This window comes from Ursus maritimus, unplaced genomic scaffold (genome assembly GCF_017311325.1).
Source record: "Ursus maritimus isolate PB19 unplaced genomic scaffold, ASM1731132v1 scaffold_3, whole genome shotgun sequence".
Taxonomy (NCBI): domain Eukaryota; kingdom Metazoa; phylum Chordata; class Mammalia; order Carnivora; family Ursidae; genus Ursus; species Ursus maritimus.
Window position 1 is genome coordinate 69,961,689 of NW_024425563.1, and position 144,179 is coordinate 70,105,867.

A 144,179-nucleotide genomic window follows, 5' to 3' on the forward strand; every position below is an offset into this window, starting at 1 on the left:
TTAATTTTCAAATTGAGTTACCACTGCCTTTATATCCCCTCCTATTCTGCACTAGTTCCCTTATTTCCATCCTTCCTCCACTATTTTAATAGAACTAATTATGTCTTTAAAAATAGTTAATCTTAGGAAACAAACTGAGGGTTGCTGGAGGGGAGGGAGGTGAGGGAGATGGGGCAACTGGGTGATGGACATTGGGGAGAGTATGTATTGTAATGAGCACTGGATATTATATAAGACTGATGAATCACAGACCTGTACCCCAGAAACAAATAATACATCATATGTTAATTTTAAAAAATAGTTAAATAAGTGAATGACTATGTTGCCTGGGTGGCTCATTTGGTTAAGCGACTGCCTTCAGCTCAGGTCATGAACCTGGAGTCCCAGGATTGAGGCCCCCATTGGCCTCACTGCTCAGCAGGGCCTCTGCTTCTCCCTCTGACCCTACCCCCTCTCGTGCTCTCTCTCTCTCTCTCTCTCTCTCTCATTCTCTCTCAAATAAATAAAATCTTTAAAAAAAATAAGCTAATTACTAAATTTCTCTTTGTTTTCCCTGATTCTGGGTCAAATGGCTCCTCAAGTTGTTCTGATAGATTTAGTATTGAGTTACTCTTAGCAGTGAACAAGCCTGTCATGCCTTTGTCCTTCTGTAACTACAGAGCTAATGTCCTGCCCATCTCAGCGGTTCTGATTTTAAAAGTACTTCATGTTTTTTGAAAGGGTTTTTATTATAATGGTATATGCATTTGTTAAAAATAGTTTGCTGTGTCTATTAACAAAACTTTTATTATTAGTAAATGAAGTACTTAATGAACACTAGTTAAAAATTTAAAAATCTGAATGTAATATTAGAACGTATCACATCTCAGAGTTTGATGGTCTACTTTTTTCATCTTCGTTTTTGAACAAATACTTCTGTGACTTCTTCTTTCTATTTTGCCAGGTGGTTGGATGAACGTCACGCACAATCTCACTTTATTCCAGCTTTATTCCGACCTTCTCCTCTTGAGCGGATAAAAACTAATGTCATAAACCCTGCATATGCTACTGAATCAGGTCAGACAGAAAACTCACTACATATGGGCTACAGTGCACTAGAAATAAAGAGTAAAATGTTAGCCCTAGAGAAGGCAGATGCTTGTATTTACAACCCTCTGTTTGGATCAGATCTTCAGTATACAAACCGGGTAAGAGTTGAGTGAATTTTGGCTCTGATTTCAAAAGACATTTTATCTGAAATATAATTTTTTTCTAAAGTAAATGTACCTATTACTAATTGTAAATGTTAAGATGACAGCTAGTTAGTTGTATTTAATTAGTTGTATTTAGTTGTATTTATATCTATTGAAGTCAAGTATCTAAAGCTCTTATGGGGATTTTGTTTTTTCTGTTTTCCCTTTTTAGGTAGATAAAGTGGTAATAAATCCATACTTTGGTCTAGGAGCTCCAGACTACTCAAAAATCCAAATTCCCAAACAGGAAAAATGGCAGAGAAGCATGAGCAGTGTCACAGAAGACAAGTACTGTTTTGGCTTTACTCCACATTGCTTTTCTAAAACTTACATTATAATGTTAAAATATTGTTTAAAATGATATATGTAATTAGTATGCAGTGTAACCATTGCATAAAAGATTTAGTTTGCAGCTGCTAAGTGACATATGGCTTTCATAGATATGTTTGTTTTGAAACAATCTGAATTTCAACAGTGCTTTAAAAAAAAATTTATCTGTTTTTAATGATCAGGGAACGACAGTGGGTAGATGACTTTCCTCTCCATCGAAGTGCCTGTGAAGGAGATTCAGAATTACTAAACCGCCTTCTCAATGAAAGATTTTCAGTCAACCAATTAGATAGTGACCACTGGGCACCCATTCATTATGCATGCTGGTAAATGGATTACTTTTTTTTTCTTATAAGGAATGAATCTTTAGTTATAAATGTTAGTGCTTCTTTTCAGAACTGTTGTCATTCCAGCCACTTTTTCTCTACCATATTTTGCTTTACGGGCTTCCTATTTAGATCTTTGATTACTGTTTATATGTACCACTGTTCAGAATTACAAGGTCTGCCCCATGGGAAAAGTATCATTGGTGTTTTAGGCATTACCAAGTCATCCTGTATAATAGCTGATGACTAGCAAGTGTCATTATACATCCCTAGGTCCCTTATTCACCCTTGTAATTTCTATTGTTTTGTATTGGAGTTACATTAAGTCTGTTTACCCTTACTATAAAATTTACATGAGGTAACTACTTATGATTTGACATCGATCATGTTAGAAAAGTATCCATTAAGTTCTGTGGGAAGCTGTGGCATCAAGAAACTCCCCAAAGCCTTCATTAGAATGAATGTCATTCTTTATTTATTTATTTTTTTTTTTTTAAGAGGAGAGGGATTAGCTCACAAGACTGGGGTTAGCTGTTTCCACTAGTTGCCCATCGTAGCTCTTGCTCTCCTACTCTTCCTACGTAATAGTAACTCTTCCCCTCAGCTGAGCTGAGTTCTTGCATTTGTGTTCGTAGCGGTAGTTAACTGTCAGCTATAGTTTATCCTCTAGAAGGGATGTAATGAAGTTATTTACCATTATTTCTTATGAGAAAGTTGCTTTTGACTTATTGTTTAAACTGATCGTCCTTGGCTAGCTTAAGAAGTGCCTACATTATTCACTGCTTGTTAAATGTCCACTAATTCTTAGCTGAGCAACATTTAGCAAGATACTTCACATCTCTGTATCTCAGTTTATTTACCCATATGTAAAGGCGTCAATTAGATCATTGCTAGAGTTCTTTCCAGCTCAAAATTCTTTTAATTTCACTGATTCCAAAATTTGTGATCCTGTAGCTAAATATAGTTGCTTTTACTATCCATCTTTTCTCCCTTAAAAATATGCTGTTTCCCTAAAAATATGCTCCTTTATTCAAGAAATATATGCTCTTGTATTCAAGAAATATGCTTTTAATTTTTTCCTGTTTCCTTCAAAATAGGCTCCTTTATTCTGTAAGTGTGTTCTTAATTGTTTTCCCGTTACATGGAATTTTCTACTCATATTTGGAGTTACCCTAAATCTTTTTAAACTGAACTTGTAGTTGTTTCTTCAGATTACTAGTAAATAATGGTAGCAGCAGCAGTACTGAAAGAAAGCACATACCTTACCTGGAGCTAAACAAAAAGTACATTCTGGAATTGGGAAGACAGAAGCAGAGAATTTTAGTTTAGGAATCTCAAATTTATATTTGGTTAATATTGTCCTTTTTTTGTGGCATGGGTTATTTTCTTTTCTAATAAAAGAATGGTAACATTTTTTAAGAATGGTAGTATTTTTAAGTACATAGTATGTAAAAACAGAAGTATGGTATTTAATGTTCTTTGAAATGTCCTTAGGTTTCAGTCCTAATAACTCTCATTTCCTAAAAGTATGACCTTTGGCAAGTTATTTAATGTCTCTAAGGACCTCTGTCTTCATCTATGAGATGGACTTAATAATAGTACTTTTCTTAAGATTAAAGGAGAAAAGGCAAATAAATGCTTTGAGGATACCTAGCACATAATAAGCACTCAATAAATGTTGACTGTTATTATTAAAGTATTGTAAAAATTTAAAGATTTTTATGTCTAAATCTGAAATTCATAATCCATAGTATTTTTAATTAGAAAATCTTACTACTACAGTATACCAAGGAAAAGTGTTTTACCCTTTGACAAAATCAATTCTGTCAGTTGGAAATAACTAAGTTTAATGTACCAGGAGTAATATGGATCACCTTGCAATACTTTTAATGAGATGGATCATTTGATTAATGTGAATTTGAATGAAGACCAATATAACCATTTAGTAAGAACTTAACTTACTTTATCTTGGAAATGTACCTTTATTCACTAATTGGTATAAGGATCAAGGAGGGGAATAGTAGGCCATCTCATTAAGAGACTGAGATTTGGAGACTATCTTAATAAGCTTAGACAAGATGTTTTACCTCTCTTGGTCTGTTTTCTCATCTTTAAAGTGAGGGTTTTCACACTGAGATACCACCTTGCGCCAGTTAGAATGGCAAAAATAGACAAGGCAAGAGACAACAATTGTTGGAGAGGATGTGGAGAAAGGGGATCCCTCCTACATTGTTGGTGGGAATGCAAGTTGGTACAGCCACTCTGGAAAACAGTGTGGAGGTCCCTTAAAAAGTTAAAACTTGAGCTACCCTGTTACCCAGCCATTGCACTACTGGGTGTTTACCCCAAAGATACAGACGTAGTGAAGAGAAGGGCCATATGCACCCCAATGTTCATAGCAGCAATGTCCACAATAGCTAAATCGTGGAAGGAGCCGAGATGCCCTTCAACAGATGACTGGATTAAGAAGTGTGGTCCATATATACAATGGAATATTACTCAGCTATCAGAAAGAATGAGTTCTCAACATTTGCTACAACATGGACGGCACTGGAGGAGATAATGCTAAGTGAAATAAGTCAAGCAGAGAAAGACAACTATCATATGATTTCTCTCATCTATGGAACATAAGAACTAGGATGATCGGTAGGGGAAGAAAGGGATAAAGAAAGGGGGGTAATCAGAAGGGGGAATGAAACATGAGAGACTATGGACTATGAGAAACAAACTGAGGACCTCAGAGGGGAGGGGGTGGGGGAATGGGATAGACCGGTGATGGGTAGTAAGGAGGGCACGTATTGCATGGTGCACTGGGTGTTATACACAACTAATGAATCATCGAGCCTTACATCGGAAACCAGGGATGTACTGTATGGTGACTAACATAATATAATAAAAAATCATTAAAAAAATAATAAAAAAAAAATAAAGTGAGGGTTTTATTAGATTGGTGGTTCTCCCACTTTTTGTTGTCAGGACTGCCTTTCACTCTTAAAAGTTACAGGATCCCAAAGAATTTTGTTTATTTAAATTATATCTAATGTCATTTAACATGTTAGAAATTATGCCCAAAAAACATTTTAAATATTAATTCATTAAAAAATAACAATAAACATAGTAACATAAATAACAATTCTATGAAAAATACCATATTTTCTGAAATAAAAAAAATTAACAAGAATAGTTTTGTTTTACATTCTTGCAAATCTCTGTTCTCTAGCTTTAGAAGATAGCTGGATTCTCACATCTGATTCTGCCTTTAATTTGTTGCAATATTATACGGCACATGGCTTCTAGAAAACCCCACTGTACACTTAGAATCAAAAAAGAGTTTAAAGGATAAATAACATCTTAATATTATTATGAAAATATGTTTGATCTAGAGGATACCCTGAAAAGACTTCAGGGATTCTTAGGGCTTCCCAGATCACTCTTTGAGGACCAACCACTCCTAACATTACTGCAAGCTTTTAAAATTCTCATATTGGTGGCCACATACCTGAAAACTATCCTTTACTAGAATCACCATTTTCCAAAACTATATAAGTTGGCTTTCTCCCCATATGGGCAACTTACCAGCCACTCAGTAAATATTTCACTGACATCACATATTCTGTGACCTTTCTCAAATCAGTGTCTTGTGTCTCTGATCCTATTTTTAGGCTTCACGTTATTGTTAGAGAGTGTTTTAGAACTATGATGATTTGAATCCCTTCAAATTATCCCATCTTCACTGTAACTTAGCCATCTTTCCTCTTTGTTTCATTCATCATGTCAGCCTTTTAGTCCTCCCCTGTGAGCTATTCTGAACCTTTCTACTCTTAAGCACTTAAACTCCCACTACTTCCTTTCTCTACTCTCATCAGATAGTTTTACCTCCTATTTTCAAAGAAAATTGAAGCCATCGGAAATGTCCTTCTCTGTCGTTTTGTTCTCATCTCTCTCTTGTATCATGGGGTATGCAAGTAAAAATCCTTGTTTACCATAAATTCAGTCTCTCCTTCTCTGCACTTTCTTTTCTCTTGCCTTCAAGCATACATGGTTCTCTTCCTCTTGAAAAGAACATAAATTTGACCCTGCTGTTTCTTCTGGCCACTGTCCTGTTTCTTTCCTTCCTTTCACAGCCAGACTTCAAAGGTGAGCGGGCTATACTCACTACTGTCTCTTTTTCACTCTTCATGAACCTTCTTGAACTTTCCTGAGTTTTTAATCTCTTTCCCCGCTCTACAGCATTAATACTGTTGACCACCCCTTCATTCTAAGAACAAATTGGAGTTGAAGGGGCATAATGGAGCTGTAATAAAGGTCAGTATGAATGCAAGATATTACTGTTACATTATCATTATTATTGAAATACTGGCTTCCATTCTGTGACCTAAGCATGTGTTATGGTATGGAAACTGCTATACTAAGATTGAGAAACCTGGATTCTAACATTGGCTAGTAACTAGTAACCATGGGACCTTTGGCAAGTTACTTACCTGGTTCAAGCTTCATTTTTCTTAACTGTGTCATAAAAATACTTCTGCATGCCTTATAGGTTGTTCTGAAGATTATATTAAGTAATTATATAAGAAAGTACCTTGAGGGGCGCCTGGGTGGCACAGTCGTTAAGTGTCTGCCTTTGGCTCAGGGCGTGATCCCGGCGTTCTGGGATCGAGCCCCATGTCAGGCTCCTCCGCTGGGAGCCTGCTTCTTCCTCTCCCACTCCCCCTGCTTGTGTTCCCTCTCTCGCTGGCTGTCTCTCTCTGTCAAATAAATAAATAAAATCTTTAAAAAAGTACCTTGAAAACCTCAAAGCATCACACAAAATGTACATTTATATTATTTTTATTATTTGAATTGCTGAGAAGTATCTTTACCTGTCCTGATTGTTTTTCAAGATGTATTTCATTGTTCTAAGATACTCATTTTTCATTTTTCATATTCTCCCAGCCTTTTTTTCTTTTTTTTTAAGATTTTATTTATTTATTCGTCAGAGAGAGATTGAGCAAGCCAGTGAGCAGGGGGAGTGGCAGGCAGGGGGAACGGCAGGCAGAGGGAGAAACAGGCTCCTGGCTGAGCAGGGAGCCTGATTCGGGACTCCATCCCAGGACGCTGGGATCATGACCTGAGCGAAGGCAGACGCTTAACAGATTGAGCCACCCAGGTGCCCTAAATTCTCCCAGCCTTAACAGTAATTCTTTTCAGTTAGATGAATTTGCATATTCTCAGGTAGATACTCCAAGCCTTTGCCTTCCTCCCGAGTACTAAGCCTGCATTTTCAAATGAACAGTTTAATCACTCTCTTTTTGTCTATAAGGCAGTTTAGAGAATGCAGAGACAGCGTACTACTTACCCTCAAGGAATTTCCAGGCTATTAGAGAAGATATGCATTGGAGAAGAGATACAAATAGGGGTGAAAGTAGATAAGTCCCATAAAAGAAGCAAAATAATGCTACATGTAGTGGAACTATAGAAGAGGTAGATTTTAAACTGTTTCAGAGAAATAACAGAATTTAATCTAAACAAATGAGGTAGGGAGAACAGGACATCTCAGGAATAGCAAAGAATGTGAGCAAAAAATCAAATGATGAGGAAAGGGTAGCATACAAGTGGCAGGTTCACGGTATAAGAAGGGTAGGTAGAGGGGAAGAAAGGAAAGTCGATGGCAAATCAGATCACTTCTAAAGATGTGTTATTTTCCCCTCAAATGTACCATATCTGAAAGCAAATTTCCTTTCCCCTTTCTCCCATCCCACCCATTTATTCACAAACAATGAACTGCTTTTCCACCATTGCTTCAGATTGCAGCCTTACTTAAGTCTTTGGCTCTGATGAAATGGTGGACTCAACTATGTCTGACGCATGCTTTGTACTCTTTGGGGTCCTTGCTTTGCTTACTCCTTTCCCCCCTACCTAAAATATTTTCACCTTTCTTCAACATCTCTTTGGTTCCTTCCTACTTAAAGTCTACTTCAGATTGTTCTATCAAAACATTTTAGGGAGTCTTAGACTAAAGTCCTATCTTTTCTGACATTTTTTAAAGCATTAATTATATACTGTTTTGACTTGACAAATACATAGCGCCTATTATGTTGATTGTTACCCTAAACTGTTACTTAAATTTTACAGCATAATGTAACTTATCCCATGTTTTTGTTTTACCTCTCTTATTACATTGTAAGCCTTTATTAGAGCAGAGACCATGTATCTTATACATCTTTGTGTCTCCCACACTGCCCGACACAGCAGCTACATATCCTATTCTGTCTTTGGGCCTGTTTGTAGATCATAGGCCCAAGTGAAAGCATTATGAAGTTTCTGATTCTGAACCTATTTTTGACGAAAAATTGTATCTCCCTAATTTATAATTTTTGTACTTTGCGTGGGGTAGTTCTTTGTCATCTGATCTATCTTGTATTTAAGGTTATATTTCCTCCCACTTGATCAGAAACAGAAACAGTTGAATTAAACCGGAAGAATTCATAAGAAATCCCTAGGCACTGAAAATATTTGTCAATGCCTTACCAAAAAAAAAAAAAAATCTTAGATTTCTTTGAGATATCATCTAAAATTTGAATTTTTAAAACATGTCATATGACTTTTTTGGGTAAGTTTCATCTTTTTTTACAGGTATGGAAAAGTTGAGGCCACTCGCATTTTGTTAGAAAAAGGGAAGTGCAATCCAAATCTTTTAAATGGACAGCTTAGTTCTCCTCTTCATTTTGCTGCTGGAGGAGGACATGCTGAAATAGTACAGATTCTCCTAAACCATCCAGAAGTTGACAGAGTAAGTTATTTTCCAGGGTTATTTTTTTTTAATGTTCAAGCAATGAATAACAAGTAATGACATTAAAATGTTCAGTTGTATACTTGAGAAGCCAACTAAAAAATAAATTTTACTGTCTATATAGTATAAGTAATATTTATGTATAAACTTTGCTTTTATACTTGTTTTTATTGTGATAAAATATACCTCACATAAAATTTACCATTTTAACCATTTTTAGGTGTACAGTTCAGTGGCATTAACTACATTCACATTGTTGTGTGATCATCACCATCATCCATCTCCTGCATATACATAAAATTTAACCTCTTTTTGTGTTATATTGTATTTCCTCAAAAAATATCTTTAAGAAGGAAGAAGATTTTCTACCCATTTTTCTAGAATTTGTATTAATAAGTATTTTGAAAGGGGAAATAATCACTTTAAATAAAACCTTTGTTGGATCTTATAATCAGAACTTTTAAAAAACAATAATCACATTGACTAGTGCTTTGAGTCTTTCATCTTTATGAATTCATGTTTAAGTATAGTATATGCTAAGTATGGTTAATATTTAATACTTGACAAAAGTCTATTTTTTATGAAATTTTGATTGAATGACATTTTCACTTACAATGCCATATATTTGTAATACTTATGTTCTTCATTTTTTTCCCCAAAATTTCTAGCACATAACAGACCAACAGGGAAGATCCCCTTTAAATATTTGTGAAGAAAACAAACAAAATAACTGGGAAGAAGCTGCAAAGCTATTGAAGGAAGCCATTAACAAACCAGTAAGAATTACCTTCAGAAATAGAGCTAAGCCAACTATTTAAATTGATAAGTAATTTGAGTATTTGTAGCAAGAGGAATGGATGGATGGTTTCTTTCTTGCTTTAGAAAACATCATGATTAGATCTCTTAAGTATTAAATTTGTTACCATCCCTAACATTCAGACATTTATTCTTACATACCAAAATAAAAACTGCATAAGTAAATAAATCTTTAAAACACTTAATATTAACCTAATTTCTAGCTCGATAATGTCTGAAATAATTAGCAGTAACATTAAGATTAAAAAACTCAGTTCACCTAAAAGTTATAATGACAATAAAACTGTCATCAATTTAAAAACTGTGTGAACACTTGCAAACCAGATAAAAGGATTTATACCAGACAGAAAAAGTATTAAAGCTTGATATCAACAGATATAATCTCTGAGCCTTTCCAGACATTTCCATCAATTAGGCAGTAAGTATTTATGGAGTATTTCTGTGAATTTAACACCTTGAAATGCTGAAAGTGACAAGTGATAAAGAATAAATAAATGATCTCTGCCTTTATTTTATTTTTTTATTTTTAAAGATTTTATTTATTTGACAGAGAGAGAGACAGCCAGCAAGAGAGGGAACACAAGCAGGGGGAGTGGGAGAGGAAGAAGCAGGCTCCCAGCGGAGGAGCCTGATGTGGGGCTCGATCCCAGGACTCTGGGATCACGTCCTGAGCCCAAGGCAGACGCTTAACGACTGAGCCACTCAGGCACCCCTGATCTCTGCCTTTAAGGAATATTAACATACACACTCACCACACACTCAACAGATTTTGTCAAAATACTATTCCATGAGCACAAGACAAAGTCAAGGAAATAGATAAACAGTATAGGCACCCTTATATTATACTTCATTACAATTTATTTTCTAATTGTATAGAACTCATTATTATTATTCCTGGCATAATTTTTATATTCTAAATGAACAAGATAAGAGGAATTAGTACTTTCATCCAAAATGAACTCACCTGGAAGTTGTTTGGGCAATAAAATGTATTGAGAGTACACTGAAAAACCACAATGAGATATTACCTCACACCAGACAGAATGGCTAGTTTCAAAAAGGTAAGAAATAACAAGTGCTGGAGAAAGTGGAACCCTTGTGCACTACTGGTGGGAATGTAACCACTGTGGAAAACAGTATGGAGGTGCCCCAAAAATTAAAAATAGAGATACTGTATGATCTGGTAATTCCACTACTGGGTATTTACACAAAGAAAATGAAAATACTAATTTGAAAAGATACATGCAGTTGCTTCTCAGCATTTTGGCTAAGATCAAGTGTGAAAAGATACATGCATTTCTATGTTTATTGCAACATTATTTATAGTAGCCAAGATAAGGAAGCAACCGAAGTATACGTCAATAGATGAATGGATAAAGAGATGTTTTATACACACACACACACACACTCACACACACAATGGAATATTAACTCAGCCATAAAAAAGAATGAAATCTTGTCATTTGCAATGACATGGATGGACCTAGAGGGTATTTATTATGCTAAGCAAAATAGGTCAGACAGAAAGACAAATGCCATATGATTTCACTTTTATGTGGAATCTAAAAAACCAAACACACAAAAAACAGACTCCTAAATACAGAGAACAAAGTGACGATTGCTAGAGGGGAGGTGGGTGAGGGATGGGCAAAATAGGTGACAGGGATTTTTTTAAAAATGTATTGAGAATATTATTACTCTCTGAGATGTTCTGAACAGGAGGAAAGAAACTGGCTCAAGGTCCATTGTTCCATAACTTTCACGTGCACAGTCTTCCATCACAGATTCCTCTTAGGAAAAATTATTGCTAATACAGATTTCTATAGTATAATTTGTGGCCCATTAGACTCACAAGATACCTGACTAACATTAGATTCAGTAACCAAGTCTCTATCTCTATCCATATACCTACTTAGTACAGTAAGAGCTTTAAAATATCTCCCAGAAGAATCTGAAGTTGAATATTTTTTAAGAGCCATTTGCCTTAGCTTCTCAAACTTATTTGACCTGAAACATCCAGAGGAAAACATTGGAAAATATAATGGAAATCAAAAATTTTTTAAACTGTGCCCACAGATACTCGAAGCAGTTTTCTGTTATTTTCCATGTTTGAAATCTATAATAAAACGTATGAGGTTGAAATTGAAGCATTTTGTTAGGCTGGGATATATAACTTCTAACCAGGTTGCATAAATTGTTATTGTTCTTTGTCCTAGTATGAAAAAGTTCGAATATACAGAATGGATGGATCATACCGTTCTGTTGAACTGAAGCATGGAAATAATACCACAGTGCAGCAGATAATGGAAGGAATGCGTCTCTCTCAAGAAACACAGCAATATTTCACTATTTGGATCTGTTCAGAAAACCTCAGTAAGAAAGTTGTTACTCTGTTGTGTAAACCTATTCCTTTCTTAAGGATTTTAAATTTTGAAATGATACAATGATCTTCTCTTTTATATAAATTACTAGTGTTCCAGCTGTTGAAACAGGTAAGCCTCTGGGACTCCTCATCCCCCACTTCATTCAAAGCATTTTTGAAGTATTTGAAAACTTTTCTTCTCTGGCAATGGAATTTGATTTGAATGCCATTAAATGTAGTACTCATCCAACTTGCCTTTATTGTCAGTACTCATTTCACCTGAAATAGTGCGAACATTCTTTTTCTTTATATTTCCATCAAATCTTTTTATTTAAGACCAATCTGATGGCACTATACATATATCTTTCAAGCAAAGTATTGCAAATACATAAAGGGGTTAATTGAAGTTATTGTGATTGGTTATCTAATGTTTAATTGTATTTTTTTTTAAACACCAGATTCTACTGATTGGATCATAATTAAATAGGCTATAATAGAATTAAAGTTCATATATATATATGATATGTTTTATTTGTTGTAGGAATTCTCATAATTCTTATACTCTTAAAAACAAAAGCTCTTAACCTAAAATTGGGTTGTGATATAATTGGTTATAAAGTCAGTGATTTAAATATAGACCTTTAATTTGTGTGTATTCACCACTTAAGTACAGATAGTTTAATACAAATTTTCTATGTGTTGATATATTTATTTTTACATTATTGTTTATAAAAGGAAAGATGTTTTTCAGGCCTTCAGCTCAAGCCTTATCATAAACCCTTGCAACATGTTCGTGACTGGCCAGAAATACTTGCTGAATTGACTAATTTGGATCCCCAAAGGGAAACACCACAGCTTTTCCTAAGAAGAGATGTGAGACTTCCTTTGGAAGTTGAAAAAAAGGTTTGCTTGGAAATCTTTTTCTTTTTTCTTTTTTTTAGAGTAGATGTATTTTATTTCATTTTAAAGTTTTTTAATTAATTTATTAAAAAAAATTTTTTTTATTATATTATGTGAGTCACCATACAGTACATCCCTGGTTTCTGATGTAAAGTTCGATGATTCGTTAGTTGCATATAACACCCAGTGCACCATGCAATACATGCCCTCCTTACTACCCATCACCGGTCTATCCCATTCCCCCACCCCCTCCCCTCTGAAGTCCTCAGTTTGTTTCTCAGAGTCCATAGTCTCTCATGCTTCATTCCCCCTTCTGATTACCCCCCCTTTCTTTATCCCTTTCTTCCCCTACCGATCTTCCTAGTTCTTATGTTCCATAGATGAGAGAAATCATATGCTTGGAAATCTTATTGATAGTCATTTAAATGCCCAGAATCTATTGAATTCCTGTGGCAGGCGCTAGAAACAGAAACTGTGCTTTCCTGTTTTTCTGTTTAATCCTCACATCCCTGGGGTAAGTGGTAGAGTTTGAGTTAGTCTACTTACAAGGCCCCTAGTTGGCTTTTTTATTTCCACTTCCATTGTCTTAGAAACAAAAGAAATGGAGAATCTATCCTAAAGAGAATTAGCAACCAGACAGAAGATGTTATACCAAAAAGAATTTTAGAATAGTTAGGAAGTACACTATGAAAGATAAATTTAATAAAGGGCTAATCAGTGTGTAAATTTCAAAGAAGCAAAGAGATAGGTTGGTGTGGGAGGAGAACAAAATACATTCTGAGTGGAGAAGATTATATTTGCAAAGGGGACATAAAAAGCTGTTCTCAATAGTTAGTAAGTAGTTGTTTCCAAATGAAGCAGAGAATTATATAGATAGTAAAAAATGAGAATAGAATTTACATTTGATAAAAAGATTTGTTCCAGACAAGTACATTTGGATTTGAATTACTGTAAATTTTAGAGGAACGGTGGGATAATGCTATCTGAAGGATGAATGGACAACAAAGAAACATAAGGTGGATATTACAAGTTAAACTAGTGTGATAGTTTAAAAATTTTTTTAAATTGAAAAAAAAGTTCCGAGTTCTCATAGCTTTGGTAAAGAAAAAATATACATTGCATTTCCTGATTCTTATCCAAGGAAATATTAAACAGACAAAGTTAAGGAAATTTTAGTATATGAAAAGTTCATCGACCTTGTACAAACTTGGTAAATGTTTTATACCTGATCACTCATATTGTCCCTCTTATATTATCAAACCAAAGATAGATATGATCCTTTCAGTGACATATACTGGGAGTTACATAAAAATTTTATGAAATTTACCAAAAACAAAGATCTAGATTATTCATTTTAAAAATGTGTTAAAATAGAACAGAGGAAGGGGCGCCTTGGGTAGCTCAGTCAGTTAAGCGGCTGTCAGCACAGGTCATAATCTCAGGGTCCTGGGATTGAGTCCCCCATCAGGTTCCCTGCTCAGTGGGGAGTCTGCTTCTCCCTCTGCCCTTTCCCCACAAGTGGGGATCAAGTCCCCCATCAGGTTCCCTGCTCAGTGGGGAGTCTGCTTCTCCCTCTGCCCTTCCCCCCACGTGTGCTTGTGCTCTCTCTCTCTCAAATAAATAAATAAATAAATAAAATCTTAAAAAAAGAACAGAGGAAAAAACACAATTGATCATCTCACTTGACACAGAAAAGACATTTGACAAAATCTAATACCCTTCATGATAAAACTCTTACAATTAGGAATAGATGGGAACTTCCTCAACATGGTAAGTGGCATTTATGAAAAACTCACAGCTAACATCATACTTGATGAAATGTTGAGAGCTTTCCTCCTAAGATAAGGAACAAGACAAGGAGGCCAGTTTTCAGCACTGCTGTTTAACATAGTACTAGAAGTTCTAACCAGAGCAATGAGATTTAAAAAAGAAAGAAAAAATGGGATGCCTGGGTGGCTCAGTTGGTTAAATGTCCAACTCAATCTCAGGGTCATGAGAGATCGAGCCCTGCCTCAGGCTCAGCACTGCTGAGCATGGAGCCTGATTCTCTCTCTCCCTCCCCCTCTGTCCCTCTCCCATGTGCTCACACATATGCACGCATGTGCACTCTCTCTTAAAAAAATAAAAGGGGCACCTGGGTGGCTCGGTCGGTTAAGCATCTGCCCTCAGCTCAGGTCGCGATCCCATGGGCCTGGGATTGAGCCTCACATTGGGCTCCCTGCTCAGCAGGGTCTGCTCCCTTTCTCTCTCCCTCTGCCTCTCTCCCTGCTTGTGCTTGTGCTCTCTCTCTCTTTCAAACAAATAAATAAAATCTTTTAAAAATATATTAAAATAAAGAAAAAGAAAAGAAATAAAAGGTATCCACATTGGAGAGGAGAAAGTTAAACTACTTGCAAATGACATGATCCTACATATAGGAAATCTCAAAGAATCCACAAGAAAGCTGTTAGAGCTAATAAGTAGATTCAGCAACATTGCAAGGTACAAGTGTAACACACAAAAATCAGTTGTTTGTTGTTTCTACACACATTAGTGAAAAACCCCAAAAGGAAATTAAGAAATTCATCAAAATAGCATCTTAAAGAATAAAATGCGTAGGAATGAATTTAATAAAAGAGGTGCAAGACTTGTACACTCAAAACTACAAAATATTACTGAAGAAATTAAGGAAGACCTAAGTAACTGGAAAGACATCTGTGTTAAGGATAGGAAGATTTAATATCATTAAGATGTCTGTACTAGCAAAACAATCTACTGAATTTACCACATTCCCTAAAAAAATTCCAACAGCCCTTTTTGCAGAAATGGAAAAGGCAATCCATAAATTCATATGGAATTACAAAGGGCCTCGAATAGCCAAAACAATCTTAAAAAAAAAGAATAAAGTTGGGGGAGTCACACTTCCAATTTCAAAACTTACTACAGAGCCATAGTAGTTACAACAGTGTGGTATTGCCATAAGGACAGTTATATAGACCAAGGGAATAGAAGTGAGAGTCCAGAAATAAACCTAATACATCTAAGCCAAAATCCATAGTCAGCTGATTTTCTGAAAGAGTTATTTATTTGAGAGAGACTGAGCACACACGAGCTGAGTGAGGGGCAGAGGGAGAGGGAGAGAGAATCCTCAAGCATACTCCCCACTGAGCAAGGAGTCCAACACAGGGCTCCATCCCAGGACCCTGAGATCATGACCTGAGCCGAAATCAAGAGTCAACCGCTCAACTGACTGAGCCACAGGTACCCTGGAAAAGGCTACTTCAGTTGATTTCTGACAAGGGTGCCAAGTCCATCCAATGAAGAAAGAATAGTCTTTTCAGGAGATGGTGCAAAAGTATGAAATTGGACCCTGACCTCACACTATTTATAAAAATTAACTCACTGGATCAACAACTTAAGTATAAGAGCCAAAACCTTAAAACTCTTAGAAGAAAACAAATAGGCAGATCTTCATGACATTAGATTTGGCAATGGATTTTTAAATATAATACCAAAAGCATGAACAACAAAAGAAAGATAGATAAATTGGACTTCTTCAAAATTCAAAACATTTGTGTATCAAAGGACATTATCAAGAAAGTGAAAAAACAATTTAGAGAGTGGAAGAAAATACATTTTTTTTAAAGATTTATTTATTAGAGTCAGCAAGCAGGGTGGGGGGCAGAGGGAGAGGGAGGGAGAGTCCCAGGCAGACTCGGGGGTGAGCAGGGAGCCCCACTCAGGACTTGATCCCAGGACTTGAGATCTTGACCTGAGTCAGACGCTTAATTGACTGAGCCACCCAAGTGCCCCAGAATGGGAGAAAATATTTGCAAATCATTTATCTGATAGGGGTTTACATTCCAGAATATAAAAAGAACTACAATTCAAAACCAAAAGACAACCCAATTAAAATGGGCAAAAGACTTTATTTCTCTGGTGAGGATATACATATAGCCAACAAACACATGAAAAGATGCTCAGCGTCACTGGTCATTAGGGAAATACATATCAAAACACAATGAGAAACCACTTCACACTTCTAGGATGGCTATAATAATAAAGACTTTTAAAAAGGAAAATAATGAGTGTTGGGGAAGATACAGAGAAATTATAATCCTTGTACATTGCAGGTGGGAATGTAAAATGGTATGGCTGCTGTGGAAAACAGTAGTGGTTCTTGAAAAAACTAAACATAATTACCATATGATCCAGTAGTTCCATTCTTCCATATATACCTGAAGAATTGAAAATAGGAACTCAAGCAGATATCTATATGCCAGTGTTCACAGCAACATTATTCACAATAACCAAAATGGTGGAAACAAATTTAAGGTTCCATCAGCAGATGAATGGATAAACAAAATGTGGTATATACAGAAAATGGATATTATTCAGCCATAAAAAAGAATGAAGTTCTGATACATGCCATAACGTGGATAAACCTATTTTGCTAAGGAAATAAGCCACATGCCAAAAGCCACATGCAAGAGGACAAATACCGTATGATTCTTCTTATATTAAATGTCTAGAATAGGAAAATTCATAAAAAGAAAGTAAATTAGTGGTTATCACAAGTATTGGGGAGAGAGAATGAGGAATTATTGCTTATGTGAACAGTTGCTGTTTGGATGATGAAAAATATTGGTGAGGCTTGCACAACATTGTGAATGTAATTAGTGCCACTGAGTTTATACACTTAAAATTGGTTAAATTACTAAATTTTTGTTACACGTTTTTAGCACAGTTTAAAAAAATGTATTAGATCTATAAAATCTGCAAGTAATCTAAGTATATTCGGTCTATTTTCTTTCTCCACCTCAGTAACATTTTAAAAGTTGATTGGTAGAGAAAAAAGAGCAATAATGGTAAAACTTGGAGGATAAGTTAATTGCATAATTATAAAGAATATAAAGTGAATTCAAGTGAAAAAGAAGCAAGGCTTAGTAAGTAACTCAAGGTAAATCAGAATATCATGGTCATCTGATAAAATAGTTGTGTTCTTTCATTACGTAATTAAGAAATTCCATTTGTACCATCTGAAAAATGGAAGAATTACATTTATTGGTTGCATCATTCCTGTAGGTTGAAAATGGCCTAATTCATTAGAAAAGAATAGTTGTTCATATGATTTCTCTCATCTATGGAACATAAGAACTAGGATGATCGGTAGGGGAAGAAAGGGATAAAGAAAGGGGGGTAATCAGAAGGGGGAATGAAACATGAGAGACTATGGACTATGAAAAACAAACTGAGGGCCTCAGAGGGGAGGGGGGTGGGGGAATGGGATAGACTGGTGATAGGTAGTAAGGAGGGCACGTATTGCATGGTGCACTGGGTGTTATACACAACTAATGAATCATCGAGCCTTACATCGGAAACCAGGGATGTACTGTATGGTGACTAACATAATATAATAAAAAATCATTAAAAAAAAAAAAAGAATAGTTGTTGACTAATGCTCACTGAATAATCTATTAGGAATTATAACTATTACCTATTCCAACTCTTCAAATTCACTGTTAATTTTGAGAAAAACCCATAGAAAGTTTAAAAAGTAATAAAATTCATTAAATTCACTAATTGCTATTATTTTGCTTTAATACCTTTATCTTCTCTATTTTTTCCTTATGAACCATTTAAAAGTGAGTTCCAGACATCGTGGCACTTACTCCCTACATATTTTAATGTATCTCTTAAGAAAAAGGACATACCAACATACTTTAATACCATTTCAACCTAATAAAATTAATATTTCCATATAATAATGTCTAATATGTGATCCATATTCAGATTTCCCCCAGTTGTTTAAAAGTCTTCTATATGTAGGGTCTAGGCAAGGTTCATACTTTGTATTTGATTGTTATCTCTTTAGTCTCTTTTAATCTAGAATAATCCTCTTTTTTCCCCTTGAAATTCTCTTTCAGTTTTTTTCACATTATATAGAGTATTATAAGATTATTTTAGACAAAAATAACTTTTACCGTAAGGAATTGAGATCACTTTGAATTATATTTAGAAATACTTTTTTAAGAATTTATTTATTTATTTGAGAGAGAGCGAGTAAGAGAGAGAGCACAAGCTGGGTGGAGGGGCAGGGGGAGAGAGAGAGAAGCAGAGCAGGGTGCCCAACGCAGGGCTCTATCCCAGGACCCCAGGATCATGACCTGAGCGAAGGCAGACGCTTAACTGATTGAGCCACACAGGTGCCCTGGAAATACTTTTAAGTATTCATTCAGAAACTCTATAACTGTTTACAATTGGAGCAGAAGTATATTCTGTAGGCTAGCTTTTCAATCTTTGTTAATCTTATTGGATAAAATGAAACTTTATAAAGACTTTGAAACTGGAAAAAAAATCTGCTCTCCTTTAGTGTTATTTCAAAATGTCAAGTATTTTTAGCCAAATAAAAATTTCTTAAAAATTTTTAAATAAGGTTTTTTAAAACTACATGTATCCTTCTAGTAATTGACACACTGCCTTTTGTCTTCCTTGAGGTTCACTACTATATTGTGTGAAACACATACAATAATTTTTGAATATAATTTAGGTAAAATTGTGCTAGAAATTATCCATATCTATAAACTAATGATAATCTTTTATTAGACTGTAAATCAGAGATAAACTGTAGCCTATTGCTATATTTGACCTGCTGTTTATTTTTATATACCACATAAGCTGTTAATGGTTGAAAAAAAACCCAAAAGGATATCTCATGTCATGTGAAAATTTTATGAAATTCAAATTTGAGTATCCATATTTAAAGTGTTATTAGAACACCACCAAACCCGTTTGTTGCTAGATTCTCTGTGGCTACTTTTGTGCTACAGTAGCCGAGCTAGGTAATTATAGGAAAGATTTTGTGACTCATAAAGCTTAAAAATATTATTATCTGGCCCTGAACAGGAAAAATTTGTCAACCACTGCTCTAAATCAATAACTGCTCATTTATATATGGATAAGTAGCTTTTGCTTTTCCAAATTAGAAAATGACAAGTTGTATATTTGTAACAAATTATAGCCCAATAACCAAATTATACTTTTTCTTTTAAGATTGAAGACCCACTAGCTATTCTTATTCTCTTTGATGAAGCCAGATATAATTTATTGAAGGGCTTTTATACAGCTCCCGATGCTAAACTGATAACATTGGCAAGTCTACTGTTGCAAATAGTTTATGGAAATTATGAGAGTAAGAAACACAAGCAAGGTTTCCTAAAGTAAGTATTTAATACAGCATGTGGTCTTGTGCTGTGCTCAAGATTTTGTTTAACCAACAAAGTTTAAAAATGTTATTAAGAAATTTTTACACTTTGGTTTGGAACTAAAGGATACAAGGCATGGAATAAGGAAAAAACAAAACAAAACAATGGTAAAGCATTCTTAAAGTTATACTCTCTCCAAAGTTACTTTTCTTATATTTGACTGTGGTTTGATATACCTTATTTTTTTGTAAAGATTTTATTTTTTTAAGTAATCTCTGCACCCAGTGTGGGGCTCAGACCCACACCCCCAAGATCAAGAGTTGCATGCTCTACTGAATGAACAAGCCAGGCACCCCTTGATATACCTTATATTTTTTTCTTCTTTATCTTCCTTTATTATACGCTTAAATAAGTTCATTAAAACCTGACTTGGTAAGTAGAAAATGTTATAAGGCAGATGCATTTAAGAATTCCACCACAAAAACTAGGTGCATGTTCAGTTTGAGAGAAAACACTGAGGTTTTAAACACTGAAGCTTTATTGTGGTTTTCAATTTTCAAAAATATTTTGTGGTTGTTGAAAGAACATTTCTCTTAAATGAGAATGTTAGGATTGTGGCCTTTTGCTTAAAAATTTTAGAGTTCTCTATTTATAATATTTTTCAGCTCAAAAATCATGTTACTTAGAGCAATTTGTTTCTAAATGATTTATGTACTTTAGCTACTAAAGATAATTTATTTAAAGCATGTTGGCATATTTGCTTACAGTGAAGAAAATCTAAAATCCATTGTACCTATTACCAAACTAAAAAGTAAGGCACCTCACTGGACAAACAGAATACTTCATGAATACAAGGTAAGCTGTTTAACAGAAATAAAAAGACACTTTATCCTAGTTGAAATTTTGTAGATTGTCTGAAATTGTTTAATATGTTTTAAATGTAAGGATATTAAATTTACAGTCCTAAAATTAAAAATGGATCTTCTAGTTCACGTGAAACTGAAAAAGTAGCATGATATTTTTATTTTTAATACTGTGGAATCTTTTACTGAATACCTTCTGTATGCTGGATACTGTGGTAAGGACTAGAGATTAAACAAACACACCCCTATACCCATGAAATTATACATTATCCTTTCCAAGGGGCACTTAAAACATCATAGAACAGACAAACAATATTTTTAGATTTTGATATTTCTTTCCTTTTTTAAATATCAACATCTCAAAAGAAAAATTGTTCTTGGGATAGTGTCACACAATTTTATTCTTCTTTGGGGCAGCCATGATTTTAGAAACTGCTTATTTGACCTATTTGGATTATCAAAGGTATGTTCTCTTTTCACTTCTCTTTTATTTTACTTTGTTTTTAGAATCTTAGTACAAGTGAGGGTGTCAGTAAAGAAATGCATCACCTTCAGCGCATGTTCTTACAGAATTGTTGGGAAATTCCTACATATGGAGCAGCTTTTTTCACAGGACAGATATTTACAAAGGCAAGCCCCAGCAATCATAAAGTCATCCCTGTATATGTAGGAGTGAATATAAAAGGACTTCATCTCCTCAACATGGAAACTAAGGTAGACTTTCAGCTTTTCAGCTGTTTTTGACCAGTTACTTCTTATAATGTCTAAAAAAATTGGTACCAGCCTATATGAAAAATCTAGAAATGACAAACATATAAGACTATTCATTGCAATTTCATTTGTAATAGCAAAGGATGAGGGATGAAAAGTAAATGATTGTCAGTAAGGGGTTAATTATATTATTAATTATAATTAATTAATTACATATAATTAATTATAGTACATTTCTGTGTTGAAATACTGTGCAGCCATGTAAAAGAATGAAGAATGTATAGAATGATTTCCAAGATATATTTAATGAAAAAGCACAGTGGTGAACCGTAATTGTAATAGGCTACTATTTGTGTAAAAATGGGGGGAAGTGAAGATTATATTTACATAAATACATATTGCTTGTGTATGAATGAAAAATCATAAAGCCTTTAGAGAAGGCAACCAGGTAACTGGGAACAAGAGTAGGAGTACTATGTACCATTTTACAACTTAAAAATTCTTTTAACTGTGATTATATTACCTATTCAAAAACTTCAGTTAAGTTTAAATGAAAAAAAATTCAGATTAAGAAAAGAAAAATACTGTAATCTGACACAAGGCATTCACTTTGAAAATCAGAATTAGTTGTTAAGAGCCTTTGGGGAACAGGCAAGATGAAGTGTGGACGGGACTATTTAGATCACTTCAGAGCTTTTCCATCAGAGGCTTGTTACTGTATTATACTCCTTTTTCTAATCAGAGCCATTATAATGTAAAATTTGGGATTATCAATTATTTTTAGCATATTTAACACATTTATCAGGATGAACAGCTTTCTAGTTTATAATAGGAAGCTAAGAAATCATTTATTTTGTTCATTCAGATGTGTCTATGAGTAGATCAGTTGAAGTAATGACTAAGCTTATGTTAGAAAAGGCATTTTAGATTAGAAATTTTATCTAATTTTTGTTTTCATCATTTTCATAAGCTTTTATTATGTAATCACATAACTTCTGAAAGTAGTTTAGTCATTTTGTGATAACTCCAGGTCATCCTTATGAACAACAGCTATTTTACTATGCTGTTAGATATGCCTGTGAATGGAGACAGAGAATATGTAGGGACATAGGGCTAAATAGGGACTGACTTCAGGAGTTTATCTGGAACTTGATTTGTTTGAAGGCCCTGATGTCAGCCTGCTTTGGGTCATTTGCTTATTATCATTTTCTACTTAAGCTACTTTACTCACACAAAATAGGCTGTTTCTATCTGTTTTGTAATCATTTTTCTATTTCTTTGGTACTAAGTTTGTTAAAGGAAATTGAAGGAGAAATTCCCTTTACCATTTCTAGAAATTTTCCCTCTATTTCAGAGCATTTTATACAACATTTACAAATCCTTTATTGAACTAAATGCTGATGCTTTGAGGATGACACCAAGCCTCTTCTGTAAGCTATAGTGTATGTTTGACTTTTGGTAGCATCCCAAGTTTAGGCAACAATAAAACATTTTTTTTTTAGTTCCCAAATGATGGGTCAGCATTATCTTATAACATTTCACATTATGAATAATATTCTGGTCCAGGAGTGAGTGAGATTGCAGGATCAGGCAGAGGATGATAACAATATTATTAGTTAACAGTCTGCTTTTTTAGGATAAGATGTTTGATTTCTAGAAATATAAATAAAAATACTGTCCTTGGGTATAAGAAGGTGATTAAACCAAAGGTAACAGTGTTTTCTGTCCATCTAACCATTACCTTGTGCTCTGTAAACCACTGATAAATTTACAACACCTGTGAAGGCTCTAAGTTTGATTATATTTTCTAATCATCAAAGGTGGGAGCAGTCAGCTTGTCTTTCGTTGTCTCATGGTCATCAAGATATGCCAGGGGTGAATTTGACAAGCTTACTTTAAGAGAATAAACGTCTTCATTTGCACAAATACCTTCATTTACATTTAAAGCTCTACTTGGGATACAACAGCTTCAGAGATTAAATGTCATGAAAAGCGAAAAGCCTTAGATAGAAAACAGCTATGTTTTTTATATCAATTACTTCTATCTTCTATATCTTGTTTCTTTTTGAAATAATGAGAGTTTCCCATTAGAAAGTGTAGCCCAGCCAATTTCATATGCTCATAAGAGATTTTTCTGTCCTACTTACATGAAATGTAGACACTATTGAATGTATAATACACTGTTGTAGATCAGTGTTTTACTATAGTGAATGCATTGCTGTCTCATCACTGAATTGTACTTGTTGATGTATCTTTAACCATAATAGTATTGCTGCCAACCCAGGCAATAGATTACTCTTTGATGATTATCAGTTTATGTTGGCCATAATGCCTTTCTGAAATAAAGCTGGCTATTTAAATATCCACATAATGCCATCTTCATGATCACTTGTCAACATCACTTTTTCTCCTGTCTGCTGGCTGGCTGTGTTACTTCTGACTTCTGTGGTTCACTCCCACCCCCCTTTTTTGGGGGGTGGGGGAGAAGAGAGATTTTATTTTTAAGCAATCTCTACACCCAACATGGGGCTCGAACTCACAACCTGGAGATCAAGAGTCAGCACGCTCCACTGACTGAGCCAGCCAGGCACCCCTGTGGTTTTCCCTTTTTTGCTTTCAACTGTTCCTGCCATTTCTCTTTTGCTTTTTTACATCCCTCACCCAACAGCTTGACCCTTTGTAGGTTTTACCTTCTAAAGAGAATGGCTTTTTTCTTCTGGAGTAGACTGATCTCTCAAAACTACCATATGGACTCTGACTTTCCAGCTCCATTGAGCTGTTTTCATTATTACGGGTTTCTCAAGAATTCCTTCCTTCATGCATACTGTTCTTTAACAACAAAACCTTTATTTTAAATTTAGAACCTCAGCACTTCTGTTGGTTATTTGGCCTCCATATAATTGTGGACTTGCACCACAGGTTTATTTTTTTTCCCTGTATATTGAACTGTTTAGAGGCCATAGTAATGGAACATTTTCTGCATCTTTATTAAACAAATTTCAAGCAACTGATCCAGAAGATAGACAGTTTAAGGTATTATATCTTGACTCAGTGTTTCAATGTGTACCTTGGTAAATAGCTATTTTAGCATATCCTATCTATAAAGTTATATTTTACAATATAAATGTAGATGGCTAATTTTAAAAAGTGTTATTAGTTTCCCATTATACATAATATACACTCATGTAAATTAATTGTACTATTTAAGAACCTCACTTTAAAAATGCCCTAAACCATATCTTTTTCACATAACTTCAATTGCTTATAATCAATATGTTAAGAACTGCTAGTCATAGAATGCAGATGTTTTGGAACATGTATTTTAAAGGATGCACAAACACTTTCTTTGTACAAGTGTATATAAAGAATATATTTTTGGGGCAAGAAAATTAAGGTTACTGCTAGGAGAGACTTATTTTAAAATAATCAGAAAGAGGGGTGCCAGGGTGGCTCAGTCGGTTAAGCATCTGCCTTCGGCCTAGGTCATGATCCCAAGGCTCTGGGATTGAGCCCCGCATAAGGCTCCTTGCTCCACGGGGAGCCTGCTTCTCCCTCTCACTCTGCCTGCTGCTCCTCCTGCTTGTGCTCTCTCTCTCAGTCTAATAAATAAAATCTTTAAAAAAAATAAAAAGTTACACTGAATGCCTATTTAAATATAGCTTTTCATTAGGAAAATGTAGGAATAGGTTATTCTAATATTTGTTTAAAATAGTTTGATGAATTTATGAAGGGTATATTATTAGTTTTTAAAATTATGCTTATTTTTACAATAGATATATCACTGTTCTTACTTTCAGTGAGATGGAATTGCCTAAGTCAACATGTTACCTTATTACATAAATTTCAGATCTGAAAGTACCATGTGAATATTCAAAAGGTACTGAATAAAGTAAAAGGGAATGTTTTTAATATGCAGAAAGTAAAAACCCATACATTTCATTTTCTTGAAAGTCCCTGAATGGGCATCTTTTTTTCTCAGCTTTAATGAAACATAATTGACCTATAACGTTGTGTATGTTTAAGGTATACAGTGGGTTGATTTGGTATACTCATATATTGCAAAATGACTATTACCACAGCATTAGCTAACACCTCCATCATGTTACATAGTTACCATCTCTTTTTTGTGATGAGAACATTTAAGATCTACTCTCTTAGTAACTTGAAGTATATATTACAGTATTGTTAACTGTAGTCACCATGCTGTACATTAGATTCCCCAGAACTTATTCATCTTATACCTGCCAGTTTGTACTCTATGGCCAACATCTCCTCATTTCACCTGTCCCCCAGCCCTTAGTAGCCACCATTCTGTTTCTGTTTCTGTGACTTCAGCTTCTTTAGACTCTGAATTAAGTGATATCCTGTAAGTCTTTTTTTTTTTTTTACTTATTTCAATTAGCATAATGACCTCAGGGTCTATCTATGTTGTAGAAAATGGCAGTACTTTCTTCTTTCTCATGGCTGAATAATATTCCAGTGTGTGTGTGTGTGTGTGTGTGTGTGTGTGTGTGTGTGTGTACATATACCACAGAACAGGTATCTTTAAAATATTTTGTCAGTCTGATACAATTTGTCATTGCTCAAGGCAATCTCCTGAGAGTCTACCACCTATGTGGCTCTGTAGTTTAGGCTGTGTGAGGTTAATGTGGGCATCTCAAATAGATTTTATTCTAACATTCAAAACCATTATGTTTAGACATAACTAGATCAACTAGGTCATTGTAGATAGTAAGAGAAGATAGGTGTTGTTTTTAATATATATATCAATAAAACAGTTTCTAATTATGTTGCAGGCATTACTCATCAGTCTTAAGTATGGTTGTTTTATGTGGCAATTGGGGGATGCTGATACATGTTTTCAGATACATAGTATGGAAAATAAAATGAGCTTTATAGTACACACAAAACAGGTAAGTACTTATCAATTACTTTGGACTTCTAATGAACCACTGTGTTAGTGATGTGATGAACACTGGGTGTTATACACAACTAATGAATGTTATATGTTGGCTAATTGAATTTTTAAAAAAAAAGGAAAAAAAAATTTTAAAGTGCCAATCCATTTTGCTTCGAGGAAAACCTTTGATATCATATGAAATTAAGACATTTAAGACCAAAGGAAAAAAGGCAGACCTTTCCTAAGCAAATAAGCCAGAAACTTATCTGAATAATTTATTTCAGTTTTATAATAATGAAACTCTTTTTTCTGCCATTTCCTTTAATTCTGGTCAGTATTCCCTACCTCTTTTATCAAGGTATTGGTAGTCCTTACCTCTTCTTGACCAGTATCATATCTGAGGCACTAGCTGCATCGAGTAGGTTGCTTCTTAAATCCCTTCAAAGCCTAAGTACTCCCTCTATTCTTGACATGCTGCCTCCTACTAAGAAGGTTCCTTTTCAGATAGATAGGGAACTGCCCACTGCCATGTATGTCATTTACACATTCGTCCGTGTTTCATATTTACTGTCGACATGTATTTTACTTTGTAGGCTGGCCTTGTGGTAAAACTATTAATGAAGCTAAATGGACAGTTAATGCCGACTGAAAGAAATTCATGAGAGGAAAGCAGCTGATAAACTTAAGCCACCACATTTTGTAATGCAGATTTTTTTCTATGAAAGATTTCTTAAACTATTACTTTTAACAAGGCATTTAGTTTCTTGTAATATATGTATACAATTACATTGTACAGAATCTGTACTTCTGTTTGGTGTGTAATATACCAGTTAGTTTTATATAATATCCTCATAAGCTATTCTAATTTTTGAAAGAAACATGCAAAAAAAGTGTAGATTGATCATCTGTATATTAATGGACAAAACAGTAAGCTTTATAAAAAGTTATTTTTGGTAAATGGTAAAGAATTTGGAGTGGAATGTAATGAAATTAAAATATAGCTTTGGTATAACTTTGTCATTTTAAAATATACTGGACGTCAACAAAGTTGAATAAAGAAAATATATTTTCTACTTAAATCACATAACACTGCTATTTCAGTCATTTTTCTGTAATCCAAGAAAAATTCTCAACACGTTTTTAAAAGTGTTAGTTAAAATGTGTAACTAGTGTAAGTTAGTATTTCACAAAGTTATAGTTCTTGAAACCTCTGTATCATAATTAACCTGTATGCCTCTTTAAATGAAGATTTCTGGGACTCAGTATATACAAGTTCATTCACTCTCTACAAGTAGCAGTCCTAGGAATCTTAAGTTTGAGTTGTTTTCTATTGAAATAATTCCAGACCCAGTAATGAATTTGTATTAAAGTAAATGACACAAAAGTGCCTGGCATACAAGCATACACATACATAGACACACAGATTAAGTGACAATTTTTGGATATAAGTAGTTGCATTTATTACATATATGTTATATTTTTATGGTTTAGCTTAATGAATTATATTGCCTTTACACTGTATGAAGTAGATCACCAAACACCTGTTTCATTTAGGGGAGTATTGATATCATAGATGAGGAACTAACGGACTCCTAATCTGAGTCATCTGACTTATCTTGACTAATCTATTTAATAAGCTTAGAAACTAGTCTTTCCAAGCTAACAGACTGATGTGTTCTAAGTAAGTACAAAGATGCAGTAGTTGTATTTGAAGTTGTCCTAAAGATTGCAGGTAATTTTTATACATCGTAATTTACACTTCACATTAATTTCCGCTTATTTCTAATGGTGCTCTTTCTGAGCCTTATTAAAATTACATGGTTAAGTAAATTGAATGAGAAAGCCTGCTTTATCTCTAATTCTGTGCTAAGCACTTTTGATTCTGCATGGACAATGCCCTGTTGGGTTTCATTCATTCCAGTGGCCTCAACTGAAATACCTTGTTGACTCCCAAACCTAAAATTTCATCCTCAAATTCTCTTCTGAATTCTAGATCTTAATTTCCAGTTTCCTGCTATTCTAGCTCCACCTAAATGGTGTACAAGAGGAACTTCTATTTCATCATACCTAGAAGCAGAATCTGTTTTCTCTGCTTGCTGGATTCGGTCCTTCCACTTGTAATCTCTTTGGTTAGTGGCATCATCATATTGCATCCAGTTGCGTAGCCTGGAAATTTTGGAGTGTTTTTCAACCTTTCTCTCTTATCCCAGACATTCCATTTATTGAGTCTTGTCAAATGTGAGTACTTTCCCATTCCCTTCCTCCCTGGTTGCACTGCATCTACCCTAGTTCAGGCCCTTACCACCTGTTTCTAAGTTTAACTTCCTCCCTGGCTTCCCCTGGCCAAGTCTCTACGCCCTGCCCGCGTATCTGCCACACTGGTGCCAAGTTCACCTTTCTTACAGATCTGATTATTTCATTTCCCTCTGAAAACCTTTCATGGTTCCTTACTATATGTAGAATTAAATTCCAATTCCTTAGTATTGAATACAGGGCCCTGAATTATATGGTCTCTAACTTTCCTATCCTGATGAATATGTAACCAGTTTTCCCACACTCATCCTTTTCTCCAACCCAGTGTTTCCTAACCCTGGCTCTGCGGTCTTGTGGGGAGTTCTACTACATAATGATTCAATAAATGTAGGGTGGGGCTCAAGGATTTGTTTTTTATTTTGTTTTGTTTTTAAGATTTTTTTTTAAAGATTTTATTTATTAATTTGACAGAGAGAAACAGCCAGCGAGAGAGGGAACACAAGCAGGGGGAGTGGGAGAGGAAGAAGCAGGCTCCCAGCGGAGGAGCCTGATGTGGGGCTCGATCCCAGAACGCTGGGATCACACCCTGAGCCGAAGGCAGACGCTTAATGACTGCGCCACCCAGGCACTCCTGTTTTTAGGATTTTATTTATTTATTTGAGAGAGAGCCAGAGAGCACAAGCAAGGGGAGCTGCAGAGGGAGGGGGAGAAGCAGGCTCCCCACTGAGCAGGGAGCCTGACGCAGGGCTTGATCCCAGGACCCTGGGATCATGACCTGAGCCAAAGGTGGACGCTTAACCGACTAAGCCACCGAGGCACCCCAGGATTTCTGTTTTTAAAGTATCCCATGTAATTTTGATGTACAACTAGGGTTTAGAACTGCTCTTATAACCAACTTTAGGAGTTACCTAATTGCTCTTCCTTTCACAGAGGGAGGTGATAGACTACGTCAAACAACTCCCTGCTCCATAGAATACAGTGTACCCTCCTGGTGTTACACAGTATGGCAGCCCTGTAGAGAAGGAAGACTATTAGAGTAGCTTGGTATTAAAGGCTTAAAAGTATATAGCATTAGAAAGTCAATTTTCAAATATAGTATGGAGCAAAAAAAGTAATCATTTTCTGTCAGAGCATAACCAGAAATAAACAATAATGGAGAAATACAAACAGGTTTTAATGAATGCTTAGTATTGGTCAGACATTGTATGTGCACTGGGGATAAAAGATGCCATTTTCCTTTTCATCATTCTTTCAATAAATCTGAGTGCCATTTATGTGTCAGGGATCCAGTGGTAAGAGAATCAAAGCTCCCGCCTTTAGGGAACAAAGTTTAATGAGGGAGACAATAAATACTTAAGGAAATACATATTTATAAAGTCCAATAAGTGATGAAAGAAAAGTAAGTGTATTATGTAAGGATAAAGTGGGAAACTTGATCTGGCCTTAGAGATCAGGAGAGGCATCCCGTAGCAAGTGATGCTTCAGCTGGCATCTGAGGGGTGAGAAAAAAGGATATTTGAGGGCGAAGTGAAATGGAGTGAGATGTTTTGAGCCCAAGAATGTCCTGGAGAATTGACAAAATTTTCTCATTTTTCACTAAAAAGTAAATTCAAACACTTTATCCAAATCACAACAAATGAGTGTCCGCTGTAGAAATAAAACCAGAACAATTAACACTGCCCATGATAAATGTATTAGAAAAAACTTGCTGAAGAACACATCTTACAAGATTAAAAGTTGCCAAAATTGACTGCCCCCACCAACATTAGACATGATAGCAATATTTAACAAAGTAAAACTGGCCACAGTTCTTGACCAAATTTAATAGATGAATTGGATCAATAAAATTTAGAATTTAATTTGACCCTGAGGAACTCAAAAGCAAAAACTAATTGGAACTATTAAATATATGCAAAAAAACTGATTGATGAATCAATTCCTTGCTTTATAATTTATACAGAAAAATACTCCCAATGAAAATAATTTCAGTAAAATGAAATGGAAAAAATATAAATTGTTTTTGCTGTGCTGTGTAGAAAAGTAATGAAGGAATTAAGGTGGCTTGAGTTCATCCAATAAATACTTTCTCAACAAAAATCCATCTGTAATGGTATGATTCTCATTTAAAGTTTGTATTTATAAGGTCAGAGTGCCTCTAGAGTATTTGGAGAGGCAGAGGTAGGCAGACTGAGAAGGCCCTAAGGCAGAAGAAGGGTAAACCCCAGGAGTTCTTAGAGGCAAGAGTGCTTGAGGCAAAGGAAATATTTTTCAGACATCTTACAATGTAAGTGAGAAAGGTAATCTGAATACATTGTACTAATTTCTATGATAGAAGGAAGCACTGGGGACACCTGGGTGGCTGAGTCGTTTAAGTTTCCAACTCGGTTTCAGCTCAGGTCATAATTTCAGGATTGTGAGATCGAGCTCTTTGTTGGGCTCCATGCAGCAGGGAGTCTGCTTGAGATTTCTTTTCACTCTGCCCCCCACCCAGCCCTGCTTACTCTCTAAAATAAACAAATAAATCTTTAAAAAAGAAAAAGAAGCACTGGTTGTTCAGGAATTATTGGAAGGACACCAACCACGAATGGATGGGAAATTAGAGACTGACTTACCCATTAGTTAAATAGTAACAATAGCTAATGCTTAAAATGGTGCTTACTGTGTGCTTTGGCATTGTTTTAGATATATTAATTCATTTAGCCCTTACAATAATCACAATGAAGCAGATACTAGTATTCCCATTTTACAGATGAAGAAACAGAAAGTTAAGTAGCTTGCCAAAGAGAATATACCTTAAGTGGTGGAACTGAGATTCATATCAAGGCAGTCTGGCTCCAGAGTATTAATGAATCAGGAACATGATGTGTGATTATAATAAAAACATTACAAGATCTTTGTTTTCTTATAAAAAGGTTAGAAGTCAACTTTCTAACACAGTGTTGTAAATATTTTCATTTTCATACACTGTATAACTTTGAATACAATTGTGTATGGAGAGGTTATGTTACTTGTCTAAGGTCAAAGACCAAAAAGCGGTAGAGTCAGTTTAAAATCTGGCAGCCTGTCTTCTGTATTCAGACATTTGTCAGGTAAAGGAGAAGTAGCTGGGAGGCTTAAAAAAAAAAAAAAAAAAAAAAAAAGGACCATATTTTGAAGAATGTTGTGTTCCCTGCTAATGAGGAGCCATTGGAGCCTTTGGGACTTGACTAGCTCAGATTTGTCTGTTGAAAGATCACCGTGGGCCGGTGTAAGGAAGGGCTCAAAGGGATCTGAACAAGAAAGTATAAGACAATGGGGAGAAGTGGATTAATGTTTTGACAAAACCCAGTGACCTTTTGGGTATGGAAACTAAGGAGGAGATAGGAATCATAAATCCCCTCTTTCTGTCCTGGGCAACTGGGAAAATGGTATCATATACTGCCTAAAATAAGGAATGGAGGATCATTTGAAGAAATGTGTTAAATTCTACTGAGAAATGGGCGAAGGTAGAGCAACCCCAAAGCATCTCATTAGGCAAATTGATATCAGTATGCAAAAGAAATAGCGTGGTACCATCCTGCATACTGTATATTCAATAAATTTCATATGGCCAAAAATTAAATATTAAAAAAATCTTTAATATCCCTAGAGAAAAATGGACTAGTATATTTTTGTGGCAGAGAGCACATTTGTCGATATCATGACAGATAACAGGTGTTTAAAATGCCTTTTAAATGTGCGCAATATAAAGGAAGGCAAAAGAATCAAGGAATTCAGAGCAACTAACAGGAATGCAGAATGGCTAATATTTGGCTATATATGGCTCATATATGGCAAAGAGGAATGCAAAATGGCACAACCATTTTGGAAGAGTTTCGTAGTTTTTTGGGTTTTTTTTAAGATTTTATTTATTTATTTGACAGAGAGAGAGAGACACCCAGCGAGAGAGGGAACACAAGCAGGGGATTGGGAGAGGAAGAAGCAGGCTCCCAGCAGGGAGCCTGATGTGTGGCTCCATCCCAGGGTCCTGGGATCACGCCCTGAGCCGAAGGCAGACGTTTAACGACTGAGCCACCCAGGCGTCCCCGTAGTTTCTAATTTTTTTTTCTTATTGGAGAGAGGGAGAGGGAGAGAATCTTAATTAGGCTCCATGCCCAGTGCAGAGTCCAACCCCACAACCCTGAGATCACGACCTGAACCAAAATCAAGAGTCAGGTTCTTAACCAACTGAGCCACCCAGATGCCCCTGGAAGAGTTTGGTAGTTTCTAGGTTAGATAGACACCTACTATGGAGCCCAGTTGTTCCACTCCTGGGTATTTATCAAAGAAAAAAAAACTTACATTCACACAAAAATCTATGTTCAGACTTTTATAGGATATACTTTTCATTTTTTCACAATTCATATGATATATAATTATTGATAACTGCCCCAAACTGGACAACCCATATATCCTTTGATGGGTGAGTGAAACAAACTCAGATACATCCATATGAAATACTACTCAGCAACAAAAAAGAATAAAGTATTGATGAACAATATGAATGAATTTCAAATACATTATGCTAACTAAAAGAAGCCAGACTCAATGGTTTATATACTGTAACATTCCGTTTAGATGACATTCTGGGAAAGGCAAAACTATAGGATCAGAAAGCAAACAGTGGTTATTAGAGGGTAAGGATGGGAGTGAGAAGATGTGGGAATATAAAGGGGAAGCATGAGGGAATCTGGGGAAGTAAAAGAACTGTATCTTGGGTGGCTTAGTCGGTTAAGTGTCTGCCTTCGGCTCAGGTCATGATCCCAGGGTCCTGAGATCAAGTCCTGCATTGGTCTCCTTGCTCAGCGGGGAGCCTGCTTCTCCCTCCGCCTGCCACTCCCCCTGCTTGTTCTCTCTCTCTCTCTGGCAAATAAATAAATAAATAAATAAATCTTAAAAAAAAAAAAAAGAACTGTATCTTGACTGTGATTCACAAATACTTAGTGTCTTTGTCAAATCTCGTGAAATTGTACATCAAAAAAGGAAATTTTACTATATGTAAATTTTAAAAGATCATAACTTGCTATACAAGTGTTGAAAATTTACCAAAAATATATATAAATTCAGTAGAAATTTAAGTCAGTATCCAAATTCCAACAGGGAGTGGTCAAAGGTTAACAGAGAGTCTAAGTTCAGAAACGCAGACAACTTTAAAATACAGGGAAATATACAAAGGTACAAATGTAGTGATCCAAAGGGTCACTGGTACCCCAATGTTTATAGTAGCAAGGTCCACAATACCAACTGTGGAAAGAGCACAGATGTCCATCGACAGATGAATGGATAAAGAAGATGCAGTGTGTGTGATACACACACACACACACACACACACACACACACACGCTCACACACACGAGGAATACTACTCAGCCATCAAAAAATGAAATCTTGCCATTTGCAATGACATGGGTGGAACTAGAGGGTATTATGCTAAGCGAAATAAGTCAGTCAGAGAAAGACAATTGTCATATGATTTCACTCCTATGTAGAATTTAAGAAACAACAGAGGAGCATAGGGTAAGCGAGGAAAAAATAAAATAAGACGAAATCAGAGGGAGACAAATCATAAGAGACTCTTAACCACAGGAAACAAACTGAGGGTTGCTGGAGGGCAGGGAGGTGGGCAAATGGGGTAACTGGGTGTTAGGCTTTATGGAGGACACATGATGTAATGAACAAGGGGGTGTTGCATGCAACTGATGAATCACTGAACTCTACCTCTGAAACTAATAATGCACTATATGTTAATTAATTGAATAAATAAAAGTTTAAAAAAAATATGGGGACAAGGAAACAGAAAAACTAAGAGGCAGCTCATGGAATGGGAGAATATATTTGCAAATGACACAACAGATAAAGGACTGGTATCCAAGATCTACAAAGAACTTCTCAAACTCAATACACGAGAAACAAATAAACAAATCAAAAAATGGGCAGAAGATATGAACACTTTTCCAATGAAGACATACAAATGGCTAACAGACACATGAAAAAATGTTCAAAATCATTAGCCATCAAGGAAATTCAAATCAAAACCACACTGAGATACCACCTTACGCCAGTTAGAATGGCAAAAATAGACAAGACAAGAAACAACAATTGTTGGAGAGGATGTGGAGAAAGGGGATCCCTCCTACATTGTTGGTGGGAATGCAAGTTGGTACAGCCACTCTGGAAAACAGTGTGGAGGTCCCTTAAAAAGTTAAAAATTAAGCTCCCCTATGATCCAGCCATTGCACTACTGGGTGTTTACCCCAAAGATACAGACGTAGTGAAGAGAAGGGCCATATGCACCCCAAATGTTCATAGCAGCAATGTCCACAATAGCTAAATCGTGGAAGGAGCCGAGATGCCCTTCAACAGATGACTGGATTAAGAAGTTGTGGTCCATATATACAATGGGATATTACTCAGCTATCAGAAAGAATGAGTTCTCAACATTTGCTACAACATGGATGGCACTGGAGGAGATAATGCTAAGTGAAATAAGTCAAGCAGAGAAAGACAACTATCATATGATTTCTCTCATCTATGGAACATAAGAACTAGGATGATCCATAGGGGAAGAAAGGGATAAAGAAAGGGGGGGTAATCAGAAGGGGGAATGAAACATGAGAGACTATGGACTCTGAGAAACAAACTGAGGGCCTCAGAGGGGAGGGGGGTGGGGGAATGGGATAGGCTGGTGATGGGTAGTAAGGAGGGCACGTATTGCATGGTGCACTGGGTGTTATACACAACTAATGAATCATCGAGCCTTACATCGGAAACCGGGGATGTACTGTATGGTGACTAACATAATATAATAAAAAATAAAAATAAATATGGGGAAATATAAAACTTTGCTAACAAAAACGCAAACCCTTATTAGTTTAAATTATATGAACTAAAACTCAACTAATTACATTAATAAAAATTAATGTTGGCATAGGACTGAGACAACATATAAGAATATTTTTGGTTGCAACTGAAAATTGGTTTAATCTTTTGGTAAAACAGTCTAGAAATACGTACCCCCTTTGAACTGATGATCCCACATTAAGGACACTGAAAGGATGAACCCGCTGCCCCCACTTTCTCATTTGCAGTGCTTTACTGGTATAATTTCCCCCTACTTGCCTAGGGAGTAGACTACATATACTCCAATTCAACAGGGGGAAAATGATAGTTTTCTAACATTACTGTAAAAATGGAGCAAAATTGTACAGTTAAAAAATAATACATATCCAGGGGCGCCTGGGTGGCTCAGTCAGTTAAGCATCTGCCTTCAGCTCATCATGATCCTGGAATTCTGGGATCAAGCCCCACATCAGGTTTCTGCTTGGCGGGTAGCCTGCTTCTCCCCCTGTCCCTCACCCCATTTGTGCTCTGTCTCTCTCTCTCAAATAAATAAAATCTTTAACAAAAAAAATACATAACCAAAGCAATTGTTTTTAAAAGAAGTCTCCCTACGAGCATACTAAATGCTTTAGTTGTTATAGAATCATGTAATTATGTCATCAACTCAATTATATGAACTAATAACACAAGTACAATCCCACATCAGTAATTAGCAAATGACTTGTTCACTTTTGGAATGTGCTGTGTGGTGTTTTAATAACACTCCTTCCCAGTTATATTTTACAGATGCTGATAATACTTTTGTTTGTATTTATTGAATATATACCAGTAGGGCAGTGAAAGGGAAAGAATCGAAAATAAGTCACGCGGAGATAGAAAAATGGATAAACAATTTTCACTTAAATTGAATGTGTGCTATTTTTCCTTTCCAGATTGTCTGCTTCCAAGTAATATTGGAATAGTTTTGTACACATAACCCTATGAGGAAGAAAAGCCAGTCTGTTTTTTTAATTTATTTCAACCATTTCATTCACAAGTAACTAACTGTACATAGATAAAAGTAGGGTTTTAAGGGCACCTGGATGGTTCAGTTGGTTAAAGATCTGCCTTGGGCTCAGGTCATGATCCTCAATCCTCGATCCTTGGATCGAGCTCTGCAGCAGACTCCCTGCGTAGTGGGGAAGTCTGCTTCTCCCTCCCCACTGCTCTTGCACTCTTGCTTGCACTCTCGCTCTCTCTCAAATAAATAAATAAAATCTTTATAAAATAATAATAAAGAATCCTCTTTTTAAAAAAGTTGGATTTTAATTAACTTTATCTGAACTTCGGTTTACTTGATATTTACTACTTCAAAATAGATGGATGTGCACACACTGCATATTATTTTATGTTGCAACAGTGTAAAAGTCGGGCTTTACTAAGTGCTATAAAGTTAATAAGTTTCTCATCTTTCTTGATCATAATCAGTCATTGAAATGAATGGTAAAATACATCATTCATACTTACAATTCCAAGAGAGATTAGATAAACACTATGATGAGAACATGACAAAATGTTTTTGAAACTTATTTTCTACTTATGAATAAACTTTGAGACAGTAAAGATAAAGATAATCCAACTTGCTTTTTAATATGGAGTTTAAATCACAAGTCAGAAACTTTGTAAACTCCCTATAAGAAAAGGAAAGCATAAAAAGGATAGGAAAACTACCTGCGTTCCAAAGACCAAAGGTAATATAAATTGCCATATTAAAATTAAGAAGCTTTTTTCCTTTCTACCTTATGCTGAGTAAAGAAAGTAAGTATACTAAGCAGCAGCTTTTAATGCCTCGATTAAGAGAACAACAAAAAATATAGACTTCTGGAACATCAGCAAATTATATGTGTTTCCAACAGTATAGTAGTGGTATAAAAACAGACATATAGGTCAGTGGAATAGAATAGAGACCCCAGAAATAAACCCACACATATTTGGCCAACTAATTAACAACAGAGGAGCCAATCATATACAATGGGAAAAGGATAGTCTCTTCAATAAATGATGCTGGGGAAACTAGACCACTGTCTTATGCTATGCACAAAAATTTAACACAGGGGTGCCTGGGTGGCTCAGTTGGTTAAGTGTCCGACTCTTGATCTCAGCTCAGGTCTTGATCTCAGGGTCCTGAGTTCAAGCTCTGCGTTGGGCTCTATACTGGGTGTGGAGCCTACTTAAAAAGATGAACAAAGTGGATTAGAAACTTGAACATAAGACCCGAAATGATAAAACTCTAAATAGAAAACATAGGGGTTAAGCTCCTTGCCATTGGTTTTGGGTGACTTTTTGGATTTGACACCAAAAGCAAAGGCAGCAAAAACCAAAAATAAACATGGGACTATATCAAATTAAAAACTGCACAGCAAAGGAAACTTTATATAAAGAAAATGAACAGGCAACCCATGGAATGGGAGAAGATATTTGCAAGTTTATATCTGAGGGAGATTAATATCCAAAGTATATAAAGGACTCATACAACTCAATAGAAAAAAAAATCTGATTTAAAAATGGGCAGAGGATCTGAATAAACATTTTTCCAAAAACATAGTTGGCTAACAAGCACATGAAAGGTGCTTAACATCATTAATCATCAGGAAAGTGCAAATCAAAATCAAATAGATCTCACCTCACACCTGTTAGAATGGCTAGTATCAAAAAGAAAAGAAATTAGAAGTGTTGGCAAAGGTATGAAGAAAGGGAACCCTTGTGCACTATTGGTGGAAATGTAAACTGGTACAGCCATTATGGAAAACAGTATGGAGGTTCCTCAAAACATTACAAATAGAACTACCATATGATCCAGCAATACCACTTCTGGGTATTTATCCAAAAGAAATGAAAACCTTAGCTCAAAAAAAAAAAATACATGTACCCCCATATTCACTGCAGCATTATTTACAATAGCTAAGACACAGCAACAACCTAAGTGTCCATGAATGGATGAATGGATTAAAAAAAAAAGTGCCATATTTTTATATTTTTACAACAGTATTATTCAGCCATAAAAAAGAAATCTCGCCATTTGCTACAACATGGATGGACCAATGATGGCATTATGCTAAGTGAAGTAAGTCAGACAGAAACAAAAATACCATGTGATCTCACATGTGGATCTAAAAAACAACAACAAAAACAAGCTCATAGATGGGGAGAACAGATTGGTGGTTTCAAGAGGCAGAGGGTGGTGGGTGGGTGAACATGGATGAAGGCAGTCCATAAGGTACAGACTTCCAGTTATAAATAAGTCATGGGAAAATTATGTACAGCATGGTGACTATAGTTAATAATACTATTGCATATTTGAAATTTGCTACAAGAGTGGATCTTAAAAGTTCTCTTCACAGAGAGGAGATTTATTAACTGTATGGTGATAGATGTTTAGACTTAGTGTGGTAATCATTTTGCAACATATACAAATATCAAATCATTATTTTGTATACCAGAAACTAATGTTATATGTCAATTATATCTCAGTTTAGGAAAAAGACAAAACATAGACTTCTGCAACACCAGCAAATTACATGTATTTTCAATTAGTCACAAAGCTCTTAAGTAGGCAGATGACAACTTGCAAATTCAATCCACAGAACGGGATATGAAAAGACTACAAATGTAGAATTATAGAAAAGGGCACATCACTGCTTTTCATAAATTCTGAGAAGTTAATTGCATTCATTATTCAACTTTATTTATTTATTTTGGTGCAAATGGTGATTTTATTAAAGCACAGAGACAGGGCAGAAAGAGCTGCCACCCATTATTCAACTTTAAATTTCAAACTGGAGTTTGGTGGTGATGCGAGGGTTTGGGAGGTCCATATACTAAAACAATTTGGTAACAGTTGCAGGCTATGGAAAAGGGCTGGGGAAAGCGGTGGGCCAACCACCCTGATAACCAGAAAGGCTGTGACTCCTCACCAAGGTCAAGTGCCCTACTCTGTAGACAAGGTCCTCTGCAAATGAAAGGAGAGGCTTTGACATGAGCCTATAGATAATATGCTTGGAAGTTTTCTGTTAACTTAGTACTCTAAGAATATTTTAAACATCACCTTCTAACAGGATGCAATAATGCTCATCAAAAGATGAATTAATTCAAGTGGCATTTTTAGAATATTCAATCATGGTAAAACTCATTGATTTTTTTCAATTTTGTTACATTTCAGGTATTTATATTAGTAAATCAAGCAAGATCTTTTTTAAGTTTTCCATTTCTTTTTTCTAAAAGCTCTATTATCTAAAAGCTCTGGTTTTCAGTTACATCCTCATATTCTACAAAGACTTCCTGTTTTGTTTTGTTTTCTGATAAATGCAGTGTTCTTCGTTATAGTAGGCTAGGACTAAATCGGCCTTGGAACTTCAATTTATCCTGTTCAGATGACTGGAGAAGGCAAGTTACAGTCACCTCAGGAGCTTTCTCCAAGCACAGCCACCTCTCCTGTCCCTAGACTCACTTTCGAGTACTGTTCCTGGTAACTGCAAAGGCAGACCCGCCTGCAAATCTCCAGATCCTCGGGATCTCGGGGATCCCTTTAAACAGTGGCGCATACAATGAATCATGGAACACTATGGTGACTAACATAACATAATAAATAATAAAAAAATAAACAGTGGCGCAATCTCCCTCTCTCCGAGATGAGCACGCTCGGTTATTCCTGGGCCCGGGCAGCGTGCCTTCAGCCACTGACCAGTGGGTTGGGAGTCCGGCAGGCGCTGAAAAATAGCCCCATGAGCAACCGAGACAGAAAAGGTCGGGCTCTATGAGGCAGTTTGGTCGAAGACTGACTAAATGGGTCCTCCACGCCACGTGCCATTTTCATCAGGCCGCTATAGCCTTCTGTTAGCCCCGCAGGCAGGAAAACAAACCTAGGCAGGAGCATGAGCTCTCTGCCCATTGGTGGCCGCCGGCGAGCGTCCGGCCTGGGGAGCTGAATGGAGGCCCCCGCCTCCCCGCAGGTGTCCTAGTGTGACCCGGGCCAGCTCACAAACGCGTAGGGGCGCGGCCGATCCGACGCGCTCAGCCACTGTCGCTGCGGCACAGGGTCGCGTCAGTGCGGAGCGGCAGGCCACCGCTATTGCCCGAGTTGCTGGATGCTCCCCGGCGCGCACCCCCGCTCTGCCCGCCACCCGAGTCACAGCCGCTGAGAAAGGCTCCAGGTGAAGCGAAGGGCTATTACTTACTTGGGCCACCCGACAAGCGAAACCCAGGGTTTCTTCTCCCATTTCCCCTCAACATCTACAGCTCTTTACGTCCTCCCTCTTCCTGCCCCAGGGATACCCACCTCTGGCGTGTGTGCACCCTGTCCCACGTTGCTTTAGCCTCTGTTGAGTGGCCTTTATTCCACATTCCAGGAAACAATTTGTTGATACTGTAGGACACAAAAACGTCTTGTGGTTAATACCTATGTCTTTCAGATACGTAACAAATTTCAGAGCGTTGTTGTTCAAATTAACTTATATTTATAAAAACAGGATCTGTTTTGGCCTATTAGATTGACAATATTTACTTTTAAGTGAGTCTCTCAGTGCTTGTGAGGATGAGGGGAAAAAGACTTTCTCCTATACATTTTTAAAATGTTATTTATCAGCTTTTAAAATGTTTACATTCAGTGGAATATTTTGCAGGCATGAAAGATAAGCTTTCCAAATATTTTATTTCAAATCACGGTATGTTAACTATGATGTATATATTCTGTGATGTTGTAAATGTTCAATATCTGCACTGTTCAATAAGGTAGTCACTAGACACATTTAGCTGTTAAGCATTTGAAGTATGGCTAGTATGACTGAGAGGCTAAACTGTAATTTTATTTTATCTAAATTGAAATAGCCACATATAGCTGTTGCCATATTAGACAATGATACTACATAGGCCTCAATTTTATATTAAAAAAAGTAATATGTATGATATTTATCACTGGTTATCTCTAAGAAGTAGTTATAGGGGACATCTGTTCTCCAGCATCTGTTCTTCCTTCGGGTTTGGTTTGCTCTCTCAGATGTGTATACATAAACACATACATGCATATATATATATTTCCCTTGTGATATTTGGGGTGGGCAAATGCCACCCTTGGCTGTAGGAGTGAGCCATGTAGTATTATCTAAAATAGTATTACTCTGACTCCTAGCCACAATCATTGGTTCAAGGTTGGGGACTTGACCTAATTTGGGCCAACAGAATAGAAGATCTCATCTCTGACTCTGTTTCTTCTTTATTACCAGTCCCAACTGGATGCAGCATTCACAGTCAATCTGTAGGTATCCACACACGGAGACCAGAGCAGCCCTTGTTTAGTTAGTTTTTCATCTTATGAATGTACCTAATGCTACTAACTATACACTTGAAAATAATTCAAATGATAAATTTTATATATTTTTTACCACAATAAAAAATAAAACAAAAAATACCCTTTTGCAGAAGAACCACCAAACACCTGGGGACAAAACTACCTTAAATTGTGGTAACCCATCAAGATCACAATCCCATGTATGCCATGCTTAACTAAAGAAAAGCCCAAGGGCTAAAGCCACCTGAAAAAGCCATCCCCACAAAAGCCAAAAGCACAATCTGGGCTGCTACAAAATGTCAAGGTCAAAACTGTACAGCTATAAACCATGAGCCCTTACCACCCTGGAGACTTAATTTCTCCAGTTGTATTTATTTTTCAAAGCGTTCAGCCATGGCACCAGATGTTGCCATTTGAGGAGCAAAGAATAACACCCCTTCTTCTCCTCCCAAGTTTCTTATCATTAAATATAATCAAGCAGATGGGGGTCAAAATATCACATGTATTACTGATAAGACCGCTTAGAGAAAGTGGCTTTGGTCTGTAGCTAAGTGGACTTGTAATAGTTCCCCCCGAATTCAACTAATTATTTTGTCATTACGTAGATGGACAACCTTGGCTCCCCCAACAGGTGGTCAACCCTCTTATTCTATGGAAGACAGCTCACTAGAACACAGAAAGACCTAGAGGGAACCCTGAAGGAGATGAGCTCATCAGTTACTTAAGTCTTCTCTGTAGAGGAGATACTGTGGAGATGAGGCTCAAGGCCAAGGGCATTTCATGGATAGAATTTCCTCTATAAAGAAACATGAAGCCAGGAGAAAGTAGTTACTTCACCGCATGTCTTGAAAAGAAAAAGAAAACTTGGACAAACCAGTAACCATCAAATCTAATGAGTAAGAGATCAAAACGAAAATTTTACAGAACTCTATAACATATAAAATATTTCAACAAACAGATAATTAGGGTAAGTTACCCAGCTCAATTTATGAAGTTAACCCTGACAACAAAACTGGATAAGAACATTACAGATAAGGAAATTATCAACAAAATTACTAATAACACAGGTATAAAAATTCTCAATAAATGTTACATTTAATTCAAAAGTGAATTAAAAAGCAATATATTGTCTTTCATCCATTTGGAGTTTATCTTTGTGTATGGTGTGAGAGAGTGGTCAAGTTTCATTCTTTTGCATGTAGCTGTCCAATTTTCCCAGCACCATTTATTGAAGAGACTGTCTTTTTTCCACTGGATGTTTTTTCCTGCTTTGTCAAAGATTAGTTGCCCAAAGAGCTGAGGGTCCATTTCTGGGTTCTCTATTCTGTTCCATTGGTCTATGTGTCTGTTTTTGTGCCAGTACCATGCTGTCTTGGTGATCACAGCTTTGTAGTACAGCTCGAAATCCGGCATTGTGATGCCCCCAGCTTTGTTTTTCCTTTTCCGATCCATGAGCATGGAATATCTTTCCATCTTTTTATGTCTTCCTCAATGTCTTTCAAGAGTGATTTGTAGTTTCAAGAATATAGGTCCTTTATGTCTCTGGTTAAGTTAATTCCGAGGTAATGTATGATTTTTGGTGCTATTGTAAATGGGATGGATTCCCTAATTTCTCTTTCTTCAGTCTCATTGTTCATGTATAGAAATGCAATTGATTTCTGAGCGTTGATTTTGTATCCCGCCACATTACTGAATTTTACATCAAAAACTAGGGAAGTACTGTATGGTGACTAACATAATATAATAAAAAGTTATTATAAAAAATAAATTAAAAAAAAGCAATATATCGTGATCAAGTTTGATTTACCCTTGAAATGCCAGATGTTCAATAAAGAAAATCTGTTAATGTAATATACCACATTAGCAGGTTAAAAAAAGAAGACAAAGATAGCTGATATCATTCCTTCTATTCCACATTGTACTTACTGAAGGGCTTAACAAATGCAATAAGATAATAAATGAGTCAGAGAATTGGATAAGAAGAAACAAATACTGCCAATATTTATAATATTCTCTTTACAGAAAATCTAGTAGAATGTGTAAAGTTGATAGAACTCATATGAGAGTCCAGTCATATTGCTGGAGACAAGATCAACATACAAAAATTAGTAGTGTTCCTATATATGAATATTTTATAAATTAAAAAAGACAGAGAAATCAGGTATCATTCCCAATAGCAATGGAGATATACCACATTATTAAATAGGATGAATCAATATCATAAATGTGTCACTTCTTTCCCAGATTAGTTCACAAGTTTAATTCAATTCTTATTGAAATACAAGCAAGACATTTTGTGGAACTTGATGCACAGATCCTGAAATTGATCTGGCTACGTAAAGGGTTGAGAATAACCATCATAATTTTGAAGAAAAAGGATAAGGGGAGAGGGCTTTCTCTACCAGAGACCAAGATTTATTATAAAGTTATAATCATTAAAACATGTGGTATTGATGCAAACTTAGACAAATAGATAAAAGGAATAGAACTGAAATTCCAGAAACAGCTCTACACATATATATATGACTGAGGCAGCATTAGACATCAGTGAAGAAAGAATTTACTATTGAATATATTGCAGAGACAACTGACTAGACACATGAGAAAAATTAAATTAGATCCCTAACTCATACCATGTACAAAATAATTTCCATATGGATTAAAGAACTAACTGTGACAGGCAAAGCATAAATTTTTTAAACACTTGTGCTGGATATATTCCATTTGCCACTTAAACCAGTTAGTCTTTGCTGCATAGCAAACAATTTAGTAAGCTCCCAATTCTGTGAGTAAGCCATTTGGGGATGGCTCAGCTAGGCAGTTCTGACAGTGGTGGCTGGGTTCACCCATGCATTTGTGGTCAGCTGCCAGTCAGCTAGGTCACTCTGCCTCTGTGTGTTGGCTGGCTGAAGGCTAGAATAATTAGTCAACTGTCTCTCATCACCCAGGAAGCTAACCAGACTTCATACTGCATAGACGCCTATGTAGTGGTCTCAAAAAATGTGCAGTGTCCGAGTGCGTTTCAAACCTCTGCTTGTGTCATGTTTGCTAATGCCCCATTGGCCAAAGTTTGAGTCACATGGCCAAAGTGAGATTTGAGCGGTAAGGAAATAGACTCTACTTCTTGGGACACATGCAAATACTGGAAAAACTTGTGGCCATTTTTGTAATCTCCACCCTCTGATTCTGCTTTGTGCCCCAAAGGGCTAACCTGTATGGACTGCATCAAGTGCCCCTCATGCTCTCTGAGTCTCATACGGGTTCAGTCAAAAGGGAGCTGCATCAGAAGATAAGAAGAATGGAGGAGAGTGAGAGTGGGGATTTATTCCCCTGGCTCTCTCTGCTACATCCCTGCTGCTGACTGTATTCATTCATCCAGAGCCCAAGCTCCAGTCAGGTGGCCTTTGTCCATAACGCACTGTCAGGGTTCTCTCTCCCCTACCAGGCTTAGGAGTAACAGTGCAGCTCACTGCACTAGCCCTGGGATACAACACTATTCTCTGGAATTCCCCCACACTCTACCTTTGTAAAGAAACTCTCTGGTAAACTTTCCTCACTCGTAAACTTTCCTCAAATTACTGAATTTGAGTGGAGCATGTTTTCCTGTGGGAACCTGACCGATAGAGAAGTAAATATAGAAGAACCCCTTAAGGCACAAAAGGCAAAAACCATAAAATTAAAACATGAGAAAACACATTGTGGAAATAGAAAATTATACACCCAAATACTTTGACTCAGTCATAGTTAAAATGAAAGCCATAAGCTTGAGAAACTTTGAGTGGAGATGATTTGGACACAGCGATTTTAATAATCTTTAACATTAAGTTAAAGCAAAAGCTAAAAATATATTGATTAAACCCCAGCCTGGCCTGGTGTGGTTAAGGTTCTGTTGAAGTTAGTTTTATGCATGGTTAGAAGATGATTTATTGATGTGTCTCCTATCAGGGACATTTATGTTATTTCCAATCTGTTACTATTACAATGTTTTTTGTGTCCACTTAATTCATTCTCTATCCTAATGTCTTCTCACTGCTTTACTTTTCACATTTAAATCTTTAGTCCACTTAAAATTGATTTTTGTGGATGGCAAGATAGGGGTAAAATATCTTTTTCTTTCTGTACGGATTTCTAGTTGACCCAGAATCAAAAGCCACACTTTCCACAGTGATCTTAGTGCCACTTTTGTCATAAATCAAGGTCATATGTAACATGGGTTCCTCCTTTTAATTTCAACCTTTCTGTGATCGTATGCTTTACAGTCATCTTTCATAATAGCACTTGGGTTTCTGTTTTTGTTTTTGTTTAATCTGACTTTCAATTGGTTATTTAGTCCATTCACATTAATTTTGATTATATTTGGACTTGTTTATACTTTCTTTTAAATTTTTTTGTCCAATTTCTTTTTCTCTTTTTTTGCTTTTTAAAAAACCTCCCTGAATATTGTTATTGTTCCTCCTCCTCTTTCGTGTTTTCCCCTTAAAGTTTTTCTCTTTATAAGTCTGGTATCCATTCCCTCTACTTTTATTGTTAATAATAACCCTTAAAAATTTATCAAATTTTATCAAGTATGCCTAACACAGTCTTACAGCTGAACAACTTCTCATATACCTCAAAAAAAAAGGCTTTAGAATATTTTAGCTCAAGTCTTGTTTTTATTTTATTTTGAAATAATATTGATTTACAGAGAAGTTGCAATATTTACATTGGTATAATACTACTAACTAAACTATGGACTTTATTTGAAATTTACATTTTTACATTGATGTCTTTTTTCTGTAGCAGAGTCTAACCCAGGATCCCATATAAAATTTAGTTGTTACGTCTCCTTAGTCTCCTACAATCTGTGACAGTTTCTGAGTCTTTGTCTTTTATGTCCCCAACATTTTTGAAGAGAACTAATCCGTTATTTTGCAGAATGTACCTCAATTTGGATTTGCCCGATGTCTTCTCCTAATTGGATTGAGGTTATGCATTTTTGGCAAGAAAACCACAAAGTGATTAGCCCTTCTCAGTCCTCCATATCTTGAAGTACATTATGTAGTGATGATGTTGACTTTAATCACTTGGCAAAGGTGGTGTCCACTGGGCCTCTACACTGCAGTTACCATTATCCTCTGTAATATTCAGGGAGATTCTTGACTCATAATTTCTAATGATTCTAGTTCTTTTTAAATGCCATACATGACACACTGTTATTGTTTTATATAGACCATTATTTGAATTTACGTATGTGACCACCATTTTACTTGCTCACTATTCCATCTTGAATTTCAGACCATCTTCTGGTATCTTTTTCCTCTTAAAGTATACCTGTTAGAATTTCCTTTTGAGCAAGTGTCTTGCTGGTAGAAGTTCCCAGTTTTGTTTATCTGTAAATGTTTTTCTGTTCCTTTAATTTTTGAATGATAACTTGGCTGGATATCCAATTCAAGGTTGATAGGAACTTTGTCAACATTTTGAAAAAGTTATTCCACTGTCCTCTAGCTTTCACTGAAGTTGCGAGGATGTCTGTCCTCATCTTGTCATTCCTCTATGGGTGTTCCTTCCCTTCTCTCAGACTGATCTCATGATATGTTCATTGTTTCTATTGTTCTGTAGTTTAAGAATGACACTTCTTTTTTATTTATTCTCCTTGGATATGTTGTATATCATGGATCTCTTGATTCATATTTTTCACTAGTTCTGGAGCATTCATAGCCAGTATTTCTTTAAATATTGCCTTTGCTCCATTATGTCCATTTTCTCCTTCTGGAACTCTAATTAAATATATGTTACTCCTTCTCATTATATTTTCCATGCATTCCTTTATATTTTCCATCTCCTTCTCTATCTTCACCACATTTTTGGATATATCTTATTTTATCGACTTTTTAATTCTTCCCCCCCCCTCCATCTTTTTTTCCCCTGTGGAACAGTTTTAATATCTGCTCTGGGTTTCAGAAGTGCCTTTACTCTTGTCTTAGTGAAAGCATCCTGTCTTTTCGTTTAAGACTCCTGGCCCTGATGTGGCTGGGGGATGGGGTGAGGGGAGGAGGGAGAGAAAGAAAAGGATAGGAAGGGTGGCCAGGGTTCCTCTATTCTTTGGCAAACCCCTGTTTCCAGTAAGGGCACAAAGACCAGAGGAGAGAAGCCCCTGCTCGGATGGTGGCTCTCACATCCCCAACCATCATTCAGGAGCCAGTGCTGGAAGCTGGCTCAAGATGAACAAGAAGAGGAACCCTGGGAATCCAAATAAAAGCCTGAAGCCAAGGCCTTTTTTCCTAGGAAAAGTCCTCTTTGCTGTTCACAGGGAGCTACCCTGCAGACAGTTTTATTCCTTATAGAAAAGCAATCTGTCCCTCTCACCCTCGCTGCTGTTTGGCCTGCAGGATGGCAGTCTCACACTTCTGGGCCCCAAGTGCCTATCAGCCTTTGTCTCCCTACCCTCCCCCACCGCCCACGATTCTTCTGACATGTTCTCAGGCAAGTCATCACCCATCTCCTAGAACCTTCTGGACTGTACATCCCACAAGTATTTGATGGCAGCTTTGAATTCAGCCATCTCATACCTGAAAAGCTTCAGCACATGGGCCTGCTCTGGGGTCAGCACATCACCCTCCTTGCACACCTCATAGTCAGGCAGCAGGGTCACCACACCTCTCTTGAGGATCCACGGAGTGGGGGAACTGCTCCAGGGGTCACAGTGAAAGTTGCTTTGTTTCCAGCTCGAGCGAAGTCCATTTCTGTATATTTTGTAAACCACTCATTCACTTCCTCTCTGGTGCGGTTGGTGAAAAGAAGATCGACCCTCACACCTCAACTTCTTGCTGACCTGATGCAGTCTGTCTTGTACTCGTCAGATGGGCTTCGACCCAAGACCACCATCATCACCTTGTTTTTGCCAAAGAACATCTGGCTATGCTTCCAGGTGTTGCAATGTCTTTCAGCTTGCTGTTCCTCATGTTGGCCACAGAGAAGACAAAAAGGTACTTGTATGGGTCCACACATTTCCGAAGCCCCTCTATCAGGTTCTAGTTCAGTTCTAAGCCTTTCTTGGCAGTTTTGGTTAAGGAAACTTTCTTGTTGTGTTTGGATCTGGATATATCTTTCAGACATATTTTACAGTGTACTAACTGTCCAGTTGTTCTAGCATCATTATTGAAAAGAGTACCTTTTTTTCAATGCTCCAAAGTCCTGTATTTTTAAAAAACCAAGTATCCATATGTCATAATCAAATGTCTGGTTCTGGGCTTTCTAAATATTCTATTGATCTATTTGAATATTCTTGTGTCAGTGCCATAACACCTGAGTTACTATAGCCTCATAAGAAGTCTTCATATTCATCAAACAAATCCTCTGCCTTTTTAAAGTATATCATGACTCTTCTTGGCCCTCTGTCCAAAGACTTTTAAGAACCAGCTTGTCAAGTTCCCCAAAAATAAGGTTAGAATTGAATTTATAATAAGATTGAATTTACAGATCAATTTGCAAAGAATACCACTCCATTTATTTAGGTCTTCTCCAATATCTCTCACTACATTTTGTATTTATATGAAGTAGGATTTTTCTGTAGAAGTCTTATACAATTTTTGTTAGATTTATTCCTAAGGACTTGACATTTCTTGACTGTAAATTATACCTTTTTAAACTTTCATTTTCTAACATCTTTTTTTTAATATAAGGAAACTGACTTTTGTATACCGATTTTATATTCAACATTACTTAATGTTCCTACTGATTCTAATAATGTATATGTAGATGATCTTGGATTTCCTACATACATAATTATATTATCTGTGAGTAATGACATTTTAATTTATTTTTAAATAATCTTTATACCTTTTTTCTTGCCTTATGCTACTGACTAAGATCTCCAGTACAATACTGAATAGAAGTGATGATACGGGGCAATGTTTTCTTGCTTCCAATATCAAAGGAAAGTTTTTACTGTTTCACCATTAGGTATGATATTTATAAATTTTTTTAAGGACACCATTTAGCAGATTATGGAAATTCCCATCTGTTCCTAGTTTGCTAAAATTTCTTTCTAAAATCATGAAAAATGTTGCAATTTATCAAGTGCTTCTGCATCTATTGAAATGATCATATGGTTTTTCTCCTTAATCTCAATGTGGCAAATCACATTAACTTTTTAATGTTAAAATCCAACCTTCATAATATAATAAAAAATATTATTATAATAAAAAAAATCCAACCTTCAATTTTTGGGACAAATGCAACTGAGTCACAAAATATTCTCTTTATATATTGCCGGTTTTTATAATATTTAGAAAAGTTTTATAATGTTTAGAATTTTGCCTTGAGGGGCGCCTGGGTGGCGCAGTCGTTAAGTGTCTGCCTTCGGCTCAGGGCGTGATCCTGGCGTTCTGGGATCAAGCACTGTATCAGGCTCCTCCGCTGGGAGCCTGCTTCTTCTTCTCCCACTCCCCCTGCTTGTGTTCCCTCTCTCATGTCTCTCTCTCTCTGTCAAATAAATAAATAAAATCTTTAAAAAAAAAAAAGGTATATACTTAAAAAAAAAAAAGAATTTTGCCTCGAGTAAAGTTGGCCTGTAATTTTTCATATTGTCCTTATTATGTGTTGTCAAGGTTAGTGCTAATGTCCTAAAACAAACTGGAAAATGTTCCCTCTTTTTCTATTCTCTTTGAGAGTCTGTGAAATTTTGAAACCATACCAGTTTAGTAGAAAGGATTTAATATAGGGAGTTGTGTAGACAAGTACTGGAGAACCAAAAAGGCAAAGGGGGAACTTCAGTAACACAGAGCTAGTAAATACCACCCCTAGGATGAAGAGACGAAGGAAAGAGGTTAAAACTACAGACTTGGAAGATGGACTGACAAAGCTGGGATCCAGACCTCTGAGGAGGGGTGCTGCACAGCTGTGCAGATACTTCAGGAGTCACACAAAAGACTTACAGTCAGGCTTTAATTCTTGAAAAAGTTTTTTTACATCTAGTTAGTCTTACAGAAAGCATCTCTTTTTTAAGATGTTTTACTTCTGCCTATTAGAAAATTATCATGATGTACTGAATTTGTTGGGACAAGACACTTCAGTACCGTATGTAAACCTACAATATCCACAACGCAAGTGGCACTCTCTGAATGTCAGGGAGCCAATGGCTTTCTGTTTTCCAAAAATTTGCTGAGTTCTTTCATTCCTTTATGTCTCCTTTCTCATTTTCTGTAATTTTAATGTGATTTCAAGGGCATCCTGTGATAAATACATAATCAATAAACTATCTTTAACTAGCAATCATATATAATATTAATTTATGTTACTAATATATATATTTTTAAGATTTTATTTATTTATTTGACAGAGATAGAGACAGCCAGCGAGAGAGGGAACACAAGCAGGGGGAGTGGGAGAGGAAGAAGCAGGCTCATAGCGGAAGAGCCTGATGTGGGGCTCGATCCCATAACGCCGGGATCACACCCTGAGCCGAAGGCAGATGCTTAACCGCTGTGCCACCCAGGCGCCCCCAAATGTATTGTTTTAATATCTATTAAATTATTCACTATAGAACAAAAATTATTATAAAATTCATTTGTAATTTCAACATCTTTATTATATGTCTTCTTTTAATATTAATATTTGTTTTGTAGGTTCAAAGGAGAAAATTAAACATGAAAATTAAAATTGAGTTACAATCATGTACTGATGTAAAACATAGCAGCAAATAAGATGTCTGAAAAGGAGCATACTTCAGAAGAGCTAGAAGATATCACTAGTCAATTTAGGACAGAATCTACATCATGGTCAGTGAAACCTGAATTTATTAAAGAAACATCAAATTCTTTAAAGGAAGCTTATGATGGGAAACCTTCCAACCAGATTTGTGAACCACATCCTAGAAATGATGGATTAGGTACACATGATGATACATCAACATTGTCCCCTGGAAATAAGTCTAAGAGAGATGAAGAACAAAGGAAAACTCTTCAATTTTCTGAAACAATCACTATATATGATAGCTTGCGGTTAAAAAGTGGTATTCCACAAAGTCCACCATTATCAATAACTGAGATGGTTGCTGAGTATCAGGCTTTCACTGGCTTCTTTTCTCATGAAACATTAGAAACAACTAGTCCACAGCTCTCTGAAGAAAATCAGAAAGGACTTGGCTTAGGATCAGGTAACTTTACAGTTAACCTCAAGGCCAAGGGTTTACAAGAATTCCCCAAGGACATTTTAAAAATCAAATATGTAAAATATCTATATTTGGACAAGAACCAAATCAAAAGTTTCAAAGGGGCAGATTCAGGTGACCTGCTGGGACTTGAAATTCTATCCTTGCAAGAAAACGGGTTATCATCACTGCCGCCTGAAATTCAGTTACTTCATAATTTAAGGATATTAAATGTCAGTCACAATCAAATATCACATATAGCTAAAGAAATATCACAGCTTGGGAATATGAGGCAACTCTTTTTAAATAACAATTACATTGAGAATTTTCCTTCTGGCTTAGAAAGCCTTGGAAACTTGGAAATTTTAAGTTTGGCTAAAAATAAGTTAAGACATATACCAGATACTCTGTCTAGTTTAAAAAACTTGAAGGTTCTCAATCTGGAATATAATCAGTTAACAATATTTCCTAAAGTTCTGTGTTTCCTTCCAAAGTTAATTTCACTAATCCTTACTGGAAACCTGATAAGCAGTTTGCCAAAAGAAATTAGGGAGCTTAAAAATTTAGAAAAACTTCTGCTGGATCATAATAAACTTACCTTTCTGGCTGTGGAAATTTTTCAATTGCTCAAAATGAAAGAACTCCAACTAACTGACAATAAATTGCAAGTTATTTCACACAAAATTGAGAATTTTAAGGAACTCAAAATTCTAATACTTGATAAAAATCTATTGAAAGAAATTCCAGAGAAAATTTCTCACTGTGTAATGTTGGAATGTCTTAGTCTTAGCTATAATAAATTAACAGGACTTCCTAAGAACATCTATAAGCTCAAAAATTTAAGAAAACTCCATGTAAACAGAAATAATATAGTGAGAATACCTGAAGATATCTCACATCTTAATAATATGTTCATTCTAGAATTTTCAGGAAATATAATCACAGATGTTCCCATTGAAGTAAAAAATTGCAAAAAAATAACTAAAGTTGAATTGAGTCATAATAAAATAATGTATTTTCCAGTAGGTTTCTGTGCTTTAGATTCTCTTTATTATTTGAATTTTAATGGAAATTATATTTCAGAAATACCTGTGGATATATCTTTTAGTAAACAACTGCTTAATTTAGAGTTAAATAAAAATAAACTCCTCATATTTTCTGAACACTTATGTTCTCTTATTAATCTTGAATACCTGGATCTTGGTGAAAACCAAATAAGGAAAATTCCACCATCTATCTCCAATATGGTATCACTCCATGCTCTTATTTTATGCTGTAATAAATTTGAAGCTTTCCCTATAGAAGTGTGTACTTTAGAAAATCTGCAAGTACTTGATCTTTCAATAAACCAAATACAGACAATCCCTTCAGATATCTGTAACCTAAAAAGAATCCAGAAATTAAACATCGCAAGCAATCAATTTATATATTTTCCTACTGAACTGTGCCAACTTCAATCATTGGAAGAGCTGAATATAAGTCAGATAAATGGAAGAAAGGTAAGAGATTGATATTTTGGGCTTTGGAGGGAAGTTGGCACTGGAGGAGATTAGAATCTAAACTGTAGTATATGTGTGTTTTAAATTTAGCTGGAATATTTTATTTTTTAAAGAATAGGTTTTTTCATTTTAAACCCCAAACATGGATTTAAAGTATATTTCTCAACATGAAAGCTTCATAGAAAAATATTTCATTAAAATGAAATTCCAAGTAACTGAAGTTGACAACTGTATAGATTTCTTTTTATTTCAGTTTAATTGTAAAAGGAGTTTTAAAGTTATGGATTATAATATAAACACATTATTGAAAGTTTAGGAAATCGAGAAATGAAGTAAAAAAAATTCCAGAATCATATCAGTATTGTAATATAACTACTGGTCACTGGTCATATGTTGATACAACTTACTTTTACTCTTTTTTTAATGTATGTGAAGCAAGTATAAAAAAATTCTACATTCAATTTTAATTTTAGTTTCTTCTATTTTCACTTAATATAAGCATTTCTCCATAATATAACACAATTCCCAATAATTGTTACAGCTAATACATGATATATGTAACTAATCATCTGTTGTTAAGCATTTAGGGATGCTGTAATTTTTCATCATCATATATAATGCTGTGATGAACTTCATAAATATAGCCTTTTTCTTATTTTACTATTTCCTTAGAGAATTTTCCCTTAAGAATTGCTAGATCAGCATGAATAAATGTTCTTATAATTTAGCTTTTCATTTTACTTGAACTGTAAGAATGAATTTAATGGAAATAGTTTTAAAAAATCAAACATTGCTGATTTATATTAAGATCTTAGTAAACTAATGAAAAGGACCCTAGAGCTATTATCTGGCTATGTTTAATTTGGCCATTACAGTCAAATTAAAGTCCTTCGATAGAGGCTGGACTTCAATCTAGAACAAGATTTCCCAAAGTCTGTCCTTAAAAACACCTAGTCCCATGAACTGCTCCTAAAAAGGGGGGGTGGGGGTGGTTCCTGTGATCAAATAGCTTTGAGAAGCACTGGTTTCTTCTCTTAGAGAATCACAATGAATGTTAGTGTATTAAAAGCTCTAAAGAGTCCTGCACTAAAGAAACTGGTTTATCTCTATTTAACCCACATTTCCCAAACTTACTTACCCTTTTAAACCTAACACCTGCTATATAATACATTTCCAGAAAGGCTACTCCAGGGAATACTTGCTTAAGTAGCTGGAATTGAAAATGATATATGTGTTTTTCAAGTTGTTATTGCACTAAAAGACACTTTTTGGTTCTGCATTATAATCACCAACTAATTCCTGGGCTGATTTATAATCCTCTCACTTTCTCCTCCTGTATCTTACTGTGTAAGTCTACAAGGTTGTATCCTTAATTCTTTTCTATTAACTTTTTACCATACCATGCATTTGACCCTCAAATTTGTATAACTGGAGCTAATCTCTCATCACTGCTTTAGTCCCACAGTTCCCAGTTTCCCTGGAAATTCTCTGTTCTACTCTCTCAAACTCAACATGATTTCAAATTCAAACTCATCTTCCTTTCCAATGTAACTCCCTTCACAATTTCTCCATTTCTGTTTGTGATGTCACTTTCTCCAGACCTACCAATCTAGAAATCATGAAATCATCTTTCTTCCCTTTCCATCACTAGTTATACAGAAACTTACACCAAAATTGTCTCATTTTTCCTCTGAAAAACTCTTGGATCAACTCCTTCATTTTCCAGTGTCACTATCTCCAACCTGGCCCATGGTCATCATTCACCTCACGCCTAGACTACTCCAGGAGCCTCTTGACTACTCTCTTTGATTCAGTCTCCTTTCTTTCATCAGGACTTGTCAAAGTTACCAGATTTCATTACAGAGAACTGTTCTCAGGAATCCAGATTGCTTATCTATTGCCTACTCATGGCAAGTGGTTGCCAAAGGCACCAGTCCACATCATTACAACCTCACTTCAAAAGTCACCAGATGGGGGCACCTGGCTGGCTCAGCAGTAGAGCATGTTGTGACTCCTGATCTCAAGTTCTGAGTTCAAGCCCCATGGGCATAGGGCTTGCTTAAAAAAAGAAAAAGAACATCAAAAACTAATGATGTACTATATGTTGGCTAACTGAACATAACAATAAACAAAAAAAGAAAGAAAAGAAAGATGACAGGAAACAAAAAGAAGAAGAAAAAGGAAAAAAAGAAAAAGAGTAGGCAAAGCAGGCAACCATGTAAAATAAAGCTGGATACCCTTAAAAAAATCACCAGATGGAAAAATGATTTACAAGAACTCTTCTCAAAAAAAAATATGATTGGAAAGATGACTTTGAGAACCCATTTTGGGTAGAAGTAAGATGCCCAAAAGATTAATTTAGAACAGCAGATAGTCACTAAACAGTCATCTGAAGAAAATGAGTTCAGGTTAATCACAGGGCTTTTATTTTGCTAAGTGAAGAGTGTCCAACATGAGTTTTCCTTCTGTAGTAGCTCTGTTATCACATGGTTCTTAGGTACATTCTCTGATAAATGTTGAGCAAATAGTTAACTTTATTTGGTTCACTTGTAGAACCAAATAAAAGAATATTTGTTTTATTATGTTTTAAATTATGAACTTACTCACCTGTCTTGACCTGACTCCTATGTCTGAGGGCCAACTATCAGGGGCTGCCATAGCCCAGTTCTGCATTCTCTCTCCAAACATATCTCCCTCTGCTTCCTATCACCTCTTTTTACTGTTCAGTCTCTCACTGGCCCATTTTTATGCATGATATTTGTCTTGCCTTAAGTGTCCTATAACTTCCATTCAATCCTATTCATTCTTGAGAGGCCATTCGAGTCCCATCTGCTACGTGAGGCTTTCCTTTAGCTCTGATTTGTATTGATATACATTCCCTAAACTTCCATATAGCGATTATTGTACTCTTTATTTTGGCACTGGATTACCTATTGTTTAATACTGTTTCCTGATGGTTTCTTATGTATATATTTTGTCCCCTGAACTAAATCTTAATCTCTTTGAAGTTAGGGGCTGTTTTCTTTTCTTTTCTTTTTCCTTTTAATATTTATTTATTTATTATAGAGAATGAGAGAGAGCACGAGAAGAGGGAAGGGCGGAGGGACAGGGAGAGAGAGAATCCTCAAGTGTGGACTCCACACTGTGTGTGGAGCCTGACGCATGGCCCGATCTTCATGACCTGAGCCGAAATCATGGGTTGTACGCTTAACTGACTGAGCCGCCCAAGTGCCCCTAGAGGACTGCTTCTTATGCTTCTTTCATATATGAAAGAACACTGAGCACAATATTCAGTATTTACCTTGGTTTTTGGTTATTTCAGAGGGGCCCATTTATTCAAAATTCTTTGGTTTACTCGTAGAGCTTCCTTTATTTCAAAAGCCACTTGTGATGGCCATATTTTCTCTGAATATGTGCATTTGTTCTTCACCATAGTAGGGTATCTTAATTCCTGTTATTTTGCAACACTTTTTATACTAGTAGTTTTTTTGAGGCTACAATGCCAAGCTGTGTGAGTCCATTCTTAAGGGGTTTATTGAGCACTTACTCAAAATGCATCTTGATTGGGAACATGTACACAAAAAATTATAAAACATACATCATGTCATTTAAAAATGCAAGGAAAATATACATAAGGGACCAATAAAAAGCACTACCGATGAGAATAGGAATAAAAATACCAAATGTGAGACAGATTAGTTGGGAAAAACTTCAGGGAGGAGAAGAAACCAAAGCAGGTCAGATTCAGGGAGAGAAGAAAGGGATAGGTGGTAAGGAAAACTAAGTGTTGGGAGAGTGAAGATAGTGGGTTAATAAGCCATATGGTTTAATTGGTAGCATTGGTCAGACTGGGGAGGTACTTGGGATGCCACTCAATGTACTATGGATTTTAGCAAGGAAGGAAGTCACAAAGAATTTGTGACATCGTGAAAATATCCCTTTTTAAGATAAAAAAAAAATCCTTCCATTTGATTTTGGACAACGTTTTAGTCATAGAAATATTTGTTAAAAATGTAATTGTTTAATCTTTGTTACAGTTAACAAGACTTCCAGAAGAGCTGTCTAATATGACTCAACTTAAAAGACTTGATATCTCAAATAATGCAATCAGAGAGATTCCAAGAAATATAGGGGAATTGCGAAGTTTGGTTAGTTTAAATGCACACAACAATCAAATAAGTTATCTGCCGCCATCTTTTCTATGTTTAAATGATCTCCAGCAACTAAACTTGAGTGGTAAGTGTCAAGCGTAATCAATAAGCATAATCAACAAGTAGAGTATTCATGTCTAGGCTGCAAATTTTGCTGACAAGATAGAACAGCAGCCAACATAATATATTAAGTGCTCATTGAAAGGAAATGGCTTTCCTAGGTACAGAAAATGAGAGCAAAGCATAAGGTCCAGTTGCTTTCTGGGAAGAGGTTATAACCCACCTGAGGAAGCTGAACCTGTGAGAGAGAGAAAAAGAGAGAGACAGATAGACAGAGGCAGTATGGCAGGGTGAGAGCATGAGAGAGTGCTGGCCTTAGTTCTGCAAGGGTTGGGAAAACTACAGACTGTGGTTCATGCTGCTGGTGGGGTAAGACTGTTGCTGGGATGACACTAAAAGGGAAACAGTCAAGAAACCCACAGAAGTAAGTTTGGAGCTAAGAGACAATTGCTAAACAATTAGTATGCTACAAGTCACCAGTTTTTACTGCCAGATATGAAGTTAGAAGGGCTGAGTTCAAATCTCATTTAGTCGGCTTCCTCCATTTATAAAGTGAAGTTAACCAGAATACCCATGCTATAGATGAGGTGCGTGAACTGAATGAGACATTGAAAGCAGGTAGCATTCTGTGAAAGCATTATTCAAGCAAAAAATGTTTATACACTCTTGTGAATTAATCCTCTCTGTCCCTAGTGAATTTAGGAAGACTGAAAACACTGAACTTCAGTGTTGAAGAAAGCTCTAACTTCTGCTGTCCATAGACTTATGGGAATATAATTAAATAAAATTTATGGAAATAGTTTCACAAATGTGAGGTAATATACCAATGAAAGGGATTTAGAGATTGATTCCTTTCTTTCCTCATAGCATGAGCTTTGGAGTAGGACAAATCTTAGAATTCTAGCTCCATGCTTCAGTAGGAAGTTTTTATTTTAGCGTTAATCTTCTGTTTCCTAATCAGTAAATTGAAAATAATAATTTCTACTCTTTGAACTGTGAGGACAAAAGGTTAATCACTAAGCACAGAAAGCGATGTAGGTTTTAAACAGATGTTAGGCCCTCTCTCCAAGGAGCCAAAATAACAAATGAAAGGAATGTGGACTGACATACAAACTGCTTGCGGTTGTCCTTGGGGAAAAGGACAGACAGTTCTCTTGCCTCATAGTTCTCTCTATAGGCACTGATAATGCTATCAGGCAGGCTTTCATCTTGTTCTACCTGAAATCAGCTAGTTACGTTATCATTGTTTATCTGTTGTTTACAGATGGCATCCATTCTGATGGGTCAGTGCTTATGCCAAACAAGTTTTGAAATATTTTGAATAGCACCACTGTTCACATGTACTAATGTAACAGCCTCCGAAAGGACTCCTATCTATAGCCTCTCTTTCTCTCTCTCTCTCTCTGGTCTTTGTTGTTGCCAGTTTTTTAAAACACTTTTTCTTTAAGTATAAATACATATTGAAAAAAGTACACATTGTTTCAAAAAATTAAAATTAAAAGTAGAATTACCATATAACCCAGCAATTCTATTTCTGGGTATTTGTCCAAAGGAAAAGGAAAGAGTAACTCAAAAAGACATATGCACCCTGATGTTCATTGCAGCATTATTTATCTAAGTGTCCATCAATGGATGGATGAATGAAGAAAATGTGGTGTATACACACACACACACACACACACACACACACACACACACACACACAGGAGTATTACTCAGCCATAAAAAAGAAGGAAATTTTGCCATTTGCAATTACATGGGCGGACCTTGTGGGCATTTTGTTACGTGAAATAAGCCAAAGACAAATACTACATGATTTCACTTATATGTGGAATCTAAACAAAACAAAAGTAAACTCACAGATACAGAGAACAGATTGGTGGTTGCTACAGGTGGAGAGGGGGGTGGATCTAGGTGAAATGGATAAAGGCGATCAAAAGATACAAACTTCCAGTTATAAAATAAATAAGTCTTGGGGATGTAATATACAGCATGGTGATAATATAGTTATCACTATAGTTAATAATACTTTTTGTGTATTTGAAAGTTGCTAAAATAAGAGACACTAAAAGTTTTCATTGCCAAAAAAAAAAAAACAAAAAAACACCAAACTGTAACTATATGTTGTGGTGGATGTTAACTAGACTTACTATGTTGATCATTTTGCAATATATACAAATACTGAATCATTATGTTATGTACCTGCAACTAATGTTATATGTCAGTTATCAAGTATCTCCCAACTTTTAAGAAAGTACATACTGTAAGTATACAGCTCAATAAACTTCCACACACTAAACAAACCTATATTTCAGGATCTAGATCAAGAGAGAAGACATTCCCAGAAACCCCTTCTTGCTCCTTTCCAGTCACTTCTTGACCTTCTCTTAACCAAGGGTAAACACTATCACGATTTCAGACAGCGTACCTTAAGTGAAATCATAAAATATATACTCCTATATCTGGTTTCTTTCACTCAACGTTATGTTTGTGAAATTCACTCATACTATTCTGTGTAGTTGGGGACCATTCACTCTCAATGCTGAATAGATTGTGTTTTACTATTCTGCTGTTGAACATTTAGTAGAAAAGCAATTATTTTCTTGTGGTTAGATAACAAACTCCCTGTGATTTCAATCCTTTTAAATTCTTTGGGACTAGCTTTATGGCTCAGCATATACACTATCTTGATAAACACACCATATATGCTTTTAAAAGTGTATTCTGAAAGTGTTAGCTACAATGTTTTATGAATATCATATAAGTGGTGAGTAGTTTTGTTGGAATCTTCTGTCTTTACTGGTATGTTGTTATGTTAATTGCTTAGAGAACAGTGTTAAAATCCAAAACTATGGTTGTGGAATTCTATATTTTTTGCTTTAATTGTCAACTATTTTCATGTATTCTGAGGAACTGTTATGAGAAAAATGCACATATACGATTATTATGACTTTCAATTCTAATGAATTTTTTATCATCTGACATCCCCAAATGTCCTTCTTTATCTCCAGTAATAATCTTTATTTTGAAGGGTATTTTATCTAATATTAAGATAACCACTCTAGTCTTCTTATGCTTACTGTTCTCATGGTATTATCTTTACTATCAATTTACTTTCAACATATGTGTCTTTATATTTAAAGTACATTCCCTGTAGACAGCACCTGTCTGTGTCTATATGTTCAAAATGCATCTCTTATAAAAGTATATATAGTTGGGCCTTGCTTTTTCATCCTTTATGACAATTTCTGCCTTTAAATTGGGGTATTTAGTCAATTAACATTTAATGTAATTATTAGTATAGTTGGATTTATTTATTTATTTTTGAAGATTTTATCTATTTACTTGAGAGAGAGAGAGAGAGAGAGAGAGAGAGAGAGAGAGAGAGAGAAAGCACCAGTGGAGGGAGTGGGCAGAAGGAGAGGGAGAAGCTGACTCCCCGCTGAGCAGGAAGCCCAGTGCCAGGGCTTGATCTCAGGACCTTGGAATCATGACCTGAGCTGAGAAGGCAGACGCTTGACAGACTGAGCCACCCAGGCGCTACGGTATAGTTGGATTTAGATCAGCCATTTTACCATTTGTTTTCTGTTTCTCCCCTCCGTTAACTCTTTTTCTGTCTTCATGTTGAACTGTTTTTCTTTAGTTGCTTTCCAGATTTACTCATCTTTGGTTTTCAGCAGTTTGACTATGCTGTATCTAAGTGTGTTTTTTATTATAATTCAGGTGAAATTCACACAGTCTAAAATAGTTTTAAAGAGAACAATTTGGTGGCATTTAGCACATTAACAAGGTAGCATAATGTACCACTAACTGTCTAGTTCCAAACGTTCATCAACCCCAAAGGAAACCCTTATTCATTAAGCAGTTGCTTTCTCATCTCACCTCCACTCTCCCTCTGGTAACCAGCAATGTGCACTGCATCTCTATGGACATACCTAATACCATGGATATGTCATACAAATGGAATCATACAATATATGACTTTTTTGGACTGGCTTTTTTCACTTAGCATAATGTTTTCAAGCTTCATCCATGTTGTAGCTTGTATCAGTAGTTCATTCCTTTTATGGCTGTATAATATTACACTGTCTGAATCTTCTACACTTTGATGATCCATTCATTCTCTGATGGACATTTGGGCTACTTTCACCTTTTGGGTATTGTGAATAGTTCTGCTGTGAACATGTGCACACCTGTGTTTATTTCAGTACATTCAATTCTTCAGAGATAGAACTCTTGTGTCATATGGTAATTTTACGTTTAATTTTTCAAGGAACTGTCAAATTGTTTTCCACAGAGGTAGAACCATTTTACATTCCCACTATGAATGTACAATGATACCAATTTCCCCATATCCTTGTCAATATTGTTTTACTTTTGGGGGGGGGATTATAGTTATGCTAGTGAATGTGAAGTGGTATTTCATTGCGGGTTTGATCTGAATTTTCCTAATGATTAATGATTTGAGCATCTTTTTTGGGTGCTTGTTGACCATTTGTATATCTTTTTTTTGAGAATTGTCTATTGAATTCCTTTGCCTATTTTTATTTTTTTAAAGATTTTATTTATGGGGTGGGGGGCAGAGGGAGACAGACAAGCAGACTCTGTGCTGAGCTCTGAGCCCGACACAGGGCCAGACCTCAGGACTCTGAGATCATGACCTGAGCTGAAACCAAGAGTCAGATGCTTAACCAGCTCTGCCACCCAGGCGCCTGTCCTTTGTCCATTTTTAAAATGGGCTTTAATTGGGTTGTTTTGTTGTTGAGTTGAAAGAATTCTTTATATATTCTGAATACTAGATCCTTATTAGATATATGTTTTACAATTATTTACACTCATTCTATAGGTTGTCTTTTCTTCTTGATAAGTCCTGTGATACATAAAAGTTTAAAATTTTTATGAAGTCCAGTTAGCTATTTTTTCTTTTGTTGCTTGTGTTTTTGGTGTCATAACTACTAGTCCATTATAAAAATCCAAGAACGTTAAGACTTCCCCCTACATTTTAAGAGTTTTTATAATTTTCAGTTATATCATATTTCAGTTGTTGATTGATTTTGAGTTAATCTTTGTATATGGTGTGAGGTAGGGATCCATATTCATTCCTTTGCATGCAGATCTCTAGTTATTCTAGCATCATTTTTGGAAAAAATTATTTTTCCCCTTTGCGTGGTCTGAGCGTCCTTGTCAAAAATTAATTGGCCATAAAATATGGATTTATTTCTGGACTCTCAATTCTAGTCCATTGGTCTATATGTTGAACCTATGCCACTCTCATACTGTTTTTTTTTTAAGTTTTTATTTAAATTCCACTTAGTTACAATACAGAGTAATATTAGTTTCAGGCGTACAATATAGTGATTCAACACTTTCATACATTACCCAGTGCTCACCCCAAGGGAACTCCTTAATCCCCATCACCTATTTAACCCATCCCCCACCCACCTCCCTTTTGGTAACAATTTGTTCTCTATAGTTAAGAGTTTGTTTCTTAATTTGCCTCTCTTTCTCTCTTCTCCCCCCTTTGCTTGTTTGTTTTGTTTCTTAAATTCCACATATGAGTGAAGTCATATGGTGTTTTCTCTGACTGATTTATTTCACTTAGCATAATACTTTCTAGCTCCATCACGTCATTGCAAATGGCAAGATTTCATTCTTTTTTATGGCTGAGTAATATTCCATTGTATATATATACCACCTCTTCTTTACCTATTTATTAGTCTATGGGCTCTTTCCATAATTTGGCTATTGTAGATAATGCTGCTATAAACATCGGGTGCATGTATCCCTTTGAATTAATATTTCTGTATTCTTTGGCTAAGTACCTATTAGTGCAATTGCTGTATTGTAGAATAGTTCTATTTTTAACTTTTTGAGGAACCTCCATACTGTTTTCTAGAGTGGCCGCACCTGTTTGCATTCCCACCAACAATGCACAAGTCTTCCCCTTTCTCCACATCCTTGCCAACACTTGTTGTTTCTTGTGTTGTTGATTTTAGCCATTCTGATAGGTGCCAAACTGCTGGCCATCTGGATGTCTTCTTCAGAGAAGTGTCTGTTTGCATCTTCTGCCCATTTTTAAATTGGATTATTTATTTTTGGGGGTTGGGTCATATAAGTTCTTTATATGTTTTGGATACCAACTCTTTATCAGATATGTCATTTGCAAATATCTTCTCTCATTCTGTAGGTTGCCTTTTAGTTTCAATGATTGTTTCCTTCACCGTGCAGAAGCTTTTTATTTTGATGTAGTCCCAATAGTTTATTTTTGCTTTTGTTTCCCTTGCCTTAAGAGACATATCTAGAAACAATTTGCTACAGCTGATGTCAAAGAAGTTACTCCCTGTATTCTCTTCTAGGATTCTTTTATGGTTTCAGGTCTCACATATAGGTATTTAATCCATTTTGAATTTTCTTTTTTGTATGGTATAAGAAAGTGGACCAGTTTCATTCTTTTGCATGTAGCTGTGCAGTTTTTCCAGCACCATTTGTTGAAGGGACTATCTTTTTCCTATTGGGTATTCTTTCCTGCTTTGTCAAAGATTAATTGACCATATAATTGTAGGTTCATTTCTGGGTTTTCTATTCTGTTCTATTGACCTATGTGTTTATTTTTTGCCAGTACCATACTGTTTTGATTACTACAGCTTTGTAATATAACTTGAAATCTGGAATTATGATACCTCAACTTCTTCTTTTTCAAGATTGCTTTGGCTAATTGGGGTCTTTTCTGGTTCCATACAAATTTTAGGATTATTCTAGCTCTGTGAAAAATGCTGTTGGTATTTTGATAGGGATTGCATAAAATCTGTAGATTGCTTTGGACAGTGTAGACATTTTAACAATACTTCTTCTAATCCAGGAGCATGGAATGTCTTTCCATCTCTTTGTGTCATCTTCAATTTCTTTCATCAGTGTTTTATAGTTTTCAGAGTATAGGTCTTTCACCTCTTTGGTTAGGTTTATTCTTAGGCATAGTATTGTTTTGGGTGCAACTGTAAGTGGGACTGTTTTCTTAATTTCTCTTTCTGCTGCTTTGTTATTCGTGTATAGAAACACAACAGATTACTGTTCGTTTATTTTGTCATAGTGTTTTGATCACTGTAATTCTGTGGTAATTTTTGAAACTAGGAAATGTTCCAACTCTATTTTTCTTTTTCAAAATTTTTTGTAATTTGGGCCCCTTGTAATTCTATAAGAATTTAAGAATCTGGTTTTCCATTTCTGCAAAAAAAAAACATAGAATTACAATAAAGATTGCATTGAATCCCTAAATTGCTTGCTCAGATGGCAATACTGTTCTCCAATGCATAAACACAGGAGAGCTTTCATTTAGGTCTTAAGTATTGAAACTCCTTGATTAAGTTTATTCCTACATAATTTTGATGGTATTGTAACTTAAATTGTTTTCTTAATTTTCTTTTTTGAATTGTTCATTGCTGGTATATAGAAACACAAATGATTTTTGTGTGTTCATCTTGGATTCTACAACTTTGCTCGACTTGCTTATTTGCCCTATTAGTTTTTGTGGACTCTTGGATTTTCTCTATATAATATTATGTCATCTGTGAATAGAGATAGTTTTACATGTTCTTTTCCACTCTGGGTATCTTTTCTTTTTCTTGCCTAACTGGACTGGCTAGAACTACCAGCCCAATTTTGAATATCAGTGATGAAAGTGGGCATCTTTGTCTTATGGCTATATTAGGGACAATTGTAAGGGGAAAGCTTTTAGTGTTTCACCTTTGAGTATGATATTACCCATGGGTTACTCATAGATATCCTTTCCTGGGGTGCTTGGCTGGCTTAGTTGGGAGCATGCAACTCTTGATCTTGGGGTTGTGAATTTGAGCCTCATGCTGGGTATAGACATTACTGAGAAAAATAAACTTTAAAAATACATACATACATACATACATACCCTTTCACATACTGAGGGCGTTCCCTCTTATTCCTAGTTTATTGAGGTTTTTTTTTTTGAGTGTTGAATTTTGTTAAATGGATTTTCTGCACCGAAATTGTCATGTGTTTTTTTTTTTCTCCTTTTTTTCTCTTAATGTCATGTATTACACTCACTGATCTTCTTATAATGAACCACCCTTGCATTTCAAGATAAATCCCACCTGGTCATGAGGTATAATCCTTTCGATATTTTGTTGGATTTGGCTTGCTAGTATTTTGTTGAGGATTAGTTCATAAAGGATATTGGTCTGCAGTTTTCTTGTACTCTCTTTTTCTGGCTTTGGTATCAAGGTAATGTTGGCCTCAATGAGTTAGGAGGAGTACTGTCCTCTTCAGTTTTCAGCAAAAGTTGGAGAAGAATTGATATTTGTTCTTCTCTAAATATTTGGAAGAATTCATCAGTGAAGCCATCAGGCCCAGGCTTTTCTTTTTTTCTTTCTTTCTTTTTTTTTTTTTTTTTTTTTGAAGATTTTATTTACTTATTTGACACAGAGACAGCCAGTGAGAGAGAGACAAGCAGAGGGAGTGGGAGAGGAAGAAGCAGGCTCCCAGCAGAGGAGCCTGATGTGGGGCTCGATCCCAGAACGCGGGGATCATGGCCTGAGCCGAAGGCAGCCACTTAACGACTGAGCCACCCAGGCGCCCCAAGGGCTTTTCTTTCTTGGGAGATATTTCATTACTGATTAAATCTCCTTACCAGTTATGGGTTTTTCTGATTTTCTGTTTCTCCATGATTTAGTCCTAGTAGGTTCTGTGTTTCTAGGAATTTGTCCATTTAATCTAGGCTATCTAATTTGTTGGCATAATATTGTTCAGAATACCCTATATAATCTTTTTGTTTTTGTAGAATAAGTAGTAATGTCCCCATTTTCATACCTGATTTTCAGTGATTTGAGTCTTGTCTCTTCTTCTCTTAGTCCATCTAGGTAAAGGTTTGTCAATTTAATTGATCTTTTCAAAGAACCAACTTTTGGTTTCATTTTCTATTGGTTTTTATTCACTGTTTCATTTATATCTACTTTAATTTTTATTGCTTCCTTCTACTATTAGCTTTGGCTTTACTTTGCTTATCTTTTTCTAGTTTATTTAAATGTAAAGTTATTAATTTGAGGTATTTCTTTTTTAGTGTTGGTATTTCCAGCTACAAATTTCTTTCTAAGCATCCACAAGTTTTGGTATATTGTGTTTTCATTTCCTTTCATCTCTTCACATTTTCTTTTCTATTTTTTTTTTAAAGATTTTATTTATTTATTTGACAGAAAGAGACACAGCGAGAGAGGGAACACCAGCAGGGGGAGTGGGAGAGGGAAAAGCAGGCTTCTCGCTGAGCAGGGAGCCTGATGCAGGGCTCCATCCCAGGACCCTGGGATCATGACCTGAGCCGAAGGCAGACGCTTAACAACTGAGCCACCCAGGCACCCCGATCTCTTCACATTTCCTAATTTTCCTTTTGGTTCCACACTTTTACAAGTATGTTATTTAAATTAGTAAAATTTCCAGTTTTCCATCGGTTATTTTTACTTGTTTCATTCCACTGTGGCCAGAAAAGGTATATTGTATAATTTAATCATTTTTAATTTATTGAGACTTGTTTTGTGGCCTAACATTATGGTCTATCCTGGAAAATGATCTATGTACTTGAGAAGAATGTGTATTCTGCTATTGTTGGTTTGAGTGTTCTATATATGTCTGTTAAGTTTAGTTGTTTTATATTGTTGTTCAAGTCCTGTGCTTCCTTACTGACATTTTGTCTAAATGTTGTATCCATTGTTGAAAGTGAAGTATTAAAGTCTCCAACTATTATTGTAGAACTGCCTATTGCTCCCTTCAATTCTGTCAACATTTGCCTCCTGTTCTGGGGCTCTGTTGTTTGGTGTGTATATATTTATAATTGTTATATCTTCTTTATGTACTGATTCTTTATCAATATATACTTCTTTGTCTTTTGTAATTGTAGTTTTTGACTTAAAGTTTATGTTATCTGATATTAGTAAAATCACTGCTGGTGTCTTGGTTGCTATTTGCACAGATTATCTTTTCCCATCTTTCAATACCTAGAGCAAAAGAAGGAAAGAACATATTACACTCCCAGTCCTTGCAGCTTAGCTCTAAGTTGGGGTACTTCAGTGCTAAGCCAGGTCACCTACAACTCTTAGTCTTCCTTTCTTGATTGTGTGGATCCCAGAGATCCACCTTAGGTGCAAGCCTAGGATTTTCTCAGGTTTCTTCTGCATGTGTCCAGTCCTAGGCGTGCCTGTTGTACTCCATTTTCTCCAGGATACACTCTGGCATCTCTGAGCCCTTATTCCCTCAAGAAACTTTTTCCTATGCCTCTTTCTTCCTGGGCTTTTGGGTCTGTTTGCTACTTGCTGTGTCTGCTGTCCCTCGCTCCAGGTGGGCATGCAACTGCTACTGGTAAAGCAACTCAGAATGAGTGGGAAGAGTAAAACAAAAGTCGGCCTTTGTGCCAGTCCCTTGGGGAACCACCAGACAGGCCAAACACAAAACCACAATATTTTAAGGACAGGGTAGTTTATTAGCTCTCTGACAGCTGCAAGCTGCATCAGGAATGTCAGTATGTGCCATCTCAGTGGCAGCCATGGCCATGCTGGGAAATAGACGATGGTAGGGAAACGAGTGAAAAAGCTTCAGGGCTCTCTTACCTAAATTCTGCTGCTTTTATCCTCATTGAACACTCTCCTGGTTACTGTAAGATTTGGATTAAATTCCAGCTAATTCTATCAGTCTTTTCCAGCTTATGACTGATTCAGTGGAGGGGCTGATTCTTTGACAGCTCTACTCTGAAATTTCTGTGATAGCCATCCTAGATGTGTTTTTTTTGTATTTATACTGCTTGGATTTCACTGAGCTTCTTGTCTGTATAGTTATGCATTTTATCAAATTTGGGAATTTTTCAACCATTATATTTTCAAATACTTTTTTCTGCCTCATTTCCTCTTTTTTCTCCTTGTGAGACACTAATTATCTTTTCACATTGCCCCATAAAACCTTATTTTGTGTGTGTGCATGTGTGTGTGCATGTGTGTACACAAAGCTTTAGGTATCTTGTCTTCAATTTCACTGCCTTGCCTACCATCTCTATTCTGCTGTTAAATCCATCCAGTTAATTTTTTATTATGAATATTGTATTTTTCAGTTCTAGAATTTCCGTTTGTGTTTTTTTTTTTTTTGTAGTTCATATACCTCCCCTAAGATTTCCTATTTTATTCATTGATTATGAGGCATATCTTTCTTTAGATTCTTTGGCATAGTTATATTAGCTGCTTTAAAGTTTTTAAATGTCATTTTTTCTCTTAGCAGTGAGTCACATTTTCTTTTTTCTCCATTTATGACTCCTTGACTCTGTATTCTGTTTCTCTCCAAAGAATGTTGATTTTTGTTGTTGTTGCTATTATTGCTTCATCAGGCACTTAAGTTGGCTGGACTAAAAAGAGAAACTCCTTCCCTACAGTTGGCAGCTCTTTATATCTGAGTTTTTTTTTTCAGCCATTAGCTATTATATTAGTTATCCATTGTTGTATCAGAAATTTCTACAAAGTTTAGCACTCTGAGGCCCTCGAGGGCTCTCTGCTGAGGTTTCCACCAGCCCACAAGCAACAGCATAGCAGCCATCCTCTCCAGTGGCTAGCTCGTGGCCACCCACATATATTACCAGCACTGTCTGAGTTTCATTTCCAGTAACAGCTCCTGCGGAAGTGCAGAGTATTCTGGGGAAACTGTCCCTCACCGCCTCGGTCTCCCCCAAGGCTGACCTGGGTCACTGGTGGGCAAGCTTCTTTTATCGGAAGTCTACTCTCCCATTCATGGCTACACTGGCAATCTTCCCAGGCCTCCAGTGGCACGATCACCTGTGACTTGGTGATCATGAGAAAGCAGCTTGGTGGCTAACCTGGCAAACCCAACACTGGGCCCCAACCCTGAGTGACCACTACCAGGCTTCAGGAGGTGCTAGGTTCAACAGAGCCCCTCCCCTCCCCATAGACTAGGCAGGCTGCAACAAGCAGGAGCAGCTGGATTCTTTTATACCAAAATAGCAAAACTATTTTGCTTTATAAAGCTATGCATGTCTGGGGGCAGCAAGTATATGGGAAATTTCTGTACACTCAATTTGCTGTGAACCTAAAAAATCTTTTTAAAAAAATCCAAAGCTGGGGGCATAGTGCCTGGGTGGCTCAGTCGGTTAAGCATCTGACTCCTGGTTTTGGGCTCAGGTCATGATCTCAGGGTCACGATCTCAGGGTCATGAGATCGAGCCCAGTGTCAGGCTCTGTGCTCAGCTCGGAGTCTGCTTGTCTCTCTTCCTCTGTTCTTCCTTCCTCCACCCCACGCTCTCTCTCTCTTTCAAATAAATAAAATCTTTAACAAAAAAAATCCAAAGCTACTAAAACAAATCTTGGAAGTGACACACCATCACTTCTACTCTATTTTAGTGATCACACAGACCAATCTTGGTATAATATGGGAAGGGACTATACAAGGTGGTGAGTAACAAGAAGCATCATTGGGGGCTGAAAGCCCAAATTTGTTAAAGCAGGCCCAGATTATTTCATTGGTGAATTCCATCAAGTATTTAAAGAAGGAATAATGCCAATTTCTAAAATCCTCTTTCATAAAAGTGATAAAACATTTTCCAACTCATTCTATGAGATCAGCATTACCTTGATAGTATGATGAGAAAGGAAACTTAAAGACCAATATCCTACGTGGGATTTATTCCAGAAATGTAAGGTTGGGTTAACATTCAAAAACTAACCAATGTAATTCACAACATCAATGAGTAAAGAAAAGCCACATGAACATCATACTAGATATGCAAAAGCCTATGACAAAATACAATTTATCATTTATGATTTTATAAAACAAACAAGAGCAAAACATCTCAGAAAACAAGGAATAGAAGGTAACTCTCTCAACCTGAGAAACAGCACCTGCAAAAAACTACAGCTAATATCATACTCAATGGTAAGGACTTAACTATTTTCCATTGTGATCAGGAATAAAACAGGGCTGCCCTTTCTCACCACTCCTCTTCAACATTATACTGTAAGTCCTAACTAGTGCAACAAAAAAAGGGATAGAAATTATAGCAAGATTGCCATATAAAAGGTTAATATACGAAAGTCAGTTGTATTTCTAGTAACTGTATACTAGTAATGAATGATTAGAAATTGAATGTTTTTAAAAGTACCATTTAAAGTAACACCAAAAAAACATAAAATAGGTATAAATCTGACAAAGTATATTTAAGGTCTGTATACAGAAAATGACTCAAACAAGACCTAAATAGAGAGAAATATAGTATTCATAAATTGGAAGACTTTATATCGTTAATATGTCATTTTCCCCCAACTTATTTTTAAATTCAACTCAATTCCAATATACATCCCAGCAAGGTTTTTTATTTCAGAAAGCAAAGAGCTAATTCTAAAATTTATATAAAAGGCAAAAGAAATAGAATAGCTAAAATTCTTTTGAAAAAAGAACAAAGTTGAAGGACTCATATAACCTGATTTTTAAGCCTTATGAAAGGCCGTGGTAGTAAAGACAGTGTACAATTGGCAAAATGACAGACATAGATCAATGGAACAGAACAGAGAGTGTAGAAATAGACCCAGGCATATACGGTCAACTGATTTTTGGCAAACATGCAAATGTAATTCAGTGGAGAAGGTAGTATTTTCAACAAATGATGCTAGAGCAACTAGATGGTCACAAGCCAAAAAACAAAACAAACTGCAACATTAATAAAACAAACAAACTTTGATCCGTACCACATACCATATAAAAAACCAACTGAAAATGAATCACAGACCTAAATGTAAAAGCTAAAACTATAAAACTGCTAGATAAAAACAGAGAAGAAGATATTTGCAACCTTGGCAAAAATTTCTTAGATACAACACCAAAATCACAATCAACAAAAAAATTATTTGGTCTTCAGCAAAATTAGAAATCTCTGCCCTTCAAAAGGTGTTGTTAAAAGAATGAAAAGAAAAGCCACAGACCAGAAGAAAATATTTGCTGAATACACACAAAATAATTCTCAAAACTCAAAATTAAACAGTTGATTCAATAAAAATTGGCATAAATTTTGAACAGATACTCTACAAACAATGTATATGAATGGCAAATAAGCACCAGGAAATATACTCAAATCATTATTCATGAGAGAAATGCAAATTAAATCTACAATGAGATTGTGTGTGTGTGTGTGTGTGTGTGTGTGTGTGTGTGTAAAAAGGTGCTTTTATTAAAGCACGGGGCAGAAAGAGCTGCTACAATGAAATCTTTTTCTTAGAATAACTAAAATTAAAATCTGACAATACCAAGATCTGTAACTGCAACTCTGATACATTGATGGCAGGAATGCAAAATGATACACACTCTGGAAAACAGTTTCTTAATTTCTTATAAAATTATATGTATATTTACCATACAACCCACCAATCACACTCCCAACTACACTTTTCAAGTGAAATGTAAATTTATATTCAATAAAAAACTGAGTGCAAATATATAGAGTGATTTTATTCATAATCACCAAAAAGTGGAATCATTCAAAATGTCCTTTAGTTAGCGAATGAATGATGTATGTACATCCATATAATGGAATATTTCTCATTAATAAAAAGGAATAAACTATTGATACGTCATTAAACAGCAATAAATCTAAAATGCATTATGCTAAATGAAAAAAGCCAGACCCTAAATACTATATGTTGTGACATATATACATTACACATATGCAATAACACACATATATATTTATAATTATGAACTTAAAATGTACATTGTAAAACCCCATATACATATGTAGGTATGTATATGCACGTATAGCTATACATACACACTCCTAGAAGCAATGAGCAAAACTAGTATCCTGGTTTTGGTTTCTGAATGCCATTCTTCACTGAAAGGAACCAGATTCCTTTATGACTATAAATAATAACTATAAATGCATTAATAATATAAAGGCAAACTTACAGGCCAGTTCCTCTTTAAATGATTACGAAGTCTTACCTTGTAAGTCACCACAGTTTTATTTTTTATGTTCAGTTTATTTTGGATTAAAGTGTCTTGAAAACATTACACTTTAGGGAAGTAGAGTTTAATCCCCACTCTTTGAGGGTGGACTAGACTTAGTAACTCAGTTCCAAAAAATATAGAGTATGGGCAAGAAAAAACATTGCATCAGAGAAACCTGGCAAGACACTGTTTTAGCTAAGGGATCAAGCTTAACATCGCTAGTAATGTCATATGGGTATCATGTACCCCTGCTGATGTGATGAGAGCTCTTCACCTCTGTGGTATTCTTTCCAGAAACCCATAATCCCATTCTAATCATGAGAAAATATGTCAGATAAACTCAAATTAAGGAATATTCTACAAAAATACCTAATCAGTACTATTCAACTGTCAAGATCATGAAAAACATGGAAAGACTGAGCAACTGTCTCAGACCAGAGGAGACAAAGAAGACATAACTGTATGCAATATATTATCCTGGAATGGATTCTAGAATAGAAAAAGACACTGATAGAAAAAAATTAATGAAATCCAAAATTGTCTGAAATTTAATAGTAATGTGCCAATGTTTCCTAGTTTTGACAAATGTAATACAATAATGTGAGATGATAACATTAGGTGAAACTAAAAGTGGACAAGGAATCTACAGGAATTCTCTACAATTTCTGCAACTTGATGTAAATCTGAAATTATTCTAAATAATAAGTTTATTTAAAAAATTACCATCACACCTACTCTGTAAAGTCCTTTCCTGACTATAAGAGGACAGTTCCTGCCTCATTTTGCCATCCTCTGAGAGAAAAGAACCACAGCTCTGTTTCTATACTTCTTTTCACACCCAGCAAGGAAACAATGATAAGAATTTATATTTCATATATCTGGTACGTTGCCAGTGAGACACAGTAAATGCCCCATAAGTAATTGTTATTTATCTTCAGATTTTTCTTTATAAAGAAAGGTATAATTCAACTATAACTTCTTTTCTACTAGGAAACAATCTAACAGTTCTGCCTAACGGTATCCACAACCTTTTTTCACTGAAGGAGATAAATTTTGATGATAACCCTTTGCTGAGACCTCCAATGGAAATCTGTAAAGGAAAACAACTCTATACTATTGCACACTATCTACAGAGAGCAGATCAAAGAGATGGTAGGTGATGAGTGAGTGACCTACTAGCTTATAAGTCATTTTCTAGTATCATCTATAAATTAAAAGACAGTATGCTTTCATTAGAGGTTTTCAATCTGGCAGACGCATTAAAATATTTACCATTTTCCCTTTTCTGAAGGTTAGTTGTTTATTTTGATAATTCAGATTATTTAATCTGGGTCTACACAAACTAAACCATTGAACAGGCAAACCCAAGTGGAGGGCGAGTTGCTATCTAGTTATTGGCCTCAATGTTCTTCCACAGGTCTTCCATCATGGCTGGGCCCAGACTTAGATATTCCACACAAAAATTTCTTCATGGGTTCTGATTTGTATCACCACATGTAGTTGTTCTAAAACTCTCATCTGGCCTTGAAAAAAGTACTTAGATCTTGTCCACTGAAGCCATTCAGCTTTTGGCCCACTATGATCACCTGTCAGCAGTTGTGGGTAGTCTTCATTCTTTGTCCTTAAGCATTCCTTTGGTTGTCCCTGATTATTTCAGAGAGCAGGTCCATTTTCTTTAAATATCCTTCCACTGGACCAGATGGAGACTGGTTTCTCCAAGACTCTGGCATAGAAATTTCGCTGTCCAATTTTTTCCTTGGGGCTAAATTCCCAACAACTAAGCTTTTTCCTGGGACTCTGACTTTGCTTCTCACTGTCAATCCTTAGAATGGATCGAGAGTTTGGTCCTCCAATTCAATGAGTACTTAAGAGGTATTAAATCAATTTAATAAGTATGGATCCAGATTTGGAGAAATATACAAAACCATCCCTCCACATCATTCTATTATGTTCCCTGTCTGGAGCTTATGTGAACATAATTTCATAATCTAGTGAGACTGTCACTAAAAATGTGCAGTCCTCTTTAAGCCACAATATACATCCATATGCATGGTTACCAGTTAGAAGTTTTTCTAAGACTTGGGCCTCATTGATAAAAGGAACCTAAGAGATAAAATTAAAAGTCACAGTAGCTGTTTTTTCTAACTTGATATGCAAGTTGGTTCTGCTTGGTATTATCATTAAAAAGGAAATATTTTATGATAACTACTTCTATAAAATAAAGTTTTCAGAAGTTTCCAAGAATACATAAAGTTTTCCTATTAGGTAACAGGAAGAGACTTTAGAGAAGTGGCAACAGATCAAAGTCGGCAAAAATGAGAGCACCCTAGTCATTTATATCCTCTCTTTACAGCCAAGGGGCCTTCATATTGCAGGCACGCAGAGAGAGTGGAGAGGAAGTTATCATGGGAAATATATTTACTCTCCAATTAACAAAGAACATGGGATTCTTTCCTTAAAATTTTGCTGAGGATACTGGACTTCCATTTATATCATTAGCATACAGTCTAGTCTGAGGGACTGAGATGATTACAGAGGGGTGGGAGATTGCTCGTTCTTAAAAATTCCCAAAGTACCTTAATCAATAACAAAAAATAGATCTAGTCCAAGTTAGCTAGAAGCTTTAAAAAAAATAAAAAACCTAAAAACTCTCTACTTATCTCTAAGCCAGCATTCATTAAAGTGATTTGAATAAAATATACATATATACACTATATTTATAGTAGACGGTAACTTGGGTTTTTTAAGATGGTACATAAAGAAGCCCATTAAAAAGCTAGAATCAAATGACGGTGTTAAATTCATTTCAAATCCCCAAAGAACTAAGGAAAGGTTTTGAAAATCACTTTGAAGTTGCTTATAATGTACTTTTAAATAGCCATTACATGTTGATGAGTCAGATTTTGGAAGAAATAGAACAAATGGTTCAAATTTCAGTTTGTATATTAGGTCTGCATCTTACTTTTCAATTTTACTTGACATAGACATTTGATAGGAGCACACAAGTAAGGGACCCAGATATAATAAAATAATGCAATATAGAGTATGTTTTTCAAAAGAAAAGGCTTAATTTTTTTTTATGTTCAAATGTAGAGAAAATCCTAGAGAAGATCTTCAACATAGTTGCCAATAACATCACTGAAACAAATTTTAAATTTTTGTGTCAAAAATTAAACCTGGTCATCTTAGAAACAGATATGTCTGCAAAGAGGTATGTGTGAAGAACAACATGCAGTATAAGCTTATTCTCATGTTCTGATTTATATCATTTTGATATTGTAAGATTTTGAAACATCATATTAACATGAATTTTAATTTGCTGTAAAGGACTCTGATGTTACTTTATTATATATTATATATATATAATATATAATATAAAATCTGATGTTAGTTTACTGTAATACAATAATATGTATTACATATTACCATGTGGGTAATGTAGTTAAGAGTAAGGGCTCTCACGGCAGACTGCCTGGTTTTAAATTACAACTAGTTTTGTGACCTTGGGTAAGTCCCTTAACTTCTGGGTACTTCAGTTTCTCCACTGGTAAAATGGGTATACCTACCTAAGAGAGTTGTCATGAGATGGAGTTATATGTAGTACTACAGCTGTAATACACTGCCTTAGAATAAATAAACCACAATTATTGTTTTGAGATCCTGAGTGAATCTTTCTTAAAACTGAATGTTAATTGAATTGATTTTCTACAAGGAAACAAGGGTTGGCATGGAGCTAACATTTACTATTTGCCAAGCTCTGTGCTAATTTTATATGAACTATCTTCACCTATAATTTAATCCTCACTTCACCTGGTAAATTGATTTGAAAACCTAGGTATATAATATTTAAGTAAGTTGAATGTTCTTAATTGGTAATTAAAATAATATTATCTTTAAAATTTTCAGCACTGTTTCATTAAGTGAGAGAGTCCGCCAAGCACTTGATAGGTGGAAAACAGAAAGTAACGACTTGTCACTAACTACTACTGCTTTAAGAGACCAACTAACTCGGGCACTAACTATGATAGGAGCATATGAAATTATGGACAAAATAACAGCTTTAAAACTTTCTACATGTGCAATTAAATTTTGAACAGTGTACCCATAATAAAAACTGAAAACTTCTGATGTACTTGTATAATTGAAACTGGATACCAGAGAATAGCATATCATGTGTCTTTTCATGCATTCCTAACAGATAATGACAATTTATGGTGACCATTTTAATGTTATCATAATAAAATATCAGAGACACTGTTTTGTATACTTGTTCTGTTGCCTTGGAATTATTATAATAATTTTTGAAAAGTAATGATTCCATTTAAAAATTCTTTGTAATACAATGCCTTTATTCAACCCTAGATTTATAGGTAATAAGGTCATTAGTAACTTGCATTGGAGTTACAAAGCAGAGCAATTTCGTTTTAGATGCTAGCTTAAAAACTGAAATGAATGTGCTATCCCTATTGTTTCTCCATTAGGAATGGGACAGCTCTGTTAAGCATAAAGCAGAGCCAAGGTCAGTAATCCTCTACAGATCTCCCTCAACTTTTAATGGGGTTACATCTCAATAAACCCACTGTAAGTTGAAAATAACAAAAGACGAAAAAACAGTTAATATATACCACATCTTCTTTATCCATTCATCTATTGGTAGACACTTGGGCTGGTTCCATAATTTGGCTATTGTAAATAATACTGCCCTAAACATAGGGGTGCGTGTATCCCTTTGAATTAATGTTTTGTATCTTGGGGGTAATAAATACCCAGTAGTGTGATTAGTGGATCATGTGGTAGTTCCATTTTTAACTTTTTGAGGAACCTCCATACTGTTTTCCACAGTGGTTACACCAGTTTACATTCCCACCAACTGTGCATGTGGGTTCCTAGAGACCAAGCAAACACTGTTTTGTCAAAACTCTTTCCATTGCAAAGGATAGAAACTTTATCTAGTTAAGCTAAAAAAACAAAAACAAAAACAAAAACAAAAAAACCCCTGCTCATGTAACTGAAGCCAGAGAAGACCCAGGTGAAACTAGCTTCGTGTTAACTGTGAGGAAGAAAACACTGCATTGTGTTTGGTTTCTGGGGGCAAAAACTGTTTAAAATCATTCTATTAAAATTCTACTGTAGGGGTGCCTGGGTGGCTCAGTCGGTAAAGCGTCTGTCTTTGGCTCAGGTCATGATTCCAGGGTCCCACATCAGGCTCCCTGCTNNNGCAGGAAGTCTGCTTTTCCCTCTCCCAGCTCGTTCTCTCTCTCTCTCAAATAAATACATAAATATCTTTAAAAAAATAAAATTCTACTGTAGTAGGAAGAGAAGAGAATAGTTAAAACTGTAGTTTCTAGAATCAGTGAATACAATGCATCTTTTAAAAAAGCTTAGAAGGCTTACTGTTGAATAATTTATACAAACAGATACAATTCAAAGCCTTACCTAATTTTCACAGTTATTGTGTGACTTTTCTGATTTTAGCTAAACAATTTTCCACAAACATTTGAAGCAATGAAATCAATTAAAGGTTTTATTTGTGTAACAGAAAAGTAAACTATTTGCACTAAGAAAATTTTTATCTTGTGAAAAGTAGGTTGTCAAAACAAAAATGCATTTCTTTGGCTTTCTACCCAGCTAACAAATTTTACTGACAAGAAGTTAATTTCCATTTTTAAAAAGGAAGTCACTATATTTTTTTCCCTAAAGAATGAGGGCTTTCTGCTTTTATTTCACAACTACATTCAGAAACTGAGCAGAATCAGGATGCTTTGCTTTTCTCCTGTCTCAGATTCTATGCTTTAGCCTCATTTTCCCAGGCTCTTCTCTGTGACATAAGATGCCTGTTGGTAGCTCATTAACAAAAGAGTTGATTTATTTCTTTGTATCTAGTATTCTAGAAAAGGAGTCCAATTAGCTTGGTTTGTACTGATATATCTTAGCGGATTATAACCAGAACAGGTGAGTATCTTCTTTTATCCCTAACCTTATTTTCACAATGCTGATGATAAAGAAAGACAAATTTAAATACCAGCAAAAGGAAATTGTTCATCCTAAAGCCTAGAACATAGCATGATTCATCCAGTCACCCCAGGCCAAGTTAGGGCATATGTGGTAACTGCTACCACTACCTCTACAACAAACCCCATTTTCTTTTCCTTCTTGGCATCCTATCAGATTACATTTCCAAGCTTCCCTCGTGATTATATGGGGCTCTTGTGACTGACTTCTCTGAATGAAATGTAGGCAGAAATGCTGTAAGCTGCTTTCAGACCTAGCTCCTAAATAGACATTCCATTCCCTGTCTGGCTGGAGATCCTCAGCATGGTAGAACCACAAAACTAGGAAGTCTTACTCCCTGAGTCTCAACTCAGAAGATAGCCCTTCAACTAGGCATAGCTATTTTGTACTGCTGAATAGGTGAGAAATAGGACAGATGGCATAGGGTAGATGCAGGACTGTCCTAATGCCAAAGTTGTGGAAGAGAAACAGAAATTTGAAAGGGTTCTATGATTCAATAAATACCCTTCCCTTCACTTATATTAGCATTCCTCCTTATTGGTAGAATTAAAGGAAGAATTAGAAAAACTGAGAGAAGGCTGAATTTTTCATACAAGTCACCAAAAGAAAAGTGTTTAGTATATGGAGGATACTTAATCAATAGCAGCTATTAATAGAGTTCCATTTAACTTTTAAACATTTTAAGCCCTGTTAATCTTTATGCCCCGTGAGGAAATTGTGGCTGAATTTTCCACAGTTTACCTTGGATTATTATCATGTGTATGATTAAGAAAATCATAAGGAAAATACATTTTCAGTACTGTATTGTATTTATAAAAAAAAATCCACATATAAGTGAACCCATGCAATTCAAACCCATGTTATTCAAAGGTTAACTGTAGTGTAAAAATGTTGGGTGGCTGGCATTTACGTTGCTTCCATACTTGACTTTCTTGACATTGCCGCATTAAACATTTTTTTTCAAAAATTTTATCGCGCTAAAATACACATAGCAAAATTTGCTATCTCAACCATTTTTAAGTATACGGTGAAGAGTGTTAAATACATTAAACAATGTTGTATGAGCATCACTATCATCTCCATGACTTTCATCTTATAAAACTGAAAATCTATACTCATTAAATAATAACTCCCCATTCTCCCTTCTTCCTAGACCCTGACAGCCACCATTCTTTCTGTCTCTATGATTCTGATTACACTAAGTACTTCCTATAAGTGGAATTACAAAGTACTTATGTTTTTGTTACTGGCTTATTCATTTACAGTTAAAATAATCACTGATGGGAGATTTAACTTCTACCATTTTTGCTATTTGTTTTCTACATGCTATGGAGCATTTTTGAACCTCATTTCCTGCCTACAGTCTTCTTTTGTGTTTACCTGATTTTTTTTTTTTTTTTTTTTTGCAGTGAAATGTTTAAGTTCCCTTCTTACTTTCGTGTTCCATAACTATTTTTTCTTTATGGTTACTATGGGGATTACATTTAACATGCTAAAGTTGTAACACTCTAATTTGCATTTATACCAGCTTAACTTCAATAGCATGCAAAAACTCTGCTCCTTTAGAGCTCTGTCCCTGCCCCTTTTGGTTGTTATGTCACAAAATTACATATTTACACAATATGTGCCCCAAAACATAAACTAATAATTCTTTTAAAGCATTAATTTCTTAAACATGTAGGAAACATAATGTAGAGTTACAAACCAAAGTTACAATAATACTAGCTTTTAGACTAATTTTTTAAAAATGTATTAATCTCTTTGCATTAATTCCTTTGCATTCCTATAACACTAATAATGAACCAGTAGAAAGAGAAATTAAGAAAAAAGCCCCCCCCCGCCAAAGAAAACAAATCCCATTTACAATGGCACCAAAAATAATAAAATACCTAGGAATAAAATTAACCAAGGAGGTGAAAAGACCAACTATAAAACACTGATGAAAGAAATTGAAGACCACATAAACAAATGGAAAGATACTCCACGATCATGGATTGGAAGACCCAATATTGTTAAAATGTCCATACTACCCAAAGCAATCTACAGATTTAATGCAATCCCTACAACATCATTTTTCACAGAATACCAACATCATTTTTCACAGAACTAGAACAATCCTAAGATTTGTATAGAACCACAAAAGACCCTGAATAGCCAAAACAATCCTAAAAAAGAAAAACAAAACTGGAGGTGTCACAATTCCAGATTTCAAGATATACTACGAAGCTGTAGTAATCAAAATGGTATGGTAGTGGCACAAAAACAGACCCATAGATTATCAGAACAGAACAGAGAGCCCAGAAATAAACCCATAATTATATAGTCAATTAACTTTTGAAAAAGGAGGCAATATCTAATGGGAAAAAGACAGTCTCTTCAACAAATGGTTTTGGGAAATTGGACAGCTAGAGGCCAAAGAATGAAACTGGACTGCTTTCTTACACCATGCACAAAAATAAACTCAAAATGGCTTAAAGACCTAAATGTGAGACTTGAAACGATAAAAATCCGAGAACATAGGCAGTAACTTCTCTGATATTGGCCATAGCAACATTTTTCTAGATATGTCTCCTGAGGCAATGGAAACAAAAGCAAAAAGAAACTAATGTGACTACATCAAAATAAAAAGTTTCTGCACAGTGAAGGACATAATCAACAAAACTAAAATAGAACTTACTGAATGGGAGAAGATAATTGCAAATGACATATTCAATAAAAGTTTAGTATTCAAAATCTATAAAGAACTTATACAACTCTACAGCAAAACAAATAAACAATCCAATTAAAAAATGAGCAGAAGACACAAACACACATTTCTCCAAAGAAGACATACAGATGGCCAATAGACTGATGAAATGATACTCAACATCACTGATCATCAGGGAAATGCAAATGAAAACCACGAGATATCACTTTACACCTGACAGGATGGCTAAAATCAAAAACACAAGAAACAACAAATGTTGGTAAGGATATGGAGAAAAAGGAACCCTCACGCACTTTTGGTGGGAATGCAAACTGGTAGTCACTGTGAAAAACAGAATTCCTCAAAAAATTGAAAATAGAATTACCATATGATCCAGTAACTCAGTCTAGTAATTGCACTACTGGGTATTTACCCAAAAAATACAAAAACACTAATTTGAAAGGATATATGTATCCCTATGTTTATGGCATTATACACAATAGCCAAATTATGGAAGCAGCACAAGTGTCCATCAATAGATGAACAGATGAAGTAGTAGTATATATGCATGTGTGTATCTCTATCTATCTATCTATCTATCTATCATCTGTCTATCTATGTATCTATCTATCTATCATGGATTATTACTCAGCAATAAAAAAGAATGGCATCTTGCCATTTGAAACAACAAGGACGGATCTAGAGGGTATAATGCTCAGTGAAATAAGTCTGTCAGAGAAAGACAAATACCATATGATTTCTCTCATATGTGTAATTTAAAAAACAAAACAAATGAAGAGGAAAAAAGGGACAAACCAAAAAACAGACTCTTAACTACAAAAAACAAACTGATGGTTACCAGGAGGGAGGTGGGTGGGGGAAATGGGTGAAATAGGTGAAGGGGATTAACAGTATACTTATCTTGATGAGCACTGAATAATATATAGAACTGTTGAATCACTATGTTGTACTTAACTAATATTTCTATGTTAACTATAATGGAATTAAAGTAAAAATAAAATAAATAAAGTAACCCATGTATTTACCATTCCCCATCCCAATGCCCTGACAGGCAGTTGTGCACATGTTCCTGGAGCAGCCTGCACAAAACCTGCAGGAGCCAGGGGGCAGTAAAACGACCTTGTCCTCCAAATATCAGATATGAGTTCTTCTTGCTGATCGCTCCTTTTTTTTTTTTTTTTCTTTTTTTAAGAGAGAGAGCAGGGGAGGGGCAGAGGGAGAGGGAGAGAGATAATCTTTAGCAGGATCATGGAGCCTGACATGGGACTCTATCTCATGACCCTGAGATCACAACCCACATTGAAACCAAGAGTCAGAGGCTTAACCAACTGAGCCACCCAGGTGCCCCTGATTGCTGCTTCTAAACAGAGAGGTACAGACAAAAGATGGGTAGACATTGTTGCACCTCCCCCAATTATTGCAAGCCCCACCCCCTCTGGCTGAAGTGACTTCCCTGGGATTTAAAGGCCTGATACACTTTCCTCCTCCCTTCATTTTCCCCTTTTTCCTCTTTTGGGAGCCAGACATTAAAAAACTAGGACATTCAAAAACAACTGCATATACGAGGAAAATTAGAAAGTGAGCATATATGCTCAGGGAAAGGCTCAGAAAAGACATTAAGTTTAAACCTCAGGCTGATCCTCAGCACAGTCTATAACAATCAAAACAAAAACAGCAGACCAAATTATTAGATCCAAATATTCTCTATGAGGCCAGTATTATCTTGAAAACAAAACCAAACAAAGACATCCCAAGAAAGGGGCAAAGCAATATCCTTACGAATACAGATCCGAAGATCCTCATCAAAATACAAGTAAAGCAAAATACAGCAACTTACAAACAGAATTATATACCATGACCAGGTGGGATTTATTCTAAGAATGCAAGGTTGGTTCAACAAATGAAAATCAATGTAATATGACATATTAATAAGGACGAAAACCGCATGATCTTCTCAGCAGACACAGAAAAGGCGTTTGAAAAAGATTCAATACTCTTGCAAGATAAAAACACTCAGCAAACTAAAACTAGAAGGGAACTAACTCAATCTGATAAAGGATATCTACAAAAAAACTCACAGCTAGCATCATACTTAGTGGTGAAACACTGAATGCTTTCCTCTTAGTTTCAGGAACAAGATAAGGATGTCTGTTCTTACCACTTCTACTCAACACTGTGCTGGACTTTCAAGCCATGGCAATTAGGCAAGAAAGAGAATAAAAGAAATCATTTTGGAAAGGAAAAAATAAAACTATATTTGCAGATGACATAATCTTGTATATAGAAAATCTTGATGAACTATTAAAAACTATTAGAACTAGTAAATGAGTTCAGCAAGCTAGGAGGATATAAGATCAATTTACAAAAATTAACTGTATTTCTACACAGTTACAGTGAACAATCTGAAAATGCAATTAAGAAAATTATCCCATGTTATACGCAACTAATGAATCATCGAGCTTTACATCGGAAACCGGGGATGTACTGTATGGTGACTAACATAATATAATAAAAAATCATTAAAAAAAAATAAAAAAAAAAAGAAGAAAAAGAAAAAGCAAAAGCAGGACCAAAAAAAAAAAAAAAAAGAAAGAAAATTATCCCATGTATAACACCATGCATAACATCAAAAAAATAAAACACTTATAAATACATTTAACAAAAGAAGTGGAAGGCTTGAAAACAGAACACTTTTCATCAAAGAAATTAAAGGAGACCTGAATAAACGAAAAGGCATCTATATTCATGGATTGTAAGACTTAATGTTGTTAAGATGGCAATACTCCCCACACTGATTGATAGATTCAATGTAATCTCTATCAAAATACAGCTTGCTTTTTGTAGAAATTGATAAGCTAATCCTAAAATTCATATAAAAATGAGGGACCCAGAAAAGTCAAAACAATCCTGAAAATTAATAACCAAGTTGGAAAACTCATACTTCCGAATTTCAAACTTACTACAAAGGTACAAGATTTAAGAAAAAATTCGTATGTTGAGGCCTTTAACCTTAAGGTGACTGTATTTGGAGAGAGGGCCTGTAAGGAGCTGATAAAGGTTAAATAAGGTCCTAAGGGAGGGACCTTAATCCAACAGTGCTGGCGCCCTTGTAAGAAAAGGAAGAGACACATGAGTTCTCTCCACCACGTGAGGACACAGTGAGAAGGCAATCTATAAGCCAGAGAGAGAGCTCTTGTCAGAAACTCAATCAGCTAACACCTTGATCTGGGAATTCTAGCCAGAACTGTGAGAATATTAAATTTGTTGTTTAAGCCAAAAAAAAAACCCCTCATATTTTGAATTATGTGCTTTAGAAAATAACCATCCCTTCTGTAATATTTGTGTGTTTCTTAAGATGATGCCAGAACTGATGTGATGCATTCTGGTAATGTAGTCCTGGGGAGGTGAATTGAAATCTGGTATGATATTCCTATGGGTAAGAAGGGGCTCTTCTTTAAACTAGGGAAGAAACTGAAAAATTTATTGTCAAATCACATAGAGAGGAAATTACAAGTCCATGATCTGTATCTGAAGTCCTCAGAATATGTTTGCCATCAGAATTTTTTCACGTCTTAAAAATGAAAGACATGCAGATTCTGTATGTTTTTAACACTCTCAGCAGAACTTAGGGTATGGCCCCATTATCAAACAATATTCCTGTGGTGAAACATATGAGTACCCACACTACATAGGATAAATAAAGATTATAAATGTCCTGTAATCAATTTAGGTCATGTTTTGATGCCATATGACTTTGTACCAAACTTCCAAATAAAAACTGTTTCAAGAGCTTTTTAGTTTTCCTCTCTGTGGTTAAAGGGTTATGGATCTGTGGGACTGAAAAGGCTGATTTGGAATGGAAGATGTCAACTCTTGTCTCTTACTGGACTTTTTTCTCTTGGTTCTAACTTGCAAAGAAGACAGATTATTAGTTTGTTTCCTGGCTGAGAGGTAGGGCACAGAGAAGGACAGGGTGGAGTCTGTGATGCTCCAATCTCAAATCAGGCCTAGTTTTCTGTTAGTCTCACATTTCATTTCCTTTTGTTAACCTATAGGTCTCTAGTGATTTCATAGTCTCATCTCCTAAGAAAGATTTTCCTCTGTCTAGGCACACTGTGACAAAACATGAAAGCCCACTAATTCTAAAATTTTATTATATATTAATAATTAATAAGAAGGTGAATCTTAGAACAAGATTTGAGATAAGAAGATGAACTGTATTTTCCTTCCTTGTGCTTCTTCTTCCATTTCCACCCTGGAAAATTTTGGTTTGACCACATTAAACTGGGCAATGGTCCTTTTACATTACCATCACTTACCTTCACAATAAACTTTAATTCCATGAGCACTAACTGCAAAATCAGTGATCAAGTGTAGTGAGAACACAGAGTTGGTACTTGTTACTGATGGCAGTAGATGGAATCCTGTTAATCTAAAAACATACATAAAATTAATTGTTAGAGTCATATTTTACCTAACAGAGCTGAAAGAGCATTAAAAGTTATTTTATCAAGTCCCCAAGCGTTGTATAAATAAGTACATAAATACACAGACACATATATGAATATATGACATGTTAATTAGAAGTCACTCATTAAAAGAAATTGCTGTAAGTTAATATAAATATACATTTATTTATGAATGTGTGTGTATATTACTGAGAAGAAAAAGACTATGGCACTTGAATAAGGATAGACATATAGATCAATGGAATGGAACTGAGAGTCCAGAATTAAACCCTAACATATCCAGTCAATTGATTTTTGACAAGGGTGTTCAGATAAATCAATGCAAAAGGACAGTCTTTTCAATAAATGGTGCTGGGACAACTGAATATCCACATGCAAAAGAATGAATTCAAAGCCTTATTTCATATTGTATACAAAAATTAACTCAAAATTCACCAAACTCCTACATATGAAGTAAAACTATAAAAATCACAGAAGAGAACATAAGCATAAATCTTCATTACCTTGGGTTAGGCAATGGTTACTACATATGACATAAAAGCGTAAGCAACAAAGAGAAAATAGAGATAATTTTCTCTGACCTATTATTGTAAAGATATAATTTCAAAGTTAGTGCCAGATTTTTGGTGTCACTGAAAAGTATCCTTCAGGAATAGATAATCCTATTATTTCAAATGCTCTAGTTGGCAAGGTCTGGCACCCTGAGGATGCACAATAGGAAAACCTTCTCTCTCCATAATCACATACAGTACCATCTCTATTAAGAGCAACGGAATCTATGTGAATTTAGCTGCACTTAGGAAAAGGTTTCTCTTCCTTTGTTTGTCCTTGCATTGTCCCAGAACTGAAAAATATTTGTTCTTGGTGTGTGTATTTGGTCCAATAAGTTACCAGAAAACCACAGGAGAAACAAAGATGTACATTTCATTTCACACTGGTGTAGAAACTTGAGGGGCCTTAACTTGATGTGTCAAATGAGACAGTTTTGCTTAATTGCCTCTTACTGAAAAACTCAGGTTTAGGGAAATGTTTTGTGTAATTGTGTCCTTGGACTGCCCTTTTGGGCAGGGGTGGGTTGGGGTTTGGGTGTGGGTGAGCTGTGGATCCTAGGGTGAAATAAATTTCTGTGGGTAGGGATTAGAATTCTCTGAAATGGAGATTTTTTTACATTAGGGATTAAAGAAAACCCCTTAATGGGTGCCTGGAGTGGCCCAGTCAGTTAAGCGACCAAGTCTTGATTTGGCTTAGGTCATGATCGTAAGAGTCCTGAGATCGAGTCCTGTGTAAGGTCTGTGCTAGGCCTGGAGTCTGCTTGAAATTCTTTCTCCCTCTCCCTCTGCTCTCACTCTCTTTCTCTCTCTAAAATACATAAATAAATCTTTTAAAAGAATAAAGAAAACCCCTTTAGTGAGGAGCAGCTTAGAAGTAAATTTTCAACAGGAAAACCAGATACTGTTTTGTGTCTACAAAGTGAACTAACTCCCAGTCCCCATGATATGCTTAATGTTCTGTTCTTTTACTTTTAAAACAGTCAAGTTTGGTGTACAGTTTTAGTTCTCTTAGGTTCTAAAACTTTACTTTGTTATCTACAATCCTTCAGTAAAGTTGTAAAGGTAAGGTCATATGTCCAAAGTGCAGTTTTGGGGATTTTAAGGGAATCACCCTTCCTGTCAAAGAGCAGCATTTTATTGAAGAATTATGGGAAAGTGAGCAGAGGCTCAAGGCCAAGCTGAGAGGGAGAAGAGCTCTCTGGTGAAATGGCTGAACTGGTCCTGTACTTAACATAATCCTCCTTTCCCTCCTAAATATATCTGAGGAAGATTACAGAAAGAAAAACATGAAAAAAATTTTTTTCTGGGGCGCCTGGGTGGTTCCACTGGTTAAGCGTCTGCCTTTGGCTCAGGTCCTGATCCAAGGGTCCTGGGATCGAGCCCCACATCTAGGTCCTTGCTCAGCAGGGCCTGCTTCCCCCTCTGCCTACTGCTCCCCCTGCTTGTGCTTGCTTCACCCCCTTCCCATGTCAAATAAATAAATAAAATCTTAAAAAAGAAAAAAGAAAAACATTTTCCAACAAAATTATCCTAGCTAATTTTCAGTCAAGCATCTTATTATTTAAACCTTATAAAATATTTAAACAAAAAACTTTGGCTTTGTTCACAAATGCTTGATTATCACCCAGCATTTCAGTTCACAATACGAAATTAAATTTAATTTCAATAACGTTAAGAGTGGTCTGATGAAAAGTATGGGCAGCATAGGAAAAAGATGAATTACCATACTCAACTAAGAAGATAGTAGTAGGTTGAATCCATGGTGAATCAATAATCTCTATTTCCATTTCATGATGTGCTTCTGAAACATCACTTTGGAAAACTCATATTAAAATAAAAAAAAACTATGGCTATATAATAATGGGGACTACCTTGGAGTTTTAATGAATCAAACATCTTGTTTTAAAATTATTTCATAGGAAGGTCATAGATGGTATGGGATGTGGTTCCACAGAGAACAAAAATTGAAAGCCTCACAACTCATATTCTAGGTCAGCAGTTTTAAAACTTTTTGTTCTCAGGACTCTTTCACAATCTCATAAATTATTAAGAGCCCTAAAGAACTTTAAAAAAATGCGTGTAAGTATTTACAGTAATACAAATTAAGGTGGAGAAATAAAAATATGAATTAAAAATAACAAGCCCATGTTAAAATAAACAATGCATTTTAACGAACATAGTTATGTTTTCAAATAAAAAAGAATAGTGAGTGGGGCACCTGGGTGGCTCAGTTGGTTATGCCTCCAACTCTTCATTTTGGCTCAGCTTATCATTTCAGGGTGGTAAGATTGAGCCCCCCTATGGGGTTCTGTGCTGGGTGTGGAGCCTGCTTAGGATTCTCTCTCTCTCTCCTTCTGCCCATCCCCACTCCTGCTTGTGCTTGCTCTCTCTCTCAAAAAAATAGTGAGATACATGGTACTATTTCATATTTTTCCAAATCCCCTTAATGCCTGGCTTAATGGAAGATAGTTGGAATTCTCATATGTGCTTCTGTATTCAACCATGTGCATTGTTTGGGTTGAAGTATATAAACTTCACACAGATGTATAGTTGGAAAAGGCAGGAATATTTTAATAACTTTTCCGGATATTTATAGGCAATTTTTTAAAATAAGTGGTAGTATCTTAAACGTTAGTGGCAATGTAGAATCTGGAGGTATATCAATTAACTTTTATATTCTATGAAAATCTTTTGGTCTAACTTGTACTTTGAATGAATGTTTTACCCATGTATGATTTTGTAACATCATGCATCAGTCATTTGAAAATACTGGTTCAGGGGCGCCTGGGTAGCTCAGGGCATGGTCCCGGCGTTATGGGATCGAGCCCTACATCAGGCTCCCCCGCTATGAGCCTGCTTCTACCTCTCCCACTCCCCCTGCTTGTGTTCCCTCTCTCGCTGGCTGTCTCTATCTCTGTCAAATAAATAAATAAAATCTTAAAAAAAAAAAAGAAAATACTGGTTCAATGAATTATGCAAAGATTCTAATGTTGACACATTTTATTATACAAAATCCTTTTGTTACTAAATTTTCCTCTGCAGGAAAGTCTCAAGAATTAGTACGTTGTCAAGTTTACAGTGGTAGATATGTTTTCTAAAATTCTTAATTTTTATTTGAAAGCTTTAAATTTTTTTTCTTTTTTTCTTTTTTGAGAGAGAGGGAGAGAGTGTGAGTGGGGTGGGGCAGAGGGAAGGGGTCAGAAGGAGAGGAAGAAGGAAAATCTTAAGCTGGCATGGAGCCTGACATGTGACTCGATTTGATTACCCTGAGATCATGACCTGAGCCAAAATCAATCAATAAGTGACTGAGCCACTGGAAAGCTTTAATTTTATCATTGACAACAATTAATGCCAATGGTTTTCCTTAAAAGGACATGCTGATTTCATTTTCAAGAAAATGTCAGGGGCGCCTGGGTGGCACAGTTGTTAAGCGTCTGCCTTCGGCTCAGGGTGTGATCCCGGCGTTATGGGATCCAGCCCCACATCAGGCTCCTCCACTATGAGCCTGTTTATTCCTCTCCCACTCCCTCTGCTTGTGCTCCCTCTCTGGCTGGCTGTCTCTCTGTCAAATAAATAAATAAAATCTTAAAAAAAAAAAAAAAAAAGAAAATGTCAAATACCCACATGTGAATGACTAGAGTTTGGCAGTCATTCTTTCAAGCAAAATGTTATTCCATGAAAAAAATCTGCTAGTTAAAAAATACATGCACTCAATGGTTGAACTTTAATAAAATTAACATTCTCAATTTCCGCAAGGACATAGATAATTTTATTTTTCTATTGCAAGTGCATGGCATTGAAGAATAATGACTGCTAGAGTTTGGTGTCATTGCCTTTGATTTTTGTAAGGTCCAAGAAGTTTGTATTTACTATTGATTATACACTATCAGGGCAAATTCAAGCAGTGCAAAAGCAAATAACAGTATTATTATAAAGAGCTTTGACTATGCAGATACTCTGAAAGGCTCTTGGGGATACCCAGAGGGCTATGGACCACAATTTGAGAACTGCTATGGTAGATATTAGGATAAAGGCAGTATATAAAAACAATTAAGACATGATCCCTTTTCTCATCTTCTAATAGAGGAAACCTACAGAGATGATTACAAAGTGCTTTAGAGATACAACATATGGCAACTGTAGGGAGGACAGATTAAGGACAAGAATGGACAAGTACCAGGTAGGGTATTTTTGCAACGCAGACAAGCAACGATGAGATCTGACCTAAGGTAGTGATGAATGGAGAAACGTTCAAGATGGTGGAATTGTAAGATGTGGTGATTAAATATGAGGAATGAAGGAGGAGGGCAATGGGGTGGATAGTGGTGCCCTTCCCACATGGCATTACAGAAAGGGCAGCATGGCAGCCGTGGGCGGGGGGAGGTAAATTCAGTTCGGGATTTACTGACAACGAGATGAGTGTTAAGCGGCTAGGTAGAGATGTTGAACAGGCAATTAGATACTCCTGCTCCTTTCCTGAGGGTGCTGCAGTTTTCTCATTCACTGCTCTATCCCCAGTGCCTACCTAGCACAATACCTAGCTCTTCATAGTGATTGAATAAATACATGAATATGGTCGGGAACTCGTGAGAGTAATATAGAAGGGGAATTAAATTTGGTGGTCATTATATATACACGCTTGTTTGAGACAATAGGAGGAGGGGGTGGCCAAGTGACTGTAGCTTTAGGACTGAACTTCCGCTTTAAAATATTTCTGGAGTAAATACCGCTCTTGGGGAATGTTGCCTCAAATAGGTCGCGACGGCCTATAAATGACAAATTTATTTCGGAAAACCTGTTTCCGTGTAATCCAGACAGCAACCAAGTTTTGTTATCGTTATGCCGTATATTAATACCTGTCAGACCGGTTTTAACTGGGGTGGCATGGGACTGACCTCATCGTCCCACCCTTCCGTGTGTAGACGACGTCCTTCCAATTTCCCCTTTCCCGACCATGCTGTCTCTCCAACACCTCAGGACTGAGACGACTGAGCCCTGAGAGGCTCAGTTGCAGCGGGTCTGCGTGCTCAGACGAGGGGCGGTGCTCAAGCCACCGGGGCGGAACTCAAGCCACCCGCCCGCTGACGCGACATAAGCTGAGATCACCTCACGTCCGACGGGTGCAATCACAGAGCGCGCCACTGACGCCGCAGTCTCCTCGCAAACCTCGCTCTGAGATCCCTCCGCCCGCCCTTTCCCGGCACCGTGTCGTGGTGCCCCGCACCCCAGGCACGCAGGGCTCAGGTGGCCCGCGATTCTCAGGGGGTGATCGCCTCTTAAGCGCTCGTTCTCTTCTGTCTCCGTACCACTCGTACTATAGGGGCAACCTGCTTTTTCAGGGTCTCTCTCCTGGCGTAAGGAGACCTCGGCAGTAATTAGTTCAGTTTGGAGGCGTGGCCAGCACCAGGCCCCGCCCCGTTCTGTGACGTACAGTGTGGCGCGCGCGGGAGCCGAGAGTAGGGGGTGGGACTGGGTATAGTAGGAGACCTGGGGGCCGGGGCCGCCTCCTGAAGCCCATCTGCCGGCCGTACTCGCTCCATCGGTTCGGAGGAGCGGCGGCGACCTCGGCCTCCAGCGTCTCTGACGAACTGTAGTGGCTGCTCCGGCGGTCAGGATGATGTTGCTGGGTTTACTGCAGGCGGGCGGGTCGGTGCTGGGGCAGGCGATGGAGCGAGTGACCGGCGGCAACCTCCTATCCATGCTGCTAATCGCCTGCGCCTTCACGCTTGGCCTGGTCTACCTGTTCCGCCTCGCAGTCGGCCACCTGGCCCCCTTGCCCGCCGGGGCGGTACGTGCACCCCGGGGGATCTGGGCGGGGGATGCAGCGACCACTGTGGTCTAAGGGCTAGCGGGGCGACGGCGGGCGCACTGGGGACGGGGAGGTGGCCGCAGCTCTGTTGCTTGTGGTCGCGACTTCCATGGCCTTGTTGGCGTTGGTGCTGGAGGCCCTGCAATGTAGCGATTCTGGCGGTAGCCGCGTGTCTGGTCTTGGTGGGGGTCGTGCTTGCAGCGTTTATGGTCGTAGTGATGGCTGCTGTGCTGGCCGGGGTTCTGGTACCCCTAAAGGCCGTGGCCAGACTGGTGGCTGTACTGGCCACCATAGTGGTGTTATAGACTTTGCCATTGGCAGCTGCAGCCCTGGTGGCCGTGATCTTGGTCACTGCCCTGGTGGGGTTCCATGTCCTATGGGCTGTAGTATTGCACCTAATGGCGATTTATATCTGTATGGGGGGGGGGGNGTATTTGATAGGGTGGGAGTGACTGGATTGTCCCTTATGATGATAATGAAGTATCATTAAAGTTTCTTTAATTTAGTGTCTTTATTGACCACTAGCTTAATACTTACCTAATATTATTTGATGAATGCATCCTTAACCAGCCAACACCAAGTAGCTTTTAAAACTGCCCGTTTACTGACAATGGAACGTATGAACTATTAACCAAGTCGTTTTTAAAACCTGGGGCGCCTAAAGTACCTTTTATAGTGAGTGCAAAGGAGTGCCTGCTAGTGATCTACTCTCTAAAATCAGTGGATGAGGGGCGCTGGGTTGTTCAGTTAAGCATCTGACCCTTGACCTCAGCTCAGGTCTTGATCTCAGGATCGTGAGTTCAAGCCCCACGCTGGGTGTGGAGCCTACTTAAATAAAATCAGTGGATGAGATGATAAATGTAGCTTTTAAACATTTCACATCTTTCCATACCTCAAGTTACTGTTTGTATTTTTCTATACCTCCTTTAGGCGAGATTCCAGAACTAAATTGTGAGTGGTAGTGGTAAAGACAATATAGTTTGATTTTCCTGTTTTTTTGTTTGTTTGTTTTTGCTAATGGTTAAGAAACAGCCAATAAATAATATTGGACATATTCTGGACCGTGTTCATTTGTTTGGTCAGGAAACTGGATATCTCTCAAAATGAAATGTGAACCCCAGTTTTTTGTTTTCTCTTGCAGAAAAGTCCACCATACATTTTCTCTCCAATTCCATTCCTTGGACATGCCATAGCATTTGGGAAAAGTCCAATTGAATTCCTAGAAAATGCATATGAGAAGGTACGTCTTCCAAATAATTACAGGAAAAGAAATTAGTGCCTTTCAAACTTTTCTTTAAATGGCAGAACATTAAAAAAAAAAAAAAAAAGTGTAATCTTAGACTTATCCCGAGTATAGGAAACCAATTAAATTGGAGCTGCTCCTGTTTAAGAGTTGGAGGGTCTTGGAGATTCCCTTAACTTCTCCCATGTCCTGGGTAACCTCTAAGACATCACTGAAGAAAGTTCTGGCAGGTATGGTTTAAAAACCACTAGCTTAAATTTTGTACTTACTGATCATGGTTAAAATTGATACTAATTGACCCTCCTTTTTCTTAACTAGTCACCTGTGGAATTTTCTAACCTGCTCTACACATGTGTGGCTTCACTTGGATGACCCACAGGATACCATGGCCATTCAGATCTTTGCTCCTCTTCTCTCTAGTGAGCTTTCCGAAACCAGTTCAACCATTTATTCCACAGTCTCACTGTGAATTGTTGTCACTCTTAACTATTTTAGCTCCACAATATAAATTTAGACACTTTATTCTTAGAACACAAACAACTTCTTTTCCTGGCTTGCTTCTTGCTTCTACAATTACTTCCATTAGAACCATTCTTTTTCTTTCTTTTTTTTTTTTTTTTTTTTGAGGTGGTCATATGATTTATATCTTTTATTAATATGGTGAATTACACTGATTGGGGTTTTTTTTAATGTTTTTTTATTACATTATGTTAGTCACCATACAGTACATCCCTGGTTTCTGATGCAAGGTTTGAGGATTCATTAGTTGTGTATAACACCCAGTGCACCATGCAATACATGCCCTCCTTACTACCCATCACCAGCCTATCCCATTCCCCCACCCCCCTCCCCTCTGAAGCCCTCAGTTTGTCTCTCAGAGTCCATAGTCTCCCATGCTTCACTCCCCCTTCTGATTATCCCCTTTCTTTATCCCTTTCTTCCCCTACCGATCTTCCTAGTTCTTATGTTCCATAGATGAGAGAAATCATATGATAGTTGTCTTTCTATGCTTGACTTATTTCACTTAGCATTATCTCCTCCAGTGCCGTCCATGTTGCAGCAAATGTTGAGAACTTGTTCTTTCTGATAGCTGAGTAATATTCCATTGTATATATGGACCACAGCTTCTTAATCCAGTCATCTGTTGAAGGGCATCTCGGCTCCTTTCATGATTTAGCTATTGTGGATAATGCTGCAATGAACATTGGGTTGCATATGGCCCTTCTTTTCACTACGTCTGTATCTTTGGGGTAAATACCCAGTAGTGCAATGGCTGGGTCATAGGGTAGCTCAATTTTGAACTTTTTAAGGGACCTCCACACTGTTTTCCAGAGTGGCTGCACCAACCTGCATTCCCACCAACAATGTAGGAGGGATCCCCTTAGAACCATTCTTTGACCTCTTTAGATCTTCCAGTCCAGGGTCCCACTACTTTCTCCTGATCTAAGAGCCTCCTTTCTTTCCTTTTCTTCGTTTTCCAGTTTGGGACAGTGGTCCACCATTTTGCTTACACTGTGGCCAATGCCATACATTTCCTTGCCCTGGATGTTTTCATTTTGCTTACCTGGTAAAACCCCAGACTCGGAGGGATTTTTCTTCTTCCTTGCACCAGATGAGTTCCTTCCTAATTTCATGATTCCCTACCCTGAACCTTTGAACACTGCTCAACAATCGTGTTATGCCAAAGTATAGTTGGCATACTTTCCACTCCCCACAATGATGATTCAAACCTTCACTTTTCTAAACTTCTGAATCTTCCTATCAAAGCAGATGACTTTGTCTCCTCTTTAGAGATATAAAACCATCCAAGAGAACTCTCTCATGCTCCCACTTTCAAACATACATTCTCTTTTCTTCCTGTTACACTAATTATAAAACACTTACTTTGTGCCACTAATTTAGTGCTTTACATAGATTATCTGACTCCATAAAAATCCTTTCAGGTAAATCTATTGTATAGATGATAAAACTGAGAAACAGGTTATATAATTTGTTCTTGGGCTCACTGCTGGCTAGTGGCCAAGCCAGGATTTACACGTGGTCTAATTTCCAAGTCTGTGCTTTTAATAATAATAATAATAATAGTAATAAACACATATAATATTTACTATGGCCGACACACTCTTTTCTAATATATCTATAATATCTGTATATATACACACACACATATCATGGACAAAATGATATATATTTAATCTTGATAATAGTAGCCACTATTATTTCTATTTAATGGATGAGGGAAACTGAAATACAGAGAGGTTAAGTTCTCTGACTCTAGGACCAAGGTCACAACAGCTAACAGGTGGAGGACCTGGGATGTGAACCTTGGCAGTCTGGCTCTGAGCCCATTAGGGTGCTATCACGTTGATCTTATACTATTTTTCTTCCTATTGGAGGCTAGAGTCTCAATCCATATTTGGTCTCAGGAACCTTATGCTATTATTTCTTCTTTCTGTAGTGACTTCCTTCAACTGGATCTTTCCCATTTTCTCTGAAAAATTTTCAAAAGTCACTCATTTAAAAAGACTGGAGCTTCTCTTGACTACTCAGTCTCCTCTCACATCCCTCCCCCGTTAGCAAGTTTTCTGTACTTACGGTCTCTGTTTCCGCATCTCCTGTTTACTTACTCTTCAGTCCACCGTAGTCTGTCAGCCCCTTCACTAATGAGCTCCGTGTCCTACTTCAATGAACTTGATCCCTTATTTGTATTTGTCACTGGTGACACTCCCTGCTCCTTAAATGTGGCTCCTCTCATTTTTCCCCTTTATTTCTCTCACTAATTTTTCTCTAACTCCTTAGTGGGCTCATGCCTGGGCATTTACTGTTGGGGTTCATGGAGGTTTGGTCCTTGGCCTTTAGTCTTTCCTAGGTGATCTCATCTCTAACCTGCAGCTCACTTACCAGGCATAGGTAGATGACACACAAATTACTGTCTCTGGTTCAGGTCTCTACTCAAGCTCCAGACCTGGATGTGCCAACTCCCACGTGATTCTTTGAGTTGTCTCAAAGGCACCTGAAATCCAACATTTCTGAAGGCTACCCCTTGGTTTTTCTCTCTCCAATCCTGGTTGTCCTGTTTCTCTTCTCACCATTTTTCTGTTTTCCAGAAGCCTAGGATTCATTCTTCATACTTCCCTCTCCCTGTCTCAATCCATTGCCGTCTGTAGATTCTCTCTCCAAAATAATTCGGTATCCATCTGCTTCTGTGTGCACTGCCCCATCATTACCATGCGGCCAGTTTTCATCATCAGGTTCCTGCAATAGACTCTAACTGGTCCTCTGACATTCTTTCTGCTCCTGTTCCTCCCTCCTCCATGTAGCAGCCAGAGGGATCTTTCTTTTAAAATATGCATATATCAGGGTGTCCCTTCCATGCAGTTTAAAATCTTCTATGGCTTTCCATTGCTTATAAGGAAAAAACTTCCTGAATATGGCTTATGAGACTGTAGAGGTCTAGGCCCTGCAGACTCAGCTCTCATCTCGTCCTCCCCCTGCCCCCCATTAGGATCCATTAGGATCTTTGTGCATGCCCGGCTGCCATGCTGACTCCTCCTCATCCTTCAAGCCTCAGCTCACTTGGCCTTTCCTCTCTTTGGTCACCGTTTTATCAGTTCTCTTCTCGTAGAGTTGCTTTCTTTCCTATAGTACTTGTCACATTTGCAATTTTACATTTGTTAATGTGATTATTTGATTAAGTTGTATCTTTTTCAATAGACTAAACTACATGAGTCAGAGACAGTATTTTTGTTCACAGTTGTATCCCCAGAGCCTGGTCTTTAATAATACTCAGAAAACTGCAAGGTAAAGCATTTAACACCCAACCAGATTAACAAAAAATTAAAAATGAAATTATTTGGTGTTGGCGAGATAGTAGTAAACTGGATAACTAAACAAACTTCTGATGTCCTTACATAGCAAGTACAATAGGAAAGGTCATAACTTTGGTGACGCCTATAAATTTATCTTTAACCAAGGGGGAAAATAATCTGTATTCTTAGAGATACTCATTGCAGTATTATCCATAATAAGTAAAGAACTGACCTATCACCCATATGTCCAATAATGAAAGAATAATTATTAAAATTATGATGTCTGTGTAAAGGATAGAAAATACTTTCAGTATAAACTGAAAAAAGCAGAATAAAAAGTTTATATTTCACTTGCAACTGGATGAAAATAATTATAAATCTGGACAAAGACTGGGTGAATAATTGCATTAATGTTTATGCATGTTTTAATTTTCAAAAATGTTTTGTGAATAAATTAGTGTTTCTTTTCGTGATACATATTTTTCAGTATCATCACTATGGCTACTTTTCTTTCTTTAGTATGGACCCGTATTTAGTTTTACCATGGTGGGCAAGACATTTACTTACCTTTTGGGGAGCGATGCTGCTGCACTGCTTTTTAATAGTAAAAATGAGGACCTGAATGCAGAAGATGTCTACGGTCGTCTGACAACACCTGTGTTTGGGAAGGGCGTTGCATATGATGTGCCTAATCCAGTAGGTGACACTGTTATCTTCAAGAAAGACAAATCTATAATATAAGAGTTATAACTAGTAGTGTAATATTGTACATTTAGAATGTAGAAACAATTTATTCCTTGGTTCAAAAATCTGAAGAATGAGACATTTAAAAGAAAAGGCCTGGGTAACCGACAAAGAATGGGTATTCTGTTTTATAGCTGCAGGCATGGGCTAAGCAATTTCAAAGGTTTCCTATACAAAGAAAGAGAATCAATGATAACTTAGGGCATTGATTGGAGTGGGTAACAAGAAAATCCCATTATTTCACCGGAAGGGGCTCCCATGCCTCCACTCCTGCCTGAAATTCTAGCATAAGAGCTCTCTTGAGCTAGAGATTTTGAGCTAGAGATTGTTGGTTTTAGAAGTTTGTGTGATTTCTTTTCCCCTCCTAAAGTCAAATATTAAAGTCCTACAAATTGATGCAAAACACAAATGAGATCGTTTGCTCAATAGCTTGGTGTGGGCTCTGGCTGAGATCGTACCACACATGACCTGGTATCCTAGTGTAGCAGTTAAGAGTTGACATCAAGTGTTATTTCTGGGGATGAGTGAGGTGTGGGGGAATGAATGGCTCCTCAAGGCCAAAAGCAAGAACCCTAGAAAATCCCTCTGGTCAGATATATCTGTTCATTTTTTCACACTGCTGATCAGAGTCTTAAAATAGGAATGTCCCAATGGGTTAAAACCATTAGCTGGCTTAGTGTGAATTTATTTCAGTCAGAGTATATTGAATTCTCATTAAACTTCTGGAAGACAGTAAGAGGAATGATACTTGTTTGGGAATGGAATGGGAAAATATGTGAAGTAGGAGAAAAATGATATGGAAACATAATGAACCTTTGGGGGCTTGTGTTGGTATCTGGGTTGGGTTGGGATCCTAGAAGATAACAGGATAGGAAAGGGAAGCCCTGGGGTTAGGAGTGGGAAAATGCATATGTAGGAAGGAAAGGCAGTGGGATTCCTAATTTATCATTAGTTGAGGGCTTGCATACCAGGTATCTCTGTACCTGTTCCTTCAGATCCATGTAAATGCTCTAAGTTTCCCATGTCTGGTGTAGTTTTAAAAAATCCTTTTACTGTTTTTATTTTCAGCATCTTTTTTTTAGAATATTGTTTGCTTTGCGTGTTACAGAGTTCATAATAACCCAAATGAATCTTCTGATAAAACAAAATTGTGTTTTAATGCTTGGTATTATACTGTTAATATTTTGAAGGTATTTTTGGAACAGAAGAAAATGTTAAAAACTGGCCTTAACATAGCCCACTTTAGACAGCACGTTTCTATAATTGAGAAAGAAACAAAAGAATACTTTCAGAGTTGGGGAGAAAGTGGAGAAAAAAGTAAGCAAACTGTTTTGGTTTCGCATTTGTCCTAGTATTTCTACTTTTTTATGACTAGAAATATAAGAATGTGTGTGTGTGTGTGTGTAATGAAAAACCAACTGCAACATATGTAAAAACCAGCTTAGATTTAATGGAAAGAATATATTTTGATAACCATAGAGTTAAAAAGACCTGAGAGGAAGTGATTATTGCTGTTCACTTAGCAAAACTTTAAAATGGGTTAATTAACATGCATGTTATTCAGCTCATTTGTATAAATAATATAAAAATGACTAAAAATTATTAAGTTTTGAAATAAACTGAACGTAAGACTTTTTGCAAGGTCATTTTAAGACAATAAATAACTTTTTTTTAACTCCCATGAGCAAGTAAAAGTCTAAATGATTTAATTTTGAATGTAATACCCTATCTATCTGATATTGTATGGGAATGATTTATTTCATGAAAAAGGTAAATTTAAATACATAGGCTTACTGTACCACCAAATGTATTATATGCTTTCTTGCATTATGTACAGAGTATAACGAGTATAATTTGATCTTCTTTGGATATTTATGTGAATCTATTCTTTATATTGGACAATAAGTGTTCCTTTCAGAGAAAATTGCCACCCCAAAGCAGAAAGCAACATCTGCTTACAGGGTACCAAGCTTTCTGTGTGTCTGTGTGAGTCCCCATGTTCTCGGTGTGGTCTTCAGTTTCTGTAAAAGGTCCAGAAACTCGATTTTATTTTTAATACACCTAAAGCTGATGTGATATATTTCTAACCACACAAGAAGCTGGTGTATAAACTAAAATGCCAACTTAATAAATACAAGTGAGACAAAGTTATAGCACTGAGAACACCAGAATTTACTTAACTGCATTGGCAAATCTATTTGGAAAGCCAAGTGATAATTGGAAGTTCATCTTGTAAACAAGGCATTAACTGGGTAATTTTTATGACTTTTAAATGTCATCCAGATGTGCTTCCCTGACGCATCTGTCTCTAGCTTGGGATATACCAATTGATGATTAGCTACAGTTTTCTTTTATATATAGTCAAGACCTCAACTTGTAGTCCTGGTCTTCCTGATTTTGACTGGCAAAATAATCTGTTCTTCAGTTTTTGGACTGTTGTTCTTTGGGAAGCACCTCATGTGCACTAAATCACTTTTTTGCTGCTTTTGTTACACTGCGACTTGGAACTCCTGTAACTTTATTCATTTTTTAAAAAATTTTCTTTTTAAGTAACTCTACACCCATTGCGGGGCTCGAACTCACGACCCTGAAATCGCATGCTGTACAGTCAGCCAGGAGCCTCTCACTATATTCATTTTTATGTTCAATTTATTTTTTCAAGTTGAAGAGTCATGAGTGAGGTTCAGAGATGCCTTTGTGGCCTCTATTTTGGCTGTCCAGAGGTGCTTCCCATCATGAGTTTCTTGCCTCTCTTTGTTGTGTCCATATGTCTGTAGGCTTTTTGTGATGCTTCAAACAAGATCTTGTTGGTTCTTGGGTTTTTATTCTCAGTTTACCTTTGTAATGCTTTTGTATCTCTAAGAAAGCAGAAACTTTCAAAAGAATATTTGGCAATAGTAATGGGAATGATCTTTTTTCCTCTAGATTTGTTTGAAGCTCTTTCTGAGCTCATAATTTTAACAGCCAGCCATTGTTTACATGGAAAGGAAATCAGAAGTCAACTCAATGAGAAAGTGGCACAGCTGTATGCAGATTTGGATGGAGGTTTTAGCCATGCGGCCTGGCTGCTGCCAGGTTGGCTCCCGTTGCCTAGTTTCCGGTATGATAAAGACACTATACTTGCTGTAATTGTAGAACTGCGGTAGTGTTGGTATGCTTTGTGTTAACAAAGATAAAAAATAAACATAAACCAGACAAATTAGGAGAGATCATGAGCCCCATTCTTCTGTTAAGAATTCAAGACAGGTTTTCTTTATATAGTAAGCTCATTCAAGCTCTGTTTCAGTTTATAAACGAGGTCATTTGTTGTCTAGCTGTTCTAATTTAAAACCTCCTAATCTCACATATTCCGTCTACTCAAGAAAGTCTCTGGACTCTTCCTAAAAGTGATACTCCCCATCTATGCACTTATTTGAAAATATTTGACTGTTTTATAGTCTATTGTGAAATTTCTTTGTTTTGAAGTAGTAAGTGCCTTTCTTTACTTTTCTCTTTGTTTTCTTACAACTATACTGGGATTTCCTTAAGGGCGGGGACCATCTGATACAAAGAAATATTGCTTATGGGACTCGACATATGGTTTAGTGTCTTGAGTATTAGTGAGCTTTCTGTACCTGTTGATTCATTTCTGTTCAGGTGAGAGATGGGGAGGAGTTAAATTGGTACTCCTTTTCCTTCTATTTCTGCTACTTCTATATAGTTACAGGATGAAGAGGGCAGAAAAAGGGAAAGCCAGGAGAGATTCTCTGGAATTCTTTGGAACTCCTAATACTTTATATTTGTAAGGAGCTTTGCAGTTTTCAAAATGCTTTCATTCATAGCCTGTAGTGGGTCCTCCAGAAATGTGCAACAAGCCCGTTTTTACCTTTTCTATCTCCTGGATGAAGTCAGAAATTCCTGAGCTTGGTATGATAGACCTTTCCCACTTCAGTCCAGTCTTTCTCTGTCTTACCCAAACCAAATGATTTAACCAAATTATTCCATTCCCTTTCTTAAAACAGGCCCTATGTTTTCCTGGCACTGTTGTGTTCTTATTGGTAAATGTCTTCTGCCCACATTGTCTTAGTAGTTCCTCAGTAACAGTCTTACAAACATAGCAGAGCAGCAATTTTTTTTTTTTAAAGATTTTATTTATTTATTTGACAGAGAGAGAGACAGCCAGCGAGAGAGGGAACACAGGCAGGGGGAGTGGGAGAGGAAGAAGCAGGCTCATAGCGGAAGAGCCTGATGTGGGGCTCGATCCTATAACGCCGGGATCACGCCCTGAGCCAAAGGCAGACGCTTAACCGCTGTGCCACCCAGGCGCCCCAGAGCAGCAATTTTTATTGGAAAGCTTAGTTATGAAGGGGCTAGACAGTCAGATTGCCTGGTTTTAAATTTCAGCTCCACTGCTTTCTGGCTGTGTGATTCAATGCAGCTGCCTGTGAAATGAGGCTAAGAACATCTACGTCACAGGAGGTCAAAGTGGGTAATTCATTTTGTAAAACACTTGGAGTATCTGTTACCTAGTGAGCACCTTACTTTAAAGGGAAGATTTGGGGACCTGAAGTTTGTTTTCTGACACTACTAGTATTTTTGCCGCCTACAAAACCATGTTGTTTCAGAAAATGAAGAAGAGAATCACATCCTGTTTAGAACATCCTAAATAAATCTTAGGTTTATTCAAATCCTGAATCCTATAGAAATATCAGAATGACTGTCCATCTTCTTCAAGAATTAATTTGGTTAAAATTGGAATTTCATTAATTTAAAGGAGTTAATTTAAAGGAGTATTCTGCTTTCTGTTAAACTGGAAAATGATTCTAAAGGAATAATCACAAGTCTTGTTTTAGACCTTTTGTTAGAACACAGAAAGTATGTTAAGAATCAGGGCTATATATGTTAGGACACATTTCTTGCCTTTAAGGACCCTAGAAATTTCTAACAGTATAAGATTTTCATGGCTTCTTTTTTTCCTTCAGTTCTGAGTTTTTTGTCAATTACTTTAGAGTCATTCAAGTTAGTTAGATAAGGTTGCTTTAAGCTAGGTCCTGGTTATTTTCAAAATGAATCTGGTGCCAGAAAGTACGGCATTATTTTTTAGTCATTTTTGTCTTTGAATTGCAGACGCAGGGACAGAGCTCATCGAGAGATCAAGAATATTTTCTATAAAGCAATCCAGAAGCGAAGACAGTCAGAAGAAAAAATTGATGACATTCTCCAAACCTTACTAGATTCTACTTACAAGTAAGAGCTGTTCGGATCACATGTTAAGCCGAAAGAGGAAATTAAAAATTAAAACAAAGTTAAAGAATATGTCCAGTTAAAAAGTAGTGATGTTGACAAAATTAGTAGCTATGAGCCTTGGGCTTGTTAAATGGATGAGACACGAATTACTGGGATCCCATTGCCTTCCTGAAGCCTGAGGACCACACATGGGGAAACGTCTGCTGACAAACTACATCGACATCTTTTGTAATGAAAATCATACTTTACTTTGGTCTGTCTCTTTCCCCTCAGGGAAAAAAAATTCTCACTTGTGATGGACAAATGCAAGAGACTGTTATACCTGAAAAGTTTATTCACGAGGACCCTTTATTTAAATGTGGAGGCAGGAAATGGGGCTGCCAAACTGTTAAATTTGTGCGTGTCTCCTTCCATAGGGACGGCCGTCCTCTGACAGATGACGAAGTGGCAGGCATGCTTATTGGACTGCTATTGGCAGGCCAGCACACGTCCTCAACTACTAGTGCCTGGATGGGCTTCTTTTTGGCCAGAGACAAAATACTTCAAGAAAAATGTTATTTAGAACAGAAAACAGTCTGTGGAGAAGATCTGCCTCCTTTAACTTTTGACCAGGTTTGTTGGATTTTAGTTTCATTGCTGTGCTTTATGATTTTGAGTATCTAATGAATGGCTAGTTTTTAAAGGGGACAATTGATATATTCTATTTACTACAGATTAAATTGCTTAGCTTCTTTATTTTTAGAAAGTTCCCCATAGCCCTCCCTGAAATGTCTTACTGTTGGAGTCACTTTGCTATTATTTTGTTGAGGATTTTTTTTTTTTTTTAAAGATTTTATTTATTTATTTGACAGAGAGACAGCCAGCCAGATAGGGAACACAAGCAGGGGGAGCGGGAGAGGAAGAAGCAGGCTTCCAGCGGAAGAGCCTGATGTGGGGGCTCGATCCCATAACACCGGGATCACGCCCTGAGCCGAAGGCAGACGCCCAACTGCTGTGCCACCCAGGAGCCCCTTGTTTTTGCATCTGTGTTCACATGAGGGGTACTGACGCGTAGTTTTATCATGAGGTCTTTGACAGGTTTTGGTATACAGAGTAATGCTGGTCCCAAAGAATGAGTTTATAAGTGTTCCCTCTTTTATTTTTTTGGAAAAGTCTGTGAAAGATTGATATTAATTCTTTCTTACATGTTTGGTTAGAACTCACCAGTGAAGCCATTGGAGTCTGCGCTTTTCTTTGTGCAAAGTTGTTTGATTACTTGTTATATACATTTATTCATATGTTGTTTCTTCTTGAGTCTTCGGTTTGTGTCCTTCTAGGAATTTGTCCATTTTCATCTAGGTGACGTAATTAGTTGCTTACAATTGTTAGTATTCTTTTATAATCCTTTCTGTTTCTGTAAGGTCAGCAGTGATGTCTCTTTCATTCCTGATTTTGTAACACTAAAAATAATAGCTTAATTGATATATAATTTACATACTATAGAGTCAGTCCATTTAGAGTATATAATTTACTGTTTTTTGATATATTCAGAATTGTGAAAACCATCACAATTTTAGAACATTTAAATCACTTCCAAAAGGAAGCCGGTACCCATTAGCAGTCATGTCCCATTGCCCCTGCCCCTGGCAACCACTGATCTACTTTTTGTCTGTATGGATTTGCCGTATCCTGGACATTTCATATAAACAAGATCATACAATATGTGGTCTTTTGTGACTGCTTCTTTCGCTTAGCATGTTTTCAAGTGTCATCCATGTGGTAGCATGATTTTTGCTAGTGTTTTCATTTTTTAGACAAGTGGATTTTTGCAGGTCCTTACTATGCCATTCTTCAGGGTGATTACCTCTTGTACTGAGGGTATCTTGCTCTCTTTCCCTTGTTGACCTTGGATTGTGTCAGACCAAGATAATTTCAGATACCTCTGCACTTCTACCACAGTATAAGCTATCTTATTATAACCCAGAAGTTTAAATACATACTGTTGAAGTAAGTTAAATATTTATAAAACTCAGGAAATGTTTTCCCTTTCCAGCTGAAGGATCTAAATTTACTTGATCGCTGCATAAAAGAAACATTGAGACTTCGACCTCCCATAATGACCATGATGAGAATGGCCAAAACTCCTCAGGTGAGTCTCTTGGTTAGATCTCCCCTTCCATGCCCCCAGAAAGAAATATATCCCAAAGAAGAAATATAACAGCAAAGAGAATTTTTTAAATTAAAAAAGTAGAATAATCATTTCCATATCATTTCAATTTTTTATATTCTAATTCTGATATGTAACTATATATCTTATTTATATAGATATTTTTATATAATTTGAGCATATACATGCTAATCTGTTCCCTGCATTTTTATTTTACAATGAGGATTTTAAAAATGGTAGTATATTTTTTTCCTGGTTTAAAGAAAAGCATGTTTTGTTAAAAATCCTGATAGTATGGAAATATATGGATTGTGAAAGGCTCCTTGATATCCCTCTGCTAACTCCGAGACATTATGGCTTTTTTAAATTTCCAGCCCAATGTTGGGTCACTTGGAAATCATCTTAAGTTAAAATAATTTTTTTTTTTTTTAAAGATTTTATTTATTTATGTGACAGAGAGACAGCCAGCCAGAGAGGGAACACAGCAGGGGGAGTGGGAGAGGAAGAAGCAGGCTCCCAGTGGAGGAGCCTGACGTGGGGCTCGATCCCAGAACACCGGGATCACGCCCTGAGCCGAAGGCAGACGCCCAACGACTGCGCTACCCAGGCGCCCCAAGTTAAAATAATTTTTAGCTGGCCTATTATCTAGTTTTTAAATATATGTAGATCACGTGTGTGTTAATGCTTTATTACACAATGGTCTGGTTATTTGGTACAATAGTTCTATATTATCTAATGAAATATGTTGCTTTTATTTGTAGACCGTGGCAGGGTATACCATTCCTCCAGGACATCAGGTGTGTGTGTCTCCCACTGTCAATCAGAGACTTAAAGACTCATGGGTAGAACGTCTGGACTTTAATCCTGATCGCTACTTACAGGACAATCCAGCTTCAGGAGAGAAGTTTGCTTATGTGCCATTTGGAGCAGGTAAGATACCATTTTACATTTGAAATGTTCTGATAATGTTTATGTCTGTCCAAATAATTCATATGACTTTTATTTATAAGTACCTTTTCCTTTCCTCATAGGGACATTCCTGAAAACATTTGTAGGAGTATAATCTTTGCCAAGTTGGAAAAAGTATTTTATTTATACTAAAGGAAGTTGTTTTGTGAATCCTTATATAATACTCTATTACCTTCTATCCAATTTAGTTTTTTCAGGGTTAATTTTTATAGTCCACCTGTTTTCCCTTATAATAGTATTTAAAGCTCTTTGTAAATTGTTCTAAAGAACCACTGGAATTAGCACACCATTTAGGCAATTATTTCAGGCTAAATATGATAACAGATTGTCAGTGTTTCAGAAAAGAGCAAACTCAGTCTTGTTAAAATTGAAGCTCTTCTGGATTGTCAGTCAACTTTTTGGTGCTCTGTCTGTATCCTTAGGATAAAATGGTCTTTAAATCTGGCAGGTCTTGCATAGATTTGCAAACTTCTGCATTTCAATTACCATCCTTAAATTATGTAGGCAGACCCCTTAATTTCTCTGTTCATTAGTACTCTACAGATTAAACACTTTCTGACTTCTTGTTTAGTCTTTCCAAAGAGATTTGAAATGGCACAACTTTTTTGTCATGGGTCACACTGTTTCCACACATAAAGTATAATGTCCTTTAAGAACTTCTGATCTTAGTAACTTCAATAAATAAATTTAATAATATGGTATATAATACCACATATAAAAGTCGGAGACTGTTCAAACAGTTGGAAGGGCTATTAGTTCTGTGGCCCAAAATCTGCCCCAAAGAGGAATCATTTCTAAACTGGTAATTGCCTGGACTGCGCTTGAACTTTTTTAGGTAATAGATTGCTAGGTTACCTTCTATGGCAGCTCATTTTGTTTTTTGGACAGCTCCCATTTTTAAAAACTTATATTAAAGCTGTAATCTGGGGGCACCTGGCTGCCTCAGTCGGTAAAGCACGTGACTCTTGGTCTCAGGTCATGAGTTCAAGCCCCTGTTGGGTGTGGAGGCTACTTAAAAAAAAAAAGCTGTAATCTGTTTCAACATCCCATTGTGTTTAAAACATCCCCTAATTGTGTTCTCTGAGGTTATATTATATATCTTTGAGCTCTCCGAATATATGATAGTGTTCCCTCAAATTTTTCATCATTGTGCTAGTTTCCTAGGGCTACTATAACTCCCACAAACTGAGTGACTTAAAACAATAGACCTTTATTCTCCCATCTTTCTGGAGGCCGGAAGCCTGAAATCAAGGTGTTGGCAGGGCCTTGCTCTCCCTGATGGCTCTGGGAGACAGTCTTCCCTTGCTTGTTCCAAGCTTCCGGTGGCTCTTGGCAGTCTTTGGCATTCCTTGGCTTGTAGCTGCATCACTCTGATCACTGCCTCTCGTCACATGGCCGTATGCCCTGCGGGTGTCTCTCTGAGTCTGTGCGTGGCTTTCTTTTAAGGACATCATTATTGGATTTAGGACTCACCCTAACCTGGTATGACTTCATTGTAACTAATTATATCTGCAAAGTCTGATTTCTGAGTAGACATGAATTTTGGGGGAACACTCTTCTAGCCCATATGATCATGATGTTAAGTACGTCCAATTTCTTCATGACTTTGTAATGGTGTAATTTTTTCCATGTTGGAGCATGTAGCATGTAGCTTATTCATTTTCATAATACTACCTTTTGTGAATCATCAGAATTTATCCATTTTTCTCTTAATTCATAGTTAGGATACATCTAGTTTCCTGCTATTAAAAATAATCCTTTAATCTCCCTGTGAGTAAGCCAAGCCTCTCCTTAGTTGTTATATTTGAATATGGAATGGTTTGTAAACACCCTTTTTAAATAGGGCTCCTAGAAGTAAGTGCACCTAAGGGCCACATAGCACTGTGCTAATAATACGCACTTTTTGTTAATTTTTTCTCTAATCTTCACAACCACACTATGAGGAAGGAACTGTCTTATTCATTTTTCAGAAATGGAAACCAAGGCTTTAGCAAGGCTTTTTTCAATTGCAGTAATTTGACTTGATCTTTTTGTATTCCCTGAAAAACCATCTTTTGTTACCGAGCTTATTACTTTATGAGGTTTGGAAGGTCAGAGAGATTGAAAGGCATTAGTTCTTTCTGGCTTAAGTATTTAGAGACAAAAAAAGTTTGTCTCTTTGGCTTTTATATATAACCTTTTTAAAATACATGAATTATATTTTCTATTATTAAAATTTCCCTGACATTTTAATAAAAATTTCACAGCAAAGTCAAAAGAATTTTATACTGAACATTCATATACCCATTATCTAGATTCTGCCATTGACATTTTACTTATACTTGTTTTATCACATATCCGTCCATCAATGCATTTACTTTTTGGTGCTTTTCAAAGTAAACTGTACACATCAGTATATGTCTCTCTGAATTTTTCAGCAAGTATATAACAAACTACAGTTCAGTATTCTAGTTTTGATATAAAATTTTACAATGAAATACCCAAGTCAATATTCCTTGTTTTGACAAATGAATAACCTCAATCAAATCTAATTTACTGATTTTTAAAATTGTTATTGCTTCCTGGTCCTGTCTAAAAACTTTTGCCTGGCCCCAAGTCATGAAGACATTCTCCTCTATTACTCCCTATTAAAATTTAATGGTTTGGAGCACCTGGGTGGCTCTGTTGGCTAAGTGGCTGCCTTTGGCTCAGGTCATGATCTCAGGGTCCTGGGATCGAGCCCTGAGTCAGGCTCCCTGCCCAGTGGGAAGTCTGCTTCTCCCTCTCGCTCTGCTCCCCCTGCCACCCACCCCCCCCCGCTTGTGCTCTCTAATAAATAAAATCTTCAAAAAATTTTTTGATGGTTTAGCATTTATGTTTAGGCCTATGATCATCTGGAATTAGTTTTTTGAGTTTGGTATGAGACAGGAATTGAGGGTTTTTTTATTTTTTTATAAGATTTTATTTATTTGAGAGAGAAAGGGGGGGAGGGGCAGAGGGAGCCGGAGAAGCAGGCTCTCCCCTGAGCAAGGAGCGTAAAGCAGGGCTCGATCCTAGGACCCTGGGATCATGACCTGAACCAAAGGTGGACGCTTAACTGACTGAGCCACCCAGGCACCCCCCCCTTTGTAATGTTAGATACATAGTTATTCCCATACCATGTGTTAAAAAGACTTTTTCTTCATTGGCTTCTTTTATTTACTGCCTTTCTTGATAATCAGGTAACCGTAAAAGTATGTCTTGGTTCTTTGCTGTGTGCCATTGTTCTGTTTGTTGAGCCCTATCCAGAACCACATGGTCTTGGTTGCTGTGAAAGAAAAAGAACCCCACTTTCTACTCTACACTTGCACTTAGAACACTTCTGACAACATTTCTGGTCACCAAATGTTGTTTGGGTGTTTTTCCCCCACACTAATTCTCTGTGGATACCCACTGCGTTTCCTACAATTCAACTCAGTTCTGACACTATCTACCTGGGGTTAGCGCTGACCCCATAGGTTAAGGGCTTAGTCCCACAAGATTCCCCCTGCCCCCCATCACTTCAGATACCAATCACAAGTCCAGGTTGTCTCCTGTTCTTCTGACTAGTGGGCTGTAAACCAGAGGTTTTCTTGATCCCCTCCTTGGGGTTCCACAGTTTCTTAAAATGGCTCACAAAACTTGGAAAGCAGTTTATTTACTGGATTAACAGTTTATTACAAAGAGGGGGATACAACTCAGGAACAGCTGAGTGAAGATGCATAGGGCAAGGTATGGGGGAAGGGGCACAGAGCTTCCATGCCTTCCGGGTATGCAACACTCCCACCATCTCCATATGTTCACCAATCTGGAAAGCTCTCCCAATATGACCTCTCAGTCCTCCATACTATAGCTATTTTTGTGGATGCTTCATTATGTAGGCATGATTGATTACATCATTGGTGATTAATTCAGCCTCCAGCCCCTTCTCCCTCCTGGAGGTCAGGGGTTAGGGCTTTAAGTTCTAACCGTTTAAGCACATGGTTGGTTCCCCTGGTAGCCAGGCCCGACTCTGAGGGGATTTCCAAAAGTCCCCTCTTTAACAAACTCAAGTGTGGTTGAAAGGGGCTTATTATGAATAACAAGTCTCCTTCTTTTATTGCTCTTTGCTCTTAAGAAATTCCAAGGTGTTTCAGGAGCTCTGTGCCAAGGATATATATTTATTACAAACCACATTATCATAGTTGCTGTACCTTTCGTATTGAAGTCAGATTTGAAGTCAGTTTAAATCTTCCAGCTTGTTTTTGTTTTTTCAAGACTGCTCTGCATATCTTAGGTCCTCCTTTGTATTTCCATATGCATTTTTTTAAAAAAGTTCTTACTTGAATTCCAGTTAGTTTAACATACAATGTTACATTAGTTTCAGGTGTACAATATAGTGATTCAGTGATTCCATACAATACCCGGTGCTCATTACAAGTGATTTCTTAATCCCCATCGCCTATTTCTCCCTTTCCCTCACCTACCTCCATTCTGATAACCATTAGTTTATTCTCTATAAAGAGGCTTTTTCTTGGTTTGCCTCTTTTTTTCCCCATTGCTTGTTTATTGTTTCTTAAATTCCATGAGTGAAATCAGATGGCATTTGTCTTTCTCTGACTTATTTTGCTTAGCATAATAGTCTCTAACTCCATTCATATCGTTGCAAATGGCAGGATTTCATTCTTTTTTATGGCTGAGTAATATTCCCTTTTATATATATATATGTATATATACACATATATATATGTATACATATATATATATACACACACACACCCACACCCCACATCTTCTTTATCCATTCATCAATTGATGGATACTTGGGCTGCTTCCATAATTTGGGTACTGTAGATAATGCTGCTATAAACATTGGGGTGCATGTATCCTTTTGAATTAGTATTTTTTATCCATATGTATTTTAGAATCAACTTGTCAGTTTTTACACGTATATAACCTTTTAAATTTTGATCTAGGTATGTGTTTGTATTTTGATTTATTAAATCCCTTTTTCTTCTGTTCTTATTTTGAAATGGCATTTAAAGTTTTTTTTTAAAGACTGTATTTTTAAGTAATCTCTACACCCAGTATGGGGCTTGAACTCACAATCCCGAAATTAAGGTTGCACACACTCCATTGACTGAGCCAGCCAGGTGCCCCTGGCATTTGAAGTTTTGATTGAAGGGTTCATATTGACTTTTTTTTTTTTTTAAGGATTTTATTTATTTAATTGACAGAGATAGAGACAGCCAGCGAGAGAGGGAACACAAGCAGGGGGAGTGGGAGAGGAAGAAGCAGGCTCCCAGCGGAGGAGCCTGACGTGGGGCTCGATCCCAGAACGCCAGGATCACGCCCTGAGCCGAAGGCAGACGCTTAACAACTGAGCCACCCAGGCGCCCCCATATTGACTTTTAACTAGGGCGCTCTTGGCACAGAAGCTAAGAATATTCTAGTATAATCCCAAAGTAGATTGTCATCATAGATTTCAAATCTTACATATATTTAAACTTAGATAGGTGTGACATTTCAAAAAAAGTAATTAGAAGGGTCACTATATAATTATGCAAGTGCTGTTTCCCTTAAAAAAAAATCTTGAAAATCTCCTGAGATTTTTATTAACTATTTTATATTTTACATTCTTTTATGTGAAAAGAATATGTCAACTTTTTCCTATATTATCTCTGTATCTGCTATCCCTCCAAACTGTAAACAAATTTATCACTCCAGGAGAAAACACAGGAAAAAGAATTTCAGTTGATTCTTAGAAAACTTTCTTTTTTTGACAGGGCGTCATCGTTGTATTGGGGAGAATTTTGCCTATGTTCAAATCAAGACAATTTGGTCCACTATGCTTCGTTTATATGAATTTGATCTCAATGATGGATATTTTCCCACTGTGAATTATACAACCATGATTCACACCCCTGAAAACCCAGTTATCCGATACAAACGAAGATCAAAATGAAAAGCTGCAAGGAACTAACAATGTGAAACATCACTGTAAACCGCAAAAGCATCTGAAGAGAATGAAGTTTACAAAACAGCTCCTGGTGTATTCTTTTTTTGAGTGTAATTTTAAAAGACAGCTAGCTTAACTTATGGTTTTTGTATTTTCTTAACTGAATAGTTCCATCATATCTAATGGCATTTCAGATATTTCCTAATGTTTTATGATGGCTATTAAGGAAATCAAACTCATTAGTATGAAATTATTTAGGGGGGATCTTGGTAATTGACAGATTCTTAACACAGTTTCCAGGTATTAATTTTAACAACAAATATAGCTCTTGGAAAGTAAGTTCAGGGTATTTACATCTTGGACTAGATCTGCAAGTATAAAAAGGCCCAGAGGCCCAGGGAGATACTTGGAAACCTCAGGTTATTTATTTACGGGGTAGTGTTTGTGTGTGTGAGTGAGGATGGGTGGGTAGGGAATAAACTCATATTTAAAGCCTTGGATAAAAAAGAATCCCATCAATTGTTTTGGTAGGATACCTAGCAATGATGGAGCTATGCTGTAGAAAAATGTCCTTTGAAATTTTAACTGAAAGAAGCATTGTCTCCAGGAAACAGAGAGATCTGACAATGACTTAGTAATTACATTTCCTAAAAATTAATAATACTAAAGAATGCACATGTATCTTGATCTAATTACTAAATATTACATATTTATCTACCTGATAAATTTCTCTCTGGTTCCACATGGTGACATAAATGTGAAAGCCCATAATAAAGTCCTTAAGGAATAGTTCTTGTTCTCTTCGGCTCTAGGTGGTTTCCTGCTTCCTCTCTAGAATCTAATTAGGGATGTTTCTGTTAGTTCTGTTTATTAAAACTTAATTTAGGTTAACAAGCTTTTTAAAAAAAAACAAAAAATCAGAGATCAGGAACTCTGGCTTTAAGGTAAAGGTAACATGCAGTGAGGGTCTTTGGGAGTAGAACCAGTGGTCGCATTGTGTGCAGCCTGCGTTCAAGAATCCACTCAAAGTGTAACTAGGGACCTGACTATATACCTGTTGTGATTTGACCACATAATCTGTTTTTACTGGATGAGGCCAAAATATTTTCCCTTATGCATAAGGGAAAGGTGCTAGAGGACTCATGTTAAACTATTTGTGAAGGCAAAAATCTCTGCTGTTAGAGTTTTTCACATTAAAATTATCTCTGAGAAAAAATATAGTCTGTATTCACTAATTGTAAAGTGGTGTGCTTCAGTGGGTAGAATTCAGGAATCTAGGAACTTGGATGGAAAAAAAAAATTCCATCTTTGTACTAATTTCAAACTGTAATTTAGTACTTCCTTTATTATGAAGCAACAAACTATACTATATTAGCAGTACCCATGATTTTGAGACATCACAATGTGAAACATCACATTGATGTTTCAGATCTCCTGAAATGTCTTTTACTTCCATCACTACTTTAAAATTATGTTAGTTATTAGATCAACTGCTAGATCTTATTTCTAAAAATATACTATTTCCATGTAATTGGTTTCCTTTGCAACCCTAAAGATGTCATGTGTTTAAAAGCACTATTCTGAGAAGAGACCCATAGTTTTCAAAAAGACTGCTACAGAGGTTCATGGCACAAAAAAAAGTTCAAACCCTGAGTAAGGCTAGTCTGTGTTTAGTGAATATTTTGTTTTAGACTTGAATAAATTTTTTTTTACATTAACATATAATGTATTATTTGTCTCAGGGGTACAGCTCTGTGATTCAGTCTTAGACAACACAGTGTTCACCCCAACACATACCCTCCCCAAAGTCCGTCACCCAGCCACCCCATCCCTCCCATGCCCCCTCCACACCAGCAATCCTGTTTGTTTCCGGAGATTAACAGTCTCTTATGTATGGTTTGTCTGGTTTTTCTCTGGTTTTGTCTTGTTTTTTTCCTCTCCTGCCCTATGATCCTCTGCCTTGTTTCTCAAATTCCACATATCAAGTGAGATCATATCGAAACTGTCTCTGATTGGCTTATTTTGCTTAGCATAATACCCTCTAGTTTCATCCACGTTGTTGCAAATAGCAAGATTACAATTTTTCATGGCTGCATAATATTCTACCACTACACACACATATATACACACACACAATATGCATTATTGTACATATGTGTGTGTGTGTATATATATTGTGTGTGTGTATACACACACACACACACACACACACACACACATCTTCTTTATCCATTCATCTGTCGATGGACATCTGGGCTCTTTCCATAGTTTGGCTTTGAATAGATTTAATTTTTAACCACTGACTCATGACTAAGAAGCATTGACAAGTTGGACTGCAGAGGCCTGATGTCATAAGGAAGGCTGACGGTCAGATAATGGGACACCTGTCCATCTGCTACCTTCTCCATTTTCTCTCACAGCAGAAGGGCTTTGAATGGCAAGCTATGCTAACTACAAAAGGTTCTACTCAACTAAATGCTTTGGAATACATTTGTTATTTCTGGAACTCCTCTTAATTGGAACCCAGCTGCTAATATGGAAAAATTAGGTAATTTGAAATCCCCGCGACTGTAGAACTTGTTACCATAGCCTGTTTGTTGCTATGAAATCATAGAATGTCCAGTGGTAAGACAAAATCCTCAGGATGTAACCATTAAATACTCCTCTTGCTGTTTTAGTGAGCTGCCATATTTCAGGGAGGATTCTGGTTCAGAAATGCTGAGATTTACATCTTTATGAGAGCTTCCCAATCTGGAATTTGGATTGGACAGCAAGAATACTGCTTAATTCTGGAGAGTTAAGATGGCGGAGGAGTAGGGGACCCCTTTTTCAGCCGGTCCCCTGCGAGCTGGATAGGTACCAGACCATCTTAAACAACCACGGAAGCAGCCTGAGACGCAGGAAGATACATCTGGATCTCTAAAAATGAACATCTCCAGTGCTGAGTATTGACGTACGAAGCGGGGAGCCGTGAAACCGTGCACAGATATCAGAAGATAAACGGAAGGGGGAGGGAGCTGCCGAGTTCGGGCGCCGGGAAGTGGTAGCCACCTGCACAGGGGAGCGGGCGGACTCACAGACGGCACCCGCGATACAGCGGACTGACCGGGAGCTCCCGGAGCGCGCACAGGGCGGCTGGCAGCTGGCGGGCCACCTGCACGGGGGAGTGGGCGGACTCGCGGACGGCACCCGCGAAACAGCAGACTGAGACCCTGAACCGGGTGCACGCGCCACCAGGCTTCTCACGGAACTCTGGAATCCCGGTGTGCTCACCAGAAATAGACTGAGACCCCGAGATCTGGGAGCGCGTGCGGGCGGCTGACGGCGTTAGAAACACAAAGGACAGAGACGCGCTGGCCCTGGAAGTGAGGGCAGGGACGCCGGGTGTGCAGCACCAACAGTAATGGAGTTAGAGTGGCCAGAACATCACTGGAGAACGGGCCGCAATCCCTCTGTTCTGAGACAGAGGCTGGGATTCGGCCGCTGCTGCTCTGACTCTCAGAAGAGGCACAGCAGACCGCAGGGAAAGCCGCCAGAGAACAAAAGCCTGGAAATACCGGCTCACAGCGTGCCCATCCCCATCCCCCCTCGCAGGGAACACGGAGACTCTACCCAAACAGGGTTGCCTGAGTATCGGTGCGGCAGGCCCCTCCCCCAGAACACAGAAGGCAGGCTGAAAAATCAAAAGCTCCACAGCCGGGCGCTCTGGGTGGCGCAGTCATTGAGTGCCTGTCTTCGGCTAAGGGCATGATCCCGGCGTTCCGGAAAGGAGTCCCTCATCTGGCTCCTCCACTGGGAGCCTGCTTCTTCCTCTCCCACTCCCCTGCTTCTGTTCCCGTTCTTGCTGTCTCTCTCTCTCAGATAAATAAATAAAATCTTCAAAGAAGAACCCCACATCCTTAAGATCCCTATAAAACAAGGGCGCACGGCCTGGGACCCAGTCAATAATTTGGGCTCTGGACAACCCCGCAACCTCTCCTCATCAGAATGACGAGAAGGAGAGAGGCCCCCCAGCAAAAGAAAGAATGAGTCTTTGTGGCCTCTGCCACAGAAATAAATGCATATGGATGTAACCAAATTATCAGGAAATGAATCTTGAGTAACAATGGTCAAGATGATGAGTAGACTTGAAAAAGTATTAATGAAAATGTTACTGAGAATATAGAATCCCTAAGGACAGAAATGAGAGCGAATCTGACAGAAATTAAAAATTCTATGAGCCAAATGCAATCAAAACTAGAGGCTCTGACGGCCAGGGTCACCGAGACAGAGGAACATATTAGTGAATTGCAGGATGGGTTAGTAGAAGAAAAAACGAAAAAAGAAGCTGGACTTAAAAAAAATCCACGCCCACCAGATGAGGTTCGCGAGAGATTACTGACTCACTGAAACTATCCAATGTCAGAATCATTGGTCATCCCCGAGGGGGTGGAGAAAAACAGAGGTCTAGAAGTAGATATTTGAACAAATTGTAGCCGGAAACTTCCTAATCTAGCAAGGGAAACAAACATTCGTGTCCAAGAGGCGAGAGAGGACTCTCCCAAGCTCAACACCTACAAACCTACACCCGCTCACGTCATAGTGCAATTTGCAAATATTAGATCCAAGATACAGTATTGAAAGCTGCCAGGGCAAAAGAAATTTCTACATACCAAGGCAAAGGTATCGAATTAGGGCCTGTCTACACAGACCTGGAATGAGAAAGGGTTGGGGGGGAGCATTTTTAAAGCTCTTCAGAGAAAAACATGCAGCAAGGATCCTCTATCCAGCAAGGCTGTCATTCAGGAATGATGGAGAAATAAAAGCGTTCCAGAATCACCAGTCATTAACCAATTTGTAACCACGAAACCAGCCTCTACAGGAGATATTAAGGGGGTTCTATAAAGTGTAAAAAGGCCCCAAGAGGATACAGAACAGAAAGTCACAACCGATACAAACAAAGACTTTACTGGCAATATGGCATCATTAAAAATCATATCTCTCAGTATTCAGTCTTAATGTGAATGGCTTAAATGCTCCCATAAACTGCACAGGGTTGTGGTGACCTGGATAAAAAGAAATGGCCTATCCATTTGTTGCTCCACAAGAGACTCATTTTGAATCCAAAGATGCATTCAGACTGAGAGTAAGGGAATGGAGGTACCATCTTTCACGCAAATGGACCTCAAAAGAAAGCTGGGGTAGCAATTCTCATATCAGATAGATTGGATTTTAAACTAGAGACTATAGTTAGAGATGCAGAAGGGCAATTATATTATTCTTAAAGGAAGTATTCAACAAGTGGATATGACAATTATAAATATATATGCCTCAAACAGGGGAGCAGCAAGATACACAAGCCAACTCTTAACCAGAATAAAGAGACATATAGATAAAAATACATTAATAGTAGGGGACCCTCAACACTCCACTATCAGAAATAGACAGAACAACCCTGGCAAAAACTAAGCAAAGAATCAAAGGCTTTGAATGCCATACTTGACGAAAGTTGAACCTCATAGATATATATATATAGAACACTACACCCCAGAACCAAAGAATACTATTCCTTATTCTAATGCCCATGGAACATTCTCAAGAATAGACCATGTTCTGGGGATGACAAAACAGGTCTCAACCGATACCAAAAGATTTCCTGAAATTATCCCTGCATGTTCTCAGACCACAATGCTCTGAAATTGGAACTCAACCACAAGGGAAAATTTGGAAAAGAAACTCAAACACTTGGAGACTAAGAACCACCCTGCTCAGGAATGACTCAATAAACCAGGAAATCAAAAAATAAACTTAAACAATTTATGGAGACCAACGAGAATGAAAACACAATGGTCTCAAACCCTTGGGATACTGCAAAAGGCAGTCCTAAGGGGAAATACATAGCCATCCAAAGCCTCACTCAAAAGAATAGAAAAATCTAAAATGCAGTTTTTATATTCTCACTCCCTCCAGAAGCTGGAACAGAGGGACAGCCAATCCACTCACAAGGAAGCAGTTGACCAAAATTAGAGCAGAAATCAATCAATCAGAAACCAGAAGACAGTAGAGCAGATCAACAGGACTAGAAGCTGGTTCTTTGAGAGAATCAATATTATTGGGATAAAGAATTCACTGGCAAGACTTATCCAAAAGAAAGAGAAAGGAATTCAAATTATTAAAATTTATGAATGAAAAGTGAGAGGTCACGACCAACACCATTGAAATTGGAAGGGGATTATTGTGAAATTTTTATCAACAGCTATATGCCAATAAACTAAGCAATTGGAAGAGATGGAATCCTCTTCCTGGAAACCTATAAACTACCAAGATTGAAACCGAAGAAATTGATTTCTTAAACAGGCCAATTAATTATGAAGAAATTGAGTCAGTGATAAACAACCTTCCAAGTAACAAACCCAGGCCCCGATGGTTTTCCTGGGGAATTCTACCAAACATTCAAAGAAGAAATAATACCTATTCTCCTAAAACTATTTCAGCAAATAGAAACAGAAGGGAAAGCTACCAAACTCATTCAATGAGGCCAATATTACCTTGATCCCCAAACCAGGCAAAGACCCCCTCAAAAGGAGAATTACAGACTGATTTCCCTAATGAATATGACGCTAAAATCCTCAACAAAGATACTTGTTAATAGAATCCAATAGTACACAAAGGATTATCCATCATGATCAAGTGGGATTCAGCTACCTGGGATGCAAGTGTGGTTCAATATTCGCAAATCAATCAGCGTGATACATCATATCAACAAGAAAAGACTCAGGAACCATATGACCCTCTCAATCGATGCTGAAAAGCATTTGACAAAATACAGCATCCTTCCTTGATGAAAAACCCTTCAGAGTGTAGGAATAGAGGGTACATTTCAATCTCATAAAAGCCATCTATGAAAAGCCTACTGCAAATATTATACTCAATGGGGAAAAGCTGGAAGCCTTTCCTTAAGATCAGGAACACGACAAGGATGCCCACTCGCCACTATTATTCAACATAGTATCGTAAAGCCGCTGCAACAGCAATCAAACGACAAAAGGGATCAAAGGTATCTAAATCGCAAAGAAGAAGTCAAAATGTCTCTCTTCGCAGATGACATGATACTCTATATGGAAAACCCAAAAGAAGCACCCTAAACTATTAGAAGTTATAGGAGCAATTCAGTAATGTGGCAGGATACAAAATCAATGCTCAGAAATCAGCCGCATTTACAAAATACCGAATAATGAGACTCAAGAAAGAGAAATTATGGAATCCATCCCATTTACAATAGCACCAAAAACCATACATTACCTTGGAATTAACTTAACCAGAGATGTAAAGGACCTATATTCTAGAAACCATAAATCACTCTTGAAAGACATTGAGGAAGACATAAAAAGATGGAAAGATATTCCATGCTCATGGATCGGAAGAATTAACATAGTTAAAAGGTCCATGCTACCCAGAACAATCTACACTTTCAATGCTATCCCGATCAAAATACCGAGGACATTTTTCAAAGAACTGGAACAAATAGTCCTTAAATTTGTATGGAAACAGAAAAGGCCCCGAATCGCCAAGGAACTGCTGAAAAGGAAAACAGCTAGGTACACAATGCCGGATTTAGCTGTACTACAAAGCTGTGATCACAAAGACAGCACGGTACTGGCACAAACAGACACACAGACCAAGGGGAACAGAATAGAGAGCCTAGAAATGGACCCTGCTCTTTGGGCAACTAATATTTGACAAAGCAGGAAAAAACATCCATTGGGAAAAAGACAGTCTCTTTCAATAAATGGTGCTGGGAAATTGGACAGCTACATGCAAAAGAATGAAACTTGACCACTCTCTCACACCATACACAAAAATAAACCCAAATGGATGAAAGACCTTTGATGTGAGGCAGGAATCCATCAAAATTCCAGAGGAGAACATAGGCAGCAACCTCTACGATTACATCGCCAAAGCAACCTTTTTCATGACACATCCCCAAAGGCAAGAGAAACAAAAGATAAAAATGAACTTATGGGACTCTCATCAAGTTTAAAAGCTTCTGCACATCCAAGGAAACAGTCAGAAAACTAAGAGGCAGCCCACGGAATGGAGAATATATTTGCAAAATGACACTACAGATAAAGGACTGGTATCCAAGATCTACAAAGAACTTCAAAGTCAATACACAAGAAACAAATAAACAAATCAAAAAATGGGCAGAAGATATGAACAGACATTCTTCCAATGAAGACATACAAATGGCTAACAGGACACATGAAAAAAATGTTCAAAATCATTAGCCATCAGCGAAATTCAAATCAAAACCACACTGAGATACCACCTTACGCCAGTTAGAATGGCAAAAATAGACAAGACAAGAAACAACAATTGTTGGAGAGGATGTGGAGAAAGGGGATCCCTCCTACATTGTTCGTGGGAATGCAAGTTGGTACAGCCACTCTGGAAAACAGTGTGGAGGTAGGTCCCTTAGAAAGTTAAAAATTGAGCTACCCTATGACCCAGCCATTGCACTACTGGGTGTTTACCCCAAAGATACAGACGTAGTAAAGAGAAGGGCCATATGCACCACAATGTTCATAGCAGCAATGTCCACAATAGCTAAATCGTGGAAGGAGCCGAGATGCCCTTCAACAGATGACTGGATTAAGAAGTTGTGGTCCATATATACAATGGAATATTACTCAGCTATCAGAAAGAATGAGTTCTCAACATTTGCTGCAACATGGACGGCACTGGAGGAGATAATGCTGAGTGAAATAAGTCAAGCGGAGAAAGACAACTATCATATGATTTCTGTCATCTATGGAACATAAGAACTAGGATGATCGGTAGGGGAAGAAAGGGATAAAGAAAGGGGGGGTAATCAGAAGGGGGAATGAAACATGAGAGACTATGGACTCTGAGAAACAAACTGAGGGCCTCAGAGGGGAGGGGGGTGGGGGAATGGGATAGACCGGTGATGGGTAGTAAGGAGGGCACGTACTGCATGGTGCAGTGTGTGTTATACGCAACTAATGAATCATCGAACTTTACATCGGAAACCGGGGATGTACTGTATGGTGACTAACATAATATAAAAAATCATTAAAAAGAAAAAAAGAATACTGCTTAATTCTGCTGCATTTAGCTTTATGGTTAATAAAATTTAAGATTTTTTCAGTTAAATGATTTCTTCATGATCCTAGTAGGCATGGCTTTGTAAAGACACACCTTTGGACACAAGTAACACTAAACACAATAGGGCAATTATAAACTAATCATGAAAATAACAATATAGCTTTTAAAAAATGCTATATGTAGATGTAAAGTTGAAAGTTACATAGAAAACTTCCTCAAGGGAGCAAGAGAAAAATCCCAATAGTATCTAAGATTAGGACAACTTTCTAAATCTCAAAATGAGATAATGAGATAATCTGCACAGCCATTGACTGAATGTTCATGTCCGTTCCCCCCCCTCCCATCAAATTCTTATGTTGAAATCCAATCCTCAGTTTGTTGGTATTTGGAAGTGGGGCCTTTGGGAGGTGATAAGGTCATGGGGGCAGATGTCTCATGAATGAATTAATGTCCTTATAAAAGAGACCTCAGAGAACTCCCTTGTCCATTCTGCCATGTGATGACAGAGCAAGAAGATGATAGTCTGTGAACCAGAAAGCAGGTCCTTAACCAGACACCAAATCTATTGGCACCTTGATTTTCGACGTCCCAGCCTCTAGAACTGTTAGAGGTGTATTTCTGTTGTTTATAAGCCACCTAGTCTATGGTATTTGGTTACAGCAGCCTGAATGGACTAAGACATACACCTTCTTTTGGAAGAAGGTTCCAAAAAAAAGGTTCAAATACAATGTGGTTAAAATGGTGAAGTCATTTTTATTTCAGTACTTGACAAAATACCCCATAAAATTCAAAACTTCTACCATTATACAAAAATAGGTCTCTACAAGTGATAGTATCTGTCTTCATCACCAGTAGCAAATATATTAGGGCAGAAACATGTAATTCAGTAGCCTTGTAAGAAAAGTGCAGGACACCTCAAGCTACACATTCAGCAGTATCATAATGTGCAGAAGTTTAATCTTTTCACCCATCCGATAAATACACAAGGTTTATAATTTAATCATTTAAATTAGCATTCCACAAATATACATGTAATTTAATGATTATTGTGCATGAATACATACACAATGCTAATATGTACAAATTCCAGTCTGTTTTCATGTGCTGGCGAGGGATTTGTATACAATCATAAGCTGTGTTCATATTGGTCCCGCTGAATATCCACAATACAAAAGCACAAAACCTGATTTACAAAAGGGAATCTGTTTAAAATCACTTCGATTCATAATGTTTCAAAGGATTATCTTCTCATGCCAGTATGAAACTGGGTTGAACCTATGAGAGAAAAAGAAGACAAGTAAATGATTTTAAATTAAATTGCTACCTATATCAGACCAATTAGTACAGGCACACCTTGCAGATACTGCAGGTTGGGTGCCAGACCACTGCAATCAAATGAATACTGCAATACAGAGTCAAATAAATTTGTTTTCCCAGGCAAATAAAAATTATCTTTATACTATAGTCTGTTAAGCATGTAATAGCATTATGTCTAAAAATACAGTGTACATACCTTTAACACTTTATTATTAAAAAGTGCTAATCATCATCTGAGCTTATAATCTTTTTGCTGGTGGAGGGTCTTGTCTCCATGTTGAAGGCTGCTGACTGATCACGGTGGTAGCTCCTGAAGGTTGGGGTGGCTGTGGCAATTACTTTAAATAAAACAAAAATGGAATCTGCTGCATCGATTGGCTTTTCCTTTCATGAACAATTTCTCTGTAGCATGTGATACGTTTGCAAGCATTTTACTCAGTGTCGAACTTTTTTTCTTTCTTTAGTGTAGAACTTTCAAAACTGGAATCAATCCTCCTAAACGCTGCTGCCGTATCAACTAAGTTTATTAACATTGTAAATCCTTTGTTATCATTTCAACAATCTTCACAGTATCTTTACTAGGAACAGATTCCATCTCAAGAGACCACTTGTGTCGCTCATCCATAAGCAACCCCTCAACCATTAAAAAGTTTCATCATAAGACTGCAGCAATTCAGTCCCATCCTCAGGCTCCACTTCTAGTTCTCCTGCTACTTCCACCACATCTGCAGTTACTTCTTCCACTGAAGTCTTCAACACCTCAAAGTCATGCATGAGGGCTGAAATCAACTTCTTCCAAACTCCTGTTCATGTTAATATTTTGACCTCTTCCCAAGAATCATCAATGTTCTTACTGGCATCTAGAATGGTGAATCCTTTCCAGAAGGTTTCTGGTTTACTTTGCCCAGTTCTGTCAGGGGAATCACTATGATAGGTAGAACCTTACAAAATATATTTCATAAATACCAGGACTTGGAAATCAAAATTACTCCTTGATCCACGGGCTGCAGAACGGATGTTGTTATGAGCAGGCACGTAAACATTAATCCCGTTGTACATCAGAGCTCTTGGGTGAGCAGGTGTATTGTCAGTGAGCAGTATTTTGAAAGGAATCTTTTTTTCCTGAACAGATCTCGACAATGGGTTTAAAATATTCAGTACACCATGTTGTAAACAGATGTGGTGCTCTGTCCTGACGTAACACACGCAGAGCAGATTTAGCATAATTCTTAAGGGCCCCAGGATTTTTGAAATGGTAAAATGAGAACTGGCTTCACCTTAGTCACCAGCTGTATCAGCCCCCTAACAAGAGAGTCAGCCCATCCTCTGAAGCTAGACACCGACTCTTTGTCTGCAGCTATGAAAGCCCTAGATGGCATCTTCTTCCAAAAGAAGGCTATTCTGTCCACGTTAATCATCTGTTATTCAGTGTAGCCACCCCCAGGAATGATCTTAGCTAGATCTTCTGGATAACGTGGAGTTTCTACATCAGCACTCGTTGCTTCACCTTGCACTTTTATGCTGTGGAGACATCTTTCCTTAAAACGCATCAACCAAACTCTGCTAGCTTCAAACTTTCTTCTGCAGCTTCCTCACACTTCTTCCAGCCTTTACAGAATTGAGGAGTTACGGCCTTGCTCTGGATTAGGCTTTGGCATAAGGGAATGCTGTGGCTGCTTTGATCTATCCAAACCACTAAAACTTTCCTCTTTATCAAGCAATAAGGCTGTTTTGCTTTTTTATCATTTGTGTGTTCACTGGTGTAGCACTTTATTTATTTTTAAAGATTTTATTTATTTGACAGAGAGAGAGAGAGAGCACAAGCAGGGGGAGTAGCACAGGGAGGGGGAGAAGCAAGGAGCCCGATGTGGGACTTGATCCCAGGACTCTGGGATCATGACCTGAGCCGAAGGCAGACGCTTAACCGACTGAGCCACCCAGGCGCGCTGGTGTAGCACTTTTAATTTCCTTCAAGAACTTATCTTTTGGATTTATAGCTTGGCTCTTTGGTGCAAGAGGCCTACCTTTTGACCTATCTTGGCTTTTGACTTGCGTTTTTCACTAAGCTTAATCATTTCTAGCTCTTGATTTTAAGTGAGATGTGACTCCTCCTTTCAGTTGAATACTTAGAGGGCACTGTAGGGTTACTGACTGGCTTAATTTCAATGTTGCTGTGTCTCAGGGAATAGGGAGGCTCCAGGAAAGGAAGGGAGACAGAGGAGTGGCTGGTTGGTGGAGCAGTCAGAACACATACATTAATCAAGTCTGCCGTCTTACATGAGCACTGTTCATGGTGCTTCCAAAACAATTAAAATAGTGAACATCAAAAATCAGTGATCACAGGTCTAATTAGAAAGTCTGAAACACTGTGAGAGTTACCAAATGTGACAGAGACATGAAAGTGAGCAAATGTTGGAAAAATTGCACCAAGAGACTTGCTCAAACACAGGGCTGCTGCAAACCTTCAATTTGTAAAAAATGCTTATCTGCAAATTGCAATAAAGTGAAGCGCAATAAAACGAGGTATGCCTGTAGTGATTTCAAACTGCTACCTATACCAGCCTAACTAATTCATGAAGGGCAGATGATTGCTATTACCTTCCATTAAAAAATGTTTTTTTTTAATGAGCATGGGTGGCTCAGTCAGTTAGGTATCCAACTCTTGATCTCAGCTGGGGTCTTGATCTCAGGGTCGTGAGTTCGAGCCCTGCATTGGGCTCTGTGCTGAGCTGCAGTCTATTTTAAAAAAAATATGCAATACAAAAAATGCTTTTTATTTTTCTAAAAAAAGTCTTATTCATACTTGAACTGATTTTTATGTTTTAGATTTATTTGAAAGAGAGAGAGCACACACGCATGAGTTGAGAGAGGGGCAGAGGGAGTCAATCTTTAAGCAGACGCCCTGCTGAGTGCAGCGCCCAGTGATAGGGCTTGATCTTACGACCCATGAGATCATGACCTGAGCTGAAACCAAGAGCTGGATGCTCAACTGACCGAACCACCCTGGTACCCCTGAACTATTTTTTAAAAGAGATGTTGAATATATATTTAAAAGTCACTGTGGCTCAATCTGTAGCAAGGTCAGACTAATGTTAAGATTCTCTTCAAATTGCCCAGCAGGTTGAATGTTTTGTACCCTATACCTCCTGCCTCTTGAAAAATCTTTTGGTCTTTATAATCTTTATAATCTGAGTCTTCACTGAGCTCTACTTCTGAAACTAAAAATACATTATATGTTAATTAATTGAATTTAAATTAAAATAAAATAAAATCTGAGTCTTGTGAAAATAGATATTCGAAATGAAATAAAAACCAAACCATACCAAAGTCCAGCTATGATAATTACAGCTTCCTATGACTACAAGTTGCTTGGTTTAGGTGATTTCTTATATGAGGAGACAAACTACTAAAATAACCTGCTACTATTCCTATCTGGTTTGTGGGGATAGTAGGAAAAAAAGGATCTTTCACAAAAGTAAAAACAAAATACTGATTTAGAATTATTTGAAGCACACTAAATTAAAATTCAGACTTTTGAATCAGGAGTGAATTGAAGGGAGACTGGGAAAAGAGATTTTCCCACAATGAACAGGGAATCCATATATCTGTTAAGTATGAATTTTTGTGTGTTTCTGAACAGAGGGAAAAAAGGTCTTTCTTATAAAGTCTTGAATGAACGGGTTTCGTGGATTACGCGTAAAAGCACTGGGTCCTAGTAGGGATAATGGCTGCATTAAATGCTTAAGATACTTGCTTCCTTCTCTCATCTCTCCACCCCTACTTTGCATGCCTCATCATGTATTACAGTTGACCCTTGGACAATGTGGGGGTTAGGGGCGCTGACCCTTACACAGCCAAAAATCCATGTATAATGTTACTCTCCCATAACTTAATACTAATAGCCTACTCCTTTGACTGAGAAAGCCTTATAGGTAAGATAGGGTCAATTAATGTATTTCTATGATATATGTTGTAGTCTTACAATAAAGTAAGCTAGAGAAAAGAAAATGTTAAGAAAGTCATAACAGAAAATACATTTATAGTACTGTATTGTATTTAGTGAAAAAAAAAAAAACCGGCACATAAGTGGCCCTGCGCAGTTTAAACCTGTGTTGTTCAGGAGTCCACTATACTTGGGAACATGTTCTCCAGCAGACTCTGTAAGCCTCACAGGACTTTGTACACTGGTGCCTGCCGTGCATTTCACCTAATCAATCTGAGTAGGGAATCTTTTTTTGTGGGAGTGAAATCTGGGGTGATAAATCATGTCTTGAGTTAAATTTTTAAGTCTAACCTGGTAGCGCATGAACTAAACTCTAAGATTTGATTATCTAATGAGGAAGGTCAAGGAGTTTCAGAAAGAGAACAGAGAGCTCTGGGTCTGTCCAGCATGACAGGGCTGCCGATAATAATACACAGTGAAGCTGGGAGTACCTGACTGTACAGTTCCAAGTCGTCTCTGCAGTGCCTCTAGCCGAGTGATATAATCTGTCAGGGCTCTGTCAGGGTCATAGTTCTGAAGCTGAGAACATGCTAAGGAACCAGGATTTAAATCAGCTGGAGGGCCTGGGTACCTATGAGATTAAAAATATGAACATGAATCCAAATCATCCACAAAGCAAGTCATGTAACAACCTGCCTCCACCCTGCCTCAAAAGGTAAATCCTTGAGTTACAAACATAATAACTGCTAACTGGTGAGAACAGTCAGAATTCACATTTGAACAGTTCTTTACATGTGTCTGCTGTTGGTCCACAGGTAGCAAAGTATCTGGCTTTGCAGATAAGTAGTTCTTGGTTTGACTATGAACTTCAGTTTTCTTATGTGCAAGGCTGAATGTGGATTAGAGATTCTGAATGTATATAACCCAGGATCAAAGAAGGTTCCCAGTAAATAATAACTACTTATTATAATTATAATAAATTATTCTTATGTAATATATAACATGTATTATATCTAATACAAATATATTTATCAATGCCATTCCTATAATATTTTCCAATGATCTTACTAAGAATCAGATATTTAATATGTTTACATTATTAGGGTTAAAAACTGAAACTAGAGAGCAGAAATTGTAACTTTGCAATATTTCTAGGATATGGCCATGCTAAAAATAGATGCACATAATCTGTTAGCTCTTGTCTGTTGATAACACCTGATGTGTTCTTCCAGCTTCATAACCATGTTTCTTAAATCATTCTTTTCTTCACTCAGTGGCTGATCTGTCCTGTCAGCTCAGCATTTTGCCTCAGTAGTCTTTCAGTCAATGAGTCTCAATAAGTACTTGGGGACACTAAGCTAGGCTTAATTTGTATCCCCCAAATGTCTGAGCATTTGTGATGTATATGGGAAAAAACTTCTAATAAACTCAAAGCAGCTACTAAGTCATCATAAAAGTGTCTAGGAAAGTGTTTGTTGCAGAAGTCCTTGATAAACGCTGTGTATGTACAAATGCATCTTGTCATGTAGACTCCAGAGTTTTCTTTCATAATCCCCAGAGACTGTCAATTTTAGCTAATACTTTTCCCAATGTCCAACCACAGCATATACTAAATTAACACTTGGTCAGTTTGGTTTTCTTTTCTTTTTCTTTTTTTAGAAATTATTATTACTATTTTTTAAAATTACGTTCAGTTAACCACTGTATAGTACATCATTAGTTTTTGATGTAGTGTCCAATGATTCATTAGTTGCATATAAAACCCAGTGCTCGGCTTCCTATACCCTTGGAAACCAGGTATATATCCAAAAACTATTTTTGATTCTCAGCCTTAGATTATATACAACTAATATGCAACTAAACATACACTTAGGTATTTCGATGTAAAGGAGTCAAAGCCCTAACACTGTCCTCCCCTCTCTGTTAAGTATTAGTATATTTAACTACTCTAGGTGTGTTTATAAAATTCTTACCTATTTTGAAAAGGTACCGGAGATCTAGGATAGTCCAGCTCTGATCTTGAGCGATATGCAGTGTGTCTCGGTTCCCCATATAGCTCCAGCCCACCAGAAGAATGATAAAACGGGTCAGTCTTTTCAGCACCTGAAGTAATCCAAAATATACCATATCGTAAAAGAAAAAAATACCGAGCCCTTGAAAAATTTCTACAAAACAGAGAAGGGCTCAAAAGATTAATATACTGTACTACTATACAACACTATCTCCTATTTATAGTCATCTTCAATTATTCTTCCTAAAGAAGAGAAAAAACAGAACTGTTATTTTGTTTCCCTTTGAATATAAGTATTTCTGATAAACTAGAACTATACCTGAAAGAAAATAAACTACTTAATTGGAATATTTTCTTTTTTAAGACTTCTTTTTAGTTATAATTAGAAGTGAGGTGAGGGGTGTCTGAGTGTGTGTGGTTTGTGGAAAAAGATGATGTGGATAAAAAAATATTTTATCACACCATTCTACTGACTTTTATTAGAAAAAACTTGAAATCAAGATTTGCTAACTTACAACACAGAACTCATTACAGTGCAAATTTCAGCTGTTTCTGTGTAAGGATGCATATTTCAAGGCACTTTCCTTTGGGTACCAAATACATTTCCTCTTTCTCTGCTTATTTACTGGTAGATTATGTAAAGGTGGTTTGATACCAATACACAGCTGCATTAATACAGTTATGCTGTGTGTCTGAAACTCTGTATACTCCCCAGCTTCTGAGCTCATCTGTATGCCTAAAATATTGAAGTTCATATGTTTGTTTCCACGTTTAGGTGTAGAGAGAAGGAATTTTAACTGTTACCATTATACACAAGCTATTTGTAAACTCAGAAACCTGAATACTGCTAAATTGTGAAAACCTGAAACCATAACTTCCATATGACTAATAGCAATCCTATCTGGAATCAGAGCCTTAAATGCAGTTGTAAGGGGAGTGCGCTCTAGAGCCAAACTGCCTGGGTTCAATGCTGGCTCTGCCACTTCCTACTGGGTAATCTGGGACAAACAATAAATGCTTTCCATGCCTCATTTTTTCTTCTATAAAGTGAGAATAACAGTAGCTATACTTACATCACGGGATTGGGAGAATACATGAGAATACATGGACAAAGCAGGGCCTAGTGCAGACTAAGTGGCCCATAAAAATCAGCTCTCATTACTCTTTAAAACAGCAAGGTCCCCAGCTCTGTTGGTTACAGGGCTCTAGTCTTTGGACAACAAGTTCCAGAACACATTATCTGGAAGGTATTACACATACAGTAATATGAAGAGAATGATAAACACAAGAAATCCTATTTTGACTTCACCTGGATTCAGTCCAAAGCCATCCCTGTTAATATTGATGGAACCAGAACTTGTGACTCGTTGCCACCGTCGAACCAAAAATTTCATTCTAAAAAAGATGCCAAGAAAAAGTTTCACAGCACATCTATAATGGAAAGAGTAAAAATATACTTTCCCACAAAAATAAAGTTACACATTTGAATATGAACACAGAACAAATTTCAACACAGTCACATGACTGCCTAATCTAAAATTATGCAAATGTCTCCTGGTTTATGGCAAAATAAACTGGAACAGAAAACAGACTGGCTCCCCAAGAGGCACCAGAAGTCTTGTCTGTTGCCAGCACCAGGTTCTGACTTTAGAGGTTTAGGACTCAAAGAGATGAACAGCAAAAGCAGAAAAGAGAAAAGTGGATAGGTAAAGAAAAGACGAGAAATAATGAAAAGAGAAAAGAATGGGGCACCTGGGTGGCTCAGCTGGTTGAGCGTTTGCCTTCCGCTCAGGTCATGATCCCTGGGTTCTGGGACTGGGCCCCGAGTCGGGCTCCCCGCTGCTTCTCCCTCTCCCTGCCCCCTGCAGCCTGCTCATGGTTTCACTCTCTAATAAATAAATAAAATCTTAAAAAAAAAAAAGGAAAAGAAAGGAGAAAAGAATGGAGGCTACAAGGCAAATGAGATAGAACAAGAATAAAAAGACCCTTACCCTGGCAGTGAGCTGGGAAAGCTGGGAAGGAGTGAGGCCATGGGATCGGGGGTGAAAAACAGTAAGGCTTTAAAAGGAAGGGGGGTGGCAGTGCAGCAGACCAGCTGTAGTGAGGTGCTGTCTGCCCTACCCCGGCCCAAGGAACTTTCTAAACACCAATTTTGATTTCTTAATTCCAATCAGTTGCAAAGCTCAGTTTTAGGAGGGTGAAAATACAACGAACATGTAAGAGGACAAGAAAAAGAGGCAGTTAGAATGAAGTCCTTCAGTGGCGACTGGCTTTCATGGAGCCTTCCCAAATTCTTCCAATAAAAATTAATAACTAACTCCTGTGACCTGTCATTTAGTGTCTTCTAAGGTATGAGCATACTGTTCTTCCCCAGTAGGAAGTGAGCTGCCTTTAGGGATTTAGGCAAGGTTCATATTTTTTTTCTTTATCAGTGCATCTCCCAGCACTTAACCCTGTACAGAGTGTACAAGGTGGTAAAAGGAATGGACGATGAAGAGGGAGAAACTGGGACCACCTGCCAACAGTGTGGAACAGCAGAGGCAAGGAGGGTCTTAGACCATTAGATAGATAAAATGTGAGCTTCCTTTACAGAGCCCACATGGATGAGACTTGGGAACCCCGGCTGATTGTCCTAGCTCTATCAGTACTGGCTTTGCAACATTTCCATGCCTCAGTCTCCTCTGAGATGATACCTCTGTGAGATGGTATTCTGAACTAGGTGATCTCAGACAGCTTCTAGTTAAAAACTTCTGTTGTATTTTTCAAAGAAAGACAGGTCAAGGAAAAAGGACAAAACCCTCTGAAGATGTATCAGATGCGACCGGATAGGAAGAATTTTAAAAACTAAAAATTCTTTCAAGACCATCTGGTTCCTACATAAATAAAAGGGAGGCGAAGCATGGAGAAGACTAGGGGTCTGGGTATAGATCACTCAGATGAGAGGACTGCAGGAGGCCAGGCCCTCAAGGGAGTTTGAGTCCTGGCTCCATTTCAACCACAGACAGAATGAGTACCAGAGTTCCTAGCTTGGAACTACTAGACGGAGAGGGACAAAAGCACTAGCACAGTCCAATGCCCCAAAGGCTAATCCTGGGTTCAAATGCAGAGTGAGGCCAGGGCTTTGGGTAGCTGAACCCCAAGAGTGGGTAATTTTAGCAATGAAGAAAATGAATGTGTAGCCTTAAGTAATTTTTAAAAACATTTTTTTCCCTTTCGTGATCCCTTTTATTTAAACGTCTGAGCTAGTTTATGGGCTTATTCAGAGTTAAAAAAATAAAACAAACAAACAAAAAAACAGATTGGATGTGCCAGCTCTGAATTACCAGCTGCCTACATCTGGGAAGCCCTTTGCACAGAATCTCCATGGTACAACATAAAGTATCCCTGGCTAAAAGGATGAAAGAAAGAAGCCCACATGTTTTAGTGATGGCAAATGTCTCATACTGTATGAGTGCAAAGCACAATAGGCAGAGAAAAGAGAGGATTAAAAATCTAAATCCTTTTAGAGTCTACTAAAATGCACTTTCTTTCCAACACTTTACCTTGAAATTGCCATGGAGACTCTAACGGCTGACCGAAACCTGGTGAAGCCCTTTGGACGGTTGGTGATCATCTCGAGGTCTGTGAAGGCCGGCTGCCCCCCCATCCTGGCAAGCAGAGCCAGTGTGGCATCTTCGCATTCCTGGAACCCACCCAGTAACAGCAGCAGGTATTTCTTCTGATAAATGAGAGCTTTCCGAAAACTTTCTGCCCTCAGGTATTTACCATAAATTCTCTACGTTAAAAAAAAGAACAAAAAGACATTATTGAGAAGCTATTCAAATTGTTCTCTAGGGGAAGATAACCTAGATTTTATTTTAAAAAAAGCAGTAGTAGCAGAATGGCAGATATACCCTACTACTGTTTTCTACCTGATCAGCAAAGTTGAAGGTAAAGATAATCAACCTTAAATTTTACACTTCTGCCTCTTTTTAGTCAGTGGAATGTAAATATAAACCTTATACTTAGGTTTCTGGTTTATTTTGGATTTTAGCTCCTATTCATCATATTTACCGCAAGTATTTTTGTCATTCCATTACTATCTCGGTTTTTCTTAACTGCATAGAGCTACTTTTATTATTAGGGTCACTAATCTATTTAACGTTTTTTTATTAACATTTTCAATGTTAATCTTCTCTGTCCCTTAAGAGTCATAATTTATGTTCACTCCACAGTTAAAAAAATATTCCAAACATTTTTCTTTCTTTTTATTTTGGATTATATGTTAACGGATTGAAAGTAGTTTTATTACAATATTCATCAGAGTCAGTAGAGAGGCTCTTCAGAGGGCTTACCATCTCACAGAGCATGGTGATGCTTTGATATTGAAGCGGTAGAGCTTTTGTTGGCAGTGGAAAAGAGAACTTTGTTATCTGTTAGGGATGAGATGGGGGAAGTGGGGCCATGAGCTCATGGTGCTGCCATGGGGGCATGCCTTCCACTAAAGTTTTGTGACCAGCTGAAGACCTGCATTCATGACACACACTGAATAGTGAGACCTAGAGACAGCCTAAGTGCCACCTAAATTTCTTTACTCTGTTCAGTTAAGGTTAGTGAGAGATGAAACAAGGCAAAAGCAGAGGACCCACTCTGGTACATGTTTCAATGGAACATGTCTCCCACCTTTATAGCAGCATGTTCAGAATCAGGGCTCAGATTCTGAAGTAAAGCTTCATTTCTTAGTTCAGCTTTCAGTTTGTACACTTCAGCTTCTGCCCTTTTCAAGGATTTTTGAAGAGTCAACTTTTCTCTGTTCCAGACTTCTTTTTCAGAAGCAATGATGGCTTCAATGTTGGCACCACCACTGAATGAAAACCTAGAAGACTGCAGAGACCAGAGCCTACTTACATGATTTTTAGGAATAAGTCTCTGAAAAAAATCCAAATTAAACACATTAAAGGTACCCCTATGGGAACCTCAGCTTTCCAATCTCAGACAGGAAGAGTTCAAAGCCAATCTCAACTGACAGTAAAGAATACACACGAATTTTAAGTATATGGTCCTTTGCTTAATTTTAAAACTAAAAATCCCTGTGGGAGCCTAGCCCCAAGGAAAGTGTTTAGATTTTGCAGAACTTTGAAATAAAAAAGTCTAGAGCCTTAATAAATGGACCATCTGGGTTCAAATGTAGAGCGTAGGCCTGAAACAGCACACTGGGAAGTGGGGAAAAAACCACCTGGCATGTCCATAGGGAAGTGGATCGCTACAGAAGCTCTGTGGATGTGTTATCGTGTATTTGACTGCACAGTTGTCTCACTAGTCTTTCCTATATCATATTCCTATCTTTATGTTACAGAAGCTAGCAATTTATTTTGTAGTTTTCAACTGGAAAAAAATTTAAATAAACTGCCAGAGTGGTTTATTAAACTGAAATATAGAATTTAATGGCATCTTTCACTTGAGTCACAAACATAATAACTGATAACTGATGAGAACAGTCAGAATTCACATTTGAACATTTCTTTACATGGTTCCACTGGTGGTCCATAGGGAGCAAAGTATCTGGCTTTGGTTAAGATAAGCAGTTCTTGGGTGCCTGGGTGGCTCAGTTGGTTAAGCGACTGCCTTCGGCTCAGGTCATGATCCTGGAGTCCCAGGATCAAGTCCCGCACTGGGCTTCCTGCTCAGCAGAGAGTCTGCTTCTCCCTCTGACCGCCCCCAGTCTCATGCTCTCTCTCTAAGAAATAAATTAAAAAATCTTAAAGAAAACAAGATAAGCAGTTCTTGGTTTGACTACAGACTTCAGTTTTCTCATGTATAAGGCTGAATGTGGATTACAGACTCTGAAAGAACAGAACCCAGGATATGACCCAGAGAAGGCTCCCAATAAATAATATCTATTATTATTATCACTGTCACCTCTATAACATTTTCCAATGATCTTACTAAGAATCAGATATATAATATTTTTACATTAGGGTTAAGAAGTAAAAATAGAAGAAATTGTAATTCTGCGATATTTCTAACGTGGCCATGCTAAAATGAGACGTACATAATCTCTGCCAGCTCCTGTCTGTCGATACCACCTGATCTGTTCTTCTAGCTTCATGACCGTATTTCTCAAGTCATTCTTTTCTTCTGTCAGTTGGCTGATATGTCCTGTCAGCTCAGCATTTTGTCTCAGCAGTCTTTCAGTCAATGAGCCACAAGAAGTACCTGGGGACACTAAGCTAGGCTAGAAAAATAAAATGGCATTAAGTTCGTGGAAGCACAAACGTTTAAGAACAATGCACATAAATGTGAATGGGCACTGAGAACAACAGATTTCATGAAGAAGTGGTGCTCGAGCTGAGTCTTAAATAACCAGGAAGAATTTCACAGGTAGGAAAGAAGATAGGGAAGGGCATACTAAGCAGAAGGAATAGCATGTGTAAAGGCACAAGGGTTTTGTTTGAGAGTGTGTTGCTTTTAGGGAGCTACAAGTGGCTTGGTAAGGCTAAAGGCTGCCTTCACTTTACAAATAATAGACCTAAGGGTAGGCGGCGGAGAGCCATAAATGGCTTTGAGACAAGAGTGTGCCACAAACAAAATTTATGTGTTAGAAAAATTCCTTTGGTAGCAGCGTGCAAAGTACAGTAAATTAGGGAAGACAGATCTTGGTGTCAGGTGGACACATCAGGAAGTCATTACAACAGTTCAGGTGAGAAATACTAGAAGCCTGAATAAAGGCAATGACTAGGGGCACATGGGATAGATATTTAGGAGGTAAAAGCACAGGCCTTAGTCACTGCTACGATACACAAGTGAGAGTGAAGGAAAGTGGTCTATGGTGACTTTCAACTTTCCAAACTGGGCGGTATCAGGCCTAGAAACGTGGGTTAGGGACAGAAGAAAAGAAAGATGATGCTCAGCTTGGAACGTGCCTGTGAGGTTCCTAAGGGATCACTATGGGGTCCATTTCCCCAAGGAAAGAGTTCCTATAACTAATGGAAAAGATAAACCTGGACTAGAGAATAGAGGTACAGACTAGAACCACAAGCCACTAGAAGATAAGGTCCATAAGGGTGAGGTTTTTTATCAGATTTGTTCATTGTAGCTCAGGACCCAGGATAGTACCTGGCACATAACAAATGCCTGACTTAAGTATTTGTTCAATAAATAAGTCTCCTGAGAACTCAGGCTGTGGGAATGAATGAGATTTCGTAGAGGAAAATATGGATGAGGACAGGAGGAAGAGGAAATCATGAAGGTGACTGATGAAAGAAATGGAATAAATAAGAGAATGTTGGTCACTTTTGTGAAAAAAAGAGAGGGTTTTTAAGATGGGGGAGGTCAAAAGTTTCAAATGCTATAAAGAAGTCAATAAAGACAGGGAATGAAAAGATTGATTCATCAGATTAGTCAACTGTGAAGACACTGGTGGCATTCTGTGGATGGTTTTGAGAGTGGTGAGGGTAGAAGCCAGACTATTCTTGCAAGAAACTTGGTTATCATAATATAATAAAATGTCACTATAATTATTCATTAATGATAATGAAAGTTAATTTCCCCCAAATTTTCACTATCTTCTGTTAGGGAAAAACAAATATTATTAATATTAAAATAAATGAAAAGATAAAATTAAAACTCTTTAGAAAATATGGTGCCAGTTTCAAATGATTCATATACCTCATTAAATCTTTAAAGTTTTTAAAGTCTTACCTCTTCCCCTGGTTGGCCAGTTAATTTCTGTAGTTGTAAAATAATTCCATCAACATTTTCCTGAACCCAAATGAAATCTTCATCATCTGCTGTTTCAAACTGTAGTCTTCAAGAAAAAGACAAAAAGTCAAAACATACCTTTCTCAATTAGTGGTGCTGACTAGCACAAACTTAACAGATTAGGTGACATCCGCATCACCTATCTTCTCCCTTACATTTAAGTGTTCTCTTTCCAGGGCTCAAGGTGAAGGTTTTCAGGTATATGAGTTTTCTTAAAGAATACCATGTCTTAATGTGAACATGCATTAACTTTGAAACTTCAATTCCCCACCCACGGCTAGCTAAAATTGAGGGGCAGGTTCTATCCAGCTTGTCTAAGAATGCCATTTCCAAAGTCAGGAGGAAAAATCTAACCTATTAGAGGCTTTCTGGGCCAGATGCTGCAGTTTTGAAGCCACACGTTGAAGCTTTTGTCTGATGATTTCTAATTCATGATTACAGCCAGCTCCTCCTTCATTCATTTCAATCAGTTTAGGATAGCTTGATTCCTTTGTTTCTCCTTCTATTTTCTGTTGAAGAACCCAATTTCTAGTTCGATCACTGGTTAAACTCCATGTGGTTGGCTAGCAATTTTCGGCAGAAGAAGAAAAAGCAGTAATTATAAATGAATAGTGAATCACATTTTTTTCTCAAGGGAACACATATACTCCAAATAAATTTCTATGAATTTCCTTTTTAAATCATTTGTTCGTAACTATTATTTTTTTTAAAAGATTTATTTATTTGAGAGATAGAGAGAGATTGAGAGAGTAGGAGGGGCAGAGGGAGAAGCAGCCTCACTGCTGAGCAAGAAGCCTGATGCGGAACTCAATCCCAGGACCTAAGATCATGACCTGAGCTGAAGGCAGATGCTTAACCAACTGAGCCACCCAGGTAGCCTGTTCATAACTGTTTAAGTAATTTAGTCCAGTATCAAAATTATATGTTCAAAGGGCTGTAGTGTTCTTTTAAAAAATATTTTAAAACAGTGTCAATTTACCTCATTAAGATTCTGATAGAGAATTCTCCTACTTTCTCGTTTTTCTTCTCGTTCTAGTTCTTGCTTCTGGAATTCCTGCATAATTCCCTGCAGTCGCTTTCCTTCAAGGTCTAACTTATAAACTTGTTGCCTTTTCTCTTCCAGCTGGCGCTGAAGATCTTCCACTTTGGACTGGAGCTCATGCATTTTTTTCTGTCCCTCAGTGTTGGCCTCTTGTTCTGTCTGCAACGTCTTCCTGTGAACCTGCCTATCCTTCTCCATTTGCTGTCTTGTTTGCAAAGAATCCAGTTTATATTTCTCAGTCTCATTTAACAATTCTACTATGCGACTGTGTTTCTCCTCTAGCTGTTTCTGTAGCTCTTTAAGGAGGTCCTCAGAGGGTAGGGAGGGCCGAGGCTGCCCACTATCATCACTGCTCTGTAAGTGAGCATGCAATTCCCGCTCCCTATCCAGGGTACTACTCATTTCCCGTATTCGAACTTTCTCAGATTCAAGAAGTACTTGAAGCTCTAAGTTTCGACCTCGTTCTTCTGATAACTGGGCATCATGTAGCACTCTTTGTGATTCTATTTTCTCCTGTGATTCATTTAGTAATTGTTTCTGTTGTTCCAACAGTAGATTTAGCTGAATATTTCTTTGTTTCTGTCCCTCAAGGGAAAATTTCAAATCCTTGTAGGAGAAAGATGAATTTAAGAATTCGTTAATATTATTAAAAATTCTTTATAAGTACACTATAATTCTATTTTATTAATACTAAGTTGGTAGTATTTGATAACAGAATTGATTATCCAGTTTATTAACTTAAATTTTTAGTGGTTAGAGCATAAATATTTGGACAGCCAGATGATTCTCATCAAATATAAACAAAAGATAGATAAGCTAAATAATACTTTCTCTCCAAACATTAATCACACCTACTCAAGGAATATGAAGCAGAGTATATTCCTTCTAGAAATAATGACCTTTAAAAATACAAATATTTCCAATATAATGTGACATAAATTCCTGAAAAGCCTCATGTTGTCCAATGTCACATACTAAAAATAATAGGGCTTATGGGGAAAGCAGGGTTAGTGACAAACTACACAAAACTTACATAAATTTGTAATGATAAAATATTGTAATCAGTACTTGAGGGGATATCATGTGCTTGCCAGGTAGATAGCTCACTATGCCTGGAGGCTACTAAGATGGATGTTCAAAACAAAAACAAAAACAAACAAAACCTAATAGGGAAGGGATGCCAGCTACTTAGTTTTTTAGCACAGAGCTAGTGAGGACCATGTATGGATGGAACAAGAGCTCTGAGCCAGTGGGGCTACCATTAACGTGAGTACTGTGGGTGCAGTACAGCCGGCCGTGAGCTGTGAGCTGTGCAAGGCTGGGCTGTGCCTCTTTGGAAGACAGCCCAGAGTGAAGGGACTTATTTTCAACTTTTAAAAAATATAGCAGTGAGAGCTCCTGCTGCCAGAGAGGTGTCACAGTTCCACTTCCCTAGGAGAAAACAGGAACCGAAACTACTCTGCATTAAACTGAAATGGATGCCCAATTTATCAAATTGTATATGCACTAACTCAAATTCCCCAAACACACATTGTAGCAGAACAGTCTGTATGCACCCCTGGATGTAACAAAACAAAACCGCATCACACCATTAGTATTTCCTAGATAGATAATGTTTAGATAACATAATAGTATTCCATACACGGTGAACAACTTACTGTACCTCATAAACAGTCTAAGCCTGACATTTTAGAAAGAGAAAAGTCTCGAGACTCTCTCTCTTCTGTTGTTTTGGATTTTCCAGAGACATTTAAAGACAAAAGTAACAATACCTCAAGTTCTTCTTTATCCCGCTCTTCATTGCGTCCTAGTTTGGCTTTCTCTTTCTCCAAAGCCCACTGGAGCTCTCTGGATTTTTTCTGTTCACTTGCTAATGTGTCATTAAGCAAATGTACTTCATCGGTTTTATCTTTAACTTCCAACCTAAATCAGAGACGATCAAACTTTCATAAAATTACTTTGACCAAGTTTATATTAAGAGAAAGAGAGAGCTTCCACTGAAAAGTGGAGGCATATTATAAACTAGCTAACAGGAAAATATAAGCCATGTAAAGATTATAAAGATTTCTGACTATGGTTTATTTCAAATTAACTGTTTCTAGTAATGCAACTATTAACTACTATTCAGCACTGTAAACAATTTATTTTTACAAAATAATATTAATAAAAATTTTCCTTTGTCTTTTACTGAACATTGGAATCACTACTGTTCAAAATAAAGAATGTTCTTGTAATGTGTCCTTGGCAACCAGAATATCCCACTATTTACACCAACAATTTATCCTTTTCACAAGCATTATATTTTAAAACATTTTGTGTAATATTTTAGGTTGGTGAACCACAAATTCTATTGAGATCATAAATATCACTTCAAATTACTTGGTAGTAAAATAGAAGTCAGAATTACATGTCTTATATAACAATAAGTCTCCAATAGAACTGAACCCACAGCAGAGAATATGCCGATACCTAATCATGAATTTATCATTTGGAAAAATTTGGAGTTTTTCCTTTCCACTATAGTTTTTCCTATAAATAACAAAGTTTCAAGCTATTTACACATTATGTATAATGTTATGCTTTTATAAGATCTGCACAACGTCTGTGACAAATTACTCCACTTCCTTCACCGAAATAGGTTTATTTTAATAAGAAAGCCTGACATACCTGAAGGCCTCTAATTCCTTTAGGTGCTTATGTTGTGCCTTGAGTGTTGTTTCTAGTTCCAATTTAGTTTGTGCAAGTTCACTCTTCAGTTCAGCAACCACCATTTTCTCAGAACTCAGTTGTTCCTGCAGTTCTGCTGCTCTGTCCTTCACACTGCTGAGCTCCACTTGCATCTCCAGCATCTGAGACTGCTTCTGCTGCATATTATACTCCAAGAGTTCTAAACGGAAAATTATTAATACTTAAATTACAATCTTGCAACTCATATTTGGTTTAAGTATTTTATTGATGAGAACTGATGTTTAATTTAGGAGATTACTGCAAAGCAAATGTGAAAAGATCGCAGTTCCAAAGTTGGCAATTTATATAAAAACGTATCATGAATTACTTTCCTCATAGTGCTAATGGTCAAGATTTCAGAATTATAATTACATAAGGATAACAGTTTAGCAGAATATATTAATCAATGCAAGACATGAAATAAAAGAAATTCAGGTGTTCACAATGACTATACATAGAAGTGTGTATCTGCTCAAGCAGAACTTCAATAGCTCACGCTAAAAAACGCCAATAGTTTTTGATAGCCACACAAAGCACTTGCAGGAATTGGGCATGTAACCATGACTACAGTGCTGAGCACGGCTTGCTGGTTTTGTTTAGCATCCCTTCGCAGATAGTCCCTAGGAACTTTACTGTCACAGAACCTTGGATCATGGTTTGTTCTTTAAACACCAACCAAACCACTGCAACAGGTCTGTTACAATGAAAACAAATGAAAATATTTAAATCCCTTATAAATGAAAAAAAATGTTAGGAAATATGCATCAGGATCCTGCTTTTGCAAAAAACAAGCTTGTATACGTAACAGCATTAATAAAGGTCTGCAGGTAGATATATTTACCTGCGTGTTAATAGTTGTTATTTTATGATTCAGGAGATTCTAAGGGGGTAATTTTTACTCTATTCTTTTCTCCAGTCTATCTTGAATGTATTTTCAATTTAAAAACTTTTATCAAAGTTCATCACTTTATATTACAATTCACTGATGTTAGGAGACAGGAATAACATTGGCTTTAGAAGACAATCATGTTAAGTTTTTTTTTTTTTAAAGATTTGTTTATTTATTTTAGAGAGAGAGAGACAGCACAAGCATGAGGGGCAGAGGGAGGAGAGAGAACCCCAAGCTGTCTGTGCCGAGTGCGGACTCTATCTCAGGACCCTGAGATAATGACCTGAAATGAAACCAAGAGTTGGATGCACAACCCACTGCGCCACCCAGGTGCCCCTGTTAGTTTAAGCTTTTAAAACTATTTCTTAGAAGAAGCTAAGGATCTACAAATATAAATATGTATCTATATATTTTCAATGGGGTTTTATTTAACTTAAATAATAACAAAGTAAAATAATACTAATCAATTCCCTAGAAATAATCTTCAATTAATCTTACATCTAAATATAAGATATATTTGTGATCTCATTACACCCGTTTTCTCTGAGACATTTTAAGATAAAATTTTTAGTTGTTCAATGACAAATGTGAGACTATGTGTAACTTTCAAAATTTGTAAAAGCATGTTTCTACCATTATATCACACAAACTGAAGACCAAAATGTCTCTTCACTAGATCTAGTGAAAATTAGATTGTACCCTACTGATTTCTATCCACAGCTCAACTTACTATAATAGACATCCCTACCAAAAAATGGGGAAAATACATGAACGAGCATACCACAAAGGCAAAAATCCAGCTAGCCAATAATTATATGACAAAGAACGAAACCACCTCAGTAATTAGAGAAATTACTTTAAAATTACACAATCAAAACCACAATAACAATTCACTGCATATCCACCAGACTGGCAACAAAGGTCTGACAATGTCAACTACTGACAAATAAGTGGAGCAACAGGACTCTCGTACTCTGCTAGAAAGCATACAAATTGATAGGACCACTTCGGATTACAAAATAAATGTGAAATGATGTATTCTACGACTCAGAAATTCCACCCCCGGGGGGTATATATTCTCAGAAAACTCATGTATGTATGCAGCAGCAACATAGTATAACAATGTGCAGAACAGCACTGGTTGTAATAGCTACAAAACAGAAATAATCCCAATATTCAACCACAGAATGGACATATAAATTGTGGGAATTCTATAACAAAAGCAAATGAACTGGAGATAAATGCAGTACCTTAGAAAAATATTATAGAGAGGTAAAAGAAGACACAAATATATACAGAATAATAAAGTTCAAAAGCAAGAAAACTTCAAACTTACATCGTTTAAGAATACACAAATAGGTAGTAAAACTAAAGAATAATCAGGATAATGGTTACCTCTAGGTTACCACAGTGGAGTGTGTTTGGAAAGGAGCTTCTGAGGTATTTCACATGGGTAAAGTTTCCATAGATATTCATTTAAAGATTTGTTATACTGTATATTTTTGCATTTTGCACTTTTCTATATGTATAATTTATAATAAGAAAAGGATTAAAAAAGAAATACTTTCATTGTGGATTTTTCTTTTAGGTTGCTATCCTCACAAAGAACTTCAAAACATAAAAAGATAATGAATTTAATGGGCTTGTTTTAAACAACCTGATCAAAGCAATGCCTGCTCATTTTAAATTAAATATATCTGTTTAAAAACCAATTGGACAGTCCTTTAATTCCCAGTCATTACTGTAGATTATTTCCATTATATGAGAATGAGAAGAAAATGTGACTAAAAGGAAATGTGTTTTAAATGAATAATAATACGATAAAGGGAAACAGAATGAAATATTTCAACCTATCTGCTGCCACCGTGTGAGCCTGATGTCCAGCATACCTTGGCTTGGTTGATCATTCTCTTGTTCTCTTTTAAGAGTCATTTTCCTACCATTCATTTGAGCACGCAGTGCTTGAATTTCAGATAACAAACTCCTTCTATCTGCTTTCTGGAGGCATTCCATAGCTGCTTGATATTCATTACTCTATAATAATGCAAAACAAAAAAATCAAGTGAAGAGAGTTATAAAGACAATAATATTAACTACCAGGAAGTCTGAAAAAAAAAAAAATGGAACACACATGCTGAAATTTTGGAAAGATGTTAATTTTCTCTTCCTGTTCATTAGGATTTACTTTTTAATTATTAATCTTCACATTCACTTTGAAAATTTTCAAACATACAAGAAGAATAAACACTCATGTACACAGCCTAAGAAATAGCACCTACACAGCTAAAGCCCCCTCTATACAACTCCCTGAACACTTCCTCTGCACCACCTGCTTGAGAAACACTCAAATTCTAAGTCTGATGTTATTTTCATGTGCTCTGCACGTTATCTTATATACACACATTATCCTAAGCAACATACAGTACTGTTTTGTCTGTTTTATTTTTTTTTTCAGCATGTGTTGCCTTTATTTTTTTATTTATTATTTATTTTTTTAATGATTTTTTTATTATATTATGTTAGTCACCATACAGTACATCCCTGGTTTCCGATGTAAGGCTCGATGATTCATTAGTTGTGTATAACACCCAGTGCTGTTTTGTCTGTTTTAAAATGTTATATAAATGCCATCGTATGGTGTATTCTACCTTTGTGTAACCTGCCTTTTTCACTTAATGAATTTAAGTGAATTTCATGATGGTGAACCACCTGGGTTGACACATACAGCTCTATTTCATAACCATTTTCAATGTTATATAGTATTTCATAGTATGAAGTATACAGTACATTTTATCTTTTCATATATTTATTGGATACTTTTTTTGTGCACATATTTGTATCATTTGTTCATTTTTCCAGTGGTGGTTTTATTCTCATTGGATATTTGGTCAGTAGTTTCCTTTACTTATGATGTCTTTGTGTGGTTTAAGAATCAGCAATAATGAGGCCCAGGTGGCTCAGTCGGTGAAGTGTCTAACTCTTGATTTCGGTTCAGATCATGATCACAGGGTTTTAAGACTGAGCCACTTGACGGCTCCAAGTTCAGCATGGAGTCTGCTTGAGATTCTCTCCCTCTCACTCCCTCTGCTCCTCCCCCTACTCACATGTGCT

General features: G+C 36.9%; 4 protein-coding genes, 1 long non-coding RNA gene and 1 pseudogene across 13 annotated transcripts in view; 3 read left to right on the forward strand and 3 right to left on the reverse strand.

The window, feature by feature from the left end:
- KRIT1 (KRIT1 ankyrin repeat containing) overlaps window positions 1-27,480 on the forward strand; it is a 38,122-nt gene extending 10,642 nt beyond the window's left edge. For 7 of the 8 annotated variants that reach the window (XM_008686226.2, XM_040644282.1, XM_040644284.1 and 4 more), the window contains 12 exons: window positions 944-1,187; window positions 1,405-1,520; window positions 1,745-1,888; window positions 8,504-8,660; window positions 9,329-9,436; window positions 11,693-11,849; window positions 12,590-12,741; window positions 19,771-19,937; window positions 20,690-20,777; window positions 21,293-21,499; window positions 26,293-26,409; window positions 26,990-27,480. In XM_008686226.2, the coding sequence (XP_008684448.1) occupies window positions 944-1,187; window positions 1,405-1,520; window positions 1,745-1,888; window positions 8,504-8,660; window positions 9,329-9,436; window positions 11,693-11,849; window positions 12,590-12,741; window positions 19,771-19,937; window positions 20,690-20,777; window positions 21,293-21,499; window positions 26,293-26,409; window positions 26,990-27,058 (1,726 nt within the window). In that variant the 3' untranslated portion in view covers window positions 27,059-27,480. The remainder of the gene's footprint in view (window positions 1-943; window positions 1,188-1,404; window positions 1,521-1,744; window positions 1,889-8,503; window positions 8,661-9,328; window positions 9,437-11,692; window positions 11,850-12,589; window positions 12,742-19,770; window positions 19,938-20,689; window positions 20,778-21,292; window positions 21,500-26,292; window positions 26,410-26,989) is intronic. The other variant, XM_040644285.1, reaches the window with a different exon arrangement.
- Window positions 27,481-48,139: 20,659 nt separating this feature from the next.
- Window positions 48,140-49,473, reverse strand: LOC103658709 (annotated as a pseudogene).
- A 1,974-nt stretch (window positions 49,474-51,447) lies between these two features.
- Window positions 51,448-76,893, forward strand: LRRD1 (leucine rich repeats and death domain containing 1). The gene is made up of 5 exons (XM_008686223.2): window positions 51,448-53,457; window positions 57,495-57,693; window positions 73,665-73,826; window positions 75,768-75,885; window positions 76,581-76,893. The coding sequence occupies exons 1-5, from the start codon at window positions 51,514-51,516 to the stop codon at window positions 76,765-76,767; spliced, it is 2,610 nt and encodes an 869-aa protein (XP_008684445.1). The 5' UTR covers window positions 51,448-51,513; the 3' UTR covers window positions 76,768-76,893.
- Window positions 64,574-91,558, reverse strand: LOC121105848. The gene is made up of 3 exons (XR_005838604.1): window positions 91,309-91,558; window positions 85,713-85,825; window positions 64,574-64,889 (listed from the first exon to the last, which is right to left on the reverse strand). It is a non-coding gene; the product is annotated as an uncharacterized LOC121105848 (long non-coding RNA).
- A 322-nt stretch (window positions 91,559-91,880) lies between these two features.
- LOC103658707 (lanosterol 14-alpha demethylase) lies at window positions 91,881-112,379 on the forward strand. The gene is made up of 10 exons (XM_008686222.2): window positions 91,881-92,201; window positions 93,364-93,462; window positions 97,794-97,970; window positions 99,209-99,335; window positions 100,944-101,118; window positions 103,125-103,244; window positions 103,661-103,856; window positions 105,277-105,372; window positions 106,152-106,320; window positions 112,122-112,379. Exons 1-10 carry the CDS (start codon window positions 92,028-92,030, stop codon window positions 112,298-112,300), a joined length of 1,512 nt encoding a protein of 503 aa, XP_008684444.2. The 5' UTR covers window positions 91,881-92,027; the 3' UTR covers window positions 112,301-112,379.
- Window positions 112,380-122,132: 9,753 nt separating this feature from the next.
- AKAP9 (A-kinase anchoring protein 9) overlaps window positions 122,133-144,179 on the reverse strand; it is a 157,009-nt gene continuing 134,962 nt past the window's right edge. For both annotated transcript variants that reach the window (XM_008686305.2, XM_040644286.1), the window contains 13 exons: window positions 142,958-143,102; window positions 140,120-140,339; window positions 139,225-139,375; window positions 137,390-138,058; window positions 136,765-136,973; window positions 136,351-136,456; window positions 134,702-134,884; window positions 133,333-133,533; window positions 132,213-132,445; window positions 129,980-130,065; window positions 128,633-128,762; window positions 127,151-127,290; window positions 122,133-122,674 (listed from right to left, as the gene is read on the reverse strand). In XM_008686305.2, the coding sequence (XP_008684527.2) occupies window positions 122,640-122,674; window positions 127,151-127,290; window positions 128,633-128,762; window positions 129,980-130,065; window positions 132,213-132,445; window positions 133,333-133,533; window positions 134,702-134,884; window positions 136,351-136,456; window positions 136,765-136,973; window positions 137,390-138,058; window positions 139,225-139,375; window positions 140,120-140,339; window positions 142,958-143,102 (2,508 nt within the window). In that variant the 3' untranslated portion in view covers window positions 122,133-122,639. The remainder of the gene's footprint in view (window positions 122,675-127,150; window positions 127,291-128,632; window positions 128,763-129,979; window positions 130,066-132,212; window positions 132,446-133,332; window positions 133,534-134,701; window positions 134,885-136,350; window positions 136,457-136,764; window positions 136,974-137,389; window positions 138,059-139,224; window positions 139,376-140,119; window positions 140,340-142,957; window positions 143,103-144,179) is intronic.

Coding starts and splice junctions, on each gene's coding strand:
- LRRD1 (XM_008686223.2), top strand. CDS start 51,514: ATGTCTGAAAAGGAGCATACTTCAGAAGAGCTAGAAGATATCACTAGT. Junction 53,458..57,494: donor GTCAGATAAATGGAAGAAAG/GTAAGAGATTGA, acceptor TCTTTGTTACAG/TTAACAAGACTTCCAGAAGA. Junction 57,694..73,664: donor CCAGCAACTAAACTTGAGTG/GTAAGTGTCAAG, acceptor CTTTTCTACTAG/GAAACAATCTAACAGTTCTG.
- LOC103658707 (XM_008686222.2), top strand. CDS start 92,028: ATGATGTTGCTGGGTTTACTGCAGGCGGGCGGGTCGGTGCTGGGGCAG. Junction 99,336..100,943: donor GGGAGAAAGTGGAGAAAAAA/GTAAGCAAACTG, acceptor TTTTTCCTCTAG/ATTTGTTTGAAGCTCTTTCT. Junction 103,245..103,660: donor TTACTAGATTCTACTTACAA/GTAAGAGCTGTT, acceptor CTCCTTCCATAG/GGACGGCCGTCCTCTGACAG.